Source organism: Pseudoliparis swirei, chromosome 11 (assembly GCF_029220125.1).
Source record: "Pseudoliparis swirei isolate HS2019 ecotype Mariana Trench chromosome 11, NWPU_hadal_v1, whole genome shotgun sequence".
NCBI classification, from domain to species: domain Eukaryota; kingdom Metazoa; phylum Chordata; class Actinopteri; order Perciformes; family Liparidae; genus Pseudoliparis; species Pseudoliparis swirei.
In genome coordinates, this window is record NC_079398.1 from 24,255,480 (window position 1) to 24,382,064 (window position 126,585).

The window sequence follows — 126,585 nt, forward strand, 5'->3', positions numbered from 1 at the left end:
AGTTTATCATAACTGCCATGCAGATCCAATGGCATCTAATGCTACCTAGGTATGCTCACTAATCTGAGAATCGCATGTTAGTAGTACATTGTAATACCAGTACAATGTGTAATTACCGCTGATACTTACATTTACGGTCTGTAGCTTCGTGGTCTACCGCTTGTGCTGTCCGCCATTGTTTTAGAAATAAAATGAAAAGCTGGCGAAAGGGCTCCTCCTCTTCCGGTACGTAGCCAAGATGGCGGCCGCTTAGTGCGAGTAGTGTCCATCGTTTTACACTACATGTTTTGCCCGTTTGCAGTGCACCATCCGGGTACTTTCAGTGCACTGAATTCTGCTGGTTTTTTCAGTGGCGCACTTCGAACACTGAAAGTCAGTGCTCGAAGTGCTCAAGTGCGCGGTAGTAGACACAGCCCGAGAACGCTTCAGGGCGCAGACATCTTGCCAGTTATTTACTCATGTCAGAGGTCACTATGACGTAGAGTCGTTGAAAGGAATTCTGCCAATCCGGAGCCACTTCTACACGCGTTGCTTCTTGGGATAGATCGGTGGCCTCAAACCAGTTCACGTCTGGAGTTCACGCCAAGATGGCGCAGTGCAAGGCGTTCGGTTGTCTAAATAATAAACGGACTCACAAGACTAAAAAGTTCTTTTGCGTGCCCAAACCTATTACAGAGGAAAAGAAGGTGCTCGCGAAGAAGTGGCTGCACAATTTAGGAACCGGGCATATTTTAAAAACATTTACATTCAGCAGAAACTCCGTGGTATGTGAAGATCACTTCGATCCAGATTGCTATGAGAGAAACATGCAGGCCGAAATAATGGGATATCAGGGCCGGACCAGGTTGAAGCCCGATGCTGTACCAACGATATTTGTTCATCGAAAAGCAGCAGCATCAGATAAAGGCCGCAATGTTCGTGTTGCGAACAGAGATAAACAAAAGGTAAGTCTGGCATAAATATTATTATGGGACCTGTGATATGTAATGTAAATTTACTTTAATTTGGATGACTAATTTATATTATAATTGACCACGTATCTGTGGTATAATTAGATCTTTATAGAGGAATGTCAATGTGCTTGGCCTATTAATAATAAACATAATTAATTTTATTTGTTTATTAAATTATTATATATAGATTATATACATATAGGCTATAACATCAAATGTGGAAATAAGCCATCCTACCATAAGGTATACTTAACATGAAATAATAATTATTATTATAATGATAAATAATCCTAGAAAAATTAGGACTAGCATCAATGTTATCATGGTTTTTAAAGGGTACCTGTAGCCCAAAACAACAACGTGCTACACCCATTAGGCTTATTTGTAGGTAAAAGAAACCAAATTATGACATATATATGTTTGTTTGTAATTGGTCATTTTCTGGTTTACAGTCTCCATACCTATTAAAGTATGGGGTAGAACCATTTATATTACCTACGATCCTCCCACTTTTAGACATTCACAATATACATTATAAATTGTCATTTATTTTTCAGTATCTTCATGAACTGTCAAAAGCCTCAGCAGCAAGTTCAGTAGCACCAGCACAAAGCCCTCCATCATCAAGTGATTGTGACTCTGAAGAACCAGTTCAGCTGGGACAGCCAGATCCTGTATATCCTGCCAATGTAAGTGACATTTTCATAAAGCTGCTTTTTCTGTTGTGGAAAAACATATTAAAACTTAGTCACTTTCAAGTCCAGCAATAATCACAATCTCAAATATTTATGCAGGTGCATACAACATATATGCTTTCCTTATAACTCCATTATTAGACCTGAAAGATCCTGCAGTTTATAGAAATCAGACCAGTACCTATGTAATAAATGCAGAACAGAGACCTCTTTAATTTAATTCGGCATTCTTTATCAGTACGGGCATTATTTCCCAGAAAATCCTGGGCCAAAATTGTATGGGCTGTTTACCTAAAATTCATATGTAAGAAAATTATCTTGTCATGTTAATAGAAACCAGCTGCCTATAAATCGTATGTATGAACACTTCATGTTATATTCATAAATAATCAATAAAATAGATAATCTTCACAAAATATTATGACTTGATTTGATATTTGTGTTATATATATTTGTATTATTTTATACAGTCTGTATAGCTTTAGTTTGTTATGCACATGCTAGTCCCATCAGATAATGAATGCAAAAGCTTATTTATACCTACATTCAAGAAGCGAGGTTGTGTAAGGATGCCAAGTGGTAGATACAAAAGGGCTCAGTGGTGCTAGGTATAACATGTTTCAGCAAAACAAACCAGCAGATGACAAATAACAAACACACATGCATATATTTCCTTTCTGATATGAATGTATAACAGAAGTTTATTTCCAAATTCAATAACTTGTGAAATACTCGTGAATCAGCACCATGTGTTCCTTCTACCAAGTACAAATTGGCACTGCCCAACAATGACACATTATACAGGACTGTCTCAGAAAATTAGAATATTGTGATGAAGTTCTTTATTTTTTGTAATGCAATTAAAAAAACAAAAATGTCATGCATTCTGGATTCATTACAAATCAACTGAAATATTGCAAGCCTTTTATTCTGATTTATTGCTGATTATGGCTTACAGCTTAAGAAAACTCAAATATCCTATGTCTAAATATTAGAATATCATGAAAAAGTATACTAGTAGGGTATTAAACAAATCACTTGAATTGTCTAATTAACTCGAAACACCTGCAAGGGTTTCCTGAGCCTTGACAAACACTCAGCTGTTATAAATCTTTTTTACTTGGTCTGAGGAAATATTAAAATTTTATGAGATAGGATTTTAGAGTTTTCTTAAATGTGCTTCATAATCAGCAATATTAAAAGAATAAAAGGCTTGCAATATTTCAGTTGATTTGTAATGAATCCAGAATGCATGACATTTTTGTTTTTTTAATTGCATTACAGAAAATAAAGAACTTTATCACAATATTCTAATTTTCTGAGACAGTCCTGTATATATCACTGGTTCCTCACGCTCAAATATATTTAGGATTGCTTGCACTTTTAGTCATTCACAGTGGTAACGTTTGAGTACTCCTTGAAACCTGTGTAGTGGCCATCTTCAGAGGGAAACTTCCTATGGATATACTCCACACAGCATGAAGGTAGTGGTCTTCTGACGTGTCTTCCCAAAAGCTGGCCACGGTGGATGTATCTGGTAAACGTGCGATAGGCCATCAACCTGTACTGGCTGAAAAAAAGAGGAAATATTAAAACGTATACTTGCAAACAATGTATTCTACTGACAAATAAATGTCTTTGGTTAACTTTTGTTGTTGTTGTAAATATGTGCGGAGTAGGGTTTTGTATATTTTGAAATTTCACGAGGTGGGGTTCTAATCTGTGGGGTTTTTTCTGGGTGGGTTCTACCCTACACCCCTATGCATGTATAAGGCCTGCAGATGTGTGAATTTTATTTTATTTTTTATACAAATACACTACAAATTGGTACACTGATACTGACTTAATATTGAGAATATGGCAATACATTTATACAGCTTTTTGCTGTGACAAAACAGCGGATAGCCTATAACAAACAAACTGAGCTATAAAGGTGTACCAAATATAATGTCTTTCCCTCTATCGTGAAACATTCGTAGCGAAGAATTACACAATCTATATGGTCAAAATCAATGGAGATACTGCGAATGCCACGATACACGGGCAGCGGACGCGGCCTTATTCGATTTACCGCGGCCTCCATGGTGCGCGGCCTACTGAGACCGCTATATATAGTATGGGCTTCTTAGTCTATGCTAAAGGATCATCATAATCATGGGCGATAGTATGCAGGCAAATGTTAGGCCTCTCGCTTATGGGAGAATAAAGGTGAATATATTCAGAATATTAGTAATAATCACACCAACTCTGGTGATCGCAAATTAGCCTACATGAAACAACTGGCAAACTTACCGATGTGACAGTTGTCCCTCGGGTGCAGACCCCGAACATGTCGGCCGATCATTGCATCAATGAAAGACATCTCCAGCGCTGGCTTATGCGCGATGTAGCTATCAAGCTCACTCTTTTGTGTAAAGCAGGTTAGGTCTAATGTCACGATATCATCGGACATAAGTTCGTGTTCTTTACAACAAATGCACTCTATGTCTGTTTTTTGTGGCACACATTTCCCACAACTGCACCAAACGTCCGCCGACTTGCGTGCACGGTCCGCACGGTGAAGCATCTGGACCGGCGGTCCTTCGGCATCAACTTCATCTGAATCATCGCTATCGCTGTCACAATTCACTAAATGGGGATAGTCTGCTTTTAAAGGTTCAAACAAGTATCCAGTTGCTGAATCTGACAATCTTTCATCGTCCATATTTCGCCCGTTTTCTATATTATTATCAAGTTCTCAGCATTTGTTTGCGAGCGCTCGACGTTGTTTACATTGGTTTCTGAACACATCCGCTGTGGCTGGCTGTCGATCTATCAACGATGTGACGTCACACCACCTGCGCCATATTCAAGCACCAGTGCAATGAAGCTTGTCGGAGTTGAGGACTTTGAACAGCCTAAACTACGTATTGTTATTGAATACTGGACCGTCAGTGCATGAATAACCTTTAGAAACACATTATCTTTTGATCTGGCTACACATTCGAGATCACACCAGGTACCCTTTAAGGTTTTTCCATGACTTTTCCAGGTCTGGAAATGACCATTTAAAAATTCCATGACTTTTCCAGGTTTTCCATGACCGTACGAACCCTGCCTTCTGTTTCATGGATTGTGGAGGTCTGGATCGAGGTCCATGCCACTAATTATTCATATACATGTCGTATTCATTGAATGTGTTGTAACACATAACATCCGTTCTGTCCATCCTGGAGAGGGATCCTCCTCTTGCTCTCCCGAAGGGTTCTTACTTTTTTCCCTGTGAAAGGGTTTTTTCTATTTTTTTGGGAGTTTTTCGTGTGAGGTCCTGGGTGTACAGAGTGCAAATTCGTAATTTGTGATATTGGGCTATACAAAATGAATTGAATTGAATCCTGAGCATGAGATACATTTAAAATACAATTCTGATAAATCACAAGTCAATAAAAGGTTAGTGAATTTGCAATAAAAAAAATGAAACGCAAGTGAAGGATCACTGAAGGAAATTAGTTACACATCACTATATATAACTGACATCAAATACATATATGTGTAATGCCTTGATATGATTATAGACATAAGACAATCAATTTCAATCTAGTTTAAAAATGTAATCTAGTTTTTTATGCAAAACATATTTGATTGGATTTGGACAGTACTTCACTGCAACCTCGCAGCTAATGGTTCTTTTAAAATTCCATATGGCACAAGAGCCTTAGCTTTTTTTGTAATAAGTACAAGTACACACCTAATTCAGAAATGATTACTCGAATGGTATTAAACTCTTGAATCGCCTGTGAGGTCTAATGTTGAGTCGTCAACGTGTTATTTGCTTCTTAAGAAGTTCTCACAGACTTTACCTTGACTTTGTATACCCTACTGTTTCAAAACTTTAAACCAGAAAAAGATTAATCTCTTGCTTACGCCTTTTTGCCCAATTTCAGTTTTCAATTCAAGACCCATTAAGGCACAAATACATTTTCACAAACATGTGAGACATTCAAGTAGTTGTCAAACGAAAACATTAACTTTTTATGCTGGGTAATCTGTGTGTTAGTGCAGTTTCGGTTCATGCTGATGTTAGATATACCAGTTTTTTAAATTCTTTATTCCATGTAGAAATGTGTTGTCCATGCTCTTATTTGTATGTTTTGTTTTTCTTCATGAATTAATTCAACGTTATTTATATTTACTGTAGTTACTACATGCTGAACTACGAGTTTTCAGAGGTGTTGGTACAGTACCAACCTTTATAGCTTGTACTGTCCGCGTGCTCGAGTATTTTCCATTGGCGCGCGCCCCCGTTTCCGCGCTCCCGTGGTTTGGTCGTCACGTGGTCATGCTAGATCCAATCGCGTGTGTGTAACTTCGGTCCAAAGCGCGTACCCGTCAGCGGAGGAAAGGAGAGGACAGAAGGCGGCAGAGCGACAAATACTGCCCCAATTAACCCACTATTTTGAAAACACACACGAAATACAGCCAAGATGTCAGAGGAAAAGCCAAAGGTAAGATACAGGTGTTCAGAGCTGTGGATTTGAGGAGATGGCTGAGTTGAGTTCCTGCATTTCTCAGATGTGCAATCTAAAATGGCCTGGTTTGCACGTTTCTCTGAATCGGCGCAGTGTTTGTTTCGCAAATGAATGAGTCCTCGCGCGGCCGTCTGCGTTTACCTGCGCGCGGGCACCACGCTGCAGGCGGCGGCGGGAGGCATCGCGACCGGCTACCCACAGTCTCGAAGAATGCGAGATGCATAGAAATCACATGATTGTCATTTGCGAAATTATTTTTTTTCTTTGTCAAAACCGGACCACGTTATGTCCGCAACGCAATAAATGCCGCAACTGCAGCGGCGTCAAAAGAGCGCCAATGGAAGTGCCCGTACGCATACGAACCCACTAAAGTAGCCTCGCTTTTGCGGCTGTTTTTTTAAACGTGCCGGTGATTGTTTTGCCTGCGTGCAACAAAACAAAAGCGCTAGCGTCGTTAGCCGGCAGCTAAACCCAACCGCGGTCTTAAAGAAGCGCAATCGTGCCGACCGACTAGCCCCGAGCTAACCATGCTAACGTTAGCATGTGTGACTGGAGCGACACATTGTACCCAGCATGCATCGCTCTGTCGACGTTTAAAACCGAAACAGACTCGCTACACACCACAGAGGAGACTCTTCCTTCACACACAGTGCTCTCATGCAGTCTGGGAGCTGCTCACGACTTGGCTGTTTTTAATAGTGTGTTTTTTGTTGTTGTTAGTGCATCTGTGAGGCTTGAATAAACTCCTGAATAATGTGTCTGGTGTCCCCGTTACTGCTGGTTAAATTGATGTTCAATGCGTCTGTCTCTGCAGGAGGGAGTGAAGACCGAGAACGATCACATCAACCTCAAGGTTGCGGGACAAGATGGGTCAGTGGTCCAGTTTAAAATCAAAAGGCACACGCCGCTCAGCAAGCTAATGAAGGCGTACTGCGACCGACAGGTGAGCCCGACGCCTCGACGACCGCGTTCCTCTCCAGCAACGCACAATTATTTTGGGATTTGCTGTTGCACCTCAGTCAGCGCGTCGCCCGCACACTTTGCCTGGCTCCTAGTCTCCTAAAAAATGCATTCCTTCATCCTCACGCCTGTCGTCTCTTCTGCAGGGCCTCGCAATAAGGCAGATCAGGTTCAGGTTCGACGGCCAGCCGATCAATGAGACGGATACACCTGCACAGGTAAGATTGTGTTCTCCTTTCCACCGTTATATTCCCTCTTTGCTTCACTGTTAACATTCAGTATCTCGGGATAGTCTCACATCGGAGAGTTTTATACTTCTGTCTCCGTCATTCTACCCCTTCAGTTGTAAATATTCACCGACTGGAATCTCTCTCCCTCTCTTCTCTCAGCTGGAGATGGAAGATGAAGACACCATAGATGTTTTCCAGCAGCAGACAGGCGGGCACTGTTAAGCCCCCCCCACCTCATTGACGACCACCCTCAGACCACGCCCTCACCCACTTTCACTGTCTCTCCCCATCGCTCCCCTCAGCTTATTATTATTATTATGAGAATTATTATTATCATAATAATAATTATTTCTTCAGTTCCGAGATATCTGTCATGGTTTTTTCGTCAGGTGTGTGGGGGAAGGGGGCTCCTCAGCTGTTTATGTATCGCTCAGCCAGGACTGAACTTTTGTGCGTGTCAACAACAGTCTCTCCGCTGGCCAATCAGGACGACAGTTCCTTCTGGCGACGCAGGCTGCGATTGGACCGACGGCACGGCACAGCGGTTCCCGGTTTGTCAGCGATTCTCATTCACTCTCCAGTGAAAGCTTAGTATCCGGTAGTTTGTCACGGTTTTCATCCAGCGGGGTCAAATGCGAGGCTCTGTCAGTTTTTGTACGGGGTCCCAGTCAGTGGGCACGAGAACGGTTTGAAGTGGAGCACGATCTGAACTTAACCTTCCATTTCACTTCGCTTTGATGTGTTTGTTGCCTGACTGGCGGCTCCTGCTCTCCTGTCAAACATGTATTTTAATTCTCTCTACATTTAAGGTGCTTTTGCTAAAGAGTCCCGCAATGCTTTTGTATTTTTATTTTTGTTTTCATTTCTCTTTTAACAATTAACAACCGGGGAGCTTGTTGATTTTCTTGTACAGAAGTATCAGAATGAGCGTTTAGATAAAAGTTGGGTTGCTTGGAACAATACTCCAAAGACCGAACTTCTGTTTCATATTCGATGTACTTGGATCACACTAAAAGGCAAACTGCAAGGTCAAAACAGTCTAATTTTAATGGAGTTTGTATTTCATTGGTGTTATTTGCTTCCTCTTTGACTTCTACTAATTAAGAACGGTTGTGGGTATCCGTGGTACAGACTTGTATTCGCTCATCCAGACAAATGCCTGTTTAAGGGAGAGAAATGTAATTTATCCTTTGAGCCCGTACGGGTCCAACTGTAAGATAAGTCTTGATGTAGAATACATAACTCTGTTTTCTGATTAAGCAGGCCAGTGGCCAGTCCTTGCGCTCTTCTTACAAGTGGCTCTGCTGGTGGGTTTTACATTTTGGGGATCGAAATGTCATTCCTCGATGCTGTTTCATCTCTGTATTGTCCCTGCGAATGTGGGCTGAGGGGTCAATGATTCTACATCCATTTGAAGAGGAGCTGATTCCAGTTGAACAGATGTCCAACATGTCAGAATGTTTTTTTGTCAACACGATTTGAAGACACTTTTCACTGCCACGGTGTTTCCGTGTGTGTGCGTGTGTGTGTGTGTGTACAAGGCAGATATTTCAGGCCAGTGTTTCAAAAGCCCGTCTGCAGTGCTGCAAACGTTGAGCTCCCAAGTAGTGACAAGTGGCTTCAATATTTTACAGTTCCGACTAGGATGCATGCGTTTTGTTGCGTAACGTGAGGGCGAGGAGGCCGACCCATGGCGCCGGGAGAATCGTGCTCTGCCCACACGGCCCCGTTCTTTGTGCGGAGATAACCGAGTCGGCTAAATTCGATTGATGGCTGGACACAAACTCGCTTTAAAAATAAGTTTAGCCAGGATTTCCTGCGTGTAAAGTAAGAAGTCCTTGCCCTCAAATCCTGCAACGGTGAAGCTTTATTCAAACTTGAGCTGGACCATGAGAACCCGTGAGTTTATTTTCAGATGAGGCGACATCTTCGGGGACACCGATCAGTCATCGCTGAACGAGGTTTGAGTGAAGTCTCGCACAACTAAAAAGTAATGCGTCTGCAGAGGATGAATCGAACTTTGTTTGGCTCACTGAGTTCGACTTACCCTGAATTCCTATTCAACATAAATGTTACATACATATTAACTACTGCCAACTGCGAAAATATGTCCTGTCCACTGGCCCCAATAAATATTCAATTTACAATTAAGGACTTTCCATATCTTCATTTCCACAGTCATGAACATCGAGCATGAGACTTGAGTTTCCATAGAACAATCCATCTGAGAGCGGCTCCTCTCGGGGACGTGTCTCTGCACACGCCGGGCACCATCCTGGTTTCAGCTTTCCAGCCTCGCAAAACAAGAGCACAGTTATCAAGACGGCCTTCCATTTGAACAACCGGGTTAACGTGACGGATCTTTGGCGCTGGCTAACATCCGAGCTCAGCCATGTCGTGTACGAAGAATGGGGCCCGCATCTTGTCATGTTATTTGTTTCTCTACTGATTTGTACATTATTTGTGGTCTTTTACTACTGTATACAATAAATATAGTTTGGTACTCAGATCGGCTGTTGCGAGCATCATTAATTTGTATTTGTGTATTAATTGTGTCAATAATTGTAATGTTTATTACATTGCTTTACAACTATCTGCATGCGTCGTAGGTTAATTGACCCCTAATTGCCTGTGGGTGTCACTGTCAGTCCTATGATGGTCTGGTGAGCCGTCCAGGGTGAAGCCTTAGCCCATTGCCAGCTGGGATGGGATCATATCACATACCTGCAAACGTGTCACCTTTCGGTGAAATTCACCGTTTTGAACTCAAAATAGGTCATCCACGTGAATCATGGAGATCCGAAGAGTTTTTGTTTTTGGGGGGGGGGGTGGTCACCTGGCCCGCTGCCGTTGAGATTGCAGTGAGACGCGGAGAAAAGTGTGAAGTGTTGCTCTTCGCAATAAAACATCTTTGATGGGACGTGTCGCGTCTCGGCCAATCAGCGTTCAGATGTCCACAGCGTTTGGGGGTTCAGGTTAGCTTGAATGTTAGCCCGCTACATCTACTGCTGTCACGCTGCACGGTGTAGCGATGCTAACAAAGTACCCGTACGTTAAACACGATGTGATTTAGCATATTTTTAGTATCGATACTTCATTAAGAGAGCGATCAGAGCGCACGCGCTGCTCCGTGGCGAGCTGTCTGCGCACACTGCGCTGCGCAGCTCACAGCGAGAAGAGGCGGAGCTTTAGAGACTTCGGCTTAAAGAATAAAAAGATGCCAGAAGTGAAATGTTTCAGTCTGTAAAGTTGTGTAACTCTCCAGCTGCTCATCCTGATGAACTGTGGATCATCTGGTCAGAGACTAACGGCCTCATAGTGTATAATCAATGCTATGATGGAACCATGTAGTTTCATTCATATCTGGCTGTATGAATACTCATATTACTGTCATTACCTTCGCATTGAAAATGCCGGAAGGTTATGTTTTGATCGCCGTGTATTTATTTATTTATTTATTTGTATGTGTGTTATTCGCAAATCTCAAAAAGTATTGAACCGAATCGCATGGAATTTGGTGGGATGATTGTTTATTATCCGGGGACCAGTTGATTAGATTTTGGGATCGATCGGGTCAAAGGTCAAAGGTCAAAGGTCATGAACAGGTCAAAATCTTTCGCAGAACTCAAAAAGTATTGAACCGAATCGCATGAAATTTGGTGGGATGATTGTTTATTATCCGGGGACCAGTTGACTAGATTTTGGGATCGATCGGGTCAAAGGTCAAGGTCAAAGGTCATGAACAGGTCAAAATGTTCTTGAATCGACTGAAATTTGGTGGGATGATTGGTTATTATCCGGGGACCATTTGATTAGAATTTGGGATCAATCGGGTCAAGGTCAAGGTCATGGAAAGGTCAAACTCTTTTTTTACCATAGCACGATACATTTTTGTCCACTTGGCATGCAACTAATGCCAACATTTTCATAATTCAATGCCCAATCTTGTGATATGCGAAGGTATGCGCTCTACCGAGTGCCCATTCTAGTTTGTTAAGTGTTGAAAAAGTTGGTAAAAAGTGAACCATACAGATGTTTTATTTATTACTATTATAGATAAATATACCAGTCTCGTAATTATGGTACCATATTGTTGGTATGGTGTATTGAATTCTGGTATTGGGTATCATGATATTTATGGCAGGTATGTAATATGTATAGAAGTTATAATACGAGTATCGTGACAAACAGGTAGAGACAGAACAGATTCAGGGAGAAGTCCATGAGGACTGTTCAGGCAAAACAAAAGGAAGTTGGTTCATGAATGACTTTAACCATATTATATATAATGACAATGTATATTTGTTATTACTATCATTATAGGGCTGAGTCAGAGCGGAGGACCTTTTGTTCTTAAACTGTTTATTATCATTATTTAGATTTGTGGTCAGAACAATAAAATGACTGTAGTTGTGGTTCTAAAAGCTTTGAGGCTTCAAACAACGTGGATGTGGTGTGGTGACAACAAACAAAAAAAGTCACCTGCACCCCCGTTGTCACCTTTTTCACCCCTCATGAGTTTGCAGGTATGCATATATGAAGTGGCTGTGTGATTATAGTTATAAACATACGCATTTAGGTTTTTGAAGAGGTTGCTCATTCCAAATGCAATTAAATGCTTATAATGTAATAATGACCACAGTAATTATTTTAAAGCTGGAAATGTAGTTTGTATGTGTTTGATTTTCTCTTCAGAATTTCAATGTTAAATTAAACCTTTGCAGACCATTTATATAAACTATTTTCGGCTTCTTGTGGGCCAATATGCAAGACGAGGTTTCAATTCCCACTGAGACCCTGTTCGACATGTATGCCCAAGTACAGACAGAAGCTCCACGTGCCCTGATGGAAACAGACAGCTAGGTGGTGCTAGTTAACTACGATAGTCTCACGTGTCGGTCTGGCTTGGTTTATCCTTCACAACACGCCTCCTCTGTGGCGCTCCTGAAGGGTTCTTACCTTTTCCCTGTGAAGGGTTGTTTGGCAGTTGTTCCTGATCCGATGTGAGGTCAAAGGTCAGGGATGTCTATGTGTACAGATTGTAAAGCCCTCTGAGGCACATTTGTAATTTGTGAAAATGGGCTCTACAAATAAACTGAATTGAATTGAACTTGTACAAAAGTGATGACAGAATTCTGCATAGAATTGAAGACTGGCATGAAACGCAAACGCATTTTAGATGTCACCATCATTACATTGAAAGAAGCATTCTTAAAAAAAAAAAAACGGATGTTGGTCTCTAAAAGTCTGATCATTATTTCAAATAACTTCCTGGAAATCCTGATTTAAAAAATAATCTTCATTCTCATCCGACACGCCGACTGAATGGTTTCATTCAGCACAACTGGAGCAGGGATACGACCGATGGCAGCAGAGTCAAACCAGGAACGAGGAAGAGCATGCGCAGTTTACATTCGCTATCTGCGTCTCAACAAGTCCTTCTGAAACTCCATGCCTGGAAGGAAGAAAGATTAATGAATGGACACACGCGTCGATATCTCGCCTCCTGATCTGTGTGCCGTCTACGCTTTAAATGTGGGCGAGAGGAAGAGAGGCAAAGTGTATTTGCCTTGTAAATCAGAGGATGAGAGGATTCAGGGATCTGACGAGCCGAGATGCCGACGTCTCTTCCAAACACAGTCTGATTATTCCACGAGTGCCTGGTTACCAACAAACCAGGGTGAAATAGACTTAGACGTGGATTTAAATAGTTTGGTGACCATAGAGAATCAAACCTTTGTATTTGAAAGTCACCTCCTGCGACGTACCAACCTTCTTGCTACTTTGCCATTGCAGTGATTCCTAATGTCCCTGGGGCTTCATTCCTCTCTCAATAATATTTACAGGGCATTCTTTTTTAATACTTTAATATCACAGCTGGCTTCATGCACATTCCACGGTTTCTCAGGTAATAAACTATGGGATAACAACTAATGCGATAATAGCTCAGCTCATATCCACTGTCCATTAGCCGGGGGACCAAAGGTCACCTCTGTGCTGTTGTTTAGGGTTTCCTTTCATTACATTTTGTCTGCTAAGGCCTCTCTCGTGTCTTGAATGTCTGGAGGAATCCGTCTTTTGACAGACACACACTCACGCACACCAAGTGTAGCAGCTCACCCCTCTGGCAGGTCTGTGTCATTAGAGGCGGTTGAGGGAGGATGAGTGACAGCCTGGCTGGTGATTTGCATGGCTCTGGTGGTTAAAAGGAGCTGCAGGTGCAGGATTCTCCACACACATGCGTGGATTCCTCCCCTAAGCGCAGAGGAATCACAGCTGTAAGGCTTCTCTTTTTCTATTTGTGAATCGTAGGTAGCCGGTGTAGCCTTTGATTACTTTGAACAGAGTTTGCTGGCTGGACATTTCTCTTTGGATCTAAAAAAGAAAAGAAAAATGTGCTCACTTGGATCAAGATGAAGCGAACACGGTTGTCTGGTTTGTTTTGTAACTTAAGATAGAGACAACAGGAACACCACAAAGACAAACATGGACACGTTTGTACCAGCTGGCAATTGAACAAAACAGGCTTTTTGTGATGACATCGCTCTTATTGGTGCACCTCCTCCTCCTGGGGTTGAGGGCCGCTGACACCACGGCAGACGCATGGAGACGCTGCACAGGTATTGTACCATTTTATTCTATTTGACCTCTTTCAACCCTCAGCGTTCCCTCTATTACCTCAGCTCACTTCTATAGATCTGACGCTCGGTTAATGATTATTCAATGGATGGTTTACGGTTTCATCTGGAAACCCCTTCAGCTAAAATTCTTTTGAATAATTCCAACTGTCTGTGTCTGTTTACAGGACAGTGGGAGTGTTTGTGTGCTCACTATTGCGTGCAATATTAACTTAAATTAACATCCACAAACAAGTGCAGACATAGGAAAGGGGTTAGGGTTCCACAATGCACATCATAATATCATGACAGGCTGCATGTTTGTAAGGTGTCTCATCAATTTCAGATAAATTCTCTTTTGTTATTCACGCTGTTCAAGGAGCCGCTCTCTATACTCTTAAAATCTTTTACAGTTCCACCGCCACCCAGGGCTCTTTCTCGCACATGCGTGACTCCTGCACGCCATGTCGTTACTTGATTTCTTAGTTTATTACTGTTATTCTCAAACCTTTTAAGGCGTGTCCTCTTCAAAACAAAGCGATAACTGCTTTTGGTTTCAAATGGTATTTACTAAGCGATGAGCAGTGTGGTGCTAATGCCACACGGTAAGAGGACTGTTGCTTTAGCAGAAGTTTCTACACGGCTGCTGCTACTAATGGAAGCGTGAAACACTAAATTACTTTTTTTGCCACGGTGTCGGCGGCAGGTCGTCCGTTCTGTACATATGATTCTCGTGAATGCGATATCTCAGGAACACGTGGAGGGAATTTCTTAAAATTCAGCATCTACTTGGACTTAAGAATTAACTGAATAGATGTTGGTGCTCAAAGGTCAAGTTCACTGTGACCCCATGTCCGTCCCGTTCTCGTGATATCTCAGAAACACCGTGGGTCAATTTCTTTAAATTTGGCCCCAACATCTACTGACACTCAATAATGAACTGAATAGAATTTGGAGGTCAAAGGTCACTGTGACGACACGAAACACAGTTTTTGTCATAAATTATTATTATCATTATTATATCATCATTTATGCTCAAAAAAATCTTATTTGTAATACAAAACAATCACCATTATAAATGTTATTTGTAAAGTTACTAAACTATCAAATAAATATATTGAGTTAAAAGTACAATATTTCCCTCTGTAATGCATAAGAGTGAAAGTACTTTGTACATCAAAAAAAGAAGAAAAATCATACTTTGTACGTAAATACAGTTCTTGAGTAAATACATAAACATTCCGCCAAGTCTTACGAGAGATGGTCCCTTGTCCTGTGGTTAACTTTGAATACTTTTTTAGAAACCTTCGAAAAAATCTAAATTCACATAATTTGGAGAGCAGATAATAATAATGTGTTTTTGGTTTCCGTTAACTTCAGGGCTCCTTTAGAGAGAAACACTGCTTTAGGGAATTTCTGCATAAAAAGCCCTGAGCAGTAAAACAATCTCCCTGACCTCTTTGTTTGCTTATTGTCTGCAGATTTGCTCCCTCTGGATCTTCTGTCCTTTGTCCTGGAGAGGGACCCCTCCAAGCTCATGACAGGGGTGCAGGTGAAGCAGGCTGGAGGGGTGAGGGGTGTGCATTTCTCCAGCCCTCATCCCTCTATGAGCTTTCCCTCCTCCCAGCTGCTGGTGGACTGCGACCTGTTCCCCAAACAATTCTCCATTGTTGTGACACTCAAAGTAACCAGCATTGGCCCCAAGGTGAGCATCTAAGTCCGTGGGTACTGAATACCAGTGGTGGAACGAGTACTCAGGTGAAAGTGAGTGAGAAAATAGTACTTAAAGGAAAAGTACAGAGGGAATCTTAACTAAATGTACTTAAAACATCTATTAAATGTGCTTATTTCAGAGCATTATAGAGCAGAGTATATTTTTTAAATTCTGAGTAATGATTTAGAAGCAGTAGCCGCGTATAAAGTACAACATCTCGCTCTGAAATGTAGTGGAGGAGTAAAGAGTAACATATACACTACTGTTCAAAAGTTTGGGGTCATCCAGACAATTTCGTGTCTTCCATGAAAACTCACTTTCATTTATCAAATGAATTGAACATTTCATAGAACATATAGTCAAGACATTGACAAGGTTAGAAATAATGATTAATATTTGAAGTATTAATTTTGTTCTTCAAACTTCAAGCTCAAAGGAAGGCCAGTTGTATAGTTTATATCATCAGCATAACTGTTTTCAGCTGTGCTAACATAATTGCACAAGGGTTTTCTAATCAGACATTAGTCTTCTAAGGCGATTAGCAAACACAATGTACCATCAGAACACTGGAGTGATCGTTGATGGAAATGGGCCTCTATACACCTCTGGAGACATTTCATTAGAAACCAGACGTTTCCACCTAGAATAGTCATTTACCACATTAACAATGTATAGTGTGTATTTCTGATTAATGTTATCTTTATTGAAAAAACAGTGCTTTTCTTTGAAAAATAAAGACATTTCTAAGTGACCCCAAACTTTTGAACGGTAGTGTATATGTGGATTATTATCTTGATTTGTCAACTCTGCAGGACTCGAGTAAATATACTTTGTTACTTTCCACCCCTGCAGACACAGTGTGTCTGAGTGTTTTTCCCATTTACCTTCCAGAGAAACGAATACATCTTTGCCTTGAAGGAGCCAAAGCAAGTAGAGACAATAGGAGGAGGGGAGGAGGAAGAGGAGAACGATAAAGGCTACATTTTGGAAAGGAATAAAAAGAGGACCGTCGGTGAAGTACAACGACACGGAGAGAGGGAGAAGGAGAGGCGAGTCAAGGGTAGAGAAGAACACGGACGGGTCCTCCTGGGACTGAGGTTCTCGAAGGAACGTCTGCATTTCCTTTTTAGAGGTCACGGAGGGGTCGTAGAGCACTCGTTGTTTCGAGGCGCCAGATTGGCTGACGACCAGTGGCACACTCTGGTTTTAAGTGTTGATAGTCATCATGTCAGGCTCACAGTGGACTGCAACACACCCCTGGAAATGTAAGTTCCTTATCTTTATCTTGCTCATCTCTGTGTTCTGTTCGCTTGGCGGGAGCACCGTCTGTCTCCTACCACCTCTTCCTGTTCCCTCTGAATTCCCTTGAGGGATAGAATGTAGATCCTTCACCACAATATAGTGGCCCCACTCCAATCTGCTCACACCCTGCAGCCATATCACAGTAGCCTGACAGTACGTGATAAATGTTTTTTACTGGAAAGTGCCTCTGGCACACATAAGGGGAGAGGAATCAGCTCCTGTATGCTGCCTACACAATACGATTCCTGTCTCACACACAGAAGACTGGAGGAGACTTCTTCAGTTACAGTGTCTTTAAGTTATAATCAAAGAGGAAAAGCAACTTATTTCAGCTATTAGAAATAATGATCTCTTTTTATGGCAAACAGTGTTCCCTCAAGGCCTTTTCCCTCAGACCTCAACATTCAGGGATCAAAATTCCACATTGGCAGCCGGGGGAGATGGAAAGGCTTGTATTCAGTAAGATTTATATTATATTTCATTTTCACAAACTTTCATGATAGACCACGTGTTTTCTCTAAAACAGTCACCTCTTTTGATTCGTGTCTGCTGCCCCATACACAGGGTCTGTTGCGCCAGCTGGTTTTGGTGCCTGGTTTGGATGTCACCCATCAGCTTTGCCCCTCTTCGGACCCCCGACTGGCAGTTCTGTCAGTACCGCCACTTCTGTCAGACCTGCATGTCACGGGGAGGGGGGGTCATGACCATGTGTCTTCCTACGGTAACTTGCAGACAGATTCTACAATACTTTTCACATGTTGATGAAAGCCGTGACATGTATGTTTTCCTGCTTCCTTGCCTCGCTGATTGTCTGCTTGTCTGTGTGTTTTCATCATGAACTCTCAGAAACCAAGGAGCGCGTGTCAGTGGGGTTGGAGCGGTTGTGCTCGGAGCTGGCACGAGGCCAGATGTGGTTCAATCCGCTCAGGAAAAGCCTTTACCTCTGCGATGGTGCAGTGTGGATCTCCGTGCTGGAGGGTGAGAATCCACAATTTCAAAAATCCGCTCACGAGCAAGTTTTTATTACGTTTAATATTGACAAAATGTTCACCTCCTTATCGACTCAGATCACCAACGACTTGACTACGTCGTGGAACACCAGGTCCTCACCACCAGCTCAGAGACACATGATGTAGAGGTATCCTTCAGATTTGTAAAATATTAATTTGTACACGTTTATATATTTTTGTATTTATATCCATACTAGCGTGCACAATTATTTTAATTTTCGTTTTTCTTGTGCATCACAATATATACATACATCTTTGGACCAGGGTCATGAGTCACATCAAATAGTTTGGGTACCACAGCACTTTTTAATCCTAGAAAAGTATTGATTCCTAAATGTAATCTGGTCAATACTAGTTGGTTTTTGACTTGATTACATTTCTTTATCCGTATCTTTTTGTCTTTATTTGTTTCCCTACCCAATGGTCAGGTGTTCCAGGTAGATGGCATGGGTCTGATGGCTGCAATGGCTCATAGGTCAGCCTCTGGCTCGGCCGTGTATCTGTGGAGCAACACAGGTTTCCAGCTCTACCAGAATATCAGCACATATGGAGCTCTGGCTTGGAGACACTTCCGCATGGGCAAGAAGGTATGACGGAAAGGAAGAGATGGGTTATGTAACGTGAGTCGAGCTGATACCCCTGTGTTTTGTTACTTTGATCTAGACATTTCTGGTCGTGTCTCACTCTGACGGAGGGCCGGACAAGCGCAAAGAATCCGAGACTGACATTTCTGTGATTTACAAGTGGAGCAAAAGAAGGAAACAGTTTGTGCACTTCCAGACTCTGCAGACCCACTGTGCACGGGACTGGGAGGCCTTTCACATCAATCAACACACGTATCTCGCTGTGGCCAACCACAGACAAGGTAGAGACGCTAAATATTTACGAAATGATGACCTGTTTACTTCCAGAACTCTTTGCACGACATTCACAAAATATCAAACCTCCCGGTTTCCTTCTGTCTTCTCTGGTTTATCTCTCAGGTGACACTAATCACACGATAGACAGCGTGATATACAAATGGAATGGGTCGACAAAGTCTTTTGAGGTTCACCAACTGCTGCGGACTTCAGGGGCCTACGACTGGGAGTTCTTCACAGTGGGGCCGTACCATTTCCTGGTGGTGGCTAATGCCTTCGATGGAGTCACGACCTCTGTAGACTCCGTCATTTATATTTGGGTCCGTGGAAGCTTCAAGGTGTTTCAGACGATTAAGGTTGGTGGAAATAAAAGGGCAAAATAAATGCAGAATGTGCCTTTAAAATGCCTTAAACTTCACAACAATATCAGTTTGGCATCCTCCCACAACACAGGGTACATTCAGAAGGTGTTTAAGTGTGTAGGTAAATTAGACTTAACAGCACTTTAGTGTAGCATTTTGCTGCATGACTTCCATACCATTCATCTTCTCCCCAGCGAGGCTTTGATTTTCTCTGATGAGATCTGTATCTTTGAGATAAGTACGAAGAAACCGTCTCGTCTGAGCGCACAGAACGAAGGGAACACAAACACGGAGAGATTAAAGGGTAATGAAAGAGAGATGGGGAGCAAAGAAAGGGTGTGTTCATGTGGCCACGGGGCCAGAAATAGAGGTGTGCGGTTTACCACGATTCGCTTGAGTGATAGCAGTGCTTTGGCATGTAACTGATAGTGAATTATATAAGCCATATTTGAAGAGGGAGTGTTGACACATTGATAGTCACACGAAATCACAAGCAGATGATTTAGGGGAACTCCACAGCTGGATGTGAGGCACCTTGGGGCAGGTGGAAATGAATCACGTAAAACCATCTAGATATGAGTGAAATGATATAATTTGGGCATTTGTTTGACATGTATTACTTTCTCAGCTATTTTTCTTTCAGCGTCTCCGTCTCTATGTTCTCGCAAAAAACCTTTCTCCCTGTGACTAAAACCACTGGATGTCTTCTCTCTCATTGTCTAGACGTTCTGCGCCACAGACTGGGAAATGTTTCAGATTGGAAGTAGATTCTTCTTAGTGGTTGCCAATGGACACAGACTCCATGGCAGAGGACCGAGTCAATACGCCATCAACTCCACCATCTACGAACTGGACATGACTGGGCAGCTGTTTGTCCGCTTCCAGGATATTGTCACCTACAGGTACAGATATGCAAACACTTTGATACTCAAGGTGCATTATGAGAACATGTGCTGTGTAATAACCTCTGATTGCTGCCATTTTAACCTCTTGGCATCACCACATACATGTCCATCAGTGCAGTGGACTGGGAGTTCTTCAGCCTCGGGGAGGAATATTTCCTGGTTGTCGCAAACTCCTTCAACGGAGAATCCTACTCTCTCAACAGCATTATTTACAGGTACTCAACTTGTCTGCAACAGCCCTACGAATGGGAAATAATTCATCCATTTAATAATAGCGCTGTTGTAATGTAGATGTATTGTCTTGCTGTGAGCCAGACTAGTGAAAGCCTAGCACTTTTGTCATGTGCGTATTCACAAAGAACCAGTTAACCCTGGGCCTAGAGCCCATTCTAAGAAGATGCAAATACAGCTTTCATCTGATTCCTCCTCTCTGTTTGTTTTTAGGTGGCAGGGATATGAAGGATTTGTTCCTGTACATTGGCTCCCAACGATTGGATGCAGTGACTGGGAGTTTTTTAGCTCTGAAGGAGAATCATATCTGATCTACTCTAGTGCCAAAGCGCCTCTCTCCAAAGTGTTTAAGCTGAAAACACACTGAGATTAGAGTGTGCGTGCAGTTTTGTTCACTCTGTTTATGTTTGTGTCTGTCTAAGAAAATGTTTTAAAAATATATTTTTTAATGGGAGTGTGGCGTAAATGAGCCTTTACAATACTGTGCCTGTTCTCAATTGACATACACAGCCAGGGCCGTAGCAACCGTTAAGGTCGTGATTCTGAGTAAACATCTCAAATATGACTGCTTTAGGCAGTACATTGGCGAATGTTAAATAAACGAAATTATCCTAAAGTTTTGAAATTGTTGAAAGGTGTTATAACCCTCATGGAGGGAGATATGATATGATATGATATATACCTTTATTCGTCCCACAGTGGGGACATTTAAAAAATCACAGCAGCGGTGCACATCAGAGCATTAATAAAATAAAATAAAAAGATAATGACTAAATATAATTTAACAGTCAAATAAATTAATAAAATGAGAATGATATTTTGTAATTAGAACATTTTGGAAAGCATATGTTGGTTGGTGGGACTTGGTTTAATGACCAGCCCTGAGTGAGCTTCTGTTAAATTTCTAATTCTCTGTATAAACATTTCGTATTGAGGATTTTTAAAATAACCGAAATGTGTGTTCTCCATTTTTTTTTACTGATTGTTATTTGTTGTATGAATTATATTTAAGATAATTTTATTGATATTACAATAAACCAGAGTTTATATGCAAGACAAGAGTTGTTTATGCATGTTCTAACCTTCAGCATCGTTCATCTGGAGCACATGAAGAAAACTATTTATTGGCTAATCATAACCGAGGGAGGCGTTTGTTTCGTGTGCATGGCCCTGGGCACATAACATCCATTCTTTGTAAACCGTAAATGTGTATTTTTCCATGGTTTGCTTTGGAAGACTACACGTCAATAACTTCAAGACTAAACTTGTCGGAAATGTAGTTTTTATTGCTTCTTGTTGCTATGAAAACAAGATAACGTTATAAACATAATTGTTATGACTCTATCATAAAGTGGCAGTAAATCAACTCCACCATAGATAAATAACCATCACTAATTATGTTTATACTCAGTGGCCAAGCAATAAAACCATCATCTGTTGTGATATGTCGACTACGTGCGTAACCCGAGTGTAATACTACAAGTACCACAATGCACCGCTCCATTTTCTGCAGAAAGAAACATGGCTGCCTCCAGTTCACCGACGGTATTTTTATTTACGCCTTGTTTGTTTTCTGTTTTAAGACAGACGGCGGAAGGAATAGCGAGTATCAGAAGCTCCCTGGTGAAACACTTCATTTAAATAAGTCGGTAGAGTTTTGGTAAGACGACGCTATTTTCCCGAGCGTTGACATTACCGACAGACTAATATTTTTTTTAATTTTCGCAGAGCTGTCAATTGATTTGCCTTTATCGCGTTAAGCTAGCTTGCTAAACAACTTTACTGGAAGTCCAACGCGTGTGTTGCTACATCCGGTAGTAGTCGCTATGTTTAGCCCCGTGAAGTCTTCTTATTTCAGAGTCAGCCCGGCCATTGTCAACAGAGAACTCGGCAAGACGAAGATGAGATAGCAAGAGGGCTCCCCGGAGTGAGAACACTTGGTTTACTACATAGCTCCAGCAGAACGTAGAGACAACGGAATACGTCACTCAAACATGTTCGGGAATCTTTTCGAGGAAGATGAGGAGGAAGGCTCCCCTTCGACTTCCTCCAGGGGGACCGTCGCAAAGGGGGGAGACGAGCCACCTCCGCCCCGAGGAAGAAGCAATCTGTGCGGCATAAAGAACCAAGGGGGGACGTGCTACCTCAACTCGCTGCTCCAAACGCTGCTCTTCACCCCGGAGTTCAGAGGTGAGGCGGGAGGGCACCGAGGCACGCCGGTGCAGGACAGTCTCCTGACCTCCGGTCAGTTATTGAGAGGTCAATGTGTGTGCAGGGTTCGTACGGTCATGGAAAACCTGGAAAAGTCATGGAATTTTAAAATGGTCATTCCCAGGCCTGGAACAGTCATGGAAAAAACTTAAATCATAAAAGTTTTGGAAAAGTCATTGAAATGTGTTATCACGTGCTCATTTACGCCGAGTTTGAAATCATTAATATCTTTTTTAAAGAAAGACGCTCAAAATATAAGCTGGCGTACGCTCTCAATACACACAATGTTCTACATTTTTCATGTTTTCCCCGAGATTTCAGTTTGGTCATGGACATTTGGTTTAAAGTCATGGAAATCCATTGGGCAAAATGTGTAAGAACCCTGTGTGTTTCTACAGAGGAGCTGTTCAGTTTGGGACCAGCGGAGTTGGGATGCCTGGAAGACAAAGACAAAGCAGGGGCCAAAGTAAGCTTCAAAGTGCTTGTAGCTGTCACCAAAGATGTCATGTCTCTGTGTGTGAAGCGTAATGCGGTTTTACTCTCTTTCCCCAGGTCAGAGTGATCCCTCTGGAGTTACAGAAACTGTTTGCCAGTCTGCTGCTGGTGGACCAGCAGAGCGCCTCCACCGCCAACCTCACCGACAGCTTCGGCTGGAACAGCAGCGAGGTTTGTTTCCATTATCTTTGGAAAGGAGAGCAAGAGAGAGAGAGAGAGAGAGAGAGGCTCGGATTACACTTCTTCTTACATTGATTGATTTACCTTCCTGTCTGGAAGACAGATCCACAATGCGTGCCATAGATGGGGCGTCCAGGTACATGCAGGCGTGTGATTTAACCCTCCTGTTACCTTCACATTTACTCACATATTTTACCCTCGGGGTCAATTTGACCCCAGCAATTAAAACCTCCGGAAAATTATTAGAATTAATATTGTTTCCCAAGTTTAAGTGTGAGGTACTTTATGTTTGTTTGTTGATACCTAAATAGCCCTTTAAATAAATAAAAAAGTTGATATTTCTTATATGTTTGACACAGTGACAAAAAGCCTGGGGTCAAATTGACCCCAAAGAAGAATATGTGTTCCCAGTTGTCCCCAAAAAATTAGGAAAAGTCCTGAAATATGAAGCAAAAATATATTTTTTGAGACGTTAAACATTGAATGGGGTCAAATTGACCCTAAAGGTAATAGAAGGGTTAAACAGGATGGAGAGCTGATATCAAGCTGATGTCCGCTCGTAAAAAGAAGAAGCAGAAAACCATTTTGCTGGTTCAGTGAAGTCTGTTTGATCTTCATCTGAGCAAATCTTGTAGATGTCCGAGTCATGGATTGATTTAGTTGGACTAAAACAATCTGTCGGGGTTCTCAGGCCTCCTGAGAAATCCTGGACAAAAGACACATTTTCTAGTCATAGAAAACACATGGAAAGGGTCAAAGGTCCTGCAAAATGATTTTAACGTTCTCGTATTTTTCTTTAGCTGAGAATTAACTGCGAGGCTATTTATCAGAGCTTCCTAAAAATCTATAATTGCATCTGAAAGGGCTAACTTATGTTCAGGATCGTATCGACTATGTTGTTCTATGATCAATTTGTCATCTAAGAGATGATTTCATAAAAGTTATAGCCATAGACTCAAAGAGAGGAACATATTTTGATCGGGACTTGTCCTTTAACTCCCACGTAAAGCAAATCTCAAGGACTGCATTATTTCATCTACGTAATATTTCAAAAATCAGGCACATCTTGTCTCAAAAAGATGCAGAAAAATTGGTTCACACGTTCGTTACTTAGAGACTGGATTACTGCAACTCCTTATTATCAGGCTGCTCTAATAAATCTCTTAGGTCCCTCCAGTTGATCCAGAATGCTGCAGCTCATGTTCTCACTAAAACTAAGAAAAGAGATCACATCACTCCTGCACTAGCTGCTCTGCACTGGCTCCCAGTAAAATCAAGAATCACTTTTAAAATTCTTCTCTTAACCTACAAAGCCTTGATTGGTGATGCTCCATCATATCTTAAGGAGCTTGTCGTACCATATTGCCCCACTAGAGAGCTCGCTCACTAAATGCAGGACTACTTGTAGTTCCTAGAGTCTTAAAAGTAGAATGGGAGCCAGAGCCTTTGGTTATCAAGCTCCTCTTTATGGAACCAGCTTCACCTTCAGTCCGGGAGGCAGACACAGTCACCTCGTTTAAGAGTAGACTTAAGACCTTCCTCTTTGGCAGAGCTTATAGTTAGGGCTGAATCAGGTTCACCTGGTCCAGCCCCTTGATATGCTGCTATAGGCTTATAGCTGCCGGGGGACGTTTAGGATGCACTGAGTACCTATCTCCTCTTTTTCTCTCCTTAAGGATGAATTTTCATCTCTCAATCACACGTTACTAACTGCTTTCTCTCCGGAGTCCTTGTGACTTCACGTCTCATGGGGTCATCGGACCCTATGAGACGGCATAGATCCTATCTGCCTGATGGATCATCGAGGTCTGGGTCGTGGAATTCCTGCTCCCGACTACGCCACTGTCCTGTTGAGACTCCGCCCACTGTTGAGACTCCGCCCACTCCTCCTCCCCACCGCCATCTGCCTGATGGATCGTGGAGGTCTCCATCGTGGAATATGCCTACTATGAACTATTCATACACTCTGTCATATTCATTGAATGTATTTAAACTCTAAATCTGTCCTTCTGTACACATTACATCTATTGCATCTGTCCATCCTGGAGAGGGATCCTCCTCTGTTGCTCTCCTCCAGGTTTCTTCCCTTTTTTTCCCCCTGAAGGGTTATTTGGGAGTTTTTCCTGGTCCGATGTGAGGTTTTGGGGCAGGGATGTCTATGTGTACAGATTGTAAAGCACTCCGAGACAAATTTGTAATTTGTGAAATTGGGCTATACAAATAAACTGAATTGAATTGAATATTAGTTTATGGCGCAATCCCTGTCGAGCATAACGGCTGGATCACCACCGAAAGTTTCCTGGAACCGTGTCGATGAAAAAGTGCAATATAGTATGAACTATATATACTATTAGTTCATATAATAGAACTGGGACACAACGGACATCTTTTTGTCCCGAACTCAAACCTTCTCGTTTTCATTCCTCTCAGGGAACCAATCAGCATGACGTGCAGGAGCTGAACAAGATTCTGTTCAGCGCATTGGAGCACTCTCTTGTGGGTACCACTGGAAGCACATTTATCCACCAGCTGTATCACGGCACCATTGTCAACAGCATTGTCTGCAAGGAGTGTGGGAACATCAGCCAGAGACAGGTGTGTCTACATGTACAGGGTTTCTCTCAATTTATGAAGTTTCATTCATTCTCTCCATTAAATACTGTTGGAAATAGTTTTTTTTTTTTGTCTATCGTTCAGTAAGATTTAGAGTTAGCTGGTGGAATAAATCTCTCGACTAAATGCTAAAGCAAAGATAAGTAAGTTATCACGTTTGTTTTTTGGGCCTTCTTTAGGAGGACTTCCTGGACCTGACGGCGTGTGTTTGTGGCGTGTCGAGCCTGGAAGAGGCTTTGTGGAACATGTTTGTGGAGGAAGAGATGTTTGAGGGCAGTAACCTGTACCGCTGTGCACAGTGCGACCGGCTGGTCACGGCTGCTAAGGTCAGTGCCAGCTTTCAGACCGTCGACACAATAACAACGGTTAAAATACAATTAACCTCGCGAGATGTGAAACGTCTCCTTTCTCTTTCGATTAAGTCTCATATTAAACAATCGAGTCGAAAGGAGTATTAACCCTCCAGTTCCCTTCACATTTACTAACATATTTTACCCTCGGGGTCAATTTGACCCCAGCAATTAAAACCTCCAGAAAATTATTAGAATTAATATTGTTTTCCAAGTTTAAGTGTGAGGTACTTTATGTTTGTTTGTTGACTACCTAAATAGCCCTTTAAATATATAAAAAAGTTGATATTTACCTTCGCATTGAAAATGCGGAAGGTTATGTTTTAATCGCCGTGTATTTATTTATTTATTTGTATGCGTGTTATTCGCATAAGTAAAAAAGTATTAAACCGAATCGCATGAAATTTGTTGGGATGATTCGTTATTATCCGGGGACCATTTGATTAGATTTTGGGATCGATCGGGTCAAGGTCATGAAATGTCAACATCTTCTTTTTACCATAGCGCGGTCAATTTATATTCAATTGGCATGCAACTAATGCCAACATGTTCATAATTCAATGCCCAATCTTGTGATATGCGAAGGTATGTGCTCTACCGAGTGCCCATTCTAGTTCTTATATGTTTGACAGTGAAAAACAGCCTGGGGTCAAATTGACCCTCAAGAACACCGACATTAAACATTGAATGGGGTCAAATTGACCCTAAAGGTAACAGGAGGGTTAAAACGAAGCTTGTTAAAAGCTTCTTTGTATCGATATTTTTTGTCTTGTTCCCATGAAAAAATATAGTTTCTCACCTTCCTTTTCTGTCTTTGCTTGTATGTAGTCGGCCAAGCTGCAGAAGCTTCCTCCATTCATGACCATGTCCCTGCTCAGGTTCAGCTTCGACTTTGCCAAATGTGAGCGATACAAGGAGACGGGACGCTACAAGTTCCCCTTAACCATCGACCTTCGGCCGTTTTGTGAAGAGGTAGCTGACAGATTTTAATATGACCTCACTTTCTTTTGATTGGGCACATTTAACATGACTTTTCTTAATTGTTGTTTTTTGTTGTTGTTGTTATTGTCTTTGGTTCTCAGGCTTCTTCTTAACATCATCCAGGAAGGCTTTGACACCCTGAGATGTCTCGATAAGTTAACTGTTGTGTCTTCCTCCCCCACAGACTGATGCTGAGGACTCTGATTACTCCTACGAGCTGTTCTCTGTGATCATCCATAAGGGAGGCTGCTATGGCGGCCATTACCATGTTTATATCAGGGACATTGACCAGCTTGGCCAATGGGAGCCACCGGTGAGAAAAGCAGGAGAGCAAACAGGAGGATGAAAAAACTAGAATCAACTATTAAATATCATAAGCAGTCTTTAGTTTTACTCATATTTTTAGAATATTTTCTCAGTAGTGGCTAATTATTGATTGATTATTCACCAAAAAGTACTGTTCAAAACATCTAACTGGCAGATTTTTCACATGTGCATAACTCAGCAATGTAACGCGTTATCCCAACCTGCAAGCTTTTGAATGCGTGCATTCGGAAAACCATCATCTCTGTTTTATTTCCAGGAGGAGGAATGCAAAGCCAAGACTCAGAATAATGTCAAGGAGGAAGTCAAAGAAATGCATGAGCCAAAACTTGAAGAAGATGACCCTTTGTCTGTGATCGCGGCTGTTATTGCCCAGGTAGAGCAGCCCCTTCCTCAATCTGAACTCTGTGTTCATAGTTTTTCCTTGTTGACTCCGTAGGACAGCCAGTTCATTTATTTGTTGCTGTTCGTATATTCTCCACTAGGAGCCATCAAAGACTGTCCTGTCGGACCAATTGGGACAAAAACTCATGGATAGGATTGGGTCTTCCTGGAGCAAAAAGTTCAGAAAGCACTATGGCCCAATAGGAAAGGTATTTATGGTTTCTTTCTTTTTATGATATTCCTATGTTTTCCTTAAATCTTGAATTACTGCTGGTGTTATTTGGGGTTCATACAATTTGGTGATATTATTTCCTTTTTTTCCTTCTGGTTTAGTTCCTCCAGTCCCACAATGATGTGTTCATGTTGGTGTCTAATGGTACTCGAGTGGCACTGAAGACAAACCCGCCGAACCCTGCGACTCGGCCCCCCGGCCCAGAAAGGCAGACGACTAACTCTGATCCATCGACCCCGTCCGACCCCACAGCTGCTGAACAACAGCCAGAACTAGACCAGAAGTCAGGGCCCGAACAAAAGGTCCGAAAGCACCTGTCACCGCTTTCAAGAATTCAAGTTCTAAAATGACATTCTGAAGACTTTTAAAGGAAAAATATACAATTGTGTGTGGGTTCCTGGAGGACACTTCTTGTGAGTACTTTGATGACTGCTTCACAGTGTTTCTTCCTGTCTGTCAGCAGGGTAGCCACTGGTTTGACCTCAATGACTCCACAGTGACCTCCATTAGGGAGTCTGACATAGAGAAGCAGTTCCAGGGCAAAGAGAGTGCATACATGCTGTTCTACAGAAAAACACAGCTGCACAGGCCCAGCGAAGGTAATGGACACAATCTTTTTTTTTTATTAGACAAAAAGATCAAAGACGGAGGAAAGAAAAGATTAAGTTGCGTAATTTGAAATAGAAGTGACAGTGACTTGATTCAATGAAACAACAAACATGTTTTAATTTACAGCATTCATTCATAGTTTCATTCAAGTACACAGCATTTGAAGTTATTGGACGACTAATATGAATCAAATGTGTTTCTACATCTGCAGCTCTCAACAATCCCCAATATAAAATTCCTCTTGACCTCATCCAGATGGCAAAGGAGGAGAACATAAGAATTCAGAAAATGCGGTACACAACCACACATATTATCCACGACACGCTGCACGACTATCACATATTTTGACGGTTCTTGACTTAGGAGTGTGACATTTCAGTGATTTCTAAAATTACTCAATACGTGAAGTTTAAAACTCAAACATTAAAGAAAGTTATATTCAAATGGTTTTCTCACACGAATTATTAATCCCCATTGTTTCTCTGACAGCGAGGAGTTTGACGCCACCAATAACACCGTGGAGCTGCGTCTCCATCTGGCCCCCTCTTACAGGCTATCACACGGAGCCCTGCAGCCAATCGGCAACGAGCAGACCGGGAGCAGCGCTCTGAGTTTTGACCGCAGAAAGACCGTGGGAGATCTTCGATTAGCTATTTATCAGGTAACCTGATTTCCAAAAAGATGAGCGTTTTTTGTTTTTAAATGCAGAAAAATAAAATGATGGGTGATTTGTGCGTGTGTGTATATGTGTGTGTGTGTTTAGAAGCAGGAACTCTGGGAAGGGGACATGGCTCTGACTGTGGCCAGGAGTCTTCCTGCTGGTCTACACCTCTACAATACTTTAACAGGTGAGACACTGACATGTAAAACGTAGAAGAAGTGTTGAACGTCCGTCACAACGTTCTGTGTGCGGTTGTCTCGGCAGACGACGGCGTCTCCTTGTATCGTGCGGGCATTTGTACAAACTCTGACCTGTTTGTGTGGAACGGCAGAGAGGTGAGTGCAACGCATTCTCAGGGACCACAACGCGAGTTTAGTCAGCGGTGGTAAGATCCCAAATGTCCGACTTGTGGACTGTTTTTTTTAATCCCTTCAGGTGTGCGGTGCGACTGTCCCAACTGGAGCCGAGTGGGAGCCGGTGCTGCTGAATGTAGTCCGTCCCAATTTGCGGGAAGATGGGGATCGGGATGAGGTGGGGGGTGGATCGGAGTGTGAGGAGGGAAGAGGAGGTTTTGAAAATGGGGGGCCGGGGCTTAAAAGGGAGGCCAGAGGGTTTGCAGGTGCCGCGACTCTCGGGGAGGTGAGGGAGGAACTCGGGGAGCCTGAGGAGTGTCTGCTGTGCCAGGAGCATAAGGGGGGGAAGAGAGCCGAGCAGGGGGCGGGGGAGGGCGGCGGGGCGAGTGGATGGAGGGTGTTCCCCCCCGATGATATGCAACGGACGCTCAAGGAGCTGTCGCTGAAAGACGGAGACGCGCTGTTGGTGCTGGAGCCACAGTCCCTGGACAGCAGGTACACTCCTCTGCCGTTTGTGTGTTGTTCTTTGTGTGTGTGTGTGTGTTTTACGACTGTCTTCTTAATGTTGCTCAGCATGTTCGCTCTAAACGGAGATGTCGTCACTGTGACGACTCCGTCGGACTGCCGCTGGCTCCAGGTGGAGTTTGTACCACAGAAAGCTGGAGAAGGAGAGGAAGAAGAGGAGATGAGGAAGATCAAAGTTCCAGCTACAGGAAATATGGTCATTATGTATTTTATTTTATTTTTAACCTATCTGGTCGGACTCTTTATCTCATATTTATTGATCGAGCGCCACGTTGTTCATTCTGACTCATACTTCCAGCTGCTGTGTGAGGTGAAGCAGAGGGCCTTAGAGGAGCTGCAGCTCCCGCCGCCGCCTGCAGGCAAGATGCTCGGACTGCACAACATTTCCTGGTTGAACCAACACGTTTTATGTGTATTTCATACGCTCGATACAAGTTAACAGCTTGCATAGGATAATAATGAAGTAAAAATATCTTAAATGTCTCTTACATAATGTAAAATCACAGGCCATTAAAATGGAACACTGCTTTAGGCTTGTTTATTGTCAAATTTTGATTCATACGTTTCCCTAATATAGAAGATCTCGATAAATTATAACTATATAATGTGCTTATGAAGTTGCTCGGGACTTCATAAGTAACATTTTTATCTCGGCTACTGTTCAGGCAATCATACATGTCTGTCTAAGTTGTAATTCTTTCATTTGTATGCGAGTAAACATTAATACTTAAATCCGCTGTTGTGTTTCTGTCTCACTGACCAGGTGCACGGTACTGCCTGAGACATGTGGACTGCACAGGGAAACTCCTTCCTCCAGGTACCTTGTCATTTGTTACCTGGGGGTAAAAATAATGGCGCAGTGATCTTGGAGCTGGAAACTCCCCTCATTTTCACAAAATATTAAGATAGGCATTCCTTTACACAGGCCCTCATAAAATGTTAAAAAGGTACCCGACCCCTCCCCCGACTCCCTCCCCTGCGTGTTTGAAGTGTTGTAACACATTCACTGAGTGCACTTGTGTCGTCCCGGTTTACCTGGCAGTGTGTGAGGAGCTGAGTGTTCGGGATGCAGGGGTGCGACTCATGACCACACTGACTCTCTGTCCGGGAAATGCCCCCAAGGCATCGCAGGTGTGTCTCTCTATTTGAAACCTTCAATAAATCCTTTGTAGCTGCAGCTGCACGGGTGAATGTTACAGAAGCTTTAAGTGCCAGTAAACCGATCCTATCCTCCAGTTCAGAGCGGAGGCGAAGGGTTACGAGCGTTTTAAAGGCGCTTGATTCATGTTTTTGGATGTAAGATTTTCTCTTGTGCGTTCCAGCTTTTCTTGCACTTCTCTGTGGGCACAGCGCCCTCTGCTGGCATGGAGATGGACATCATAGTGGAGAAAACATGTACTGTCAAAGAGGTGCAGAAACTTCCATTCATGAAACATTATCTGCTAATGTTGCATGTACGTGTACAAATATTATCTCTTGATATTTGCAGTGTCTCAAGGAAATGCTGGATGCTGTTCGACTTGATGGTAAAACTACACCAACGCATGATGTTGTTTTGAACTGTTCACCAAAATGATCTTTGCTTTTGTTAAACTACTTTTTAATGTTTATTGAAACGTGTGTGTGTGTGTGAAGGCACCTGCTGGCACTTAAGGAGGCTCGATTGGTGTGAAGACGTTGGAGAGCCAATTATGGACGAGGTGAGCGGCAGATTGCACAATACATCATAACTAAATGTTATGCACGTTTGCATATATTAGAATTTGTTTACCCTGCTTATTGGGTTTACATTCTCACTTGCATTGTTAAAGCTTTTTATCCCCAGACAAGAGTGAACTAAGAAGAGTGAATATTGATTGAAAACTAACGAAATATGAAACTGGAATGAAAAACTTGTATAGAGCCAAAAAGCAAACGCCACTCGCATGATACCAACACTTTGAACTCTTAAGTGTCCATTAAAAAAACTGTTTATTATTGTTTTCCTCAGGATGCTTCTCTGTCGGAGCTGAAAATAAACAATGGGGAGACCTTGATCGTCACAGAAGGACAACTTCCTCCCAAGGTACTGAAATGTTTTTATTTTGTGTTGCAGATTCATATAATACGGTGTCACGTCTCTCTTGAGCCGTGGTTGTCTTTTTGTTTTCTCAGGGGTTTCTCAAGCTGTCAGTGTGGCTGTGTCTGGATGCCACAACCGACTCTGCCGTTTCCATGGATTTTAATCCCACTGACGACGACCCCGCGGAGGTCGTGACTGTGGGCGACTCGCCGCCTCCGGCTGTCGGCAACACGGCGGAACCGAGAAGTGCGGGACGGGTGGAGATATCGGACCAAGCTACCCTGGAGGATCTCAAGACTCAGGTAGCGTGTGACGGTTGCGTGTATATAGTGGGAGTGTGCTCGCCTGTGCGGGCGCACACACGCCGGCATCGGAGCTCTGCAGCGCGAGACGGAGAGCCGAGAAGTGTTAACGCGACAGAAATGACATGCTGCTGGTTAGAGACGATCAATAACAGACGTTTAGTTTAATAATGGAACAAAGACGTCTTTAAGAAAAGGACCTTAAATTACTTCTGCTTAAATCTGGCGCTTTAGAGAAAATTACAGGTTGGCGGGCGGAGATTTCAGGGGGGCGGGGCGCCAATCTGGTAGAATGGTAGGGGAAACACTGAGATTCTATTGGACTTTAGTCCTCATTACTTAGGAAACCTAAGAGCTTCCCCTTTCCAGTCCTTCAGTTAGTTATAAGACCAGAGGATGAATACTCTTTGTATTTACAGTTTGCCAGCTATGGGGTGCTTTTTAGTTTTAAGTCGACGACAACTCGACTCACGCAAAGGAAGCTGCTTCTCTTCTCTTTTTATAGACTTGTGAAAGTCTGTGATTTTCTTTACCTTTTTTGTTTATGCTTCTTCCTTCTGACCAATTGACTTGATTGTCCTTTTCTTTGCCAGATGTTGACACTGCCCGCCCTTCAGGGTGTGTGTGTGCCAACCACTGCGTTCATGCGTGTGTGGCAGCTTGAGGGACGGAGGCTGACTCGTATCCTCAGAGGGCCGCAGCTCACTCTCAAGTACAGACGCTTTCCCGTCACAGCGGAATTATTTTTAAATCAGAAAAAAGGCAAAGCTTTGAGTCGTTGTTGATCCACATTTTGGTTCCTTCTCGATCAGGAAATTGAAGCTGTCCAGTGGTACAGGCCTGTGTGTGCAACGGCTCCTCAAAGAAGAAGAACTTGGGTAAAGTTTTTGCCGTCATCAGTTTTCTGCTCTATACATAATGTTCTGCAGCGTCCTTATTTTTTTCGCCGAGTACATTTCCCTTATTTCAAGTAGAGTTAAATGCTTTGTCTTGTTCCTAAGTTCTAAAGATGTGATCCTGAATGTCAAAATGGGAGTCCCAGGCGAGAGACATTTCTACCCGCCAGAGGAGCTGGTTTGGGATGCGGCCCGTGACTCCTCCCCTCGCTCTCTACGCTCTTGTCTGGCTTCACACTACGGCCTCTCCCCCGACTCGCTGCTGTTGGCCAAACACCAGTCGGACAAACACACCTGGGAGGAAATCTCAAACTGGGTGAGATGAGAAAAGGAAGTCCTGTAAGGGGGAACCTGTCTTCTGTGTGTGTGTACTAGCAGTCTCTGGCGCAATAGAACAGGTGGTGGAGGAACTGGTGACGCTTCAGAGAGTGTGGGGAGAAATGCAGCTGAGAGTGGAAAACAGAGTCGACCTTGGTCCTTCAGTTCATCTGGTTCTTCAGGGATTTTTATTCCTAAGCAAAGAATGTATCCCACAATCAAAGTATATCTGTAATGTGTCTTTGTTGTTGTTCAGAGTCAGCAGGTGTCGAAGAAGAAGAGGAGGAAGGCTGAATCACTCCTGGGGCCACCGTTTCACCTCAAAGATGGCGACACAGTCGGCATCAAGGTTTTGATAAACCCGTTTGTTTTGAACATGGAGTCCATTTGGTTTGATTTGTTTGAGAAACACTGAATCTGTTTAAAAAGATATATATATATATATTCTTTATCCCCAGAATCTTCTGATTGATAACAACAGGAGCTTCCTGACCCTGGAGGACGAGCAGAGCCAGCTGAGGCTCAGGGAGCAAGCGGAGCAGTGCAGGAAAGGGTGGGATGACTCTCCTCTGACACGGAGACGATGCTCGTGACGTGTTGCAGCAGCCGTGGCCGTGGCCCTGTCGACGGCCCTGTCGACGGCCCTGTCGACGGCATTGCTCTCGTACAGAAAACCAACTGACCTATTTATGGCGGTTATTATTTGCCAATCATCGTGTGACTAAAGTTATTAGTCATTAAGCTGCAACGCCGCAACACTCAATATGTTCCGATTAGCTGGGGCGGCTGCAGCTCAGTGGGGTCAGGAGGTCGTCGGTTCGATCCCCGCTCTCCCCATTAGTTGCAAGTCGAAGTGTCCTTGAGCAAGGCACTGAACCCCCAGCTGCTCCCCGGGCGCATCACTGCAGCCCACTGCTCCTTCATGACTGAGGAGGGGTTAAATTCAGAGGATACATTTCATTGCATGTGTACCTGGACTGCAATGACAATAGATTGAATCCAATCCAATTATGCTGTGTGTGTGTGTACCTAAGTGTATATATATATAATGTTGTACAACGTTTATCCCAAATCCCTCTTTCCAGAGCCCAGGCCACAGGCTCTGAGGGTGTTGGACCACAGAAGAAGACCGGACCGACCAAATCCAGGAAGCCAGAGGTAGCGCTGTCGATCAACGTTGGAGTCTTCCGGTAGCGCTCTGCTCCCGTGGGCGCACGGACAAATCCAATCTACCTAGAAAACTACACGCACTTACACACAGAGGCCATGATGCAATTGGGACAATCCGCTTGACGTCGGTCTGATGCCATTTACTTTTCTGTATTTCTCCACAAATCCCTCAAAACCAACTGCAATTGAAATCTTTTGTTGGCGGGAAGAGAACGAGTTTCATTTTGTCAACTTGATGAAGTGTTTTGTAACAATGGAGCGTGACTTTCATTCTTTCTATACGATATCTCGGGATCTCTTGGAAGAGGCCTCATGTTTGTTGTCTTCCTCTCGACAAGCTTTCTAAATACGGACCGCCACTCATGCCCTTTTTTAAATTACATTGTAGTTTTATTATCCGAGAAATATTCGAGGAGGGTTTGACCTTCAGGAAATCTTAGCTGCATGACTCAATAGTTAAGAGAAGCAGAAAAAAAACAGTTTTGAAGTATTTTTAGTTTTTTTACAGGCCGGTAGTTCTATAATCATGCTTGTGTATACTGGAGCTTCTTTCTCATCGCCACTTCTTTATAAAATATAGCAATAAGGATGGCTGCATACTTGTTGCCGTCCGCTAGTGGCTGTACAATTTCCACTTGTTTAATACATTTTTCAGCACAATAAGCCATTAGTAAAAGGAAATCAACCTCCATTAGTTGTTGTTTACAAGGTGTTTTAATTGCTGCTTATTTTTATGATAAACCTGTCACTAACCGCCGATGACCAACGCGGTTATCATGGCCTTGTTTTGGGTCGGCGTGAGAGGAGAGGCGGGCCTTAATGTGGAGGCGTCTCGATGTCGCGCCGTCCTCCCTACCTCACTCTCTCCCGCTCTCATTCTACCTCTCCTGTCTTCACCCCCAAGTTCTACAACTCGACTCGTGTTTTAACCCGAAGTACCTGCTCTTAGTTTACTCCGGTTAAAAGAATACAACAAAAGTGTTCCAACGATCCATAGAGGGATCATTTGGGTTCGTGCATTTTCCACTTAAAATGTGACGTGACACTCGAACTGCTGAAATGTAGATTGTCTGCTGTTTGTTGACTTGGATGATGTTTATTCGGCACGCTGCAGCCTCTTTATTGCTGACGATTGAAGCAGACTGTCTTCATTTTCAGGTCAATCTATATTTAATTTTTAAAGAAATATGGGTGTGGAGCCAAACTGTAACAGCTGTGCTAACAAATGATTTAGCTGCTTTCAAGATATACTTTCACAGATTCAAATCTTTTCTGTTTCAGTTGCATGCATATATGTGAACTTCAGGGAAGTTAAAAAGGGTTCTTATGGATCATTTATTTGAAAAAGTAACAGAATTTTTAACTGTATGAAGTGGGATATTTTCTTCTGATTAAAAAAAAAACCCGTTTCTTTATAATTTGTTTGATTCATATATAGATATACTTAATCAGTTCTTTTATTTACAATATACTCTGCAATAGTCAAATTTAGTTTGGGTGGTCAATAAGTTGTTGGTTAATGACAACTGTATTACAGTAGATATGTTTGTACACTATGAACAATAAAGTTGACTGCTGATGAATCGCTGTTGCTTTTTTATGAATGTCCTCTTTGGTACAGACTCATGGTTGATTATGAATTCTAATAACTTTGCTGATCCAAGTTTTCTCTTTTAAAAATATTTTTATGGGTTGGCATTTGTGCTTTTTAATCATATTGCTAAAATGAAAGTGTTTGAAAATATAGACGACCACTAAATTATCCCATTAGTGAAACTTTTTTAGGATTTTTAAAACTAGGAAATCATAATTTTGGTAATGCTGACACTGAACTAAGATGATGACCACGGGAAATAAAGGTCTGCAGTATTTGTCTGTGCCTTAACGCTAATTTGCATATGCATTGTGTAGTTCACTTGTGTTTTGTGTGTATGTGAACATTTTGCAGTGATTATGCCATGGCCCTGTTGAGACTCCGCCCACTCCTCTCCCTCCATCTGATGGATGGTGGAATATGCCGATTACCAACTCTTCATCCACTCTGTCATCTTCATTGTGTTGTTCCTGTGTTTTAATTAGTGTGTAATGATTCCTTCTGGTCACATGACATCTATTGCACCTGTCCATCCTGGAGAGGGATCCTCCTCTGTTCTCTCCTCAAGGGGTCTGACCTTTTACCCTGAAGGGTTGTTTGGGAGTTGTTCCTGATCCCATGTGAGGTCAAAGGTCAGGGATATCTATATGTACGGATTGTAAAGCACTCTGAGGGGAATTTGTAATTTGTGAAAATGGGCTCTACAAATAAACTGACTTGGAAAAAAACTGAATGAATTACAGCCAGTCTGGAACAGCCAATCAGATCCCCCTGCTGCTCTTGAGTCCCCGCCCTCCTGTCCCAGTATTAATTTGGCAGACTTGCTGCAGGATTTACTGCTCGGAGGACAGCGACCGGTTGACTGCTTCACACCGAACTGGACCAGTACCACCCGCCACAATGGTTGATGCTTTCTGCGCAACATGGAAACTGGTCGACAGCCAGAACTTTGATGAATACATGAAGGCACTGGGTAAGATCATTTAGTGTTCTGCTTGAATTAAGATGATATTGCAGCAATATTGTGTTTAAGGGATAGTTGCTTAGTGTTCTCCTATATTTACAGAAAAGAAGTACAAAAAAAAAGAGTTATTCTCTTGATTTATGTCCAGATTAATAATGCATCAGCACTAAAGTCACTTTTTCTTTATTTATTTACAGGTGTTGGTTTTGCCACGAGACAAGTGGGCAATGTCACCAAACCCACAGTAGCGATCAGCCAGGATGGGGACAAAGTGGTGGTTAAAACCCAGAGCACCTTCAAGAACACCGAGATCTCCTCCAAACTGGGAGAGGAGTTTGACGAGACCACAGCTGATGACCGACACGTCAAAGTAAGTCAACAGTTGGTGTGTAATCTTCTCCGAGTGTCTGTTTGGAGGTGGTTTAAATGTAAATGTTGGTGCTTGCAGTCTATCTTCACCATGGAAGGAGACACACTTGTGCAAGTGCAGAAGTGGGACGGCAAGGAGACGAAATTCGTCAGAGAAATCAAGGATGGGAAGCTGGTGGCGGTAAGATTAACAAATAAAAACTCACTTGATAGAGTATGAAATGAAATGAACCACGTACACAACTGAGAGACGATGACTTGCCGTTGTGATTCCATGTTTCAGTTAGCATTATAAAGTACTTGTTAAAACTTGCTTTGTCTTTGGAATGTTGTAATAACTGATTTTATATAACCATCATAAACTGCAGAACACTGTCCCATCAAAGTACCGACTGGTCTTGTTGCTTTGTCTCTCCTCTGCCTCACAGACTTTGACCTTTGAGGGCGTCCAGGCGGTCCGCACATATGAGAAAGCCTAACTTTGCCATCACTGAGCAAATCCTCCATGCACTGCTAACGATCAACGGGGTGTTTTTTGTTGAGCTTTTACAGAATGCAGTGATTTGCACTTGATTTGCTATTGAAACATGAGATACATATTTTGGGAAATCTTTTTTGTCAGAGCTTTTGTAAGAAATTCAGACTGTGATGGACCAAAACTGTTTTGTTGAGCGCGTCTTAAAAATGGAAAAATAAACTCCTCGTCCAAACCTCGTCTCAGACTGTTCAGTTTCTATTTGATAAAAGTCACGAGAGCTCCATCCCTTCCACTTTATCTCACCTTTTTTTTTTCATGGAATTTTGAATGGACTGCTACTTTTTCTTCTTCTTTTCTTTTCTGCCTTTGTTGCGGGAACAGAGCTCCCCCTGTGATGGGGGAGCTCCAGGTGACAGCTGCAGGGTGGGGGTGCGGGCCAGAGCAGCGGCCCCCCGTGACCATTGAACCCATGGGAATGAATGTCCTCTGGTAACCCCCAGATGGTCGCTCGATGGTGTTTTGAGCCCTCACCGGCGCCTTCCAGGCAGCCGCTGCCTGGAAGGCGCCGGAAGGTGGTCCCGCCCCCCAAAACTCTGATCCAATCAATGCGCTACCCCCACTTGGAGCGGAGCGCATATTCAAATCCACTTTTTGGAGCGCATTGCATATTCAAACCCGCGCATTTGGAGCCAAACCCACTTGGAGCGCATTTGGAGCGCATTTAACCCACTTGGTTCAACAATTTCAAAGGTACGTAGCTATTTTGGGCCGGCTAATGTTGTGGTAATGTTATTTCAACCTGCTAGCTAGCAGATAGATGATGCTAATCTTAGCTGTGGTAATGTCATTTCTACCTGCTAGCGAGCTAAATCTGGTTAAAACATTAGGTAACAAAGTAAGATTAATTACTGCAGATTAATCACTGTATTTGAGTGATTGTTAATGGTTAGTGGTTATCTTTCAAATGATGCCTGTGAGGCACTTGACGTTGAGACTGGTTGACTTCCAGGCTGCTTTGGAATAAGGATACCTCTGAGGCAGCCACCAGTTTTTGGATAACTCTGAGGCATCATAGGTAGTGTTGACTGCCAGGCTGCCTAGTCGTTGGTATACAGGTTAACTCACAGGCATCCAGTTGGTTTTAGATACCTGTAAGGCATCTAGACGGACATTAAGAGGGGCTGACTCCCAGGCTGCTTCCTAACACTGGTTAGCTCTCAGGCAGCCAATTAGCTTTGGATGCCTGTGAGGCACTTGATGTTGAGACACTTGATGTTGAGACTGGTTGACTGTAGACTGATATCCCTTAGTTAAATTGTCCTCATGCCTCCTCATACAGATAGGCCTATTGAATAAATCTGCCAGATTATTTTTAACATTGCATATGCCTAACATTATGTGATAATACTAATCACACTCATATTGCCTTTCTCTTTCAGTTCATGAAGAAATGGCGCCCAGGAAGGGTAAGGTTCAACCTAGACCTACTTTAATGACTAAAAAAAAGTCTCTTTCACACACTGACATTTAACAATGACTTCAATAATTCCCCAAAAATACTTATTAGTTCCTTGCAATGTCTTTATACAGTAGGAAGCGGAAGGCCCTGCAGGTGTCAAAAGGTGGTAAGTTATTCTTTATCTTGCCATCTGGACTCGAGTACTACAACACTAGTTCATCTCCTCATATAGCAAATTTGGTTACTTCTTGTTACTTTATAGGACCATCTGCAAAGATCGCAATTTTCCACCAGTCACCACTGGTTGGTGGAGCCTCCGCCCCAGCCCCAACCCCATCTAGCCCTGCTGCTCCATCCACCCTTCCTGCCCCATCCGGCCCTGCTGCTCCACCAAGCCCTACTGCCCCATCCCAGCCGGCATTTCAGAATGTCCACAGCCTTTTGAGGACATGCTCAGGGCATCGGAGCAAAAGGTGAAGTGCACAGCTAGGCATAGGTTTCTTCAAGACAGGTTTATATTTTTAGTGGTAGTGTGGTAGTAACAGTACTGAGACCATTTGTGATGGGATCTGGGAAAACCAGTCACATGGTGAAATTTGACCTTTTGGAAGCTGACTTCAAGCTTGTTTCAAATATGTTTTCATTATTTGTCTGTTTCAAATGTTATGATTGCCCAAAGTCAGCTGATCAGTTAGATTTCATGGAATAGAATTTTGACGAAAAAAACTTTAAAGAGAGGGGTTCTAAATAGACTGGCTGGTTGAATAAAGCACATTTTAACACATTCAATTAATGAAAAACAAGTAGATATGTTTAGGGATGATAGACATGTTATAGAATAATAATTGAATCAAAACCCAATTTCACCAAAATACTGAGTTTCGACCTACTAGTATTTTCACTCTAATCTCAAAAATGTCCCTTTTCACCATGTGACTGGTTTCCCCAGAGCCCATCACAGTTTTGGGTTATAGGAACATCTGTTGGGATGGCAGTAAAGACAGAAGGGCTATGTACAGACATTACATGTGTACAATACTGTACTGTATGTAAAGAAGATGAAATCATAATATTGTTACGAATAATATTGTTGAAACATTGAAACCTTCTTTGAGTGTGACTCAGAAATTATTTTTACAAAGATACCAGATAACGGTGGAGGAGATCAGGAGGAGGACTGCTCCACCTGATTGCAAACTATTCAAAGACAGACCACAACAAGCGGCAGATACAAACTGTCCATCACGACGGGCATTTAAGCGCAGGCGAAGACAGCGAACCGTAATTAGTCTTTCCCCAGTTTTCCGACCTGTCCCACACTGCCCCAATAAAATATTTAGATAATATTTATAGTGTATTAAATTCTGCCATCCTTAGTGCTTAGTAAACTAAGCTGTTTGCGTGTGAAATTTTGTTTTTACCATTTTACTGTGTGTATGAGGGTTGTATTTGGCCTTTATTTTCAATAAAGAATATGTCACACCCATCAGTCATGTCTCTCCTCCATCATGTGTGTGTCCTCTGACGATACATTTAAAAAAAATAATTAATGTAAGTTGGGGTTTCATTAACTTGTAACACTCTACTGGAATAAACCCTTATGTGAAGCTGTAGAAATTAGTGTTGCCATATTGTGTTACCATGACTATTTGCCTTAATCCACATGCCTAACATGTCGGATCTGTAATTTACACCATGCGATTTCAGGCCCAGCTAGCTAAATTATCAGACTAGTTAAATCAAGATGCCAAGTTCAATACACTTCCAATTCACGACACATACACAGTGATGTAGAACATGAAGATATTTAATTAATGAACACAACAAACAACAAATTGCTAATTGTTAATATTTTCAATGTGTGTCAACACACTTTAAAAAAATATCCACCACCACCTCTACCATTCCTGGCCCCAAGGTGTGCGTGAGGAGGTCAAATTGCTCATTTGACCTCACCTGGTTGGCGAGGTGCTGGAGCTGTTGTCTGGAGGAAAAGATAAAAACATAAATTCAGGATAAATAATGTCTATTAAACCTGTCAGAGCCCAGATATAGGATGTGGAATATTGCAAATTACTTGAACTCCGTGGCTCTCCCTGTGGCCACAGTGGGGTCTGATGCCGGCAGCATGGCCACTTCTTTAAATTCGATGCTCCTGGCAGCCAGAGCACCGACGGAGGAGCACAGGTCCTTGGCTTCGCCTTAACAAAAATGGGAAAGACATATGACACGAACACAGTATTAAATTCAGATTTGATGCACATACCAATGTGACAATGAAACACTTATTGACACTGGGGTGTAATAGTTTGAGCTGGCTTTCTGAAGTTCTTTATTGATATAAAGTAGTCTTTAAAGTCTTTAAAGTAGTTATTTATTGATATAAAGTAGTCAACACTACCTATGATGCCTCAGAGTTATCCAAAACTGGTGGCTGCCTCAGAGGTATCCTTATTCCAAAGCAGCCTGGAAGTCAACCAGTCTCAACGTCAAGTGCCTCACAGGCATCATTTGAAAGATAACCACTAACCATTAACAATCACTCAAATACAGTGATTAATCTGCAGTAATTAATCTTACTTTGTTACCTAATGTTTTAACCAGATTTAGCTCGCTAGCAGGTAGAAATGACATTACCACAGCTAAGATTAGCATCATCTATCTGCTAGCTAGCAGGTTGAAATAACATTACCACAACATTAGCCGCCCAAAAATAGCTACGCACTTTGAAATTGTTGAACCAAGTGGGTTAAATGCGCCCAAATGCGCCCAAGTGGGTTTGGCTCCAAATGCGGGTTTGAATATGCAATGCGCTCCAAAAGTGGATTTGAATATGCGCTCCGCTCCAAGTGGGGTAGCGCATTGATTGGATCAGAGTTTTGGGGGCGGACCACCTTCCGGCGCCTTCCAGGCAGCGGCTGCCTGGAAGGCGCCGGTGAGGGCTCAAAACACCATCGAGCGGGGATCCCGAGGCGTTCCCAGGCCAGCCGGGAGATATAATCTCTCCAGCGTGTCCTGGGTCTTCCCCGGGGTCTCCTCCCAGTAGGACGTGCCTGGAAAACCTCTAACGGGAGGCGTCCAGGAGGCATCCGAATCAGATGCCCGAACCACCTCAGCTGACTCCTTTCGATGCGAAGGAGTAGCGGCTCGACTCCAAGCTCCCTCCTGATGTCCGAGCTCCTTACCCTATCTCTAAGGCTGAGCCCGCCACCCCACGGAGGAAACTCATTTTGGCCGCTTGTATTCGCGACCTCGTTCTTTCGGTCACTACCCAAAGTTCATGACCATAGGTGAGGATTGGAACGTAGACCGACCAGTAAATTGAAAGCTTCGCCTTCGGCTCAGCTCTCTCTTCACCAAGACAGACCGGTACAGCGCCTGTTTTACTGCTGCAGCTGCACCGATCCGCCTGTCGATCTCCCGCTCCATCTTACCTCACTCGTGAACAAGACCCCGAGATACTTGAACACCTTCGCTTGGGGCAAGCACTCTGTCCCCACCTGGAGGAGCAACCCACGGTTTCCGGCAGAGCACCATGGCCTCAGATTTGGCGGTGCTGACTCTCATCCCTGCCGCTTCACACTCGGCAGCAACACGCCCCAGTGAGTGCCGGAGGTCATGGTCTGAGGATGCTAACAGGACCACATCATCTGCAAACAGAAGAGAGGCGATCCCAAGACCCCCAAACCTGACCTGCTCCACCCCCAGGCTGCGCCTAGATATCCTGTCCATGAAAATCACAAACAGGACCGGTGATAAAGGGCAGCCCTGGCGGAGACCAACACCCACCGGGAACGTGTCTGACTTACTGCCGAGGATGCGAACACAGCTCCTACTGCAGGCGTACAGAGACCGGATAGCCCGTAGCAACGGGTCCGGAACCCCGTACCCCCGCAGCACCCCCCACAACAATTCCCGAGGGACCCGGTCGAAAGCCTTCTCCAAGTCCACAAAACACATGGTTGGGCAAACTCCCAGGACCCCTCGAGGACCCTTGCGAGGGTGAAGAGCTGGTCCACAGTTCCACGACCGGGACGGAATCCGCACTGCTGGTCTTGAATCTGAGGTTCGACCAGCGGTCGGAGCCTCCTTTCCAGTACCCTGGCATAAACTTTCCCAGGGAGGCTGAGAAGTGTGATTCCACGATAGTTCGAGCACACTCTCCGGTCCCCCTTTTTGAAAATGGGAACCACCACCCCGGTCTGCCAGTCCAAGGGCACTGTTCCTGACCCCCATGCGACATTGAAGAGGCGTGTCAGCCAAGACAGCCCAACAATGTCCAGCGCCTTCAGCATCTCAGGGCGGATCTCATCCACCCCCGGCGCCTTGCCACCAAGGAGCTTTTTAACAACCTTAGCGGCCTCTGCCAGGGATATTGGTGCGACCCCCCCCAAATCTACAGGCACTGCCCCCTCTAGAGGGGACATGTTGGCCGGATTTAGGAGTTCCTCAAAGTATTCTTTCCACCGTCCGACGATGTCCCCTGTCCGGGTCAGCAGCTCCCCCCCCACGCTGAGAACAGCCTGGGGTAGACCCTGCTTTCCCTTCCTGAGCCGTCGGACGGTTTGCCAGAATCTCTTTGAGGCCGACCGAAAGTCCTTCTCCATGGCCTCCCCGAACTCCTCCCATGCCCGAGTTTTTGCTTCCGCGACCACCGCAGCTGCAGCCCTTCTGGCCTGCCGGTACCCGTCAGCTGCTTCAGGAGACCCCTGGGCCAGCCAGGCCCGGTAGGCCTTCTTCAGCTTGACGGCTTCCCTGACCCCCGGTGTCCACCACCGGGTTCTTGGGTTGCCGCCGCGACAGGCACCGATGACCTTCCGACCACAGCTCCTGTCGGCCGCTTCCACAATAGAGGCTTTGAACATGGTCCACTCGGATTGCATGTCCCCAACCTCCCTCGGGATGTGTGAGAAGTTCATCCGGAGGTGGGAGTTGAAGACCTCCCGGACAGGGTCCTCGACCAGACGTTCCCAGTTCACCCGCACTACACGTTTGGGCTTGCCAGGTCTCTCTGGCCGACTCCCTGCCATCTGATCCAACTCACCACCAGGTGGTGATCAGTTGACAGCTCTGCTCCTCTCTTCACCCGAGTGTCCAAGACATACGGCCGCAGATCAGATGATACGATTATAAAGTCGATCATCGATCTCCGCCTAAGGTGTTCTGGTACCAAGTACACTTATGAACCACCTTATGTTCGAACATGGTGTTCGTTATAGACAAGCAGTGGCTAGCACAGAAGTCCAATAACAGAACACCACTGGTTCAGATCGGGCAAGCCGTTCCTCCCAATCACTCCCCGCCAGGTTTCTCTGTCATTGCCCACGTGAGCGTTGAAGTCTCCCAGGAGAACTATGGAGTCGGCAGGCGGTGCCCTCCAGGACACCTCCCACCGACTCCAAGAAGGCCGGATACTCTGAACTGCGGTTTGGTGCATAAGCACAAACCACAGTCAGAGCTTTACTCCCCGCAACCCGTAGGCGCAGGGAGGCGACCCTCTCGTTCTCCGGGGCAAACCCAACACGGCAGCGCTCAGCCGGGGGCTTGTGAGTATCCCCACTCCCGCCCGGCGCCTCTCACCCTGAGCAACTCCAGAAAAGAAGAGAGTCCAACCCTTCTCCAGGAGCTTGGTTCCAGAGCCAACGCTGTGCGTGGAGGTGAGCCCAACTAGATCTAGTTGGTACTGCTCCACCTCCCGCACCAGCTCCGGCTCCTTCCCGCTAGCGGTGACGTTCCACGTCCCTAGAGCTAGTCTATGTCGCCGGCGATCGGCCCGCCCAGGTCCCCTGCCCAGCCTGCCGCCCGGTCTACATAGCACCCGACCCCGATGATTGTCCCTGCGGGTGGTGGGTCCACAGGGTTGCTGCTCGATGTCGTTTCTTTGGGCTGAGCCCGACCGGGCCCCATAGGCGAAGGCCCGGCCACCAGACGCTCGCCGACGAGCTCCCCTCCTGGGTCTGGCTCCGGGAGAGTGCCCCGGTTTCCTTTGTCCGGGCGAGGTGACTAAAGTCCGTGGGCTGCTTTTCATCAGGGTTTTTGCCGGAGCATGTCGGGGCGAAATTCTCAAATAAATGCCCCGTCGGATATTAAAACACATTTGGGGGGACTTGATGACAGAGAGAGAAACTTTTATTCTTAAATACTGATGAATGAAGAAAAAGTGGGCTCCAGTAAAAAGGGCACTTTTCTCATCCAGGGCAAAAGGGGAGGAGCTTGAGCACCACTAGGCCTCTATCTGTGCACGTGCCTGCACCCAGGTGTGATATTTTGGTTATGAGAGAGGAATTCGTCCTCACCTTCAAGCTGGAAGCTGTCCGATACGGAAAGCTCCGCTATCGAAACAAGAACATGAACGTGAAACGATGCAGCGGCGTGTTACCCTCCATTGCTGCAGTCATATCCATATCCGGTCCGTATACCTTTTATGTCCTCCTCCTTGGATACTTTCCTCTCTGCTACAACAAAAAACATTTTCTGGGTTCAAATAAAGTTACAACATTCAGAATTGAGGTGCTTTGCAAAGAGTTGTACCTTTCTCTGCTGGCTCCTGTATCTCTTTGAGAACTCGGTCCTCTGCATATAGACAACACGCCACATCATCACAATTATTAGTCAAAAGATTCAAACCACTTCCTGCAGAGGAAGCAACCACTGCTGTCCTGTACCTTTAGCTTTCTCTTCTTTGGTTGCCCTCTTCTCAACAGTGTTTTCTAAAATAAAGAAATAATAGTTATTTTTGTCCATACCTATTTATGGTCTACAGCAGGGGTGCTCACACTTTTTCAGCATGCGAGCTACTTATTATGTGACCAAGTCAAGGCGATCGACCGACGGGGGGGGGTGCTAGTAAGTGTGCTCACCTGCCGCGCGCAACCCGAGAAGAGTTGTTGACGGGGTGGGGGGGGGGTGCTAGTGACTTTTTCTTTGCTCCGTCCCGATGCGCGCAAACCGGTGTCGGGAGCTCCGCGGCGCACGAGACGGCGGGCAGAGGACTGTTAACGCGACACGAAGAGACAGAAATGACATGCTGCTGCTGTAATGTAGCGCTATAGAGAAAGTGACAGAGGGGCGGGCCAATTTTTTTTAATGTCATGCGATCTACGAATACTACGCTGCGATCGACTAACCCTAACCCATCGACGTATTGAGCACCCCTGGTCTACAGTATACTAACAGGTGTACTCTACATATGCACTTATATATTAAGTTCCTAAACAATCAAGATACTTTCTCTCTGGTTTTTCTTTATGACCTCTGACCTCTGCAATGAATCACAAAGTTTCAATAATTCTCCAGTATATCGTGGATTTATTGAATTAACGGTAAAGGTGGAATGCCGTACCTTTCCTTGTTGCAGTGAGCTTCACCTTTTCTTTTAGAACCTCAGCCGCTGTTTCACCAATATGAAACAAACACAAGTAGGCAAGAAAGGAACAATTACAAGTTAGGGTTAAACAAGTTATGTTTTGTGTCATTTCACAGCTCCGTGACAGTTAAAGCGGTTTCCTTCCTTGCGTGTGTAAGCCGGCCTCGAGCTTCAGAACCACGTTGGCTGTGGCTCATTTACTTTAAACGAACGTGTTGGAAAGACACGCCTCAGGTACAACGGCAAAACACACATCACCACGAAGAGACTTCTGAGGATTGTGAAAACTACCAGATTATCAAACTAGTATTGCTGAATCATAATGTGTACAGATCTTAGTTTGAGATGTTTTCTACAGAGGATTCATAGACACATTTAGCAGGAACATTGTTACGTCCCGTGACTGAGGCCACATTTACACATAGCCGGGTATTTACAGAAACAAATATTTCTGCCCCTCCGTTTTCAAAAATAACGTCGTCCACACAAGGTCGTTTTCAAAAAAGTTTCTGTTTATATGAACCCGCATAAATACGCCCCCGGGCGCCATCATAACTATGCCAAACCTGTAGTCGGCAGTGTAACGAGAAGGATAAAGACATGCAAGCCAAATTCTCAAAACCAACAACAACTACGAAAAACACGATGAACTTCCTTTTCCTTTAGAGAGTAAATATGGCGCGAGGTTCATTTGTAAGGACAGACAGCGAAGTGGAGCTGCTGCTTCGAGTCGCCTTCGATTATAAGGCAAATAAAGCACTCGATAATGTGGATTGGGAATCATGCCAAACTAAATATAGGGATATGTTGGCATTGTTCTGAGAACAGTCCCCGTCCGAGACCTCCGAGGAGTATCCTCATGTCAAGGAGGAAATAACTCGGGCGCACCGAAGCAAACTAACTGTAAACAGGACGCTCACATGACGTGAAGCATTGTTAGTCGCATACTGTGACGTTTGACAACCTAAAACTCTGTTTGACCTCGTTCACACGCAAACACAAAAACGTGTTTTCAGAAATCTCCACTTTGGCCGGAGTTTTTAGAAATGATCGTTTTCTGTGATAAAACCTCCGTTTTTGTGTAAATGAAAGGCCAAAACGCATGAAAATATATGCGTTTTCCCATCGTGTAAACGGGGTCTTAGACGGCCCTCTTTCAGGAAGAGGGTGGAGCTATCTCTTTCAGGTGTGGTACGCCTGGAGTCACACCACCTGAGAGGGATCACCTGATCAGTGGGCGGGACATATATACACCCGGACTAAGTGTTTCTCTCTCTCTTACCACATTCTGTGACATGGTGCCTTAGTGTAGGCCGCCATTTGTGTATTTTCGGGTCAAGCTGTGGAGGGGTTCTCTGCCATTTTTGTTGTGTCTTTTCTCCTGTTTTGTGGTCAGACAGGGAGCTCAGTGTTGTTTTCCATTTCACGATGTGTGACCTTTTGTTTTCTAGTTAGCATTGGGGTTGGTTTTGTTGTGTTGGCCTTGGAGACCCTGACGCCTTTATACCTTTGCATTGAAAATGCGGAAGGTAATGTTTTGATCGCCGTGTATTTATTTATTTATTTATTTGTATGCGTGTTATTCGCATAAGTAAAAAATTATTAAACCGAATCGCATGAAATTTGGTGGGATGATTGGTTATTATCCGGGGACCGTTTGATTAGATTTTGGGATCAATCGGGTCAAAGGTCAAGGTCATGAAAAGGTCAAAATCTTCTTTTTACCATAGCGCGGTCAATTTCCAATTGGCATGCAACTAATGCCAAAATGTTCATAATTCAATGCCCAATCTTGTGATATGCGAAGGTATGCGCTCTACCGAGTGCCCGTTCTAGTTATTTGTATGTTTCGGCCTGTGCGCCCCTAGATAACCGAGAGGCTGTAACAAACATATTCTCAGACTTCAGATCACATGTTGTGATCATATAACCACGAAGGTAACGAGCTGCCTCTAATAAATCACCGCAGTGTTCCTTTCTTCACACTCGTTTGGCTGCATCATCAGGAAAAGAATACAATTCAGTTCTTTTATGTGTGGAAGTATTTCTGGCGGTCGAGTTGCGGCATATACAGGACTGTCTCAGAAAATTAGAATATTGTGATGAAGTTCTTTATTTTCTGTAATGCAATTAAAAAAACAAAAATGTCATGCATTCTGGATTCATTATAAATCAACTGAAATATTGCAAGCCTTTTATTCTGATTTATTGCTGATTATGGCTTACAGTTTAAGAAAACTCAAATATCCTATCTCTAAATATTAGAATATCATGAAAAAGTATACTAGTAGGGTATTAAACAAATCACTTGAATTGTCTAATTAACTCGAAACACCTGCAAGGGTTTCCTGAGCCTTGACAAACACTCAGCTGTTATAAATCTTTTTTTTTACTTGGTCTGAGGAAATATTAAAATTTTATGAGATAGGATTTTAGAGTTTTCTTAAGCTGTAAGCCATAATCAGCAATATTAAAAGAATAAAAGGCTTGCAATATTTCAGTTGATTTGTAATGAATCCAGAATGCATGACATTTTTGTTTTTTTAATTGCATTACAGAAAATAAAGAACTTTATCACAATATTCTAATTTTCTGAGACAGTCCTGTAGACTGTAAACATCGCCTCAAAAGCATCTCCAATTGACTCAATATCCTGGCTTATGTATCAAAAATAATTGTGAAATAATATGCAATTGTCCTCGTACCTTTCTTCACTGCAGTATGTTTGTCCTTTTCTTTAGGAGTCTCCAGATCTGCAAAAGGGAAACTCAGGTCGGACTCGGGCGTTCGGGACACAGAACACGATTATCTCATTTTCCAACGATGCATTCTGCAGCTGGAGCCACAGAAAGAATATAATGTCGTCTCTAAAAGCATCTTGCAGAGCAAGCCCCTATAACCCCGTCCAACTGGCGAGCAGCATTCATAGCAGTATCCTTTATTGTGTATGTTTTCTCCATGCTTCGACCACACACCTCAACATTTACAACACATTCATGTTCGGTGGGTTGGATTCGACTTTAGAATTACATCACACGTCATTTAGCTGACGCTTTCATCCAAAGCGACTTACAATCCTGTTACAATCACACACCGTAGAGCAGCTACAGGGAGCAATTCAGGGTGAAGCGTCTTGCTCAAGGACACATCGACTAGGGCGGGGATTGAACCTCCAACCCCCTGATTAACCCTCCTGTTACCTTTAGGGTCAATTTGATCCCATTCAATGTTTAATGTCGGTGTTCTTTGGGGTCAATTTGACCCCAGGCTGTTTTTCACTGTATCAAACATATAAGAAATATCAACTTTTTAATATATTTAAAGGGCTATTTAGGTAGTTAACAAACAAACATAAAGTACCTCACACTTCAACTTGGGAAACAATATTAATTCTAATAATTTTCTGGAGGTTTTAATTGCTGGGGTCAAATTGACCCCGAGGGTAAAATATGTCAGTAAATATAAAGGTAACAGGAGGTTAAACATTGAATGGGGTCAAATTGACCCTCAGGTAACAGGAGGGTTAAAAGACAGACCTGCTACCCACTGAACGATAGTCGCCATAGTCGAATCTCATCTCTTGATTGTTTGAAAAGATACGAGAGGTGAACATCTTGGTATGCCGTGCTCTGCAGCTCTACTCACGACACCGGTCCAAACAAGCAGAAGCTATCTCTTCAGGATTAGCAGTTTGCCTGAAGAGCTCAAGCAGTTAAATCTCTTTCCATTCATGATACATAATGTGGATTTATTGTTGCTCTCGTAGGCAAAATGCTTCTCTGGCGCGGCAAAGCAATCAGAGCGTTAACAGAATGCAACGACCGACTTTACGGGACCAGATCACTGTAATTCGATCTCGCGTATGGATTAGCGCCACGAATGTACCTTTCTTTACAGGGACTGCTTTGGCCTTTCTTTTCAACAATGCTGGGAGAAAAGGCAATAATCAAAGTTTATTTGTGCTTATTGTAGGAAGATGCAAAACTGACACAAAAGGACAACTATTTAAAATATTCGGTACATTTGTCATGACAACATGAGAAGAGTTGTTTCAGTACCTTTTGGTTTGACGTTCTCCTTTGTAGACTCTGAGTAAATAAGAATATGAGAATGTGTTGATACTCAGTAACACACAACAGAAATACACAATTACTGTCTTTCTATTTGTGAGTGACACAACGATGACAGTGCAGGCTACCTTTCTTCTTTAGGAGGGATTTAAGCGTTTCCTTCTTTGGGCCGACCTCCGTTTTAGAAGGAGCTAATTCATAAATGAAAAGAAAAAGTATTCCTGAATTGTGACTTTTCTCAATTAAATAAATATAAAATACTTTTTCTTGTGTATGCTCTTTTTTGTTGAGGCTTACCTTTCTTCTCGTGAGCTGGCTTGGGCTTCTCTTTCGTTACCTCCGGTGCTGAGTGCAATGGAAATAATTTGTGTAAAGGATAGTTAACCTCTTGCCAAATAGTGAGGCGTTGTATCGGCTTTACCTTTTTTGGCAAGAACTGTCTTGGTCTTGGGTTCTAAAGAGAAAGAAGAAGAAAGTAACTTCAACTTTTAGACATATGTTCTGAAGCGACATCACATTTCTTAAAGATTTGATTTACGATGTCTGCTCGTAACATTTTATGGAAATCTATCTTTTCTCTTATAGTTTATTAATCTGAAGAGTGGAAAATGTTGACTAATCAGCACCTTTCCGTGAGGTTTTTGCCATTGTCTTTTCTTTTACAACTGCTCCTAAAAGAAAGGAGGGAAATGTCACAATAAATGTCTTTGAAAAGCGACCGGCTGAAAAACCGAAACGATGCAGCTTCGATAAAGCAAAGCATCTCTGCTGTGTGAAAAACATCGACAAAATACCAAGTTATTCAGCTCAAATTCATTCTTAGGGGAATCCCAATTCATTCAAATAAACGTGTACACCTATATTAAAGCATGACTATTTAAAAATCATGTTTAAACATAAAAAGTTACCAAATGGCATGAAATTATTTTCACATAACACTGATGTAATAACAATTTCTGTGTCAACAAATTATGTCAATGATGATATTTTCAATGTCTTGAGCCATTATTGTGAAATAAAGCATGAAGTCTGTTTTTCATCAGCAGCCACATTGAAAACAAACTCCTGCTGCACATCTTTTCTTCCTTTCAACAGATTTAGGTTTTGCTTTGATAACCGGCGCTAAAGAAATACACGGCCGCATTAATTTCAACGTATGCAAAATAAACTGATTAAAAACAAAAGAGAGACCAATGCATTGTGAAATGAATGGAGGAAAACAAACCTGTTGTGGGAGTCCTTGGCTCGGCCTTCTTCTCCTTGAGAACCTCAGCTTCTAAAGCAAGACATATATATATATATATATTTTTAAATATATGTATATATATATATATATGTATATATATATACACATATATACACATATATATACATATATATATACACATATATATATATACATATATATACATATATATTTTAAAGTCATTTTCTTTCACATTTCCTATAAATTAGCTATGATATGATTATGGATGATAATTGTGTGATAAAACTCATTCAATTGATGTAACTGCCTTTTTGTGTAGGCGCTGGTTTGACTTTCTCTTTTGGAGTTCCAGGCACTACAAACCAGAACATATTAGTGTGGAAAAGATACCATTCAATTCAATTATGAAAATAGAAAGCAAGTTTATTTAAAATCCAATGGATTTAGCAGTTAACACTTTAAATAATAAAAGGTGTGAAAAATAGTAAAATATTGGTGAATACAGGAAACATTCACATTAATGTGTAAACACAAAGATGTACCTTTCTTCAGTGGCACAAGCTTCACTTTGTCCTTTGTTATCGAGACATTTCTGTGTGGTTCTTCTGCCGCTGTAAGGAAACAATGAATGAGAAGAAAATCAATTGCTTTCTTATTTAAACATAAACAATAATGTTCATCAGTGCCCTCTGACCTCTGACCAGCGGGACTGGTTTTGTCTTGAGAAGAGCCGGTTCTGTGTGAGAAGGGTTTTAGTTTGTCATTCCACAAAATAAGATGAACAATGATAAATCTAAACACAAGCGTCCCACCTCTCTTTGTTAGGACTGGTTTGGGCTTCTGTCTTGAAACGTCGGCTGCTCAAGAAAACATATTTCATGATCGAACCAAATCTTTATGCCATAAACACTTTGGTCTTATTTGATGTTTAAAACGTGCCTTACCCGACTTTGTAGAAACTGATGTGATTTTCTCTTTGGGCATCTTGATTTCTGGAGAAACAAAGTGTGGCTTTAGCTTCATAGAAACACTAAAACATGGAAGAATCCGATCAAACACAAACACATAATAATTAACCTTTTTTCATAGGCACTATTTTGACTCTCTGTTTCACCAGAGTGGCATTTCTGGGCGTGCCCTCTTGTTCTGTCAGCAGCAAAGAATTAGAAATAAAATACACGTATAGTTTGTTATTGCAGTTCAAGATGTATTGCGTTTATTATTCATTATGTTATTAGAACATTCACAAGTTATACCTTTTTTGATGTCGACTGGTTTGGCCTTTTCTTTAGGAGCAACAGCTTTTGTGTGTCACGAAATCGGACAGAGAGTTAGTGGAGATTTTCTTTTTGATGAGTTATAAGTTCATTATAACCTCCATGAAGGTTATAATGTTCATGTTTTGTTTAAACTGTTTTAAATAAATCAGATTAGAGGAGGCAGTTTATGGGGCTGTTGAACTATTGCAATATTCAGAGATATTGTTATTTAGCATACTCTCATTTATATAATTGGGGTATAAAGTTGTTGATGCAAGGATATCTAATGTTTTAGATATCTTTTTTAAAATGTATTTGTACCTCCTCTCTGATTGAGACCCCACATCTTTGCATCAGTGGATCTTTGCATTACCCAGCGTCTTTGTGTACTAGAAAAGCGCTATAGAAGTCTAAATTATTATTATTATTATTATTATTATTATTATTATTATTACCTGCTGGTTTGGGTGTTTCCTCTGGTTCCTTCTTGGGCTCCTTATGAGCTGCCACTGGGGGACAAGTTATCAAGATAAGTGTTTATTATGTAACACTTTCCTTCCACATATACTTCTTTATCTGTTCTACACATAAAATATGTCAGCAGACCAAAATATATGCATAATATGTAAGTATATTTTAATTCTTGAACAGCTGATTAAATATAGGTGAGATATTGGGTTAGATAGTTGACACAACATAATAAATAAATAAAAAGCATTCTTTTACCTTTCTCTGCTGGTTTGGCTTTCAACTTAAGAGCTTCAGAAACATCTGTTATTGGTGAATATTAAAATGAAAATAAAATTGATTAGCACAAAAGAAATCTAAAATTCATCAAATACTAACCACTAGAATAACATGTCACTGTGACCAGATGTTTTACATCCTGTATTATCTGACCTGCTTTTGTAACATCCAGATGTTCCTTCTGGACGACTTTAAGCCTCCTGGCAACTTTTTTAGGTCCATCGTCTGAATTAAAAAGGAGAAGCTGATTCAACAGGTTCAAATATACTGAGAATAGAAATATTGCCACTAATTAATTTATCTGGCCTCCTTTAGGCTGGAGTCAGGCCTCTCATTGGGACTTCTAAAGTCCAACTAATATGTTGCATTGTGATGAAAACTGTTCATTGTTCATCACAGTATTGTGAGTCACGCTCGCAGATGTCATGGAGGGTTTAGCGTTACCTGGTTTTACAGGTGAAGGTTTGACTTGTTCCTCTGCTGCCTTCTTGGGCTCCTTATCAGCTGCCACTGGGGAACAAATGACACCAAAAAGCCTTTAAGATATATGTTTATATAAGAAACAGTATTTATTATGTGACCATTTATTTAAATATGTTAGTGTCAATATACAAAAACATGCATTATATCTATTTGGAATATGGTTACGCAAAATTCTCATATTGGTTGGATTAATTATTGCGATATTTGGTTGTCGATCAAATAAACACATCAGATTTAAAATACTTTAAAAAATACATTCTTTATACCTTTCTTTGAAGTTTCTGGTTTGGCTTTCACCTCAGGAGCTTCAGGAACCTCTATTATTGGAGAATTATAAAACATAAATAAAACGAATGAGCTCATGTTAGCTTCACATTAAATATATTATGGAAGCTCTTCATGCAGACAATACTTATAGTGGACTGTTGAGTCAAAGACAACTCTATAAAATATGGTTAGATCAATTCTGTTACGTGATTTGTGAGATTGATACGTATCAAGTTGTCTTGTTTATGACCTCACACGCACTGTGTCTTTATTTTAACACGTGGTTCCGGTGACTCTGGCCTGCTGCTGACCTGTCTCTGGAACAGTCACGTGCTCCTCCTTCAGGGCAGGGACCTGCTGTTGAGCGCCCGTCAGCACCTTGACTGCCCTCTTGTGTTCATCAGCTGGAATGAACAGACATGACGCCACTATTTCAGTCACTAAATCATTTGATTGGACCTGGTGAAGTCTGTCGTGTCTTTGTTTCTCTCCATTTAGTATTTAGTTTTTAGTATTTAGTTTTGTGTTTTATATTTATTTTCATTGATGCTCTGATGTGCACCGCTAATGTGATTTTCGAAATGTCCCCACTGTAGGACAAATAAAGGAAAATCATATCATATCATATTTAAACAACTGGCTACTGAACAATTAATCAACCACTAAATAAATTTCCCCTGTGACCAGATCATTTGCATACGGTGTAGTATCACACCTGCTTTTGTAATGTTAAGATGTTCCTCAGCCTCCTTCTTGACTACTTTAATCCCTTTGGCAGTTTTATGGGTCCAGCGTTTGAAAAAGAAGAAGAGAGAAAGATAAACACAGGTTTAGCCGACTTTGGGCTCAGGTCAGGCCTCTCTGTGGGACTCTAGATGAGTAAGACTTTCTAAAGTACACTAATGTTTACACATATTTATTGTATTTTGAGCCATGCTCACAGTATGGCTCTATGCATGGCTTTGCATTACCTGGTATTACAGGTTTATATATATATATATATTTTCCTTTTGTCCTTTCTTAACAGCCACTGGTGAGAAATATTACATCAAAAAGCCATAAAGATTTAGTTTAGTTTTAAAGATCAGTATTTATGACACTTTATTGGATTGTATACATTTTTATCCGTAAAACACATATAACATTTTATGTTAGAAAACATAACAATTATATTATTTGAGTGGTTTGCTAAAGAATTAGTAAGTTTTTAGAGAATCTACACAGCAAAATAACATATTCAATGTGGTTTTACAAATTAATTGACAATGGCTACAACATAATATAAGCATGCGTTTACCTTTTTTTGCAGGCGCTGGTTTGACTTTCACCTCAGGAGCTTCAGGAGCCTCTATTATTGGGGAATATAAAAAAATATATATTTCATGAGCTCATCTTATTTTCATATTAAACTGGTAGCACTCTATGCAATACTTAAGTTCAATAATAAGTTATTTAAACTTCGTCTTAAATAAGTTAACTTTGTTAAAAAATTGTGAAATTGAATCTATCACTATCAATATAATATCAATATAATATGGTGAGATTGGCATTCTAGATATTTTAAAGATTGTCTATTATTACTGCAGCTTCATGTTCACACGTGGTTACACAGACTCTGCATGTTGCTGACCTGTCTTTGTAACATTCATGTTCTTCTTTTTCAGGAGAGGAATCGTCTGCTTTTTTGCAGCTTTAAGCCCCTTGTCTGCCCTCTTGGGTTCTTCAGCTGGAATAAACAGCAGCATGGGACCAATCATGCCATTTCAGGTGAGGACGTGCTCTCATTATCTTCCATTTAACCAAGTAAGCTGTGTCACAGATTAATACAGGACATCACTGACACGCCGTATTATCTCACCTGCTTTGGTGACATTAAGGTGTTCCTTCTTCAGAACAGATGACACCTCTGTCTTGACTACTTTAATCCTCCTTGCAGCCTTTTGGGGTCCAGCATCTGAGGAAGGAAGCACGCCCTCCATTGAAGAAACATACCAATCTATTTACACTAATTTACGCTCCAGTCAGGATCCAGGGGAATACGATAATGCTGAGAACATTAAACCTTATGAAAGTCTCCCTAACGTGTAAAATAAATAAATAAATTCATTCGTTTATAATTATTCGGGCCCTGGGAGCATCGTCATTACTTTGTGAACATTATACATGCTCAGCATGCAAGCGATGTCATAGTGAGCATGATGATGTCATCAATTGCACTATCGATATCACCATTGTGTAGTCCAGCCTCACGGAGCTGAGACTGTAGATTATTACTGTCGTTATGGATCTTATGGTTTCATTAATAAACACGCTGCATGCTGCATGTGCCTACCTGTCTTGGTATCTCGAATCTTCTTCAAAGGTTCTTCATCTTTAGGAGTCTTCTTGATTTGCTTTGTTGGTTCTATCGACGTCTTCTTTGGTACCTTGTCATCTTCAGGAATCATCTTGGCCTCTTGCTTGTCTTTGGGAGGTTTCTCTTGTTCGTGTTCTTTAGAGAGCTTTTTTGGTTCTTTTTCTTCCGTTCTAGACACTTTTGGCAATTCTGTTCCATCTTTAGAAGGTTTCTCTTGTTCTTGCTTTCCTTTAGTGACCTTTTCTGGAACCAACCTTTCTTTTGAAGGTTTTGCTTTCATTTCCTCAGGTCTTTCCTCCACGGAAGGCTTCTTTGAGTCTTTATCCTTCTTTGAGTCTTTAGTAACTTCTATTTCGTCCACTGAAGACATTTTCTCTTTATCTTCCTTCGATGGCTTATTGTCTTCCATCCCTTTTTTTGAAGGTTTTACTTCTTTCTTATCTTCAGATGGCTTCCTAACCTCTTTTTTTTCATTTTCTTTTGTGGGTTTCTTGATTTCTTTCTCCTCCTTTGGTGTCTCCTTTTCTTCCCTCTTTACTTCCTTCAGTTCTTTGGGCTTTATCACTTTCTCTACTATCACTTCTTGAGGCCTTTTCAGTCTGTTCTCTTCCTTAGATGGTTTCATGTCTACCCTTTCTTTGGGTAATTTCTTCTCATCTTTGTGAGACTTCATTTCTACTTTTTCTTCTTTGGGAGGTTTTGTCTCATTCTTTTCTTTTAGAAGTTTCCTCACTTCTTCAGGGTGTCTCTTCTTTTCTTTTTCTTCATCGGGATATTTTACATCTACCGTCTGAGGTTTCTTGACCTCTTTCCCTTCTTCAGTTGGTTTCTTAACTTCTTTCTCTTTAGATGATTTCTTAACCTCTTTCTCATCTTTATGGGGTTTCTCTATGTCTTTCTCTTCTAGAGATGGTTTCTTTACCTCCTTCTCTTCTATAGCTGGTTTCTTTACCTCCTTCTCTTCTTTAGATGGTTTCTTTACCTCCTTCTCTTCTATAGCTGGTTTCTTTACCTCCTTCTCTTCTATAGATGGTTTCTTTAACTCCTTCTCTTCTTTAGATGGTTTCTTTACCTCCTTCTCTTCTTTAGATGGTTTCTTTAACTCCTTCTCTTCTTTAGATGGTTTCTTTACCTCCTTTTCTTCTTTAGATGGTTTCTTTACCTCCTTCTCTTCTTTAGATGGTTTCTTTACCTCTTTCTCTTCTATAGATGGTTTCTTTAACTCCTTCTCTTCTTTAGATGGTGTCTTTACCTCCTTCTCTTCTATAGATGGTTTCTTTAACTCCTTCTCTTCTTTAGATGGTTTCTTTACCTCCTTCTCTTCTATAGATGGTGTCTTTACCTCCTTTTCTTCTATAGATGGTTTCTTTAACTCCTTCTCTTCTTTAGATGGTGTCTTTACCTCTTTCTCTTCTTTAGATGGTTTCTGTACCTCCTGTTCTTCTTTAGATGGTTTCTTTACCTCCTTCTCTTCTTTAGATGGTTTCTTTACCTCCTTCTCTTCTATAGATGGTTTCTTGACCTCTTTCTCTTCTTCAGTTGGTTTCTTTACTTCTTTCTCTTTAGATGATTTCTTAACCTCTTTCTCATCTTTATGGGGTTTCTCTATGTCTTTCTCTTCTAGAGATGGTGTCTTTACTTCTATCGTCTGTCTAGCTGGTTTCTTGACTTCTTTTTCCTCTTTAGTTGGTTTCTTGACCTCTTTTTCTACTTTAGATTGTTTCTTAACTTCTTTATCTTCTTTAGGTGACTTCCTAACATCTTGAAGTGATGTTGTGATGTTTCTATCATCTCTAGATGGTTTCTTGACTTCTTTCTCATCTATAGATGGTTTCTTGGCCTCTTGCTCTTTTTGAGATGGTTTCTTAACTTCTTTAGATGGTTTGCTGACTTTAGATGTTTGTTTTAGTTCTTTCTTTACCTTCAGTGGTTTTTTGACTTCCTTCTCCTGTCTAGATTGTATTTTGGCTTCTTTCTCTTTTTTAGATTGTGTCTTTACTTCTTTTTCTACTTTAGATTGTTTCTTAACTTCTTTCTCTTCTTTACGTGACTTCCTAACATCTTGAAGTGGTGTTGTGACGTTTCTATCATCTCTAGATGGTTTCTTGACCTCTTGCTCTTTTTGAGATGGTTTCTTAACTTCTTTAGATGGTTTGCTGACTTCTCTTTCTTCTTTAGATGTTTGTTTTAGTTCTTTCTTTTCCTTCAGTGGTTTTTTGACTTCTTTCTCGTGTCTAGATTGTTTCTCGACTTCTTTAGATGGTTTCATAACTTCTTTCTCTTCTGTAGGTGTTTTCTTGACCTCTTTCTCATCTTTATGGGCTTTCTTGACTTCTTTCTCCTCCCTAGATTGTATTTTGGCTTCTTTCTCTTTTTTAGGTGACTTCCTAACATCTTGAAGTGGTGTTGTGATGTTTTTATCATCTCTAGATGGTTTCTTGACCTCTTGCTCTTTTTTAGATGGTTTCTTAACTTCTTTAGATGGTTTGCTGACTTTTCTTTCTTCTTTAGATGTTTGTTTTAGTTCTTTCTTTTCCTTCAGTACTTTTTTGACTTCCTTCTCGTGTCTAGATTGTTTCACGACTTCTTTAGATGGTTTCATAACTTCTTTCTCTTCTGTATGTGTTTTCTTGACCTCTTTCTCATCTTTATGGGCTTTCTTGACTTCTTTCTCCTCCCTAGATTGTATTTTGGCTTCTTTCTCTTTTTTAGATTGTGTCTTTACTTCTTTCTCTACTTTAGATTGTTTCTTAACTTCTTTCTCTTCTTGAGGTGACTTCCTAACATCTTGAAGTGGTGTTGTGACGTTTCTATCATCTCTAGATGGTTTCTTGACCTCTTGCTCTTTTTGAGATGGTTTATGGGCTTCTTTAGATGGTTTGCTGACTTCTTTCTCTTCTTTAGTTGGTTTCTTGACTTCTTTCTCTTCTTGAGATGGTTTCTTAACCTCTTTCTCATCTTTATGGGCTTTCTTGACTTCTTTCTCCTCCCTAGAATGTATTCTGGCTTCTTTCTCTTTTTTAGATTGCGTCTTTACTTCGTTTTCTACTTTAGATTGTTTCTTAACTTCTTTCTCTTCTTTAGGTGACTTCCTAACATCTTGAAGTTGTGTTGTGACGTTTCTATCATCTCGAGATGGTTTCTTGACCTCTTGCTCTTCTTCAGTTGGTTTCTTAACTTCTTTCTCTTTAGATGATTTCTTGACCTCTTTCTCATCTTTATGGGCTTTCTTGACTTCCTTCTCCACCCTAGATTGTATTTTGGCTTCTTTCTCTTTTTTAGATTGTGTCTTTACTTCGTTTTCTACTTTAGATTGTTTCTTAACTTCTTTCTCTTCTTTAGGTGACTTCCTAACATCTTGAAGTGGTGTTGTGATGTTTCTATCATCTCTAGATGGTTTCTTGACCTCTTGCTCTTCTTCAGTTGGTTTCTTAACTTCTTTCTCTTTAGATGATTTCTTAACCTCTTTCTCATCTTTATGGGGTTTCTCTATGTCTTTCTCTTCTAGAGATGGTGTCTTTACTTCTATTGTCTGTCTAGCTGGTTTCTTGACTTCTTTTCCCTCTTTAGTTGGTTTCTTGACCTCTTTTTCTACTTTAGATTGTTTCTTAACTTCTTTCTCTTCTTTAGGTGACTTCCTAACATCTTGAAGTGATGTTGTGATGTTTCTATCATCTCTCGATGGTTTCTTGGCCTCTTGCTCTTTTTGAGATGGTTTCTTAACTTCTTTGGATGGTTTGCTGACTTCTCTCTCTTCTTTAGATGTTTGTTTTAGTTCTTTCTTTTCCTTCAGTGGTTTTTTGACTTCTTTCTCCTTTCTAGATTGTTTCTCGACTTCTTTAGATGGTTTCTTTACGTCTTTCTCTTCTTGAGCTGGTTTCTTTACTTCTATCGTCTCTCTAGCTGGTTTATTGACTTTCTTTTCCTCTCTAGCTGGTTTCTTGACCTCTTTCTCTTCTTCAGTTGGTTTCTTAACTTCTTTTTCCTCTTTAGTTGGTTTCTTGAACTCTTTCTCATCTTTATGGGCTTTCTTGACTTCTTTCTCCTCCCTAGAATGTATTTTGGCTTCTTTTTTAGATTGTGTCTTTATTTCTTTCTCTACTTTAGATTGTTTCTTAACATCTTTCTCTTCTTTAGGTGACTTCCTAACATCTTGAAGTGGTGTTGTGATGTTTCTATCATCTCTAGATGGTTTCTTGACTTCTTTCTCATCTATAGATGGTTTCTTGACTTCTATTTCTTCTTTGAGATGTTTCTTGACTTCTTTCTCTTCTTGAGTTGGTCTCTTGACTTTTGTCTGTCTAGCTGGTTTCTTGACTTCTTTCTCCTCTTTTGGTTTCTTGACCTCTTTCTCCTCTATAGATGGTGTCTTCACTTCTTTCTCTTCGATAGATGGCTTCTTCACTTCTTTCTCCTCTATAGATGGCTTCTTCACTTCTTTCTCCTCTATAGATGGTGTCTTCACTTCTTTCTCCTCTATAGATGGCTTCTTCACACCTTTCTCCTCTATAGATGGCTTCTTCACTTCTTTCTCCTCTATAGATGGTGTCTTCACTTCTTTCTCCTCTATAGATGGTGTCTTCACTTCTTTCTCCTCTATAGATGGCTTCTTCACTTCTTTCTCCTCTACAGATGGTGTCTTCACTTCTTTCTCCTCTACAGATGGTGTCTTCACTTCTTTCTCCTCTATAGATGGTGTCTTCACTTCTTTCTCCTCTACAGATGGTGTCTTCACTTCTTTCTCCTCTACAGATGGTGTCTTCACTTCTTTCTCTTGTCTAAATAGTATCCTGAACACTTTCTCTTTTTGAGAAGGTTTCTTTACTTCTATTGTCTCTCTAGATGGTTTCTTTACTTCTTTATCCTTAGTTGATGGTTTATTGACTTCTTTGTCTTCTTCAAGATGTTTCTTGACCTCTTTCTCTTCTTTAGATGGTTTCTGTACCTCCTGTTCTTCTTTAGATGGTTTCTTTACCTCCTTCTCTTCTTTAGATGGTTTCTTGACTTCTTTCTCTTCTTTTGATGGTTTATTTACCTCGTTCTCTTCTATAGATGGTTTCTTGACTTCTTTCTCTTCTTTAAGATGTTTCTTTACCTCTTTCTCTTCTTTAGATGGTCTCTTGAACTCGTTCTCTTCTTTTGATCGTTTATTTACCTCCTTATCTTCTTTAGATGGTTTCTTGACCTCTTTCTCTTCTTTCTCTTCACTGGATGGTTTTTTGACTTGCTTCACCACTCTGGATGGTTTCATTACTTTTTTGTCTTCTTCAGTTGGTTTCTTGACTACTATCTTTTCTTTGAGGGCTTTCTTGACTTCTTCCTCCTCTGTAGATGGTTTCTTAACATCTTTTTCTGGAGATGGTTTCTTGACATCTTTTTCTGGAGATGGTTTCTTGACATCTTTCTCCTTCCTTGAGTGTGTCTTGACTTCTTTCCCTTTGATTGGTTTCTCCACTTCTATTTCAACTTTAGTTACTTTTGCTACGTGTCTCTTCCCTTTCGGTTTTGTTGTTGCTTTCTCCTCTTTAGAAGGCTTCTTAACTTCTTCCTCTTCTTTGGATGGTTTCTTAGGTTGTTCCTTCTTCTTAGATACTTCTTCTAAAAGTAATACTCAAAGTGTCAGTTCTTTACATCCTCAGATATTTCACTAACAGACTTGTGTACCAGTTTCGAGGCTAGACAAAGTACCCGGTGTCCTTTGTGTACATATGGGTACATTACTAATAATGAAACATAACATAAAGAAATACTAGTGATGGTTAAACTAATACATTATGTAGCAGCATTCTGGTGTTGACATTTTTTGTACATTTACTCTATAAAAGTTAACAATCTTGTTTTTCATTTTTTAAACATGCATTTTTGCACACTATTTTAAGTTCAAGTGTAATTACCTTTGGACTTCTGTGGTTTCTTCTGAAGTGGTTCAGCCTTTACCTTGAGCATTTCTTCTTTTAGTTTTATCTCTATGATTTCTTTAACTTTGGCTTCTTCTTTTCTCTCCTCCTTTTCAGTTGTTGCGGCTTTGAGGTCTGTAAGTAACAACACATCTTGATTCACATATCAGGTGCTTGTATGCATGGTATGAACATTCTTGTTGTCACTATATAGGTTACCAAATCAATGCATTAACTCAAAACATCAAGACATGCAGAGTAGTATCTTAGAATTACCTTTAAGGATGGCATCTTTAACTTCTTTTATTGCATGTATTTCCTTTGCCTCTTTGAGAACTAAAGTACATAATGCAGAAATATGTAAATATTAACAGAACAATGCAATCTGGCCAGTAATCACTCTGCACATTCTTAGCCCAGTCGTATCCGAAGCCCCAGGCCAACAGCAGTGCTGTGTGTCAGGCCCAGCCATCATGACAGATACTCATGCTTGTATAAGCAACATAAGCACTATAAAAACACTGATCAAAAACACATCACAACTAGATATTATATTGTTAAAGCAACCAGAACCTACATTGTAGAGATGGACTGCAGTGATCTACAGTAAGTCACAATAATTATTCAGTCATATCTTTTCTTGATACATAATTCACTGCGGAGGGAAGATCATTTAGTCCATCAGAATGTTATGTTGTGTCCTCATCTAGGTACCTGATGCTTCTCAGCCTGTTAGCTCTAGCTAGCTGCCCTCTGTGCTATTGGCTCACTGGAAGTCAATAGCTGTTTGGCCTAAAGTAGGAACTCTTAAGTACTCTATTAGCATCTTGGAAAAAAGATTAGTCTCTGCTGAGTCATCAAAAAGACAAGAGCAGTCGAAGGAGCACTCTAGTATATCCGTCCCAAGATCATCTTTCTGTCAAGTCAAGATGAGTTTCTGATCTCAATAAAGCGTTAGTTAGATGTGATCTGGTTATTCCCATCTTTATTTGCTTTTCACATAATCTAAAATGTGTCTCTTAAAGGAACACACCAACATATTGGGAAATGTGCCCGTCTTTCCTTCATTCAGATGAGAAGAAGAATATAGACAGAACAAAGTGGGCACATAAAACAAGCGTATCTAGAATGAGAGGAGAAGCAATGCATAGAGATATAAATAGCACAAGTGGCATTGATTCCCACATCGAAGTGGAGTATATTATGAAATGTGGGTCAGAACTTGAACCCCAGTATATTGACCCTATACTTAATACACATGTAGCACCATTAGAAGTATTCTGCATGACCTATTAACGGTTCTTGCTTGCAATGTACCTAATACAACTTTCACTGAATTACTTTGATAGTTAAGAAAACGTAAAAACTTGATTCTTAGACAACGATGAACATGACTACATATTGCTAGAATAAAACTAGTTTAGCTATTGCACCTTTTGACCTTTCCTGATTCTAGGTCCAAGTCCAAGCTGAGTAGTTCATAAAAGGGTTGGAAGACACAATCTAAGACACAATGTTAACACAAATATATGAATCTATAATATGAAAATATGAAAGATGTTACATTCAGTACATTCGTCATTGGATACATACAGTATGTGTTTTAAACCTAATAACCTCAGTCACGCCACACACAAGTGATCCTTTGAAAACATGTTAAGACAATGAAGATATAATAAATATCCACACTAACCATTCAGACACATGTTCCCTGATAATAACGTCAGGTCTTAAATGACTCAATGACTGAGTGTTGTACCTTTGTGATGTTTGTGGAGGCGTTCTTCTCTGGAGCCGACTCTTCTCAGCCTCTCAAAGGGGTGATGCACCTTCCTCTTTCGTTTCACTCCACTCGTCACACTTTCACTGTTGTTGTTGTCTTCATCCAGTTCGTCGTTGATGTCGGAGTATTCGTCCGGGTCGTGAACCGCTGTTTCCTCTTCTTCAATACGGTCAGATTCGGGCACAACTCTGGCGTTATCGAGTTTTCTGGATGACATAATCTCGAAATCAAGATGTTGGACCGATAGCTCCTCGTCTTCGTCTTCATGGTCTACTTCCATTATCTTCACTTCGACCAGTTGTTCTCCTTCCTCCTCCTCCTCCTCTTCCAAATGCTCAATACTGTCCACATCTGAAGCTTCAGATTCTTGGTCGGTTTTTACAAGCTGATCTTTGACGTCATCATCATCATCATCATCATCATCATCATCATCATCATCATCATCAGTTATTTTCACGTTTTCTTTGTCTCTTCCTTCATCAGCATGAAGATCTTCATCTTCAGTCTCCTCCTCATCGACCTCTTCTTCGTTTCTTGTCTCCTCCTCTTCTTCATCTTCAAGATCCTCGACTGCATCTTTAATGTTTGTCTCGTCCTCTTTTTTCTCCTCCTCATCTGTCTCCTCCTCCTCCTCCTCCTCTTCTAACACAAGTCCTGTTTTTTTCTCCTCATCTTCTACTGCATGTACTTCAGTTTTGGTCTCCTCCTCCTCCTCCTCCTCCTGCTCCTCTTCAAGATCTTCTACTGCATCTTTAGTGTTTGTCTCCTCCTCATCTGTCTCCTCCTCCTCTTCTACCACAAGTCCTGTTTTTTTCTCCTCATCTTCTACTGCATGTACTTCAGTTTTGGTCTCCTCCTCCTCCTCCTCCTCATGTGTCTCCTTCTCTGTCTCCTCTTCTACCACAAGTCCTGTCTTTGTCTCCTCCTCATCTTCCATTTCATGTACTTCAGTTTTGATCTCAACCTCAACTTCCTCATCGTCATGCATTTGTCTCTCCACTTCTTCCTCACCATCTTCTACCAAAACTTCTTCCGATTTGGTCTCCTCCTCCTCAACCAAATCGTCCATGTTGGTCTCCTCGTTATCCTCTTCTTTTAATGCATCTTCTACTGTCTTTGTTTCCTCCTCCTCCTCCTCCCCTTTTACCAAAACATCTTCAGCTTTGCTCTCCTCTTCCTCCTCCTCAGCTTGTACCACCTCTTCTTCAGTCTTTGGTTCCTCCTCTTGTTCTTCTATTCCCATATCTGTTTTAACATCTCCCTCCTCCTCATCCTCTGTTTCTAAGTCCTCCTCCTGTTCTGTACCAACACTTTCCTCATTGTCTGTCTCTTCCTTGTATGCCGCATCGCCTACTGTTGTAATCTCCTCCTCCTTGTTCTCTTCTTCACTGTCAACCTCTTCTCCCTCATCGACGGGTGATGGTTCACGTTCTTCAAGGCCGACATGTTTCACTAGTGATGTGACAGAAACAGGTTTAGTTCCTTTTTTCGATCTTGTATCTGATTGATGAATGTGAGTATTAGAGAAAGATGAATGAATACCATCCTCCTCCTCGTCTGCTTCACTGGCAGCTTCAGAGGGAACTTCAGCCTCCTCCTCCTTGACCTCGGAGTCGGGGGCTTCCCTTAACTCTGCAGCAGCAGCAGCAGCTTCGTCTTTGGCAGCTTGCATGATCTCTGTAACTGTACCATCACATTGTGTCACTAATCGTATCTGACCTTCACATCGTAACATGGAAAAGTAGTTCCAAACTTATTTGATGGGGTGGAATGGGAACAATGACCATTCACAACGTTATAAAGTACACACCACCAGCTGCAACTAATTAGCTTCATGCCAACAAATTGTAGGAAATGACGAAAACCAATCACACAATAGTTCATCTGTCTATAGTTTCTACTGAAGATGTAACTCTTAACAAATGCGTCAATGATTTTCAGTTTTTCCAAAAAAGGTACAAAAAGGTCAAACTGAGCACGGTACTTTATATCAAGCTTTACTCAAACAATAGTGCATTTTTTAATGGGGACTATTTTCAGTGGCGTATTAATACATATTTCTCGTTTTAGTGAGTATTCACAGCAGCAAAACAGAATATGTGGGATTTACTCAAAATAAACTACAATGTCCAATCATAGTGAAGGTGAATGTCACCCAGTGACATCATGTCGCTCTCTGATGGGATTTAATAGTTTTTGGACATAAGTGGAGTCAACCGTAAGGTTAAGTACGAGTGATAGATTCATAAAAGCAATGTACTTAAAAAAAAAAAAAGAGAAGTAATAATATATTTTTAATTGGGTCAATTATACGTTTTTTGTAGCTTTGTGTTTGGCTACACAGACAATACTTGTTAGTTAGATGAATTATTTGTCATTTCATATGATTTGTTGACTAAATGAAAAATATAGATTTTAAATATTACCAGAATGTTCATCCCACACCACTTCCCCAAATTATTACCACCCAAAGTGAAAATAGTATCGAAGGCTAGTTTTTTTTAACATGCGGTTTAGATTAGATCAAATACAATATTTCAGATGAAAACACATTATTCAGTAAAAACAAACCAGATTAATTCCTACAAACATACAGTATATTGCAGATGTTTACATTATTGAAATACCGGTTACAGTAGGTCAGTAAGTCAGTGAAATACAACTCCAAAGGATGCATTATAAAGACACATTTTCATGCTCAATATAACATACATACTTAAACCATTATGATTGGAACAAAATTAACTTAAGGGCAAAACACATGAACAGAGGGACAAACCGAGGGAGAGATGCACTCACCAAAACCTTATGAAGACATTTATTACATTAAAAGAATTCCGTTAAGTCAACCAGCCAATAATGCACATTTGTTTGGGACAAATTAAGTTGAATTAAACAGGATGAACATAGAAGGTCATCACACGTCAGGCGCTTACTGAACATGACAGGATTAGGCAGAGTTGAGACCAGTTCACAAAATAAAATAATAAAAATCAATGCAAACATGCATGTAAGACAACTATTTTCTGGCAACACAAATCACACATGTCCAACACATCGTGGTGTATTTCTGTGATATAATGTGGTATTTTCTTACCTTTTTCCAAAGGTGGCAGAAATTCACCTACAGACAAGAAAATACAGAATGTAGAGAAGAAATTAGCTTAAATAATTTCAGTAAGGAAGAAAAGAGAAATCTTGTGTCATTACCTACCTTTCCGATGCACCATCTTTATATCCACAGCTTCTTCAAACAAAGACAAGAAACAAAGACATTTGGCATCATTTTCAGTCATTCATTTGCTAGTAAGATGCTTTAAAACAATTAAAACTGTTAGAAAAAGTGAAACCTTTTTCAGTTACTACATTTACAACAGCTTCACCGAAAAAAAAGAGATGAACATATGCTAAAGTATGCATCAAGGTGTTCCTGGTTTTTGTATCACTATATATGGTATATATATCATTATGTGTAATTTTATCTTCTTGTTTCGTTTAGGTTTTTATAGTATTTACTATTATCGTATTTAACTAAAGCAAACACGCATACCTTGATCAGCAACAAGCATGCTCGACATGTAAGCCACAAATAAATCTTTCTTGTCTGAGAAATCCAACAAGTAATCCTCGACAACCTTCATGGGTTCATCGGACCCCTCGGGCACGATGCCTGAAACATGAGCACAACAGTCAGTTACACCTGCGCTTCTGTCACGACTTCCCCACCTTCATCGTTCTGTTCATTACATTACATTACATGTCATTGAGCAGCATTTATTCATCCTGCTTCATGAACTCTCCTGTCGCTCCAGATCCTGTCCTCCTCACCTGATTGTCTCGTTCCCTTCACCTGGTCCTCACGCCCGTCTCACCTGCAGCCCCTCCCCTCATTAGCCCCTCCCTCTTCAGCTCCCTCACTTCCACTCGTCCTCTGACAGATTGTCTAGTCCAGGGGTCCCCAAACTTTTTCCTGTGAGGGCCACAAAACTGTTCCCTTCTCTGATGGCGGCCGGGGTCAGGGGTCAGTTTGTAACAGAACAAGTGTGACGATCACAAGGGTTCCTAAATGTAAACATGTATTGTTTTCCAGAAAGCCACATAACCAAATATTAAAAACCCTTTCCGGGATCTTACCGAACCTTTTCGCCATTATTCCGTTCTATTTGACAGCGGCTAGTCTAGGATTTGCGTGGCCAGACTAGAAAATTTAAAAAAATTTAAAAAATCAGAATGCGTCTCTGGTATTGTTCAGGGGGCCGGGCCAAATGTGGAGGCGGGCCATATCCGGCCTGCGGGCCGTAGTTTGGGGACCACTGGTCTTGTGTGTCGTTGCCAAACTCTCCAGCAAATTCCTAAATACTAGTTCTGATCTGCCCGTTGCGACCCTGTTCGCCTGTTGACCCGACTTTAGATTTTTGCCTTCCCCTTTTTGGATGTGTTGCCCTGTTTGCCGGACCACCCGGTTCTGACCACCCGGTTCTGACCACCCGGTTTTGACCACCCAGTTCTGACCACCCGGTTCTGACCACCCGGTTCTGACCCGCCTGAATCACCAAGTAAAGATCCTCCTCCTGCATCCCTGTTTACGTGTCGTGCTTTTGGGTTCCAGTACCTGTAACCCTTACAGCTTCATAAATTCAACAAAATACAACTTCTGATTGTTTACCATTCATTATATTACCATACTCATTCCTATTCGTCATAACAGTGAATAGTATTGTATGTTTTGTTATTTCGGTCCTTGTGTGTTAAACATTTTAAATAGCTGGTTCACCCGTCAGCGCTGTGGAGACGTGGCTCGCGAGCATGTTCATCTGCTCCGTGGTGATTTCTGCTGTTTTCTTCAGAGCCGACGTGGGGCTGAATCCCACAGCGAGCAGCATGTCTGATCAACAGGAACAACGGCGGTCAGCGTGTACAGTGTCGTGGGAAACACACATACAGTAGATGACACAATCATAGACACGACTTTAAAATGCTGTACATTTTACTGTGTCCAGTATCACATCAACGATGGCACAGAGCACATCCTGGACGCGACCTGTTATTCCCTTCAGAAGGTCGTTAGCAACACTGAAGACGTTTCTGCCGACGACCACGGGGTCAACGAAGCTCAGGTCGGTGGTTCCTGAGAAGAATAGAAACGCATTCAGCTCCAGTGAGTTACTTCATTCAACACATTCAAACACTTTTTGTCTTACAGACAGTTAAAGACCAACGGGAAAAGATATCGTCTGCAAGTAATAAAGGTACGAACACAAGAGGACAGTTACCGTGTAATACGGTTGATTTATTCAGCAATTTGGGCAACAAAAAGGATTCAATAATACAGACATGCTATTTAATGTAAATAATGCCCCAGAGATAATAAAAAGGTTTAAATATAGCAGAGGTACCTTTTGTTATATCCAGTACGATGTCGACGACGGCACAGAGCGCGTCCCGGATGTCGCCCACTACTCCACTCACGGTGTCATTCGTAACACTGAAGACATGTCGGCCAACGACCACAGGGTCCATGAAGCTAATATCCGTGGTTCCTGAGGAAAACAAATAGGAAACTAGAACGGGCACTCGGTAGAGCGCATAACTTTGCATATCACAAGATTGGGCATTGAATTATGAACACTTTTGCATTAGTTGCATGCCAATTGGATAGAAATTGACCGCGCTATGGTAAAAGTAAGATGTTGACCTTGTCATGACCTTGACCTTGACCTTTGACCCGATCGATCCCAAAATCTAATCAAATGGTCCCCGGATAATAACCATTCATCCCACCAAATTTCATGCAATTCGGTTTAATACTTCTTGAGTTATGCGAGTAACACGCATACAAATAAATAAATAAATACACGGCGATCAAAACATAACCTTCCGCATTTTCAATGCGAAGGTAACAAAGAAAGAAAATAAATGTAAAATCAGTCTTGCATGCTGTTTTAACTTGTCATTATAATATTTAAGAGGTTACAGCTCGGAGGGATGTTAAATGAGGAGAGCAAATACCTTTCACTACATCCAGAATTTTGTCCAAAATGGCGCATAGCACCTCCTGGATGTAGCCCCCCACTCCGCACACAAAGTCATTAGTAACATGGACGACACTTCTGCCTACGACCACAGGGTTTACGTAGCTGAGGTCGACTTTTCCTGAGAAAATAGTGAGGGAGAAATGAAGGTATCGTTAGTTTATTATCATGTTATTCGTTGTGAATAAAAGATGGTAGAGAGAAATATTCTTAAGTCAGTGGTAAGCATTAAATATGGTATACGTACCTTTATTTATATCCAATATAATATCTAATGCCGTGTCCACGATAGCACACACTGTGTCCCTCAAATTGACCCCAACTCCAACCACAAAATCATTCGTTGAATGGAAAGCTTGACGGCCGACGATCACAGGGTCAACATAGCTGAGGTAGAAGTTCTCTGTGGATTTGGGGGAGGAGGTTATGAGAGATATTTTTCCCGTCACATGGATGCTGAAATCATAAAAAACGTTTTTATTTTATAAGTGTGTTTTCACACCTTCCTCATCTGAAAAATAGCGAACAAATCCTTCTTTTGCTTCCGTTAACTCCTCAGCTGCGTAGGCGGTAGCGGACACGGGGTCGCTGAGATCAGGAGCGCATGCTGGAGGCCCGGAGAGACGAGAGTCACACATCACAACACTGAGCACTGCTGAGAAGGTGCGCTCTGCATGCGGTCGCTCTCATGTACCTTGAAACTTATTGAGTAGACTGGATACTTCTTCGACGGCGTCGTTGACAGCTTGCATGGGGTCCGAAACGATTTGCTGAATGTCTGAGATTCATCACAGGTGAGATGCATGTTTGATGGTTGAATTAAAAAAATGTAAACAAAGATGCGTCGTCAGGTATTCGAGGCTTACCAGGGACCGCCTTGTGCTCCACAAAGTCGAACATCACCACTCCGACCACCACCCAGGACAGGAGCGCCGCCAGGGCGATCAGCAGCTCGGCGGACACTTTGATCTTCCTGAGGAGGCTCAGACCTTTGGCCTTGAGGAAGCTCGTCTGAGGTGCAGCTGCTCCACCGGAGCCCCCGGCGGAGGAGGAGGGGTGGGAGGCGGCTCCTTTATGTGGACAGAAGGCAAGCAGTCACTCTGAGAGCTCTCAACATCGTCAAGAGATGTAAAACTAGTGTGCTGCTGGTCCTCTACAGGAACAAGTAGGAACAAATATAGTTGTTTTAATGTATTCTTACATACTTGATTTGTCCTTTTAACAAATAACAAATATACTGTGGCATGCAGCTGGTCACCACTCCAAAGAGGCTCCGTTCATAAGTGCATTGGCGAAATGTTGTGAAGAGGTATTTGTATTTGCTCTTTTTCAGTGTTTTTTCTACACCTTGAAAGCACGGGGGGGGGGGGGGGGGTCCATTTAAATAAAAAAAATAATAGAGCCATACCAAAAAATACACAGGGCAAATATATCGGTTTAAAAAGCTAAAAATACAACATAATCTACATGTATGACACCTAAGATATGTGTCAAAGTCACATATTGTGTCTGCCAGTGAGTATTTGGCTTCTATATCTTTTGACACTTTCATATTTAAATCAACATCTTAAAAATCTAAAGTCTGGATAATATTATTATTGTCAATATTATTGGTCCAGCTCCTGAAAATCTGACAAAAACCTCTCATTGTATTTCTCTTGAAAGTGGGTGATGTATGTGGGGTTTTTCTAATATTAAAATATTCATGACTAGATAATAAAATAACATGTCGTTTAAGTTCTGAAAAACATCATTTATATTATTCTTATTAATTAGGAACAAAATCAGCAAAACTGCTTCATCAGGATGTTGTTGGTGTGGATGGATCACAGTTCATTGAGAGTCGAGACGACATCAGCAAACACACCTGCCACCAGGTTTATAATCACATGTTTCAGAACACTGAATATATGAATTCACCTTTTCCCAAATAAAGCCCAACCCACTTCAGGTGAGTGAGACAAGCAACAAAACAGAAACATGAATACTGAAGTTTCTCGTATGAAATAAACAAAACTGTTGCTGCTAGAACCACATTGTTCATCGTAAAAACAAGTATTGATGAAATAGTTTTTTAGGGCCTTTAATTAAGGACGTGGTTCAGTGAATAATAAACAATATTAATGAACCATTCAAAAAACTAAACATGTTAGCAGAAGTATGGTGTATTTTTTGATCTCCTTGAATATGACTCTCTATTAAGATACCATCTTGAAAGCAACACACTGAGAACATCCACTTTACAAATCTACAGTTTGCTGTAAATTCATAGTAATTAAAAACTAACTTGTTGATGATTTGGTCAAATCTCTGACTGGGAAGTTCCTGTGGCATCTTAAATGAAATCTGAGCATTCCCGACATGCCCGATTCACTTCCTCATATGCTGTTCTTAAAGAACTAATAACAGACCCTTCAGGATTATTCAGGATGGACAGGTGGTGTCAGTATTTCACAATAAATGTAAACCGATTCAAAAGGAAAACTGCCTGTTATTGCTCAATTCATTCAAGCCCCAAAACTTAACCAAGCAAAATAACTGGTTGGAAAATCCCACTTGTTTGTGCAGATTACATAAGAAGTATAAATGGAAAAAAGACAGTTGGAAACCAGAGGTCAGGCCCAGCAGCAGTGATGTCTGTCACAGGAGAGCAACGCTAATACTCTGCTACATGATATCCTGTATTTATAGCCACCGACTTTCAACACATGTTCCAAAGAGGACATAACCTATCAAAACAGAGATATTCACGAGTTACATAGTTTATGTGTCTTAGGCTTTCTGTACGATATGAAACAGCAAGTGTGGTTCATTTCTGTGCTCGTGCAGGTGTCACAGTCCTACCTTCAGCCATGTTATGAGGAGACACCTTCAGCTATAATCCTTTGAGTTGGGGGCAAAGCCTCCTCATGCAGCAGAGAATGAAAAGCTTCAGTCCAACCGGCATCCACTTGTTACGTCAAAAAGGGACCAGGTCAATTAAATTATTCCATTTCCACGGTCTTCTTTCCTGACTCGTGTAACTCCACAGGTTGAACTTCTCAAAGATTTAAAAAAAAAAGAGAAAAGAAGTAAACGATAAAAGATTTGGCATAAATTGTACGATTTTAAAGGTGGTGCGAGATTTGGAGCTGCCAGGTAGGCAGCATTGCAGAGGGGGGTCTGGGCACGGCGGGGCCGAGGAAAGCAACGCAAGGGAAGGAACCAGCCGAGTGGTGGGTGGGGGGGGAGGGAGGGGTGCCTCACATGAGTATAAGGTCAGAGCACACAGCACTGGGGGGCTTCGAGGTAACTTTATCCACCAGAAGGTCCGGGTTATACTTAGCCGGAGCTTTGCAAACCAGTTGCTCCGACAGGCCTTTTTTGGCGGTTGAATCGGTGTGTGTGCGTGCGTGTGTGTGTGTGTGTGTGTGTGTGTGTGTGTGTGTGTGTGTGCGTGGTGTGAGATCAGTTAGCTGAATTGGGCCCCTCGATAAGATACTATGACTTTTTATGACATTTTAATGACATACTAAACTACGACCTTTTGATATTTTTATGACACACTATAAGATGTTTTATTCACATTTTAATGACAAACCTTCTAAAGCTTGCCAAGTTTTCAATGTCGTTTTCTATGACGTCCTATATCACATATATCCTATGACCTTAACAAACATACAATCTTTTAAATATATATACAAACATTCTGAGACATGATTATACGAGTACTTTGAGGGCATTTGATGATGTAATATTGCATAGTTTTAAGTCATAAACCTTGAGATGTTCTTGGGGGGAACACCCAGACCCAGTATCTTCTGTTATTTCATTAACTGTAAATCAAAGGGTTTTTCATTATCTTGCCGCATAAGACGTTGGAGCATCCTGAAGGCACCGTTCCTCAAACCCGGAGAGGAGCTCACACGCCTCCGCCCGGCATACCTGGCTGTCTGGTGGAGGTTTTAGGCTCAAGGCATCCAATAATAAATCATGACAGACTACACCAGATACTAGATACGACTTTATGACTCCTATGACGTTTTTACATCAGAATGACTGCCACAAAAACAAAATCAAAAAGTCATAGTATAGTTTGTTGTAAGGATAATAATGTAATAATGTATGACGTACCGTATAACAAATTTTTTCATGACATAACATATTTTGTTAAAATGTTAAAATGTTGTGACACACCACACGATGATTATTATGACATACTATTCCACGGCTTTTTTTATGACTGTATTTTGACATATCGCATTATGATTTTGTTTGTTTACTTCCGATTTATACACCATCAGAAATAAGGTTGAATGAAGGATTATACTGCCGCCGTCCAGTCGGCTCGTTCACACACTGCACACGACGCCATTGACCTAAAAAGAAGATTTTGACCTTTTCATGACCTTGACCTTTGACCCGATCATCCTAAAATCTAATCAAATGGTCCCCGGATAATAACCAATCATCCTACCATATTTCATGCGATTCGGTTTAATACTTTTTGAGTTATGCGAGTAACACTCATACAAATAAATAAATAAATAAATACACGGCGATCAAAACATAACCTTCTGCATTTTCAATGCGAAGGTAAACACTGCTGCCATTACAGATTGTAATTTCAGATTGCTTTGGCGAAAGGCCATACGATGACTACACTTTGGTTTCTTTGATATTTTATTGCCATTTTCATATGATCTTGCTTATTACATTGCTACCTACTAAAGAAATCAATATTTTCACACAAACTATTGCATTTATTTTATTGTTTCAAATATAATTTGATTTGTTTCCACAAAAAAGGGCCTCGGCTTGTGTACGGTGATCAGAGCTGCGTCCAAAGCAAAGCTTTTTCATTCATAGCCACAGAATTTGCTCGATATGTTTGTTTTAAATGTTTGTTCCAAATAAATCTAACACCTTGACGGACATCTATGTCTGGTCATTCCCATAAAACGTCCCCATTAGTTAATTTAAGTTGTGAATAGATACATGGAAAACTAGAACGGGCACTCGGTAGAGCGCATACCTTCGCATATCACAAGATTGGGCATTGAATTATGAACATTTTGGCATTAGTTGCATGCCAATTGGATATAAATTGACCGCACTATGGTAAAAAGAAGATTTTGACCTTTCCATGACCTTGACCTTTGACCCGATCGATCCCAAAATCTAATCAAATGGTCCCCGGATAATAACCAATTATGCCACCAAATTTCATGCGATTCAAAGAATATGTTGACCTTTTCATGACCTTGACCTTGACCTTTGACCCGATCAATCCCAAAATCTAATCAAATGGTCCCCGGATCATAACCAATCATCCCACCAAATTTCATGCCATTCGGTTCAATACTTTTTGAGTTATGCGAATAACACGCACGCATGCAAATACACGGCGATCAAAACATTACCTTACGCATTTTCAATGCGAAGGTAATAATACATCCATCCGATAGAACATGAGCTCTCCTCCCCTCAGGGCGGTTCAATTATAATCATCGTTTAAAATACACATTGCTGCATAATAAGAAAATCTGCTGAGCCAAACATAGATCCCGCATTAAGCCAGTGCTGCTGTGTCTCTACAGTGTCGCTGTGAGGGTCACGGGCCTGATGACGAGGGTGAGCTCCGGAGGGACAGGAGGAGGGATGTAGCGCTCCTCCTTCAGCAGCCTCAGTAATACGTCCTCGGTGTCCCGCGGCCAGCGGTAAACACGCGTGTTCTGAAGCCAACTCGGGACATGTTTCTGAAAGAAGTTTGCATAGACATGTTTCTTGTTGTGCATCAGATAAAGGTTTTCAGGAATGGTGGAAAAGTAACTGCCTCACTTGAAGTTATTCAACAACAAAAAACGTTCTCACCTGGGACGCATTGAGGAAGAGAAGCGGGATGAATCTGAAGTTCAAGCTGCCTTGTTGGATGAATTCATTCTGCATCTGGAAAGATTTGATAATAAAACGTCAGTTTTTCATCAATTATTCTCAGAATCATGTCGAATTCAAGCAAATAAGTTCTCACCATGGAGTGAATATATTTAGTGTGTAGAGCGTGGCTATCTACGACGGAGCCTTCAATGTCCGCCTTGTACTTTGGACTGATGGCAATGATGATCATGGTTGATGGCTGTCACACACACACAGACACACAGACACACAGACACACACACACACACACACACATGGGACATATTCACTATCAAATCAAATCTGTTATAATCAGATTTTAATGATGGTTAGACTTACATCTTTCAGGTAACCGTCCTTCCACTTGTTGATATCCAGGCGCCTGATGGGGTTGTCAAAAATGTCAATCTGTGAAATTAAATTCAGGGCATGAAGTGAACTGCTGAGTGTTTAAAAATAATACAAATGTAACCCGACTTGACAGAAGATGTGTGAGCTCACAGCGGGTCGAAAGCCTTTCTTTGTGAGGAAGTCTGAAAAGGGGACCATCTCTGAAGAAATGTCCGTAGAATAAGTTATGAAAACGTTTCCTGAGACGCGAAGAGATCAGAAAACCCAAATTAACCTCAGAATGAATCCTTATTAGTTTAACCCTCGTGTTGCCTTCGGGTCAATTTGACCCGATTCAATGTTTCACCCTCCTGTCGCCTTCGGGTCAATATGACCCGATTCAATGTTTAACCCTCCTGTTACCTTTATATTTACTAACATATTTTACCCTTGAGGTCAATATGACCCCAGCTATTAAAATCTCCAGAAAATTATTAGAATTAATATTGTTTTCCAAGTTTAAGTGTGAGGTACTTTATGTTTGTTTGTTGACTCCCGAAAGAACACCGACATTAAACATTGAATCGGGTCAAATTGACCTGAAGGCAACACAAGGGTTAAGAATAAACTGTATGCAATAGAAGAGCCCTGTTTACATATCCAAACTAAACTAACAATACTGTGTTCTTTATTATATCACGTGCATATTCACTGTGTAAGAAACATCTTAAAATGGAATTTTTTAAATATAGTTTTAAAAGATGGATTTGTTCATCGAGTCCATGTTTGACCTGGGTCCTGACACGACCAGGGAGCATTTCCAGATCATATTATTTACATAACCAACAGTGTTTTGAGAAGGAACAACAGTTTATTCTCTTTAACCAGTCGGTAGTTATTGTCTGTTAAATACGTCGGTCGGACGGCGGTGACATGAGATGATAAAAGTGACTCACGGCTCTCATCAGGCAGACTGATGGTCCTTCCTCGTTGGTGTGAGACGGACGCGTCCCCTGCAGCTGAGCTCAGGGTCATCACGTTGACCTTTGACACGCCCTCCGGAGGGGGCACGGAGAACTGGGGCACGTTAACCGAGACCCATCCCCGAGCCCCGCCGTCGTTCAGAAAGTTACCGTGAGGTCCGAGCCTGAAGCGGCGGGAAAGGAACATAAACCGACGTGTGACCGTCTGCGTCGTTTGCAAAGTATAGCCGCCGCGCCTGGTTCACGGCATTCTTTCACAAACGGGAAGCGTGAGGGAACTTTGTGGATTTGCGACTGAGAAAAGGAACAAAAGGAACGCTTTGTTTGTTTGTTTGTTTGTTTACCAGTGTGACGCGTCGTCCAGTTGGGGCAGGTAGGAAGCAAAGTGAGAACACGGCTGAGGAAGGTACGCGCCGAGCGGACCGAGGTTGAACTGCCCGTCTCCTGCAGAGCGGTAGCGGCCGACAGCCGCAGTGGGATGACGGTCTGTGGACATACAGTTGAAATCAGGCTGGAGGAGAAGGTTGCCAGCTCAATATATGCACACTCCAAAAAAATTATACAACCGCTGCTAATGAAAGCGGTCGAAAGTGATCGTAAATGTACACTACCGTTCAAAAGTTTGGGGTCACTTAGAAATGTCTTTATTTTTCAAAGTAAAGCACTGTTTTTTCAATAAAGATAACATTAATCAAAAATACACACTATACATTGTTAATGTGGTAAATGACTATTCTAGGTGAAACGTCTGGTTTCTAATGAAATGTCTCCAGAGGTGTATAGAGGCCCATTTCATCATCACTCCAGTGTTCTAATGGTACATTGTGTTTGCTAATCGCCTTAGAAGACTAATGTCTGATTAGAAAACCCTTGTGCAATTATGTTAGCACAGCTGAAAACAGTTATGCTGGTGATATAAGCTATACAACTGGCCTTCCTTTGAGCTTGAAGTTTGAAGAACAAAATTAATACTTCAAATATTAATCATTATTTCTAACCTTGTCAATGTCTTGACTATATTTTCTATTCAATTTTCAATTCATTTGATAAATAAAAGTGAGTTTTCATGGAAGACACGAAATTGTCTGGATGACCCCAAACTTTTGAACGGTAGTGTACACTTTTTAAATTTATTTGAAGGAAAAGTCTCTATTGAAAAACCTATCAGTAGTTTAAAGTTGCTTTACGTCGTTCAACTACAACGTTAATGTCCTGCTTCCACACGTTTACATTAGAAATACTATTTCAATATCTAAAAATCCAATTCTGTATTCTGAAAAGGATCATTCTGATGCATAATGAGTATATTTTTAACACTAGATGTACATTTTATAGATAATACTTCCGTGCTTTTCCTTGTAGGATTTTAAATTCAGGACTTTTAACTGTATTGAGGTATTTATACACTGTTGCATGGCTACTTGTACTTCAATGAAAGATCATAATACTTTCTGATGGCATCATTTCTTTGTTTTTTCTTCCATTTCAAGCCGGCTGGATATTTACCACGTTAACCCTTTCAATGAAGACGAGCGAAATATCTTTAATCCGTGTTTTCTTACCGTAGTTGTCCACGTCGTGGTGAGGAGGTCGGAGCGGTCTGTGGCGTGGCCACTCATCAACACATCTTAGCGGCAAGGGAGGCTCAAGAACCGCCTCGTCACTCCGAAGATGACGAGCGTGTTCATCCTCAGCCCTCAAAATAATAACCAAAGAAAAATAGAAACAACATTTAATCCCAAATGGTTTCAGATCTTATTTTTTGACTGATTTCTCAACTCCAAGATGAGACGTCTTTGTCGGAGTCACCAAGTTGGTTCTCCTGCTGTCCCACAGCGGTCAGCTCCACAGCAGCAGCTCTCTCCTCTCGGACTCCTCAACTCTTGGTTCACCTGTCCGACGCCGCGTGGTCTCTTTTGGCATTCGTGCGACAGCTCGGTTGGAATCTATCACGATGTGGATCAAGATGAAATATTTGGTTTACTATGACTTCAGGGCCTAAAAGTATACAAATGATTACTTGTGGTGGAACACACCTTTAGTTCGGGTTCTTTTTCAGATTTCTTCATGACCTCAGCAGAGCCGGAAGACCTGCAAGTAACAGACAGAAGCAGGAAAATAGTATTAGTTATCCTCAATTAGAAGAACCCCCTCCCCCCCCCCACACACACACACAGAATTCTAGGTACATTGGCAGTGAGATGAAAAGATAGTTAAACGGGGTCATTGACATTATTTCACATGCAGTTATCAAGATATACAGAACGTGCCATATGGAAACGTAGTCTTACAAAAATGTCGTCTGAAGAGAAAAGAGCACAATGACATACCTGCTCTCACCTGGGTCCTCGACACTCCTGCGCTGCAGAGGCTTGTGTGTGTCGAGTCTGTTCTATGCAAATTCTTCACCGTTCAGCTGCAGCCAATCAGAGACGAGGTTGAGGTGTTTGTGTCGCTCAGCCAGATTACCTCAGGATACCGTTTAAAACTGTCGTCTTATTCCAAGAGTTCACTGTTCCAAAAAAAGATCTGCTGTAATGATTAATCTAAATTACTCAGTTATCGGAATAAAAAGGAAACAGGACCTTCGATACGTTAAAGCTGCGCTCCGAAGGACTAACAGGCGATATTCAAACACAATTCCCCAAAAAGAAAAAAATTCCAAACAATAAAAAAAAAGCTGAAAACAAGATCTAAACTAGAACGGGCACTGGGTAGAGCGCATACCTTCGCATATCACAAGGTTGGGCATTGAGTTATGAACATTTTGGCATTAGTTGCATGCCAATTGGATAAAAATTGACCGTGCTATGGTAAAAAGAAGATTTTGACCTTTTCATGACCTTGACCTTTGACCCGATCGATCCCAAAATCTAATCAAATGGTCCCCGGATAATAACCAATCATCCCACCAAATTTCATGCGATTCGGTTTAATACTATTTTAGTTATGCGAGTAACAAGCATACAAATAAATAAATAAATAAATACACGGCGATCAAAACATTACGTTCCGCATTTTCAATGCGAAGGTAATAAATGTACCGTGAAAACAAATGGAGCAGGTCTTAAATCAAGATTGCTCAACTATCCTGTTGACTGCTCTCAAATTGCAGAGTGGACATGATTTGCATATTTCAGTCATGTTGATGTTGTCCTTGGGACCAGTTTAGCCCGAGGGAAAACCACAAAGATTTACAGCCGACACGACAGCAAAGGATTTCCTCCGTTTCTGCAAGTTCTCTTCAGAAGGTTAAAGGTCAGCTTTAAGACGGACCGACAGGCGATCAGTGCCGATTGTTTCAAAAGGTTGAGCACACAGGACGGTGGGGGCAAGATTGTTTATTTCAAAACCAAACCAAATGTGTACAAGTAACAGACAGAGACAATAAATAATGTAGAGACCAAAATCATGTTCTGTACATCTACTAAACAAAGTGATACAAAAACAATTCTTCTGCTCACTTCTCCAGCAGTAAAAAGCAACTTAAATATGCATAGAAACGGCGTATTGTCCAGGAATGCACACAGGGAGAAGTTTGACACTTGAGGATGATGCAATGCCATCCAGAGCTGCAGATTTCTCTGGGGGGGAAAATAAATCTTAATGACACATAGGATTGGCAGAAATGTTCAGCAAAATAATACGTTTGGTCTCGTAAACATGTTATTTCCAGACATCGTGGAGGGACAAACACAGATCACTTCCTTCATTCCCGTCGAGTGGCAGTTGGTTTGTTGTTTGGCTGCTGAAGCGAAAAGACACACAATTCTTACAGTCGGCTGCCATATGATAATGCAACGTACATTTAAAAATATTGCCAGTATAATAAGCAATCAGCCGAACAATAGTCGCACTTGAAGAGGAAGAAAGCCTCCTTTTCAACTACAAGACGCTGAACTAAAAGTCACTTTAAGCCGATCTAGAACTCATTAGCAGAAGCTGAAATGGGATGAATGCACTTAATATTCGTGCCGATGCCATACAAGTTTGGGTGGAAGAGTCCATGATGCACTAAGTTAGTGTGTAGAAAGCATGAAGGCATTCCCTTACATTATAAGAATATTAATAAACATTAAAAGGCAAGAACAGGTGTTATAGTACATCGAAGTTCCTTGAGAAGAGGAGAGAAACCTTGTAAAAAAGGTTTGTGGACTCCGAGAAATATTTCTGAGACGCTTCGGTTCCCGATGTATTTAACTATTTCCATTCCTACAATTATTATGCCACGATTATTTGCGAGCCTCACGTTTTTTTTCTTCTACGAGTCGTAAAATCGAAAATAACTTTGACCGTGGAATTAGAAACAAACAAACACACATTTCCAAAATATCAAAAGTAATAGAAAATGGAACAAAAAAAGAGAGATAAGTAGACAAGCAATTGTATTTACACTACATACAAGTTACACGACACGACTCGTTCATCCATGGCAGTCCTCTTTAACTCCTCGTCTCGGCGCTCGCTCCCGCCTCCAAAACATTGTTTGATTTGATAGTCGGAATGCCGTCAAAACAGCAGCTGTCCCAGTTTGTAAGACGCTTGGAAGTTTGGAAGTCAGTCAATGAGCTTTGAATTGTTACAGCCACGGGATGAAAGAGGTTAGGTGGAGGTGGCTCCCTCTGGTGGGAAGCCGGTGAAATGACATGAGATGAGCGCAGCGGTGCTCAGAGATTATCCCCCGGCTGGTACTGAGGCTCAGTGGCAGTGAAGTAGTCCTCCAAAAAGGCCTGCAGGTACTCAAAGGTGGGCCTCTCCTCCGGGTCTTTCTTCCAGCACTGCACCATCAGCTCGTGCAGGGACGAGGGGCAGTCCTGCGGGCACGGCATCCGGTAGCCTCGCTCCACCTGCTCCAGCACCTCGCGGTTGTTCATACCTGGAGACAGGAACAAATGTGGCTGAGAACTCATCTTTCTCACAAGAAGCTCACATCCCCGTCTCACTTTAACTTGAGCAGCTTCATAAAGTGTGATTAGGTTTGTGCCTTCACAAAAACATTCAACGGCAGAAAGAATAACGGTCTGCGTGTCACTAAAACAGGTAGAACTCAAATTTAGAGTAGAGAGTGGGAAGAAAAGTGGAAGTTAGAGTTTAGATTATTTGGGTAACAAACTGTATACTGTTCCAAAAAGTCAACAATTAACTTCCATGATTAAGATATTTTGAGACAGACTTTAAAAAGTTTTTTTACAAAAACACAAAATGAACAAACCTGCCATACATTGAATATGCTATATGTACGAGTGTGTTTTTTACAATTATTTTGTCTTATTGTTTCAGTGTTATCTTTCTCGTACTGCTGTATTGTTTCTCTCGCAAAATATTTTATTCTATCGTATTCTATGCTGTTTTTTTGTATTTGTTAGTTGCTTTTTGTGGCCGGACACAAAAGCATCTCACTCCACGTTGTTCTGTGTGTGATTGTGTCGGTGACAAATAAACATGATTTTATTTCATCTGCTAGCTCATTTTAGAACATAAGGTTTGGCGAAATCACACACTCATTACTCTAGTTACTTTAACTAGTTTACTTTAGTTGGGTGAAGCATTACTCCACCCAACTAAACCAACAGTGCAGGATTTTGTTGCTTAAAACAAGAGAAGGGTATGAAAACAACTATTTACAAACAGAAATAAGAATATGATTACATTTAACCCTTGTGTTGCCTTCGGGTCAATTTGACCCGATTCAATGTTTCACCCTCCTGTCGCTTTCGGGTCAATATGACCCGATTCAATGTTTAACCCTCCTGTTACCTTTATATTTACTAACATATTTTACCCTTGAGGTCAATATGACCCCAGCTATTAAAATCTCCAGAAAATTATTAGAATTAATATTGTTTTCCAAGTTTAAGTGTGAGGTACTTTATGTTTGTTTGTTGACTCCCGAAAGAACACCGACATTAAACATTGAATCGGGTCAAATTGACCCGAAGGCGACAGGAGGGTTAAATATTGAATCGGGTCAAAATGACCCGAAGGCAACACTAGGGTTAAAAATAATTTGACTAGTTAAAAACATATCTTTTTCTTCTTTTCTGATATTCTGTAACTCATTTCAATGCCTTATATTATATATATGATGTCAAAATGTGTATAGCAGATAGGAACAAATTCATTTCACATGTTCACAGCCTTCCGGGAACATTTCTCTGCATAATGCACAATGTGATATACGTTACGCAACATGCTGCTCTTTTTTTAGCACACAGAATGCACAATGCATTAATCAAATATAAGCAATCCTCTGGAGTTGAGAGCCGATTACATAATCCACAGATCCACGCAGCTGCTCGCTCACCTGGATAGGGCACTCTGCCCTTGGTCACCAGCTCCGTCAGCAGGATGCCGAACGACCACACGTCAGACTTGATGGTGAATTTCCCGTAGAGGGCGGCCTCGGGAGCGGTCCACTTAATCGGAAACTTTGCACCTTTAAAAGGAATTAAAACGTGTCATTTTTTAGTTTCAAATGAAGAGAAATAGAGCGACAGCATTTACCAAAACCGAAGGAGTAAGTAGGTCAATCTCTTCTGGGCGAATATTTTCCTCCATCTGTGATTTCATCATGTGTGTGGAAAAGATACGGAACAATTCCATTGTCTCTCTCGGTGTCAGTTTGCACATGGCCCAAGATAAACAAGCACATATTTAAATGGCTCACAAATGAGTGAGTGAACATGTTGACAGTGTGACTAACGGAGTCTGGAAGTCCTCCTGCTGGAGTTCACGTCTGCCAAAAACAATCAGCGGAGAACAGCCTGAGAAGTGTTTCTGGGCAGGGCCGCTCAGTCCTCGTCCTTCCATTGAGATACACAGGAACAGATGGATTTATATATATATATATATATGTATGTATCTATATATACATATATATATATATATATATATATATATACATACATATACAGGACTGTCTCAGAAAATTAGAATATTGTGATAAAGTTCTTTATTTTCTGTAATGCAATTAAAAAAACAAAAATGTCATGCATTCTGGATTCATTACAAATCAACTGAAATATTGCAAGCCTTTTATTCTTTTAATATTGCTGATTATGGCTTACAGCTTAAGAAAACTCTAAAATCCTATCTCATAAAATTTTAATATTTCCTCAGACCAAGTAAAAAAAAGATTTATAACAGCTGAGTGTTTGTCAAGGCTCAGGAAACCCTTGCAGGTGTTTCGAGTTAATTAGACAATTCAAGTGATTTGTTTAATACCCTACTAGTATACTTTTTCATGATATTCTAATATTTAGAGATAGGATATTTGAGTTTTCTTAAGCTGTAAGCCATAATCAGCAATATTAAAAGAATAAAAGGCGTGCAATATTTCAGTTGATTTGTAATGAATCCAGAATGCATGACATTTTTGTTTTTTGAATTGCATTACAGAAAATAAAGAACTTCATCACAATATTCTAATTTTCTGAGACAGTCCTGTATATACATACATATATATACATATATATATACATATATATATACATATATACGTACATATATATATATATATATATATACTCTGTTGTCTTTGTGCCATGTGCAGCCACATGTGCTTCTGTTTTCCACTGGTGTCACCAAGACATTCCTGAAGAGTCGTGTTTGTGTGTGTGTGTGTGTGTGTGTCTGTAAAGTGTCTCTTAGAATTAAATAAATGGAATAAGTCGTCTGCCAGGCCACGAACGCATTCCTTTGACGGTGAGGTTTTCAGAAGGGCACAAAGAGAATACTACAGGAACAGATACACGACTCCACGACGCAAATACTGCAAAGAGACATTTACAGACCGCGACCAACAGATTCAACGCGTCCTCCTGAAAGGGGCTGGGGGCGCTGCAGCTGCGGGTACGTTTAGCCGAGCCCTAACATAAGTGCTCATGAAGCATTAATGTACACATCACGAAGTCTCAACACAAATGTAAAACGCCACACAACTAGTTATTGTTTAATCACTCGATATGAAATGTTACACAAGGCACTAAATGAACCAACTGGCAAAACTAACGCGAGCTGCAGGCTGGCTAATATATGAGTAAATGAGGGGGTTACATAATATGGTCGACGAATTCAACGTGACACTTGATTCGAAGGGCCTCAGCATGCGAGCAACACCAGTTATGTGCACTGGCATTACATGTGTTTACATCCTGGCACTTTGGGACCATTAAAAGTATGCTGAGTTAGCTTGTTGCAGTAACCATGGTTATTCTGAAAACTGTCCCTGGATTCCTTTAACACGTAATATCTTCTGGATTTATGAATTCTGAGCAGATACTGTATATATAGGTTTATTCAGAATGGAGATAATGACATGCACATTTAATTTAGTTGTTTATTATGTCTGTGTTTTCAGATTTGGAGTTATGACTCCTAAAGGGTTGGATTTTAATGTGAATTGCAGCAATCAGGTGCGATGGGTTTTTAAAGTACCTTAACGGCCACCTTGCTCACTGCTAACGTCCTCAGACACACATTCCTCCATCGATGCATATATAAATACAACAAAGCCATCCCTTCATGGACACAATATTGGCAGTTCACTCTAATCCACTGTTTGAAAGTGTTATTTTGGAAGTCGTGTTACAGCTTGTGATGCTCCAGTGACTTTGTATTTACATAGTTGATTGCTATTGATTGGACCGTGCTGCAGATGTATCCTAGCAACCAAGTGAAACATGAGTCCATGGGACCATGCAGACCAGGGGAAGGATTTTACAGCTGAAGACGGATTGACAAGCAGCTGGTGCGACCCGACCGAGCCGGCGTACCTTGTCTCGCCGTGTACTCGTTGTCCTCGATGAGCCGGGCCAGACCGAAGTCCGCGATCTTGCACACCAGACTCTCCCCCACCAGGATGTTGGCCGAGCGCAGGTCTCGGTGGATGTAGTTCATCCTCTCGATGTACGCCATGCCTGCTGCCACCTGGGAAATAGAGTCATTTATTCCAGTTCAAATTTAAATATTGTTCAAGGTGAACAAATCTGTGCTCAGCAAGATCTGCGCAAAGATTTACACACATTTCTGAAGGGTTCAGGATTAAATGGCCTCAAGACCAGTTAAAACATATATATGGTATATGTTACGTTTCAGTGACATGGTTTATCTTAACTCTTCCGAATAACATGGATTACGTAAAATCCTAGAAGAGATATATTTTAACAAAGCGTTTAACTGCGTAAAAATGGCGCCGCGATAGAAAGGCTAATGTCTTCACTGAAAACCCAAAGATGCGTCATGTTTGCAAAGTGAACTCCAGCTTCAGGTACGATTACTTATCAACTCACAGGAAGGGAAACACCTGCAGTGATCGAGCGCCCCGATGGTGATCATAAATCACAAATGTGAGATTATTTGTTTATCACAGACCAGCCAAACGGGTGAGTTTAAACTCCTGAAACAGCCATTTTGGCTAAAATGAAAATATGCCTTGATGAAACTGTAAACATGTGCTTAACATCAAGATGAGTGGCTGTACATGTGCAACACAGAGCTGGAGACGATGAAAGTGAATCCAGCGATAAGATCCACAGGACGCAGCATCGACGTGGGGCTTCGCCTTCAGCAGCGTACCTGAGCCGCCATGTCCACGAGGTTTGGCAGTTTGAGGCTTCGTCCTTCTCCATCTTTCAGGAAGTCGAGCAAACTCCCTAAACAACAGATGCAAAAGAAGTTTGGTGATGTGGTCTCATTCGGTCTTCAGATGACGGATCTTTGTTTGTTTGTTTGTTTGTTTGTGTATTTTATTCAGTCAATCAAATCAAATACAATACAATATTATCCTATATAATATACAAAAGAGAAAGACTGAAAAGGTATAGGTAGAAGCAAAAAATGCTTATAAATTCCTATCCTAAATTGAAATCAAAATAAATCAGAAAATTAATATAAAATAAAGAAGAAAATAAAACAAAAAACAAAATAAAAAACAAAATATATTTATATATACTACCACATACATCTTTCATATTAATACGTTTTTAATCACATTTATAACTCTCAAGAATTGTTTTGTAAATAATTCCCTTGAAAACCAAAAAGGAGTTCACCAGTCTTACATCCATTTCAACATTATTCCATAATTGGACTCCTGCACTTTGTCTGCATTATTTTATAATAAACTAAATCATTAAATTTCATAACACGTGATCTGTAAAATAAAGGGTTTGTGTGCTCATAGTAGCCGACATTATTCATGATGCGTATCGCACGTTTTTGTAACACAACTGTTGAATTTAAAAAGGTTTTATAGGTCGAACCCCACACTTCCACACAATAAGTTAGATATGGAAGTATGAGTGAGCAATAGATTATGTACAAAGCCTTAGTAGTTAGTACATCTCTACATTTATACAGTATTGCTATTGACTTGGACATTTTACCATTTATATATTCAATATGTTGTCTCCATGTTACTTTATGATCAATAATGACCCCGAGGAATTTTGTCTCAAAAACTCTTTCAATTTTATCACCACAGAATTTTAACTGAATATCCCCCTCTAATTCCATTTGATTTCCAAAAATCATGAATTTTGTTTTCTTTATGTTAAGTGATAATGTATTGACATCAAACCAAGATTTAATAATTCCTAGTTCCTTTTCAATAACTAACAAACATCTTTCCTCCGTTTTGGCTCAAAACTGAAGTACAACATTGTAGCGAATGCCACGAGTTACACTCGGCTCACACTGATGAAATATATCCGCGGATCTCTTTGTAGAAGCACCAGTTGTGTTTGTATAACTGTATTAAACTATTCACGACAAGAAGAACACATCGCTGTCCTGTCCGTGCGGATGACGCATCAATTATGGACACGCTGTGTCGTTGTGTGCACAAATGCGTGTATGTAATATTCATAGGTGTCTTTTTGAAATAGCATCTACCTTTGCACATGTACTCCGTGACGATGTAGATGGGTTCTTCGGACACCACGGCGTAGAGCTGCACCAGCTTATCGTGTCGAAGCTTCTTCATGATCTGAGCCTCCTCCAGGAAGGACTCCGGGGACATGGTGCCGGGCTTCAGGGTCTTCACCGCCACCTTGGTGGTGCCGTTCCACGTGCCTGACGAGCAGAACAAAAGAATGTAAACAGGGGATATTCAACAATTTGAACCGTTATGTATTTTTTATCGTCTAGTTCAAATAAAGTACAACACAGATAACCAAAGACAAATAGTGGCTGAAGGTTGCACTATCGAGTTAATATGCACTGAATATTTGCACTAGTTTAGCAACCCCAGAAATATATATTTATTTCTGGTTAGATGCCAAACTGCATTTCGTTGCTCTGTACTTGTACATGTGTAATGACAATAAAGTTGAATCTAACCTAATCTAATCTAAAAATGTAGCTTTGGAAAAGACAAAGCAGTTAAACACTGGGTAAATATAAATTAATTATCCATGTTTTTGGAACCAAGAGTTAAGATATGTCACTGAAACCTGATTGGATACAACAAATACCACATTAAGGCCATTACGGATCCTGAAGCTGAAATCATGCAATGTTTAAAAATCTTATTCCAGCCCAAATGGACAGTGAGATTCAAGAGATGGAAATGAAATGACGAAAAGCAAACCCTCCTCCCTGTTAGTTCGAAATGTTACAACACTTCCCACAGCTGTCCAATGCTTCATTTGTGCCAAAAGACGACGCCAGAAAGCTACGCACCCATCCAGACCTCTCCGAACTGGCCGTTGCCGAGACGCTTGATGAGCTGCAGCGACTCCCGCGGGATCTCCCACACGTCTTTGGTTTTGACGGACAGGTCGGTCAGACGAGGCATGCCTTTGTGACACGGTACGATGAGTCGGCAGCACAGCCCCGCCGCCCTGGCTGGATCAACCACGCAGATTCACAATTAAAGGACGGGGGACAGTAGAACAAAACCATACGCCGTTGACATTTACAGGAAAGCGGACGCGGATCTTTCGCGACGAGGAGTTTTGGCCCCTCTCCGATAACCGTAGCGGAGCCTCACCAGAGTAGTGCTGCACGAGCTGCTGGAGCGTCTCAAACTGGGCCCTGGTGGTGATGTAGTAGCCTCCACTGTCCAGCTTGCGGATCTTGTAGTGTTTGACGTGGTCTCCCTTGACATCGTCCCAGTCCTGGATGGAGAGGGAGTAGGCCCCTGGAACAGAGACGAGCCAATGAGTGCCATCGTGTGCAAAAGATGTAGGGCAACGAACATGGAGCAACTGAATAGTTAACACCGTATTGAACTGAATATTAAGATTAGGGCTGTCAATCGATTAAAAAAAATTAACTAATTAATCGCACATTTTGAAATTCATTAATCGCGATTAAAAGTTTTTTCTAATTCTTTTTAAAGACACAACTTTCCACAGAGCTGTGTTTTCAAACAGGCTCCTACCTATAAAGTGCCAGCGAGGTATTTAATATTGTGGATGATAAATTGTTTCTTCAGTGAAACATCCAGATGAGTAAAAAAAAAGAAGTATATTGAGACCCCATTGGTCCTGTCATCTTTAACACTGAACAGCAGAACCAGTGGCCTTGGTAACTGACTGACATTCACATATGTCCTGTTAACCCTCTGGAGGCTGGGGGCATTTTATACATTTTACAAAAAAAATGTAAATTCACCTTTTAAAGGCGTTTGCATATGACACATCCCCACGTGTTATACATCAAACATTCCAGAACAATCTCAGCTCTATTCAATGAGGCTCAGTTGTCCTGGTGCCGTGTTCTCTGCTCTCTGACTGACAGGCTGCTATAGAGCCTCACCTGTGAGGTGGGAGGTCCTTTGTGATTTACTGAGTGTTCATTGGTTGTTTTTTTCGCAAAATGTTGACAAACGGATTGACCAATCACGGTGAAGGTTTCGTGTGACGAGTTCTTTCCGCGCCGCGTCCCCCGACACGTCGCCCCTCCGTTCCTCTGTGTATCAGAGGGGGAGACGGGAGGAAGGAGGAGCAGGAGGAAACCCGACTGATTCATCCACGAGTTAAACTCATTTATGCTCCTTATTTTCGCGGAGAAATAATTGTTTTAAAAATGGAAACAGTGTTAAACCGCACTGCCGCGGTTTGACACTCAGAGGAGTGTAAAAACTTCAACGAACACCGGAAGTAAACAAAGTTGCGTTAATTGCGTTAAAATATTTTAGTGCGTTAACGCGGCCAAATTAATCGCATAGATTAACGCGTTAACGCTGACAGCCCTAATTAAGATACACTGTCGGTCTGATGACTATATTATAAGCTGTCTATATATAAAGTGCGTGTCAGCATGTTAGATGCCGCTCGGTCGGAGTACCTTTGGTTGTTTCGCTCTCACGGATGAGGAAAGTGCCCCTGGCATTGCCGTTGGAGAGCAGTTGCCTCTCTGCATCCTTTCGGCCTAATTTACCAAAATACCAGCTGCATGGGGAAAAAAGAAGGAATCAAACCATGGAGTGTAATATTCAGTATGAACATCTTTAAAATTCTTACAGTACGTGGCTCAATGACATTGTTAATGTGGTAAATGACTATTCTAGGTGGAAACGTCTGGTTTCTAATGAAATATCTCCAGAGGTGTATAGAGGCCCATTTCCATCAACGATCACTCCAGTGTTCTAATGGTACATTGTGTTATCGCCTTAGAAGACTAATGTCTGATTAGAAAACCCTTGTGCAATTATGTTAGCACAGCTGAAAACAGTTATGCTGGTGATATAAGCTATACAACTGGCCTTCCTTTGAGCTTGAAGAACAAAATTAATACTTCAAATATTAATCATTATTTCTAACCTTGTCAATGTCTTGACTATATTTTCTATTCAATTTTCAATTCATTTGATAAATAAAAGTGAGTTTTCATGGAAGACACGAAATTGTCTGGATGACCCCAAACTTTTGAACGGTAGTGTATATATATATATAAAAAGTCTTTACTCACTCCTCGGCTTGGATTGAGTCCACCGGAGCAACATAATTGCTGGGAATGTAACCAGTTCCACCTGTCGTGAGAGAACGAGCCTCCCACCAGTCGCCCTCGCTGAGGAGAGGAGGATGTAGAGGATGGAGGATAGAGGCAGTTGGGAATAAACACATCAACCTTTTACACATTATGCACACACACAAAAAAGCATTCAGATGTTTTGTCTGCCTCGTGTCTGAGAGCTGAGTAGAGAGCACATAAGTAGTGTTTCTAGTGCGTGGGCCCCTGGAGCTTCAGTGAATCATCACAGACTGAAATCCCATGGACAATATTCATCCCCGATGATAGGCTACATGTTTCTTTGATATTTTTTTCTTTATTATTATTAAAAAAGGGAGAAGAATTGTATTTGGGATTGGGCAGGTTAAAAATGGGATATGGTTAAATCCAGATTTCTGCAAGTGGAAAAAAAACCATCGGCATGGAAACACAAATACAGTATACCTCAAACATACCTCAAGACTATTTCTATTCTCTTGTGAACAAAATGGGGGGAATATACTCGATAGCTGCAGAATCATTGTCGTTTATATCAACGACCACAGGAAATCAGGAGAATATAAAATATGAGGATATGATCAACACAATTTGACATGCAATTCATCTTAAGACACACCACATAGGTGTTGTGTAACAGTCACGATTACTTACAGCTAAACTAACAAGACCACATTTAAGAGGCAAAATGTTGCGGAAGTGTTTTATAAAGCAAGGTTTTAGCAAAGTATATATGTAAATATTTATACGACTGGATATGCTAGTCATGGATTGTACTGCATGGGCTGTATGAGAGTTTTCTTATAGTTTTTCTATAAACATGTTAAACACCGTTTTTGGATTCTCATTCACCGTGGTGGAGGCGTTGAAGGAAAAAAAAAGCCGGATTCAAGAATGTACGGTAATAAAAGGGCGAGTAATCTTTATACAAATAATCATTTTGTGGTTGAAGTATTCCTTTAAAATGTGTAACATAGCCCTTACAAGCCAGGTCGGGTCCAAAACAGAAAGACCCGCCCCCTCTGGCATCTCAGCCCAAACGCAGCGTTGAGACATTCTCCACAGACAGAAAACAGAGCGAGAGAAATCACGACCGCCACCCCTGATGCTGTCATGCAGATGTTTCCACACTTACGTGCTGTTGAGAATCTGGAAGCGCTCCCCCTTTCTGAAGCTGAGGTCATCCTCAGTCCTGGCTTCGTAGTCGTAAAGGGCCACAAACAGAGTCACACCTGCAGGGACACAAAGAGGAGGAAGTATTATGCTTTTTACTGGGGTTTTATTGTTGGGTTAGTTCATCTGTGTTGTTATGTAATTGTAATCGTATGTATTGTTATGGCCATAACAACCGCTGCCCTCTTCATTTGTTTCTTACATCCACTCTGCTTTTGTTTTATTTTAACTTCAAATACTCACAATCTGTTGTATTTTCCATGCATGTAGATTATGTACAAAATACAATTTACACAGATCTTCAATACAAAATATTTATACAAATAATATACAAAATTCAATACAAAATATTATACAAATAATATACAAAATTCAATACAAAATATTATACAAATAATAGACAAAATTCAATACAAAATATTATACAAAATTCAATGCAAAATATTGAAGTTACCTTTGTCAAAAAGATAAAAGATTACATGCATATACAGAGAACTCCTTGAAGACAATGGCGTCTCGGTGGTGATCACATACAGGCTCTCTTTGGATCCTTCAGGTGTGTTTATCCGATGCTGTGTTTCATTAGTGTAAGAACCGTGTCTGTCGCAATGCGTCGTTCATTTTAAATAAATGCTGCCATGTAAAAAAAATGCATTCTAAATTTGAGCAAACCGCACAGAGAGCCTTGACATATATCTTTGCATGAGACTTCTATCTTCCACCCATGCCATGAGCCCTACACATGACTCCTTGTCCTGCACACAAAGGAAGTGTGACTTCAAGCCTCATCAGACGGAGCGTCCTCTAGGAACACTTCCTGCTGCCTAACAGCAATCGAATGCATCGGATGTGACCTGGAGCAACCCTGGATTCCCCGAAGCTCTCAATAAGCCTGAGACGATACAATGATCACATTTTCTGATTTGATCTGAAACGTTCCTGGACAGTCGGAGCCACAGTGCTGCGGTAAAGTCCTGCTTCCCTGGCAGTGCAGTGACCTCTCAGGCACCTTACAATGACCACGACTGCTCACAATCACAGGGGGGTGGGGGGATGGGGGGGGGGGGGGGGGTCGGATGAGGTTTCTGCTCTACTTGCTGGCTGTTGTTTCTTCTCTTTACAGTCTCAGATGTGAATGTTGTTTACTGCTGCCCTCCAGGAGCAATTTCTTATTCATACAAGATGATGGTGCTGACTCCACAGACGCAGCCTGATGAGTGTTTATCTGTGCTCGGGGGGGGAAAGGAACACACTTAAGTAGTAGTTCAAAGCAAGATATGCTGTTGATTTATGAATCACGCACTATTTGTATCTTCAAGATCTTCAGTGAGAAACTGTAAAGTCCATTTCCAAACTATTCAGCACAATATCTGGTCTCTCTGGTCGAAAACATGTGCTTGCAGAGCCCCGGCGATCATTTAGGTCGCTCTGTTTTCTATTAACTTCCAGGCAGTTTACATACTCTTCATCGCAGCACCACATTCTCAGGGCCTATATGAAAAGAATCACAAAAAGTATCTTACATCCAAGATTACAACCTCTCTGGAGTTCATTTGAGAGTGAAAACTTGCTCCAAGACAAATTATGTGTGCTGGTCCGGTAACATGAATGTCTTTTTATTGAATATTGGATAAAGGCCAGACAGTGAGTGGTCTTTTGAGAAGTTTACAGCTTTATAACTTAGACTGACATTTTATTTCCCTTTTAATTGCTCCATTTGAAATTTGACCTCCATTCAATGACAGCAGTATTTTTCAGAATTACAATGTCACCCTATCTTACAGGAACAGGTGGACATCTTGGGAAATGAGCTTATTTGCTTTCTTTCAGAGAGTTAGAAGAGAAGTTCAATACCACTCTTATATCCGTACAATGTTGATGAAGCTTAGCATGAAGACTAGAAACAAGGGGACATCGCTGGCTCTGTCCAACGTTTACATCTGTATCATTCTAAATGGAGAGTTTTAGTGTTAACCCTCCTGTTACCTTTGGGGTCAATTTGACCCCATATTTCATGACTCTTCCTAATTTATTGGGGACAATTGGAAAAACCTTAAATTCACATGATGATATGTTTTCAATGTCCTGTACACAACTTATGCATTTGTAGATTTGACCCCAGGCTGTTTTTCACTGTGTAAAACATATAAGAATTATCAACTTTTTTATTTATTTAAAGGGCTATTTAGGTAGTCAACAAACAAACATAAAGTGACACTCAAACATGGGAAACTAGAACGGGCACTCGGTAGAGCGCATACCTTCGCATATCACAAGATTGGGCATTGAATTATGAACATTTTGGCATTAGTTGCATGCCAATTGGATAAAAATTGACCGCGCTATGGTAAAAAGAAGATTTGGACCTTTTCATGACCTTGACCTTGATAATAACCAATCATCCCACCAAATTTCATGTGATTCAAGAATATTTTGACCTTTTCATGACCTTGACCTTGACGTTCGACCCGATCTATCCCAAAATCTAATCAAATGGTCCCCGGATAATAACCAATCATCCCACCAAATTTCATGCGATTCGGTTTAATACTTTTTGAGTTATGCGAGTAACACGCATACAAATAAATAAATACACGGCGATCAAAACATAACCTTCCGCATTTTCAATGCGAAGGTAACAATATAAATTCTAATAATTCTCTGGAGGTTTTAATTGCTAGGGTCAAATTGACCCCACGGGTAAATATGTTAGTACATTTGAAAGTTAAAAACATTGACAGATGACTTTCCATTGTGGCAACAATGCTAAATCAGTAAGGCTTGCCATTGGAAAACAGTATCACAAAATGTTGGTTTTAAAACAGCAACCGTCTTCAAAAACGTGGACCTCCCAAATCACATGAGCAACACAACAGCTGCCTTGCCTTCGACCCGCGCCATGTGTTTAAAAAGAGCCTCACCTGTTCCGCCCCGCGACCGGAGCGTCCCAGACTGCGAGGACGTGTGGACTCCTCCGAACACGGTCACCCCCTGCGTGGCGCCGCTGTTGAAGTTGTTGTAGTTGGGGATGGTGGTGACCCCGAAGCTGGGGTAGTGCTGCGGCGTGGGGTCGGCCCCATAGCGGTGCCCCGAGTTGTGCGAGACGCTGGCCTCCCGGTCGTCAGTGAGTTTAGCTGCTTCTTTATCCTTACATTGGACACAGCCCATTCTCTACTTTCTGTGGGTGGAGAGAGAAAGAGGCACGGATGAAATTAGCACGTGGGTGAAGTAATAGCTGAGAAGCCGTCTCCATTGGGGAAATTATGATTCAATGCTCCATTATTTCAGAGCTCCCTCCGAGAGTTACGGAGAGTCTTCTTTCAATTAGGCTGAAATCAAACACGATACTTTAAACTCCATTACTAATCATACTTAGGAACACAACGTGATGGGGCTGCAGCGTATCACTGTGAGTATGTGCACGGATACTTTATGCTGAGACGGTCCTGCTTCTTTTCTTTCCCAACACAAACAAATTATTTAACAGCACTACTTATGATGGTTTACTTCTCCGTCTTATTGCACAACCACACTCGGTAGAAGAATTTACACCCAGCCATTGCATTTACAAGCTGGCATGCGCTTTATTTTTGTTTTCTTTACGAGGAGCCAAACACCCATCTCCAGCTAAAATGCATCGAGAGGCCCTTTACAGCAAACCGCTCCCTGGCTGCACACAGAGTCTCATGAGGGGGGCCGGCCTCACTGAAGGAAAGCTAAATCGGTTTCTGTAACAAGTGAGGCAATTTTTAAAAAAGAGCCGTGCCGTCTTTAAAAGACCCGGTTAAACTGAAGCCCGCTCCGGCTCGCCGTGCCGCCCTTTGAGCTCTGCGAGCTCATGCAGCCGCAGCCAGGAGGAGACGCTGACGGCACGGCTGTCTCTCATCACCACGACCGGCCAGCTGACTTTGGAGCCAGCTAATTGGAAACACACTTGTTTACAGTCGCCGTGGCTGGAGAGAGGTGGCGCTCGGGGCAAACGCCAGTACGGTGGGGGGCGGTGGAGGAGGAGGAGGAAGAGGAGGAGGAAATATCGCATCACTGTTAACCGCAGCGAAAAATATTCAGATCCACGTTAACAGTGCAGCCAGTTGACTAACGGGTGGTGCCTCTTTTCTGTCAACTCAACTCAAAATGTTAAAAAACATGTTTTTGAAAACAAGAGAGCCGAAACCATTAATCAGTTGTTAGAAAATCAACTATAAGACAAAAAATGAATATTGTATTGGTTCTAGCTTCTTGAATGTCCTGGATTTCTTAGTTTTTTTAAGATAAGAAAATGTTGGGGACATTTTGAGTGTGATGGGCAATTTTTGCAATTTACTGTCATTTCAGGTGACAATAAAAAAAAGAAAAGATCTTTTGTTGGTAAACTAGTTTGCAGCCCCACGTGAGCCACTGAAGACCATCAGAGCTTAATGGTGACAAAGAAGCTACAGATATGACAGAACTGCTTCAGGCCTGCTTTACATTTACCAGCCAGAAACCCGAACGCCTCCATGAGAACAAAGTGCCAACAGATGTGTCACCAACCGGGTCCAGGCAAAGATAAGTACAGTATGTCGTTAAAGACCACATTCTTGCATTGGGATTATATTTTTATGAAAGACAAATATAATTTAGTATGTCATGTTAAAACATCCATGATGCTTTGTTATCATCAGTTAACTTGATGCTTGTGGCTTCAACAATAAGAAATAACTCCTTCATGATGCAGACATGTACACAGCACATCTCGACTGTGTCACCTGCAGCCAACAGGTCCCTGAAAGTATGGAAAACATGCCAGAATTCACTTCCTCTGCAATGCATTTTCAGATGTCGTATTCGCTCCATACTGCTGAACTAACAGAAGAACAAAGCCACTGCAGAGAAGAGGAGAATCACTGCGATCCATTACTGCCAATAAAACCCCATCAAAGACCCAGAAGAAGAAGCAAGGCCGGCGGTAGCGTTTACAGGATAAACCCAGAGACCACAGACTGAAAGGAGGAGGACCGCTGCGTCTGTGCGAGACCTTCAAATAACAAACAATCTTCAAAGACACACATATTTACATCTCCTATCTTCTGGTATTAACAGCACGTCACTACAGCAGGTATATTAAAATAAAATACAACCTTAAAACACATGTTACGCCTACAATTTGCAGGAGGAAAAGCACTAAAAAAGAATAGAAATTTGACATTGGAGCCTGTTTACTGCGTTAATACACAACACTTTCTGGAGCTACCAAATAATTTGTCAATAAGTCAAGAATTTGGTTTTAAAAAGCTAACCCAGAGGTATCCAGTCCAGGTATGCTGCCTCTTGCTCGAAGAAAACAGGGTTGATAAAATATTAAAACCGTTGACACCTCTGGTGGAGACGATATTAACTGAACTGATGGGGATAAAACAGGTGAAGACTGCAGTGATTGAAATGAAAATAGCTTCACATCTCCTCCCAGGGGGATCAGACTGAGGGGAGATCTCACGTCGTCGTCCATCCAGTGGGGATTATGAAATTCCTCCTGCACTTGAAGTAAAAAGACCGAAAAACAAAGCTTCAACATATCTTTAACTATTCTGCTGCACAGAAACTAGGACCTCTTGTCTTGTTTATATACATACGTTCACCTTGTGGTATTGTTTTGTGTCCTTCTTTTTGCACAGTGTTCGCTCAGTATTCATCATATTTGTGTCACATCACTCTGTTATGTGCCTCAAGTTGATGAAATATCTGAAACATTCATATGGTGGCATTGCGTCTGCAGGGCTTGTTCCTTGCCTGCGCATCACATGACCACCTCAGCCTGCGAGAACACTCGTCACACTAGAAACAGCATGAGGAACAAACTGACAGGATCGTAGCTACCTGGTGTGTTGTGGCAGTTAATAGCAAAAAGCAAAGATGTGGACGAGAGTGGGAGGACAGACACAGCTCTCATGTTAAAACTCCTTATCTTGATTGGCGTAAGATGCACTCCGAAAATCTGATTTGATTTCCGGCTAAACCTGTTGAAGTATAAATCAACTCGACAAGAGATTCCTTCACATCAGGAAGTGAAGAATGGAAAGAAATGTAGACGCAATATAACCTGAACACAAAGTAACAGCAACGGGTAAGTGCCACTACATCAATCTCAGATGACGGGCTCATCTGTAAATTAATGTCCCCAAACAGCGGCCTTTATTTTGACTGTGCGGTGTTGATCATCTACAGTCACACCGGGAGCTGAGAGACACAATGAGATATTCTGCCATATATATATAGTCAATCTGCAAGATCAATCTCGGAAATTAAAAGGACAGACGTGTCAGGGTCACACAGCGTGACTGATGGATTACACAGGAGTCCGGCCTGAGAAACAGACAGATGTGAGCTCTGAAAAAACAATAGGTGTGGACTGCTATAACAATGAAGAGCACTCGCGCTGCAATAGTGTCTAATAATAACAACAGACAAAAACTAAACAACAATTTAAAAAAAAATGGCCATTATACTTCTCAATGATTCAATGTTTTATCTGAGCACCAGTCTCAAACACCAAATACATGACAAAGACTAGAACGGGCACTCGGTAGAGCGCATACCTTCACCGGTACCTTTTCATGACCTTGACCTTTGACCCTATCGATCCCAAAATCTGATCAAATGGTCCCCGGATTATAACCAATCAACCCACCAAATTGCATGCGATTCGGTTTAATACTTTTTGAGTTATGCGAATAAAACACATACAAATAAATAAATACATAAATAAATACACAGCGATCAAAACATAACCTTCCGCATTCTCGAATGCAAAGGTAAAAAGCAGTAAATTCTGACATTTAAGAAGATGAAGCCGAGAAATTCTTGTCATTTCTGTTGGAGAAAACGTCTGAAGAAAATACAAAATAACAGGCGAGTGGTCTCGGCTTCGACGCACTATTTAACCTTTTGAAATGTGACTTACAAATTGAGCTCAACGGGTAATCACATCCAAGAAGGCCTTCATTATTTCACCCAGATGAACTTGCTCATTTGAACAGAATACAATCATTTTGCTCCTAACAAGAAAGCTCTGTTTCATTCAGACTCACACACTCAGATCATTGACATGGCGCAGCACAAGGTCGAGCATACCACGCGCCGCCTCCTGAAGCCGCTTTCGCGACGACCTTATTCAACTCTGAAATACTGTTTTCTGGCCACTCGACAAAGAGAGGACGTCAAAGGGGATCATTCTCCGCCGTGGGCCGTCTGATTGCGTATGAAACTCACTCCTGTGTTTGCTGGATGCGGTACGACTGGGCCAATCTCTCCTTATGGCTTCCATTCTGTGAATAGTTACAATATTTGCTTGTGTTGGACAACTGAGTTCATTCAGTGTATCAACAACAAGATAATGGCCACATTTCACTCTGCTACAAGATTATCAGGACAATGCGACGCAGTGTTAAGTGTTTTAAAGCATTCTTCTCGCCCTGAATGAACAGAGCTGGTTACAAAACCCACAGCTGAGTTCCATACAGTATATATGTGTGGGTTTAAGCCTCAACTGTGTGTCGGTGTCACAATGTTCAGTGACGTATGTTGAGTCATGTTGTCGAATCACTCAGCTCATTGTCAGTGAGATTTGTGCCTGTTGATGAATATTCTCCAAATGGGAGAAAGGGGGATATTACCAAAACACGAGTTAATCTTTTTAATTTCCCCCAACAAACGAGATAAGATTCTTACTGCTTCTCGCTTGTCCATCTGAACTGTGTTTCATTGAATGGTTCTTTCCAGATTGTGTGCCAGTGGAGGGTAATGGTCGATGTAAGAAACCACTGGTAATGATGTGGTGGCTCTGCAGCAATGGAGGTTGGAGGTTTTCTGGTACTCCTGAATACTTGTTAGAAAACTGAAGCCCCAGGCAGAAGGTGTATGAGTGCTGTACGAAGAGCTGCAGCGGTTAGTTAATTAAACCGACAAGTAGACCAACAAAAACCTAACTGGCAACTGTTTGAGATGAAGTTCTCTAATGTGAGGATTTCTCTCCTGTTTCATTAGAAACTGAATATATTTGTATTTTGGATCTCTGGTCGCACTAAATATGACATTTGAATAAGTCAAATTGGACTCTGGGACACCAGGATGGATATGTTGAACCTGTTGATTCGATTCATCAATATCAGAAAATAATGAAACGTGCCATTCACACTTTTCTCGAGCCCAAGGTTTATGTCCTCAAAAGAGTTGTTTTGTCTGATCAACAGAGCGAACCATAAACATATTCAGTTTGCAATCACGTTCAGCTTCAACCAAGTGTCAGAAATATCAATCAAATCAATCAAATCAATCAACTAATTCTTGCAGCTCTATGAAAATAACCAATATAGTTGCAGGCAGCTCGACTGTGGCTGTCATTTGTTGACCGACATTAAAAACAAACAACAACTAGATATCGGGTAAATGAACACATTTGACTTTTAACCTCAGTGATCTTCTCTTGGCTAAATGTTTCCCTTTTGTGATGACATCATTGGAACCTAAAACCCTCACAAGTAGCAGCTGATGTGACAGTGTGTCTTCTCTGCTCAACTGAACGGACACAGAGAGCCTGAAGGGGAATGCACATGGTCCATGAACCTTAATATGGAACTCCTTTCATACAAACACGCAGACACGTCACGCACGCCATGTTGAGTAGCCGTGCATTGTGGAGCAATGACATGATGCACACTCAGAGCTCCAGGGTGCAAACACACACAACTACTGCCCAACTTATTCCACATGGATCAAACTATCTCTGAGCGACACACTGCTCGCATCATCCCCGGTGGTTGCCAGTAAGCTGGATGGATGGATGGATGGCTGCCCCCCCAGACACATGATAACCCAATTAGGACAGCTTTAATTGGACATTTAACAGCGTGGAAATGCAATTAGCTTAACTCGCACGACAATTATGTGTGGGCTGAATGTCTGCAGGCCAGTATGGCGTTCATCATGTGTGTGGATGGCCTCAGTGGTCAGCTCTTCTCTGCGGCGCATCCATCCCTGCTGCTGCAACACGAGAGCCCCCTCTCCACAATCACAGCACTGCAAAACATCAGCCACTCTTCCGGGACCACGGCCACTCTGTCTCCCCCTCTCTGCTTTCACCCCCTCGGAGGGTCAACGTTACCCGTCAAATACCCGTACCGACGTCTGCAGGGCGACTGGGTGGACCAGTGGCTAGACTGGGTGTTATTTATCTGCTCTCCGTTTCCCGAGAGGAATTCATCTCGCAGTCCACAGCGCAGAATCGGGGACGAGGCGGTTGCACCAATTGAAATTCAACACAGGGAGGAGGAAAACGCGTGCTTACCGCAGAAAAATCTGATTAATCCATCGGAGTTTCCAGAGGGACTTTCGCGTGGGAACTCGCCGATATGTTTCTACTCCCCGTGACTGTTTATTCTTCGCATGAAGAGAGAAGAGCGGCGGGATATCCGTCGCTGCCGATTCGGGAGCTGCTGTCGCCGCCGTGCGTAAAGATGATGACGATGGCGACCAGAGCCAAGTTCACAACAATAACATATAGCTTTCTGGTTGATCCTGCCAAAATAAAGCTGTTTGTCTCGCGGGATTTCCAAGTGAAAACGAGAATAAAGGGTGTTTTTTAAACATTTTAAATCAGAAATAGAATGCATAATATAATAATTCCACTTAATTTAAATTGGTAGGGTAATGTTAAGCGCGCTCAATGGATGGTTTATAAAGAGCTAACTTGTGTGCTTTTATTTTGACCTGCAAATTCTGTTTCATTTTCCGGTTTATCTCGTGACGTCATGACGCAGCTGTGACGGCTCGGATCCACACCGCCCAGAGGGCTGTGATTGACACCGTATTCCGCCAATGGCAGAGGAGCATGCACAGTGGCTCCTCCCCGTTTTCGGGCAGACTGAAAAACAGGAGCAAGATTTGGCAAATTGTCAGTTTTTTTTCTCAAAAGATTAAAGCTGTCTTCTCACTTAATTTTAAGTGTTTAAATGTGAATAAGACACACAGAGAGGAACACATTAATCAGGCTTGTATTATAAATCAGAGCCAACATATAAATGTATTCAACACGTCTAGTGGGTTCGTTTTTTATACAACCAACACGTACAGCAGGTGTCTGCATGAAGCGCTGTAATCAGCTGAGATGGAATTATAACTGGCCCGTTATGAACGGAGGAAAAGCGAAACCCTGCATCAGGAAAACAATCACTTGGGAGTCTTTATTTCAGGTACTCTTCACTTCTCTCCATATTAAGCTTCACAAACAACTAATGTTGAAAACCAATGTCTAGGGGGGAGGGTATGTGTGTACGTGTATATATGTGTGTGTATGTATGCGTGTTTATGTGTGTGTGTGTGTGTGTGTGTGGGGGGGGGGTAGGTGTATGTATATGTGTGTATATATATGTATATGTTTATGTCTGACATTTTTGTACTTGTTTTATGTTTATATCACTTAACAAATAAAACATTTAAATGACAACAAAAAAAGAAACCCAATGTCTACTGTGTTAATAAACACACCAGCAACAGTCAGCCACTGACATAATTTATAAAACAGGAAAACGCTAGAACAAATATAAATGAACATCTCAACTGTTTGGTTGAGGCTCATAATAATTCAAAGAAATTGAATTGATGAAATCAATTATTATTGTTGTTGTTGTTAGCACACAGAAGATGTAACCAGTTAAGGGTTCAATTTGACATTATTTAAAGTAAGAATTTAAAATCTTTGGCATGTTTAAGATGTTGTCCTTTTTAGGAGTCAACTTGCTGCACATGCCCCCGGCCCCCTCCACGAGGACCCTGATATGACACAGCATCCCCCTGACAGGTGAAGCAGTCTTGTCTGCATGTTTGGGCGTGCTGCTTGTCGAAAGCACTTCATGCCTTGCTTTGTCCCCTGGTTTACATATTCATGGCAGCTCACCATAATAATTACAGCTTTGCATATAATCAGAATATCCCAACAATGAGCGTGGCCTAGTTAGCCTGCAAAGAGAGGGTGGGTGGAAGACGTCACCCTCATCCTCAAACTGTTGTCTGCCCTCTTGTGAACTCACTCTCACCCTGTATACTTTCTCCACAACCAGAAGACGTGATTGCAAAAGCCCTCGGCGTGCAGCCTCTTCCGCGGAGCCATTTTGGACTGGTAACCATGGAGATGTGGGTCATGCAGTGATGGCAGAGAGAGGAGACGTGTGGCTGGTGGTGGAGTTAGAGCACTGCAGGCTGCATGCTGAAGCAGAGGGCCATAAACTCTCATTATATCTGGGTCACTGGGATGCTCCAGCTGCAACTAGCAGGCAAGATGCTATTATGCAAGAAGAGGGATGAGTTGTGGGCACAGGGGCTTACAGTTCCAGGGGACGCCTGTGGACTGAGCGAGGCATATGTCAGGGGTGTGTGAGGATTTAACACAACACCAGCTGAGCAGTACTTTCTCAGCTGAGCTGTTCAACACGTGCTGTTGTTTTGGCGCATGTATATCCTTTTAAAAGTTGTGACACATTCTTATAGGCCATGTCTGTTGCAGCATTGTAGAACGAGAAATAGATGTAACTCTAAATTAGGTAGCTATGTTTTACAATCTACAAACACGTGACATAATGTTATAGGCTATACTACTGCACATTATATTGTACATTACATCATGCACATATAATTATATAAAAAGGCAATGTATTTCTCTTAAAGATGACACTTATTGTCGAGTGGCTAACATTTTGGTCGGGGATATAACGCATATCTCTAAACATAAATTAAAGGTCATCTTCAAGCAAAATGTTGGCCATTTTTGTAGTTCCTGTAAAACATATTGTTTATCTGAGTGTTGGATTATCACATATTTCTGGGGGATTCACTCGCAGACATCAGCGTCGAGTTCTCCGCTAGAAACCAGCAAATATCGGTGAAATCTCAGTCGTCATTCCAGGGAAATGAAATCACGTTTGTACGGAAGCCCGTTTCCGCCACTGTGATAAAAAAATTAAGATCCTGTAAGTCATAATTATGACTTAACTATCTCATAATTTCGACTTACTATCTCATAATTATGAGATACTATCTCATAATTTCGACTTACTATCTCATAATTATGAGATACTATCTCATTATTTCGACTGACTATCTCATAATTATGAGATACTATCTCATTATTTCGACTTACTATCTCATTATTTCGACTTACTATCTCATAATTATGAGATACTATCTCATTATTTCGACTTACTATCTCATAATTATGAGATACTATCTCATTATTTCGACTTACTATCTATGGAAGCCCGTTTCCGCCACTGTGATAAAAAAATTAAGATCCTGTAAGTCATAATTATGAGATACTATCTCAAAATTATGACTTAACTATCTCATAATTTCGATTTACTATCTCATAATTATGAGATACTATCTCATTATTTCGACTTACTATCTCATAATTATGAGATACTATCTCATTATTTCGACTTACTATCTCATAATTTCGACTTACTATCTCATAATTATGAGATAGTAAGTCGAAATAATGAGATAGTATCTCATAATTATGAGATAGTAAGTCGAAATTATGAGATAGTTAAGTCATAATTATGAGATAGTATCTCATAATTATGACTTACAGGATCTTAATTTTTTTATCACAGTGGCGGAAACGGGCTTCCATACGTTTGTGCACTCTGACATGGCCATAAAGACAAGTTGTTGGCCATGTTGTTGTGTCTCTCCCATTGTCCATGGCCCCCGCTCCATGACCCCCCCCCCCCGCACTCGTTGGATCCCGGACTTGTGATTGGTGGAGAGGGGGTGGCTTGTCGTCATAGCCCCAGCGCCCATTCATCAGTGGACTTGGGCGTTGTACTCCGCATCTCATTTGCGGCAGGGCCAATTTCTCCATTTACAAACTCCGCTCGAGACAAATTGAAAGAATTCGCGTTTCTTTTGCTCCTTTTAGCCAATTTTTTTTGCAGCTTCTCTCACACGTCCCTTTGCGGTCATTTCCATTTCGGGGTGGTTCATCGGCTTCGTGTTTGGAGAAGTAGGTGCCGGTGCTCGACTCGCATTTTTTGGGGGGAGGAAGCTTGCGGTCTTTGTTCATTCATTTGATCGGTTGGGTTCCTTTGTTGCACCAAAAGCATGGGAGCACAAACCTCCAAAACCGCTGGAAAGGCGGAAGTTGCTGTGGAAAAGCCAGCAGAAGGAGCAGCTGTTGCTGCAAAGCCCAACGGACAGGTAAACTACAGTTTAATGTTTTCAGTCTTGATGGTTGAAGCGGAATTCGGGCTCGTTTTGAGCGATGCGTGGACTCAATGGCGTGCTCCGCGTTCCCTGGAGCCGCACGCTCGCCGGCATTCAGGGAAAGTGGCCACATGTAACCGAATCCAACCGTTTAACGTTTTAATTTTAAGTCGCTTATTTTACATCGCAGCATTGCTGCATTTCATTCAGAAATGCTTCATATTAATACGGCCACGGCCTTTTAAATTTATTTTCAATGTGAATTTCAGGACGCAACTAATCTGTCGAATGTATAGTTTGTCACTGAATTGCTCTTTGAAATTCTAGTTTTGATTTATTAACATTTTATTGATTTGTTTTCTTTGTTAACATTGCGGGTGTTTCTTCATTTGGGTGAAATGGGTGTGTGGCTTCTCTCTCGGTGGCATGGCCATTTTAAAAGACCGTACCACGCCTTTGTTGCCAGATTCAAGAAAGGAGCCACGTTGTTTTAGAAACGCCAAATACAATAATTGTTAAATGGCACAGAGCAGGATGAGAGACTTATATCAACATTAAAATAATATGCATTTGTTTACTACACGGGTCATTAAAAAGGGAAAAAAATCCCAAAATTCCTATGTTGTATCCACCGGCTCCACAATGAATTCCACCTGGCGGATCCCGGCGGTACTGCGGTCTAACCGACTAGCCTACTGCTGAGAGCCACAGATCTGTCGTCACTCTCATAGTAACAGATGTTGCTGCAGTTTTTGCTATTTTCCTATTGGCTAGTCTAGTCAATGCATTTGATTAAATTCCACAGCACGCCAGATTCTGCAGGGGGTTGTCTTGCACACACATTCACGTGTTGGCAGTTGCATAATTACAGATTAACAGTCTTGACTTTTTTACTTTAAAAGCACGGTAATATACATGTTTCGAATTAGTATTTTTTATTCCTCCAGGAGAATGGACATGCCAAGACCAATGGGGATACCTCTCCAGCTGCAGAGGAGGCCAACAAGGCTGATGTACAGGCTAACGGCAGCACTCCTACCGAGGAGGCGCCAAAAGAAGAAGGTGAGAAAGCAGAGGTTGCCGAGGCCAACGGCGAGAAGGAGCCTGCCGCTACAAACGGAGAAGCTTCTGCCAAGCCTGAGGAAGGCACTCCGTCCACCAGCGAGGATGGAAAGCAAAAGAAGAAGCGTTTCTCCTTCAAGAAACCCTCCTTCAAGCTCAGCGGCTTCACATTTAAGAAGACCAAGAAGGAGTCTGAGGATGCAGTAGAGGAAGGAGCGGCCGAAGGACCGGCCGAAGGTGAGAAGGCGGCAGAGGAGGGAACCTCTGAGGAGGCCAAACCGGCTGAGGCCGCTGCGGAGGGAGCCAAAGAAGCTGAAGCTGAGAAGCCAAAGGCTGAAGAGGCGGAGGTGAAGGCGGAGGAACCACCAGTGGCGGCAGAAGGAGGAGAGGAGAAACCAGCTGAGGCTTCACCTACTGAACCAGAGACGGCCGCCAGTCCAGAGGCCGCCGCCGCCGTCGCTGCTGAGTAATCCTGCTGAACCAGACACCGGATTGAAGGAGGAGGAGCCTGTCTGAAGGAATGCGAGGACTTGTCTAAAACCAGGGATTTTTTTTGTTTATTTTTTGTTGGTGTTTGTTTACTATTCTGCAACCATCTCATCCATAATGACTGCAAGATCCTTGGCAGTGATGGACAGGAGGTGTACTGCAGAGTGTGCTGCTTCCTCACTGCCCATCGGTGCTTGCATGTGTGACATTGGCGAGTGTGAAAGTACGGCTGCGAGTGTGAATGTTTTTTTTCTACATGGAACCATGACTGTGTTGACACGTGGCTGAATTTGACATATTTTATCAAAGTATTTGGTGCTGGGCAATTGGATGTAGCAGCTAAAGCTGTGTCTGCAAGAATTGACACATTGTGATATTTAAAGGGAAAGTCCTAAACCAAGTCGTAAATGTTGTCTTTGCAGTGCACAGTTGTTTACAACTCGACGCTCCTGTGGACACAACCATTCCTGAATGAAGTAGATTTAGTTAACTGTCAAAACAGTAGGTGCTCATCACTTCACATTAGATTCCACCATTTCAAAACTGTAGTAATGCACGTTGTATAGACTTTGATATTACTGGTTTTATGACTGAGATGTACCTAAATGATGACGTTTTTAACAGATTACCCATTGTAAATGAAGTTTTTCTTGTTTTTCACCGTTTGTAAGATTGAATAAAATTGGGAGATGTTTTAAGCAAATTTTTCATCACGCTGTGATTATGCCACTTAAAAAAAACTACTTCAGAAAGCACACGTTTTGGGTGAACTATTTAAATGGCATCTTTTGTTTTTGTATATGAGGCTTCCCCTTATTCTATATGGAATGTCACATTGCTTACAAACTGGTTATAGGTTTTCGGTTTAATTTCTTGTGGGCACCGATGAAGAATAAAGAAATGACGTGGCACTCTGAAGTCGTTTATTCACAATGTTTAGCATTATTAATCTGTGTGGTCACGTGACTGAAATCAGAAGCTGGAGGAAGACACGCCCTCGTTGATTCTTTACACTACAGCGCTCTCGTGTGGCGCAGTGGAGTTAATGGTGTAATCGCTACCAAAACGTTTTGGGAACAAATCTATTTAGACTCTACATATAATTTGTAATTGCATAAAAATCAGGTCAAGATGACATACTGCGCCGCCTCTTTAAAGGAAAAATACTGGTTTACGAGTCGTTAAATATTTGCATAAAAAGAGGACAACTTCAGACTTAATTGGCCAAAAAGCAACGACATGGAGGAATTCCACCTTGCGGTGAGGTGTGTGAGCGTCTCCATGTTTCTCTTCACCAGCTTAATGAGCAACGGGATGAATTGTTTAGTGCTCACCACCCTGCAGTAGTTTTAGGGGAAATGACTGGAAGTTGGCAGTTAGCTTTGCACCATACAGTAACTGTTCGTGTTTGAATTAGTTTTTTAGTGTGTAGTTTTAGTCTCAACTGCACTGAGACCTAAATGATGCCCACGCTGACCATGGAGGTGTTGGGGTTCCTTCTCCCAAACCTCACACACACGCACCACAATCTTTTTAACAGCGGAAGATATTTGCTGCAATTTTTCTCCATGATGTTTTTTCGTCACATCTGCCCCCGTGCTCATCTCAACCCCTCTCTTTCCTTTGCACCCAGCTCATCCCAGTGTCCTGCAGCTCTGGCCACCGCAAGCAGGGTGTGTTCTACACATGTTTCTATTTCTGCATTCCTGGTCTCCGTGTCCATCCTGCTCAGGTTGTTATGGGAGTTGCTGCTCATCTTGGCCTCTAGTCGGCCTCACATGCAGGACTTCATAAAGCCACACAACCCTCTTCACTCTCCACCCTGAGTGTCTTCAGGTTCTTTCTAAACAAAAGAAAACAGCGTAGACTAGATACATACAAATATATCAACGTGATCATTTTGGGGTGTGGGTGTGGAGTCGTCCGGAGGCAGCCGGTGTCCCTGCCTGGCCCACCTCAGGCACCGCCGTCCCCTCGGATGGCGGTCCCCAGCGGTTTCCATCACCCGGCTGCCTCTCTCTTCTGGCCCTCGGGGGCCCCTCACCTCACCGCCATCTCGCTCTCTCTCCCAGGGAAGATCAAACGGCCGCGGCCGCGTCCGGAGGACCATCCCCGTCCCTCATCCCACAAAACGACTATTTTCAGCACACCCGTATTCAGACTTGCACGGTAGAGAAGCTTTTATAAAGTTTGGCTCCAAAGCAGGAAACCAGAGGTCATTATGTGGGTAGAGATGTATACTTTATGACCCTCATCTATTTCAGCTTCTATACAGGGACCAGTGGCGTGTAAGCAAGTACATTTACTCCAGTACTGGAAGTCAATATTTCCATTGTTACTCTATAAGACACTTTAAATTACAACATGTTTTACTTGTTACTGCAGTATGTTTATTTGACAGGTACAGTATCTCTGGACAGAACACAGATCAACATTTAAAATACGAAGCCTCGAAATGAAGTGTTTATCTCGGCATCAAACACCTGCCACCACCGAAAAGAGCAAGGGGGGATTCTGAATAGGTGTACCGATACTTTTACTTTTCATACTCTAGTATAATTTGTTGGGGTATTGATACTTTTACTTACAAAAAAGAATCGTAGTTCTACATCTGAAAGGGACTCATGACTAAAATACGTTTGTCTATCTTGTTTTGTACTGTGATCAGTCCATGTGGCTCTGTGGTGCTTGTATGCTCGCGTCCCTTATTCACTGTTGTTGACTGTCTCATGTACTTTTTATATATCGTCAGTGTTTTTTGAGTTTGGAAACCAGGTAATACCCCTTAATGTCTGAATGGATCTCTAATTCACAGCTGTAAGAAGGCTATAGAAGCATAAATAATAGCCAGAAGCCATACTTATATCAGACCAATGTTGAGGCTCCCATAGAGTCAGACCAAAGGAGCATCACTCTGGAGTTGACCTCTGACCCCAATGTATTAGGGGCAGGGGAATCCTCTACATAGGATTAATCCGTTTTTGTTGTTGTAGAATGCTTGCATGAAATACAGTCATACTAATTTAAAGAGGATTATTCAGTGTGTAATTAATTAATCAAGATCAAGAAAGGCATTTTTATTATTATTTTATATGTACATGTTAGTATTTGGTCTATAGGATATTTATTAAAATGTTCACACATATTTAGGTTACATTTCAAATAAGTGCTCCTGAGACAAAACATTTTTTTTAAGACATTTTTTATTTTGTTCATTATGTTTTACATGACATAATACATGTTCAGGGATACATCGTTGTGGCTGGTTTGTGTTTGTATGACAGTATTCTGGCGACTTGTTTCCTCATAACGGTCAATTTGACCATTACCATTTCACAATAATCAAGTCACATACAAGGATAACAGTTCCAACATGGTGCACAGCAAGTATTTGTGTACTTTTAATAAGATTATTGGTCACACAAACAAAAACAAGCAGGAACCACACAAAAAAAAGAAAAGAAAAAAAGAAACAAAAACAGACAAACACTGAATTGAGAATCACCAGGTGAAGTCAACATGAAAGAAACAGAGCGGGAAAAGAAAAAGTCAGAACACAACACAGCGACAACACCTCACTTCCACATGCTGTCTCCTCTTTTTGTAAAAAGCTCACCGGTAACTTTGTGGATCGCTTCCCCCATCCCTGATCACCTGTTTTCATAAATTATTTTTCCTTCTTCTAAGCACCTATTTGTTGTAGTTTTCAAGTCGCTCCTCTTCCTCAAAGAAAAGGTGAACTGCCCGCCTGTTTGCTGGAGGGCAAACAAACAGAGAGTTCACTTTACTTCTGAGAAACCGATCGCGAATTTAGTTGGGCGGCTTTTTTGGGGAACTGCCGTATCGACGTTATCACGTCGAGGCGATGAGGAAGCCGGAGAAAGAGCAGTGGACGTTCTCGGCGGCGAAGACTCCGTTGGCCTCTTCGTCGGGGATCTGGACGTACACGGTGTCCTGCTCGTCGAGCAGCAGGACGGCGCTGCCGGACATCTGGTCCAGGAAGCCCTTGCTGTACTCGTCGTAGGTGAACATCACCGGCTGGCCGTTCCTGTACAGAGCCACCAGGGCGTTGGCCCCGTTCACGTGGATGCTGTAGGAGAAGTAGTAGACGCCGGGCACCTGGCAGGTGAAGATGCCGGACTCGGGGTCGTAGTGGTTCTCGGCGTTGTACACGATGTGGTCGAACCGGATGGGCGTGCCGTCGGCGGGGTAGGGCGTGGTCAGAGAGGCGGTGAAGGCCGACATGGGCGACTTGATCATGATCTCTCCCATTCCCAGGCCCTTCTCGTAGGCGACCTCGCCGGGGGGGCCGGGGACGCCGGGAGCGCCGGGCGGGCCGCCGGCTCCGTCGGCGCCGTGCTCGCCGGGCTGACCGGGGGGACCCTGGGGTCCGGTGACGCCCTTGGCGGAGAGCCCAGCGGGGCCGGAGGCACCGGGGAGACCTGAGTGTCCCTTCAGACCGGCAGCACCGGATGGACCCTGAGGCCCAGAAGAACCTCTGGAGCCGGGAGCGCCGTCGGCGCCGGAGGCTCCGGACTCGCCGGCGCGGCCGGGGTGGCCCTTGGGTCCGGCGGGGCCTGGGATGCCTGGGGAGCCCGGGGTGCCGGGGGCGCCGCCGTGGCCTTTGTCACCTGTGGGTCCGGAGGCCCCTCTGGGCCCGGGGGGCCCGGCGTTGCCGGGGTAACCCAGCTTGCCTGAGAAGCCCTGCGCTCCCTGATCTCCCTTGTTCCCCTTACCTCCCTGACTGCCCGTTGCACCGGTCTCTCCCTTGGAGCCAGCGGCGCCGGCGTCCCCTGGGAAGCCGACGGGCCCCTGAGGGCCGGCGGGACCGGTGGAGCCGGTGGAACCAGTAGCTCCGGTATACCCGGTGGGCCCTTGCTCTGCCTTTGCGCCCGTGGAGCCGGTGCTGCCTGTGGCCCCTCTCGCTCCCGTCTCCCCGTTGGCCCCTGGCTTCCCGTAGCCGGGGACCCCGGGGGCACCGGTGGCTCCACCGGGTCCCTGGTGGCCTTTGGGGCCGGCGGAGCCCGGCAGGCCGGGGGCCCCGTTCTCACCGGATTTACCTGTCATGCCGACGCCTGGGGCACCGGTGTGTCCCTTGGGTCCCTGGGGCCCCATGCGGCCTGAGGCCCCGTCCCTCCCGGGGCTCCCTGACTTCCCGGACTCCCCGCTCATCCCGCCCTTTCCTGGCTTTCCGACTCCGGACGCCCCTGGTGCTCCGGCTGTGCCCGCGGCTCCTTCGGGCCCCGCCTCCCCCTGAGGCCCCTGGATGCCCACCCCTCTATCGCCCTTGGAGCCAGGCAGACCGGGCACACCGGGGTGGCCCTTCAGACCGGACTCTCCTCTGGGTCCCCCGGCTCCAGGAAGACCTGAAGGTCCAGGCTTGCCGCTGGAGGAGAGGCCGGAGGGTCCGGGGGTTCCAGCGGATCCGGGGGCTCCCCGGGGTCCCTGAAGGCCGGCGGCTCCGTGTTCTCCTGCCTCACCGGGGGCTCCGTCGTTGCCAGATTTGCCAGATCCACCGGGGGAACCGGGTTTGCCAGCGATGGAGCGGCCAGGAGCTCCGGGAGATCCGGGGGCTCCTGCTGGTCCAGTCAGACCTTCGGCGCTCTCACCTGGGGGCCCAGGAGGGCCCTCAGGGCCCTCAGGGCCAGGCTCACCTGGAGCACCGGGCTCACCTGCCACTGACACCACTGAGAAGAGTGAAAGAGAAGCCATCAGTACCCCGATACAGGAAGACGTCACATTAGAACAACTCGGAGCTCAGGCTATACAGGACTTTAGAGTCCATTCCAAAAGCTTGTGTTGATGTTTTTTCAATGACATTGTAATGAATGTAAAGGTCGACCTATAGTCTGTGCATCATTTTCACAACGTTTTATTTTAGAATACGAAGTCTGCTGTCGCGAGTGCTTTTTAAGTGACACTAAGTAGCAGCGCTAGCGGTCCGCTGCGTGGCTCGATGGAGCCGTCACTGTAACTTGTTGACGAGCAACACGGATGATGGAAACACAAACGCTCTCAGTGTTGCTCTCATTCGGTATCTCAGAATAAAGTGAAGCCATTATGGAGACTGTTCTCGTGAAATGATTCTCAGAAGTTGTGTGTTTGGTTCTGGGAGGCGGGGCGAGTTGTAACCTCAGGAGCTCATTGTGTCATCCTGAGGTCAGACAACAGCAATGAGTCACCACAGTTTTAAAAAAATCCTTCTTCAAGTCTTAAACTTGCAAATCCTTCAAAAACAAATGTGGAAACGGGTCTCTGCTTTCTTTTTGATTCTTGCGAGTTTGTTTTAAATCGTGTGTTTGATCATTGTTTCATCTGTGCGCTCTGGGACCTGTTCGTCAAACACTTTGTCCAAATCAGAAGGAGTGTATGTTTTATTTGCTGCCTTAATGTGGTCACATGTGTTTACGGCTCGCTCCTTGGCTGATGAAGCCAGACAGATGTTTCTACTTCTGTGTGAAGCGGGCACACCCACCCCACCACACTGCTGGGTGGCTGCACTGTAATTGACTGTCAAACTAAAAATAATTCACCAACAGCTACTTTTTCTATCGGTATGCTGATTCACACAAATGCTACATTTCATATGCTATATTACATTTTAGCCAACGCCCATGTCATAATTACCATATTTAAAGGAGTAAATATTTGAATATTCTTGAAATCTGTATGTGTGCAAAAAGAAAAGTTCACTTGTGTTTGATATGAACTGAAATGTGCAATGAGTAGCTGAAAAAAAAGAACACGCAACATTTACAGCCAAAATTACGAAAATGAGAAACATGTATGTCAAATGTAACACATGACATGCATTGGAACAACATTCTTCTCCGGAATTCACGAGTGGGTCTTCTGAATTGAGGATTGATGGGGAAATAAGCCAGTTGTGTCTATCAACTTAACGATATTGATCACAATATCAAAAAAAGTCCCCAAATCATTTAATTTAGAAAGCGTTTCTATTGTAATTGCCTTAGTTGAATAAAAGATGAATAAACTAAACGACAATTTTTTTGTTGAAAAATAGCCCCAACTTTTTATAGCTGCATGTATGCAATCATAACTACGAGAAGAACACAAGTTCAAAAGCTCTGAGTAAATAAGTCTTGTTGTTCAAATCAGACATCTGACTGAGCGTTGTGATTGGACACCAATTGCAGCCAATCAGAGAGCGAGGGCAGTTCCAGCCTGAGTGCAGTTCAGTTTTCAAAGTAAAGTGCAGCTGGCTGTGGCCATCATCTGCCTGGCTGCTTATGCTGCTTTCTATTTGCTACCACAAAGATGCTAAGATTAAAAGGTAAGACAAGACTGTTACTAAATGTTTCTCACTCTTGTCTTTCGAGAAGGAACTCTGGATTTAGAGGCAACAAGGACAAACTAGACCCAACAAGGCGAACGCGAACAAACACACATTGCTGTGGCTCTGTTTTCATACCGTGGCTCTTCACAGAGTAGGGCTTGTACTGAGGGGCGGCCTTCATCAGCTTCTTCACCACATACCGGTCCCCATGGGCGGCTGTGAGGGCCACCATGATGACGAAGATGCTTGCTACTCGTATGTCCATCTTGCACAGTGAAATCTTCACAGGGAGAAAGGAGACAGTCAGCACAACAATTCTCGAGTTACAAAGTGTCAGCGAGCCTCTAGTTTGACGTTATTCTACAGAGTGTAACAACTTCCTCAGCTAAGTGTACATACAGGCTGGGCATCTTCACCGAAACTTAATGGACAACACATAAGATACAATGAGGTAAAGTCACAGGTTGTACATTCATTTCTTTCTTTCAGCCTGAGCATCCTTCTGGAATCTTTGAATATCACCAGGATGCTCCAAGCCAGCCACACTCTGCCTCCCTTCCCCAGCCTGCCGTAGGAATATACTGAAGGCCGAGACAAAGCCGAGATGTTGACTAAAATCCCCCCGACATAAAGTTGTTTGAGAGGAAGAGAAAATACACATACCAGCATCCAGAGAGGGTAAAAACAATCTCCTCAGCACCAGCACGTTCCTGGTACTGCTGTATATCCTTAGGGTAGGAGCACAAGTGAGGATATGCTGCTTTCCAGTACAATACTGCGGGTATTTATACTATATCTACTCTTTGCATCATACAAAAAAAAAAGCCCACACCATGCAAGTACCTCCCTCCTCAGAGCTGGGCTGTAATTAGCAGACAGATCTGCCCAAAGCGGGCATGTCACATCAGGATGCCTCCATGTCTTGAATATCCAGACACATGATTATTTCAGTCTTCTTCTGAACTAGAAAGCAAACATGTACAGAGCGAAATTAATCCAATAAATAAACAAAGAACAAAACCAAAAACTATGTAGGAGGAATAAACATAACCTAATAACAATGTTCTTTCTTTTTTCATCTTATTAAACTTCACAGTTGCTTGCAGCATTTTACTGTTTGTATGCTCAGGACATGTTTGTATTATTTAATGCTTATAAGATCCTGTGTTTAAACATATCTTGGAAAGCATGCACCTGTGTGGCTTCACAGAGCTGGCATTGAGGATGTAGAGTCGCAGCCCCATTGGCAAATTTACATCTTGTCCAGCCGGCTGGCAGAAACTCGTCTTTACCTTTCCTGACTGTCTGACCTCCAGCCTGCCACAATGAAGTAAACAAGGGAGATGGTGAGGAACGATTGTCCACTGTGCCATGAAAGGTATTGGAGATTTTGAGTTAAAACAAATTAATATGATTTTTCCTGATGTATCATTTAAGGAAATCCCAAATTTATTTTTTCATATATTTATTTTTGTACATTTCCTGGGTATTATTTGTCCGCTTGTCACTGTGGCTTGGCTTAGAGAGGACAAAGAGGCCTTGATTTCCATCTCTATTTCAGGATGAACACTTTTTTAAAAGTATTTTTGCAAGTCTGTTAGACTCAAACCAGCTAATAAAAGTATATAAGGGGCCCCTGGAAAAGACATTTGGGCTTGTTTCTGTGCAGTCTTGTGAACGCAACCCAGTGTGCAACAGTCCTCCTGCAGTACTGATGTTCGGACACCAGAGGGCAGATTGTGCTCTTGTGCAGCACCTCTCCATGGCGTCAGGTGCTGCTGCTGCTTCGGGGAAAGGGGCCATAGCCCTGTGGTCTCTTGTTATTTTTCGTCCCATCGGTGCAAGTACATCATCAGAGGTTTAAGGCCTATTCCTACAATTTCTGTCATGATGTTGTATTTCCTCAATCAGCACCATCCTCCAGCATTATCCTCCCTCACCCTCCACCTTGCCTGGCTTTGAGATCCTCCAACTATAATTACTCAATTTAAGCTTGGCCACATAGGAAATGCATACACCCAAATAATCACATGTTCTCAAACACACAAGTATCCATGAACGATGTGTAGAGTACTCATTCCCATCGCAGGAGCGCCCTGAACATAGGACCATTTATGGAACAGCCTCTTCCCCTGTTCTCATAAAGTGTTCACGTACATGCTGCTGACATGTGTTTGCAGAATGAGGATGCTTGATTGAGGCCTTCACCGTGTTACGAGGCGCCTATACAACACGTGATAGGCGTACTTCAACAGAGGTATATAATTAAATATTCCGACACATGGAGCTGGTTTTAACTTTTCTTCCCCTGTAAATTAGACCTAATTATCTGCAATTTTCCAAAGTGTTACCTTTGCTGGCTTACAGCACTTAATCATGTTTGGCAAGCATTGTTTAAGTGGGCTCTTCGTGTCAAATAAAACACAATTTATCTATCTAGAGATCTTCATTTCTAAATAATTTGGGATTCTGCTCATAACTGAGACAGGAGTGACAACTCACAGCTCACAGACTGACGGCCAGAGGCGATGATGGACAAATGTCACGTTAATGTGCACATATGGTATTTTCATCTTGATTGCACATGTTTGGTCTTACTTTCCCAAAATAACGTTTATCCATTTTATATCTTTCAGTTGTAAAATATTATTTAAAAATGTCATCTTGCTCGTGTCGAGCTACGCCAGCTGTAATAAGATTCAGATTAAATGACAGAGCAAGAGAGGGTGGAGTGAGGACTTTATATGTTTATAGGTTCAGATAATTCCAGTTTATTTCTGTTTTTTTTAAACACGGCTAAACCACTGCACAAGAGCTCTCTATTTTTAGTCTGTTCATCTCTTTATGCATAAAAATGACCAAATGGAAAAAACAACAACATGCATCGTCATGTAAACCCACGAAGAGGCAGAAACATTCATGTTGAGCGTTGGAAGCAGAGTATACTTTGGCTTGAGGAAGGCTTAAATTAACTGAGTAATTTTGATGTTGTTTATATCCTTACAGCCTCTTTTTTTAAATTTTCTAAACAGGCCATTGTATTCATTAGTGAAGGACTCTGTGTCCTTGTGCGTATCGTGGTGAAACTGAACAGAAGAGCCCTCTCCCCGCTCATCTCATTACGGCCCCGCGGCGGCTTGATGTGGTCGGCAGGCTTCATTGTAATAACCATTAGGAATTAGGTTCACAGCCTCGGAGTTGAAGGCGAGGACGTCCCTTCGCTCTTATATTGTGGAGAGACCCTCGCTGTAAAATACGCTTTCAGTTTCGTGCCACCTCATACTCTTCATATATTACATAAAACGCTTTTACTGCAAGAAAATGGCTGCATATGAACGCGCCACACCCAAAGTCACGGAGAGCACATGGAAGCTGGTGTGAGGATCACACCGGTTTCAGATGTTGTTTGACATGTTTTCTTTTGTGGTAGAGGAAATTAAATATGTATATTTACTCAAATACTGTATTTTCGTACAATTTTGTGTTTCATTCAGTGTTTTTGTTTTAGGCCCCTTTATACTGCGCTCCAGTCAGGGGCAAATATTGTACTCCGTACCCCACCACATTAATCTGAAGTTACTTAAATTAAAATTCCGAATGTATAAAATATAATAAAATAAATAAATTATGATGGCTATTATGGATTATAGATTATAGTCGTGCATTCTCTGCACCAGCTGCATTGATGCATCGTAATTAGCCGTCCACGACTAAATAAACTCTACGAACACAACCGTGTGGACTAATAGATTAGGTTAACCAACAGATCTGAGATTCTCCACAAAGATTCACCTAAAAGCACAACCTTGTATATTTTGTTTACCAGAGCTCACGAGACACTTAGCAATAAGTAATTTAGCATTCACAAAAACAGTCGGCTCAATAAATCTCAGTTGATGAAGACCTAATTTAATAATAAATTTTTTTCTTTCTGTCTTATGAGTAATTTCACTTTTGCTATGTTCATTTTATGTTGATGCTAATACTTATTTGCATGTTGTTGTGATACAGTATTTACTGTATAGTTGCTTAGAACATGTTAAGCTACTTCCTTTGATACCTGTTCAGATTATGCAAATTATTATCATCCTCAACAGAAATAGATTGAACGATTAAAAACAAGCATTGCAAGTGCTGACAGGGCAAAATGTGTGCAGAGAACATAATCTGTCATTCTGAGATCCTTCTTGTTTTCCAGGCTTTCGTTTGCATCTTTAAAAGAAAAACCGCGTAGATTTCCCTGAGTTACCCGGAAAGTCCTGCTGGGCCGTGTTACTGGCAGGGTTAGTGATGTTTGTGCTTGTCCCCTACAATGATAACAATATTTAGAAGAAAGATCTTTGCATTTTGTCGTTTTTTGTTCCCTCCACGGCCCGGAATTGATGTTTCTGGTTTCTTCTCCGCGCTGACCGAAGCTCAACCCGCACCCAAGAGGAGAACATAATTGGCGGTTGATGTAAGGAGACCGGCCGAACACGTGAGTCAAGCGAGGCTAAAGATACACCATCACGGCTGGGATACAAATTTAATGTTTCAATAAACTCCACGGACCACTAAGAGCTAGTTTAAACTTTATGAATGGCAGACTTGCCGGGGGCCCTTGTGAGTGATTGGTGGGGAAATTACAGGGTCCTGAAAACAAGCATGGATCCAAAAGGAGCCGTAAGTGTAAAAGTAACTGAAAGATGGCACTGGTGGTAATCTCAGAGATGAGTGCTGATGTCCGGGAGGTCACCAGTTTGAAACCCCTGAATGCCATGCAGGATAATGGGGGGGGGGGGGGGAAGCAATGGTTGGATGTCCTTTCGCAACTGCGAAGGTGTGAATGCATGTCGCTGCACCGATGTGAAGCAGTGTGTGTCTGTGGCAGCTGTCTCCAATCTGGCCTCGGCTGCTGGCTGATTGGTAATTAGTCAGCTGCTCTGACTGGTTGGTAATCAGCCAGCAGCCGGTGCTGCTCGTATAAAAGGGCAGCAGAGCTGGAGGTTGAGAGGAAAGTGAGCAGAGGCGCAGTGTTGCGGTCTGCTGGGTGTTGTGTGGAACACAATAAAGTACGTTTTCCCAGCCTTGGTCGTGTCGGCTGATCCTTGGTGCTTCTGGGGGAAACCCACGGCTAACGGCCCGGAAGCCGTTACAGTGTCCATGCATGCTCTCCTCAGGTTCTACAAACAGCTGGAAACCCCTCGAATGTTTAACATCTTACCGTAGGGTGTTTTACTGTCTAAAAACACTTGAAATTGACGATGTTATTAAGTTGATGAGTTGGAAATCTTGATGTCAAGTGCTGCTTTATCTGGACTGTGAGATTTGATCGTTTCCGTTTGCCGAAAGTCTATTTCCCGGAGAGGCCTGACTCAGCTGCTGCTTGGAAGCAATGTTCTCGGTCTTTCTGTAGCCAAGGAAATCAGAGTTTCGGTGTTGCAGCAGCCAAAAAGTAATTTAACTCGAACTACTCAGCCAGATAGTTTTCCAGGCACTGCAAAACAGTCATGTACTGAAAGGGTAAAAAGGTCAGAACGACATATATAGATATTCTTTTTATTCTTGTTCTGTCTTCCAGCAAGAAAACAATCGTTGCTCTTTATGAATGACATGATGAGGTTGCCCTTTTCTCTGGATCTTCTTGCCTCGTTCCAAATCCCTTCAAAGTGAAACAAAAAAACCTCCCAGTCAAAGCGATGACGCACTGCGAGACGTATTTGCTTATTGTGGGATCATTTCAAGATATCAAAGTGAAATAAAACCACTTTAATGGATTTTCGGGTCTTAAGTGTAGGTGGTGGAGTCCTGTATTTAAGGATAATGTCTAATCCGCTACATGGAGCCAGCGAACATGTCATCTTTCACTGTGTATCATGCAGCGTCAGCCATTTCACAACCGATGCCCCGACAAACTCAAACTCTCTGTGTGTGAAGACGTCTTTGTGAAAGGATGAAAACGCCCCGCTCTCTTAACGCAGAGAAAACGGCGTGAGATGGATTTATATTTGACGTGTCAGTTCATAATTACATTGACTTAAGCTCAGGCTGCAGTCAGTATGCAGATTGACAACCGAGAACCCGTGTCGATGCACGCTGTCACCTCGCCGCCTGAAGCCGACCGTTAGCGCCGCGCCGTAATGACCTGCGGAGACACGAGACGAGCGCTGTCTCTATCCGCCATGTTTCAGGGTTCGTACGGTCATGGAAAACCTGGAAAAGTCATGGCATTTTAAAATGGTCATTTCCAGGCCTGGAAAAGTCATGGAAAAAACTTAAATCATAAAAGTTTTGGAAAAGTCATGGAAATTTGTTATCATCACATGTTCATTTACGCCGAGTTTAAAATAATTCATATGTTTTTAAAAGGAAGACGCTCAAAATCTAAGCCGGCGTACGCTCTCATACTATCGGCGCAGTTATTATTTTTTCTCGTTGCAAGTGAACGCACCTTAAAGTTCGCTGGCCAGAGCAACAGCAGCTCAGGAAGCGGTCGGGATAATGTCATTTGTTTCATTGAAGGTGTATTGTATGCTTTGTAATTACCTTTGCATTGAAAATGCGGAAGGTTATGTTTTGATCGCCGTGTATTTATTTATTTATTTGTATGCGTGTTATTCGCATAACAAAAAAAGTTTTAAACCGAATCGCATGAAATTTGGTGGGATGATTGGTTATTATCCGGGGACCATTTGATTAGATTTTGGGATCGATCGGGTCAAATGTCAAGGTAATGAAAAGGTCAACATCTTCTTGAATCGCATGAAATTTGGTGGGATGATTGGTTATTATCCGCGGACCATTTGATTAGATTTTGGGATCAATCGGGTCAAAGGTCAAGGTCATGGAAAGGTCAACATCTTCTTTTTACCATAGCATGGTAAATTTGTATCCAATTGGCATGCAACTAATGCCAACATGTTCATAATCCAATGCCCAATCTTGTGATATGCGAAGGTATGCGCTCTACCGAGTGCCCGTTCTAGTTCTCATTGTTTGAATACTACATTTTCAAAAATGTTCATGTATACACCGAGAATTCAGTTTGGTCATGGAAATTTGGTTTAAAATCCTGGAAAAGTCCTGGAAATGTCCTGGAAATCCATTGGTCAACATGTGTAAGAACCCTGATGTTTGGTTCCAGCCGTGTCTGTCTTACGCGTTGAAGTCAAACAGCTCGTGTGTTCCCACATAATTCACATATCTCTGCTCGTCGTGTTCGGATATGAAGACACGACCGCGGGAAGTGAGCTGCAGGTTTAGGTAGTGCGTCCAGAACAATGCCGGGGTCGAGTCGCTCCGCCTCGTGGTCTGGAGGTTTGTTTTGCTGGCTGCTGGACAGTGTGTGGGCTGATGCTCTGGAACAGTGGCCATTACTGAGTCTAAATGGGAAACATTCACATTATATAATATACACAAACAATATCATCCTGTCTAGCCTCTATAAAAACATCCTTCTATTAGCTAGAACTGCTTTTTTAACGGCTGTAGAGCCGTTAACAGCTGACAGTGAACGTACTAAAGAGTTCTTTATTAAAGCCCCCAAGTGGTTTAAAGTCGCAAGTCTTACATTTTTCTTAAAGTTTGAAGCCTGTATTGTTTACATTCCCGTTTCATTTCTAGTAGTCCGAGCATTAAACTTGCCACGCCGCTTTTAATTTACACACTGCTTACTTTTCTCTTTTAGGTTTTATAACAGCACCTCAACTAGAAGACCCAAAAGAGGTGGAAGGAAAAGACAAATACTTAAACATTTAACACATGCACACATGTCGATGGGATACTGCATATATATAAGTATATATGGCAAAAAGCATATTTATGCTGTTGCTTTTTTAATTGAGTTCAGATGTGAGGAGATGAGAATGTAACACAGTCTGCATGTGTTTTGCCTAACATCTACAAAGAAGATCTTAAAACGTTCTTTTTTTATTTTATTCATCCCCACAGCCATGCAGCGGCAGGAGTGGCTCGCTGCAGATGTTTTGGAGTTGGTTGTTAATCCACACAAGAACATCCCAGAATAAATTGCGATGAGAAACGCACAGTGAAGTTTTATTCCATATGGTTTCTATGTTGGTTGGCTGGCTACTTGTTATGTTTGTTTTAGGGGACCAGACTATTTGCAGGATATTTTGACGAGAGATGCCAAAGGTGGATCCTGAATGTAAGAAAACTCCCATTGTGCATTTCTTTTTAACACCTACCATAAGGGAACCCATAGAGCATTAATCACGTAACCACGGGTCATCTGAGACGGTCCCTGACATTTAGACAAAACAAATCTGAAGTTTAAAGTGTAAAGAAAGTGGGCATGGGCTAAATGTGTCATGTTAAGTGGACATTTACTCAGAAATGTAACAGAATCATAGTGAATTAACTTTAGTTTGAGCAGTTCTGCAGGATGCGGTGAAAAAAAGCCATGATTGAGCACACATTTAAAAAAAAACATTAGACCTGCCTTTATATGAAGTATGAGTTGTTGAGCCCCCTCTTATTCTAGCAGCTAACTCCAGTGTTCAGGATGTTGTGCAGGAAATGTGTATTCCCCGAGCTTCTAACATGCACTTGTTAACAAGGCTGGTTAATAAGGTGAATAATGGGCTGAATCCGGACGGGGTTTTGTTAAATGATGTCCTTGACTCAGCTGCATGACATCGATGAAAGCAATGGAAATGCCATTTCTGAATGAAAATCACAAGTATGATCGTGGGGGGTCTGGATGAATGATGTCTTTTTAAACAACTTCATAAACATACCACTTTAGATACCAGTTTCTTCCTCTGTGTAAAGTTAAAATAAAGGCTTACAGGTGGTCTGCAGGGCCAATGTCGCAAAGCAGAACAACGAGTTTGTTATTTTGATGAGCCAACAGTTTTTCTGCGGAGAGCCTGTTTCACTGACCCGTCCTGAGCCGGGCCAAGTGGTAAAACACAGGGAGAGTCATCGTGCCCACTGCAGCCGCCTCCAGGCAGCGCGGCCTGTTAAGCAGACGGCTCCACGTGTAAAACCATTCCTTCCTTTTCACATAATAACTATAATGCCACTTCCCAGAGCGCTCTCCCTAAATTGCAGCATGTATAGGTTTAACTGCAATGACAGCTTGCTGGAAGATCTTTCTAGGACAGGCCCGATGACTATTTTGGGTCTCTGACCTTCTTTTCCGACAAAGAGCTTCTGTTAATCTCTTCTATAATTCCTGTACCGAATCCCTTTTTTTTCCTGGAAAATGCAGCGACTGTAAATACCATTTTCCAAGGGTACAAGATTTGCTTTTGAGGCGCATCTAAAACCTGTAAGTATATGTCTCTCTCTCTCTCTGCTGACAGAGTTGGAGGTGGACAGTCGTGTCTGGATGGCACAAGGTGAACTGTTTTGTCGAACGGTACACAGAAGACTTTGAAGAGTTTTCAATTGGTGTTTTTCGCAGCTATTTAAAGCAATGTATTTCAAACAAAATCTCCAAAAGTGGAAGTTTGAGGTCCTGTGGTCAAAGACCAGAGCCCTCCAGTCCTAATGCTAGTGAACTTTCTGCCGCTGTGTTGACATTGGTCGAGTCATATGCTGGTCAGATTGCAACACCTCGTGGTTGAATAAAACGGTGGCCGTGGCCGCTGCTCCAATCACATCTCAGACAGGTGGACTCAGACTGTGTCTGGAAACTCCACTATAGCATTTAAATGTCAGCAGCTCTCTCAAGTGGCAGTCGACAGAAGGGACAGAACATTTGATGGAAACGGGCCTCGCTCACAGACTGCTGCTGTGTGCATCTTCTTTGGGGAGCCACACGAGACATTTACAGGAGGCTGTCACCACTTTGGTTGCCAGAGTGAATATTTTTTTCATTTTAATCCAAAACCATCTGTTTCTATGTCGACTAATGATTAGTTTGATCATAGCCTACAGGGATGCACCCATTTATTTCTCTTCTAAAAGCCAACATATGGAGGTTTTATAGAATATCTTGGCTTTTAATAAAATGGGCCATAATAGGCTATATGATGATTTAAGCTCATTCATCTCACTGTTGATGAAACATGGAGGTAGTAGGCTAGCTATTGCTTCAAATGAAAGTTTTTTTTAGTTTTAAATCTGCATTAATATATTTATTGCACCCATTTCTGGCACTGGGGCAACGTGCAAAAAGTTGAAAATATACTGATAATTGACACGGTAAATGTGTTAGCAAATGTCTGAGCAGTAGTTCTGATTCAGATCTTTTCAAAATAAAAATAGGGTTATGCATGGAACATTATTTGCGCTCTGCTTCCAGTATCGTACAATTTATTTCCGCCTTGCATGTGCAAATATGGTCCGCGTCTCAACCTGGTGGACGCATCGAGGTACTGCATTCGTCTGAGAGGCATTTCCTTTCAATAAGAGCAGGAGTTGGTCAAATAGACCAATGGCTTATGGTTTACCTTTAATAGGAACATGTCTAGAGGTCTGGTTAAGTTATATTTAGACTGATAGACTGATATTTAAATTACATTTAATGAGTTCCACAGTTACCAAAGAAAACTACAAATGCCGCAGCTGGTATTGGAAGATTCCACCTTAACCAGCCTCGACTAAAACCACTCCAACCTTTCTTGGTGACTTTAACCTTTGAGTTATAACAAATATCGCTAAGAAGTGCCTCCCAGTGAATGAAGGCCGAGGTCACACAGTGAGTATTCCTAAAAGATAGAGCTGTGCAGACATGGCAGCGTTTCTTTCAGCTGATGCTGATTTTAGGAACAAGACATTTTTCTTTGTCAGGGTTTCACTCCTGCACAATGTTTGTAGTCGGTATGTATTACGTTGCATCTTCTAACGACAGAGCGCTCTCCTCCCCG

General features: G+C 42.1%; 10 protein-coding genes and 2 long non-coding RNA genes across 13 annotated transcripts in view; 6 read left to right on the forward strand and 6 right to left on the reverse strand.

Moving 5' to 3' along the window:
* The window catches only part of LOC130201537 (uncharacterized), a 1,502-nt gene extending 1,104 nt beyond the window's left edge, over positions 1-398 (reverse strand). The window contains exon 1 of the long non-coding RNA XR_008833211.1: positions 130-398. This is a non-coding gene — a long non-coding RNA (uncharacterized LOC130201537). The remainder of the gene's footprint in view (positions 1-129) is intronic.
* A 68-nt stretch (positions 399-466) lies between these two features.
* LOC130201727 (THAP domain-containing protein 1-like) lies at positions 467-3,200 on the forward strand. The gene is made up of 3 exons (XM_056426829.1): positions 467-944; positions 1,511-1,642; positions 3,081-3,200. The coding sequence occupies exons 1-3, from the start codon at positions 588-590 to the stop codon at positions 3,198-3,200; spliced, it is 609 nt and encodes a 202-aa protein (XP_056282804.1). The 5' UTR covers positions 467-587.
* Positions 3,201-6,017: 2,817 nt separating this feature from the next.
* Positions 6,018-9,855, forward strand: sumo3a (small ubiquitin like modifier 3a). Its single transcript, XM_056426194.1, has 4 exons — positions 6,018-6,132; positions 6,971-7,099; positions 7,263-7,334; positions 7,506-9,855. The coding sequence occupies exons 1-4, from the start codon at positions 6,112-6,114 to the stop codon at positions 7,566-7,568; spliced, it is 285 nt and encodes a 94-aa protein (XP_056282169.1). The 5' UTR covers positions 6,018-6,111; the 3' UTR covers positions 7,569-9,855.
* A 4,026-nt stretch (positions 9,856-13,881) lies between these two features.
* LOC130201806 (thrombospondin-type laminin G domain and EAR repeat-containing protein-like) lies at positions 13,882-20,968 on the forward strand. Its single transcript, XM_056426931.1, has 14 exons — positions 13,882-13,966; positions 15,445-15,668; positions 16,569-16,685; positions 16,719-16,942; positions 17,348-17,438; positions 17,544-17,700; positions 17,826-17,957; positions 18,047-18,117; positions 18,418-18,576; positions 18,653-18,854; positions 18,973-19,205; positions 19,935-20,113; positions 20,230-20,331; positions 20,561-20,968. The coding sequence occupies exons 1-14, from the start codon at positions 13,882-13,884 to the stop codon at positions 20,712-20,714; spliced, it is 2,130 nt and encodes a 709-aa protein (XP_056282906.1). The 3' UTR covers positions 20,715-20,968.
* Positions 20,969-21,882: 914 nt separating this feature from the next.
* usp40 (ubiquitin specific peptidase 40) lies at positions 21,883-36,596 on the forward strand. 2 transcript variants are annotated; one of them, XM_056426095.1, is made up of 31 exons: positions 21,883-22,537; positions 22,957-23,024; positions 23,111-23,224; positions 25,664-25,828; positions 26,026-26,172; positions 27,025-27,168; positions 27,362-27,490; positions 27,761-27,877; positions 27,987-28,094; positions 28,219-28,419; positions 28,578-28,716; positions 28,938-29,019; positions 29,216-29,387; positions 29,490-29,574; positions 29,652-29,722; positions 29,823-30,235; positions 30,314-30,461; positions 30,564-30,624; positions 31,029-31,082; positions 31,308-31,396; positions 31,588-31,674; positions 31,755-31,791; positions 31,901-31,965; positions 32,256-32,330; positions 32,420-32,629; positions 33,223-33,341; positions 33,442-33,507; positions 33,631-33,841; positions 34,100-34,192; positions 34,302-34,396; positions 34,929-36,596. In XM_056426095.1, exons 1-31 carry the CDS (start codon positions 22,342-22,344, stop codon positions 35,035-35,037), a joined length of 3,870 nt encoding a protein of 1,289 aa, XP_056282070.1. In that variant the 5' UTR covers positions 21,883-22,341; the 3' UTR covers positions 35,038-36,596. The 2 variants fall into 2 exon arrangements, with proteins under 2 accessions (XP_056282070.1, XP_056282071.1); XM_056426096.1 differs by having other exon boundaries at positions 28,581-28,716.
* An 863-nt stretch (positions 36,597-37,459) lies between these two features.
* fabp7a (fatty acid binding protein 7, brain, a) lies at positions 37,460-38,654 on the forward strand. Its single transcript, XM_056426098.1, has 4 exons — positions 37,460-37,580; positions 37,769-37,941; positions 38,020-38,121; positions 38,369-38,654. Exons 1-4 carry the CDS (start codon positions 37,508-37,510, stop codon positions 38,417-38,419), a joined length of 399 nt encoding a protein of 132 aa, XP_056282073.1. The 5' UTR covers positions 37,460-37,507; the 3' UTR covers positions 38,420-38,654.
* A 6,960-nt stretch (positions 38,655-45,614) lies between these two features.
* On the reverse strand, positions 45,615-72,117 carry LOC130201728 (trichohyalin-like). Its single transcript, XM_056426830.1, has 43 exons — positions 72,039-72,117; positions 71,847-71,951; positions 71,592-71,747; positions 71,322-71,465; positions 70,709-70,852; positions 70,297-70,440; positions 70,087-70,197; positions 68,863-68,982; positions 68,527-68,559; positions 68,410-68,436; positions 66,855-66,995; positions 66,001-66,764; positions 65,289-65,697; positions 63,527-63,664; positions 57,609-63,230; positions 57,135-57,230; positions 56,907-57,002; positions 56,574-56,624; positions 55,588-55,680; positions 55,276-55,326; positions 54,971-55,036; positions 54,680-54,751; positions 54,506-54,550; positions 54,235-54,288; positions 53,777-53,824; positions 53,598-53,666; positions 53,465-53,512; positions 53,333-53,377; positions 53,215-53,256; positions 53,063-53,131; positions 52,539-52,589; positions 51,940-51,984; positions 51,735-51,767; positions 51,611-51,658; positions 51,442-51,504; positions 51,302-51,331; positions 51,129-51,170; positions 49,949-49,996; positions 47,220-47,267; positions 46,543-46,587; positions 46,409-46,450; positions 46,297-46,332; positions 45,615-46,209 (listed from the first exon to the last, which is right to left on the reverse strand). The coding sequence occupies exons 1-43, from the start codon at positions 72,094-72,096 to the stop codon at positions 46,109-46,111; spliced, it is 9,693 nt and encodes a 3,230-aa protein (XP_056282805.1). The 5' UTR covers positions 72,097-72,117; the 3' UTR covers positions 45,615-46,108.
* A 3,921-nt stretch (positions 72,118-76,038) lies between these two features.
* LOC130201858 (E3 ubiquitin ligase TRAF3IP2-like) lies at positions 76,039-78,968 on the reverse strand. Its single transcript, XM_056427021.1, has 7 exons — positions 78,897-78,968; positions 78,526-78,716; positions 77,741-77,829; positions 77,579-77,647; positions 77,355-77,459; positions 77,198-77,272; positions 76,039-77,082 (listed from the first exon to the last, which is right to left on the reverse strand). The coding sequence occupies exons 2-7, from the start codon at positions 78,602-78,604 to the stop codon at positions 76,918-76,920; spliced, it is 582 nt and encodes a 193-aa protein (XP_056282996.1). The 5' UTR covers positions 78,605-78,716; positions 78,897-78,968; the 3' UTR covers positions 76,039-76,917.
* LOC130201860 (uncharacterized) lies at positions 78,965-80,438 on the reverse strand. Its single transcript, XR_008833264.1, has 3 exons — positions 80,362-80,438; positions 80,115-80,248; positions 78,965-79,038 (listed from the first exon to the last, which is right to left on the reverse strand). It is a non-coding gene; the product is annotated as an uncharacterized LOC130201860 (long non-coding RNA).
* A 1,439-nt stretch (positions 80,439-81,877) lies between these two features.
* Positions 81,878-103,140, reverse strand: fyna (FYN proto-oncogene, Src family tyrosine kinase a). The gene is made up of 12 exons (XM_056426687.1): positions 103,004-103,140; positions 96,603-96,859; positions 93,644-93,740; positions 92,470-92,568; positions 91,846-91,949; positions 90,545-90,694; positions 90,235-90,399; positions 89,446-89,625; positions 88,129-88,205; positions 87,327-87,480; positions 84,857-84,988; positions 81,878-83,428 (listed from the first exon to the last, which is right to left on the reverse strand). The coding sequence occupies exons 2-12, from the start codon at positions 96,847-96,849 to the stop codon at positions 83,220-83,222; spliced, it is 1,614 nt and encodes a 537-aa protein (XP_056282662.1). The 5' UTR covers positions 96,850-96,859; positions 103,004-103,140; the 3' UTR covers positions 81,878-83,219.
* A 3,413-nt stretch (positions 103,141-106,553) lies between these two features.
* Positions 106,554-109,379, forward strand: marcksb (myristoylated alanine-rich protein kinase C substrate b). Its single transcript, XM_056426738.1, has 2 exons — positions 106,554-106,911; positions 107,865-109,379. The coding sequence occupies exons 1-2, from the start codon at positions 106,816-106,818 to the stop codon at positions 108,447-108,449; spliced, it is 681 nt and encodes a 226-aa protein (XP_056282713.1). The 5' UTR covers positions 106,554-106,815; the 3' UTR covers positions 108,450-109,379.
* Positions 109,380-111,651: 2,272 nt separating this feature from the next.
* Positions 111,652-116,513, reverse strand: col10a1a (collagen, type X, alpha 1a). Its single transcript, XM_056426612.1, has 3 exons — positions 116,432-116,513; positions 115,904-116,048; positions 111,652-114,155 (listed from the first exon to the last, which is right to left on the reverse strand). Exons 1-3 carry the CDS (start codon positions 116,435-116,437, stop codon positions 112,321-112,323), a joined length of 1,986 nt encoding a protein of 661 aa, XP_056282587.1. The 5' UTR covers positions 116,438-116,513; the 3' UTR covers positions 111,652-112,320.
* Between the last annotated feature and the right edge of the window lie 10,072 nt (positions 116,514-126,585).

Bases quoted from the DNA above. Each gene is read 5' to 3' on its own strand.
- LOC130201727 (XM_056426829.1), top strand. From the start codon at position 588: ATGGCGCAGTGCAAGGCGTTCGGTTGTCTAAATAATAAACGGACTCAC. The intron at 945-1,510 runs GTAAGTCTGGCA...TTTATTTTTCAG, and splicing joins CGAACAGAGATAAACAAAAG to TATCTTCATGAACTGTCAAA. The intron at 1,643-3,080 runs GTAAGTGACATT...AAACCTGTGTAG, and splicing joins ATCCTGTATATCCTGCCAAT to TGGCCATCTTCAGAGGGAAA.
- sumo3a (XM_056426194.1), top strand. From the start codon at position 6,112: ATGTCAGAGGAAAAGCCAAAG. The intron at 6,133-6,970 runs GTAAGATACAGG...CTGTCTCTGCAG, and splicing joins TGTCAGAGGAAAAGCCAAAG to GAGGGAGTGAAGACCGAGAA. The intron at 7,335-7,505 runs GTAAGATTGTGT...CTCTTCTCTCAG, and splicing joins AGACGGATACACCTGCACAG to CTGGAGATGGAAGATGAAGA.
- LOC130201806 (XM_056426931.1), top strand. From the start codon at position 13,882: ATGACATCGCTCTTATTGGTGCACCTCCTCCTCCTGGGGTTGAGGGCC. The intron at 13,967-15,444 runs GTATTGTACCAT...TATTGTCTGCAG, and splicing joins CGCATGGAGACGCTGCACAG to ATTTGCTCCCTCTGGATCTT. The intron at 16,943-17,347 runs GTAAGTTCCTTA...TATGGCAAACAG, and splicing joins TGCAACACACCCCTGGAAAT to TGTTCCCTCAAGGCCTTTTC.
- usp40 (XM_056426095.1), top strand. From the start codon at position 22,342: ATGTTCGGGAATCTTTTCGAGGAAGATGAGGAGGAAGGCTCCCCTTCG. The intron at 23,025-23,110 runs GTAAGCTTCAAA...CTCTTTCCCCAG, and splicing joins AAGACAAAGCAGGGGCCAAA to GTCAGAGTGATCCCTCTGGA. The intron at 33,342-33,441 runs GTACAGACGCTT...CTTCTCGATCAG, and splicing joins GGGCCGCAGCTCACTCTCAA to GAAATTGAAGCTGTCCAGTG.
- fabp7a (XM_056426098.1), top strand. From the start codon at position 37,508: ATGGTTGATGCTTTCTGCGCAACATGGAAACTGGTCGACAGCCAGAAC. The intron at 37,942-38,019 runs GTAAGTCAACAG...TGGTGCTTGCAG, and splicing joins CTGATGACCGACACGTCAAA to TCTATCTTCACCATGGAAGG. The intron at 38,122-38,368 runs GTAAGATTAACA...TCTGCCTCACAG, and splicing joins AGGATGGGAAGCTGGTGGCG to ACTTTGACCTTTGAGGGCGT.
- LOC130201728 (XM_056426830.1), bottom strand. From the start codon at position 72,096: ATGCAAGCTGTCAACGACGCCGTCGAAGAAGTATCCAGTCTACTCAAT. The intron at 63,231-63,526 runs GTAATTACACTT...TATTACTTTTAG, and splicing joins GAAACCACAGAAGTCCAAAG to AAGAAGTATCTAAGAAGAAG. The intron at 54,289-54,505 runs GTAAAAGAATGC...CTTGTCCCCCAG, and splicing joins AGCCAAACCAGCAGAGAAAG to TGGCAGCTCATAAGGAGCCC.
- LOC130201858 (XM_056427021.1), bottom strand. From the start codon at position 78,604: ATGACCCTGAGCTCAGCTGCAGGGGACGCGTCCGTCTCACACCAACGA. The intron at 77,830-78,525 runs GTGAGTCACTTT...TTCGCGTCTCAG, and splicing joins CAGTCTGCCTGATGAGAGCC to GAAACGTTTTCATAACTTAT. The intron at 77,648-77,740 runs GTGAGCTCACAC...TTAATTTCACAG, and splicing joins AGAAAGGCTTTCGACCCGCT to ATTGACATTTTTGACAACCC.
- fyna (XM_056426687.1), bottom strand. From the start codon at position 96,849: ATGGGCTGTGTCCAATGTAAGGATAAAGAAGCAGCTAAACTCACTGAC. The intron at 93,741-96,602 runs GTGAGGCTCTTT...GTGTCCCTGCAG, and splicing joins CCGGTCGCGGGGCGGAACAG to GTGTGACTCTGTTTGTGGCC. The intron at 84,989-87,326 runs GTACGCCGGCTC...TTCCTTTTAAAG, and splicing joins CGAGTACACGGCGAGACAAG to GTGCAAAGTTTCCGATTAAG.
- marcksb (XM_056426738.1), top strand. From the start codon at position 106,816: ATGGGAGCACAAACCTCCAAAACCGCTGGAAAGGCGGAAGTTGCTGTG. The intron at 106,912-107,864 runs GTAAACTACAGT...TTATTCCTCCAG, and splicing joins CTGCAAAGCCCAACGGACAG to GAGAATGGACATGCCAAGAC.
- col10a1a (XM_056426612.1), bottom strand. The intron at 114,156-115,903 runs GTATGAAAACAG...CACTCTTCTCAG, and splicing joins CTACTCTGTGAAGAGCCACG to TGGTGTCAGTGGCAGGTGAG.